Source organism: Polyodon spathula, chromosome 2 (genome assembly GCF_017654505.1).
Source record: "Polyodon spathula isolate WHYD16114869_AA chromosome 2, ASM1765450v1, whole genome shotgun sequence".
Taxonomy (NCBI): Eukaryota; Metazoa; Chordata; class Actinopteri; order Acipenseriformes; family Polyodontidae; genus Polyodon; species Polyodon spathula.
The window spans coordinates 63,717,230-63,858,670 of NC_054535.1; the positions used below are offsets into that span (position 1 = coordinate 63,717,230).

At 38.6% G+C, this 141,441-nt stretch overlaps 2 protein-coding genes across 6 annotated transcripts in view; both read right to left on the reverse strand.

The window, feature by feature from the left end:
- Positions 1-251: 251 nt before the first annotated feature.
- On the reverse strand, positions 252-92,412 carry LOC121299067 (amyloid-beta A4 precursor protein-binding family A member 1-like). 5 transcript variants are annotated; one of them, XM_041226574.1, is made up of 13 exons: positions 92,317-92,412; positions 38,432-40,025; positions 19,902-20,003; positions 18,109-18,148; positions 16,824-16,969; positions 11,390-11,422; positions 10,379-10,465; positions 8,205-8,390; positions 7,870-8,049; positions 6,205-6,417; positions 3,285-3,404; positions 2,039-2,179; positions 252-1,317 (listed from the first exon to the last, which is right to left on the reverse strand). In XM_041226574.1, the coding sequence occupies exons 2-13, from the start codon at positions 39,920-39,922 to the stop codon at positions 1,246-1,248; spliced, it is 2,811 nt and encodes a 936-aa protein (XP_041082508.1). In that variant the 5' UTR covers positions 39,923-40,025; positions 92,317-92,412; the 3' UTR covers positions 252-1,245. The 5 variants fall into 5 exon arrangements, with proteins under 5 accessions (XP_041082508.1, XP_041082523.1, XP_041082514.1 ...); XM_041226589.1 differs by having other exon boundaries at positions 38,432-40,020; positions 92,317-92,407; XM_041226580.1 differs by lacking the exon at positions 92,317-92,412 and adding an exon at positions 91,330-91,460.
- Positions 92,413-121,537: 29,125 nt separating this feature from the next.
- The window catches only part of LOC121326833 (protein prenyltransferase alpha subunit repeat-containing protein 1-like), a 23,794-nt gene continuing 3,890 nt past the window's right edge, over positions 121,538-141,441 (reverse strand). Inside the window, exons 2-6 of the mRNA XM_041270405.1 lie at positions 136,210-136,276; positions 133,095-133,199; positions 123,856-124,078; positions 122,040-122,341; positions 121,538-121,865 (exon numbers count right to left, since the gene is read on the reverse strand). Of these exons, the coding sequence (XP_041126339.1) occupies positions 121,538-121,865; positions 122,040-122,341; positions 123,856-124,078; positions 133,095-133,199; positions 136,210-136,276 (1,025 nt within the window). The remainder of the gene's footprint in view (positions 121,866-122,039; positions 122,342-123,855; positions 124,079-133,094; positions 133,200-136,209; positions 136,277-141,441) is intronic.

The window sequence follows — 141,441 nt, forward strand, 5'->3', positions numbered from 1 at the left end:
TTGCATGGATTTACTCTTTTTAAAATATGCTTAAGATGAAAAATCCAAAGAAATGTTTTTTCACGTGCCTTGTTTAGTCATGGAGGTTATACTATATATATTATATATATATATAGTATTAATAATATAGATATATCTGTTATATTCCCATAGATCTATATATCTTATATACAGTATGTAAGCAATCACTAACATTCGCTTTTTCACCATTTAAAGTGGTAAATATAACAGTTATGGGCATACCGTATCAGGTTCAGGAATTCTTCGTAAAAATAGGACAAAAAAAAAAAAAATAGGACACTTTTTATTTTTACGCTGACCTGACTTTCCCTTGAAGGATTGGAATCCATTTGAGACTAGCCTAATGGAAATATTATTTTATAATGTACAATATACGTGCTTCCAATTTCAAGCCTTGATTATGAGAGGTTTAACTGTCATCTGTACGCTGCATTGAATAAGCAGGTAGTAGTTAATGATGTTTTAACTAATGTCACAAGTTTTCTTTTGTTTTTTCAGGTTACAGTAATGATGATGGCCAATACAGGCTGCAGCAGAAAGCAGTAAGACAGAGCAATAGTTTCTGCTTGAAAACAATGACTCTTATTTAAGATACTGGTACTTGAGACTAAGCACTTTGTCATAATGTAACAAACCTTTAAAATAAATTGAAAGCAAAATGAACCATTGTACTTTTACCAGCCTGTGTCATATTTTATGATGCATTGCAAAGCAGTACATTGTTCTGAAATAATGCCCCTTTATAATTTGAAGCTAGATAATCATGCCAACCAACAGCAGTAGTGCATAAATGTGGTTTAACTTTCCTTTCAAACCTTTATCTACACACAGAAATCAATATGGACATCTTTAAAAACAAAAAAATGTGTTATTATTGTAAATAAGCAAATTAGCTAGTGCTTGTAAATAACACAATTGGGCCTCTAGTCGGAGCTGTCTCTTAGTTATCAGTCTGGGAAAAGTGCAAGGGGTTGACTTGCTAAAAATCGACTTGCAATAAATAGTTGCAGCTCAATGTATGGGATCAGATGAAGACGCAATGGTGAAAAAAGATGCCTTGAGTTTCACCAAATGACACACGAACACATTGGGAAATGTTTCACAAAATGACGCACAAACACATTGGGAAATGTTTCAGCAGACACAGAAATGCAGCACTATAAACACAAGCACAACTGCAATAACAAGCCCTCCATGCATGTGAAGGCTCCGGGCTCATCAGCCTCAGATGTAAACTGGCTGTTCCTGGGCAGTCAGCAGTCTGTACATGGCAGCTGGCATTGTCTTCATGTGGATCTAGGGTAACAAAGCAAAAAAAAAAAAAAAAAAAAAAGAAGGGGGAAAATCAAATAGAAGTATCTGACCCAAAATAAACTTTTTCATTTTATTTATTTATTTTTTTATGTGAACAAAAGCAAAGCATCCCCAGGGACATGTAAGGGGACAGGTTGTGTAGTCAAAAAATAAGATAAAATAGACAGCGTATGCTGTACATCACTGATAGAATATAACTGTAACAACGGTCTATATTATTTATATGACCATATGTTAAAGCAATGTGGCAGTGAAATAGTTAATTTCACTGCACAGTCCCTGTAATGGATTTTTGCAGAAATAATCATAGAATACAGCTGTATACTGAGGACCGAGTATCTCAAAGTGGTGTTCAACATCTGGAAACTAAAATGTCACATGACTGCAACACGGCAGCCTTTTGCGCCGGAGGATTTACCATAAAATGTATAAAGTTGACATCTTAAATGGTTTAGGAGGTATAAGCAGTTGAAATAGTAGAAGTAGGTTTACAAGAACATACAAGCACCCCTCACACGGAAGCTTATTAATACATTTAATTAATCTTAATGACAAGTCTTTCGAAAAGTTGTTTCATTAGACAACATAAGGTTCTCACACAAAGATTGTTTAACAGGGCAGTAATCTTTGCAACGTTTATGTATAAATGCATTCCAATTGAACTTACAACTTTCAACTAACAACTGTGTTATCTGCTGCTTACCTCTCCAACAGCGTTTGACAGAATGTGCACGATCTTCTCATGCGGTGTTGCCACAACACTCTGTCCATTGATTTCAATGATTCGGTGACCAACTCTAACACCACCACGCTCTGCTATTCCACCCCTCATAAGGCTACAGATCTAGGTGATGAGTGAGAAAGGATATTTATAAGGATAGGAACAAATGCTAGCAAAAATATACAAAGAAACAAACATCCCAAGGTTTAATGATAAATTACAGCTAAAAGGTATATATAAACAAACATATTTCTAACAAGAAAGATTACTTAAATAATTTTCTATTAAAGTATTACAGTCAGTGTCAGAAGGGGTGAAACATGTTGGTACTGCCTCGGATTTGTGGATTTGACACAATCCTGCTTGACACCATGTCACAAAGACGGCTGTAGTGGGGACATCAGACTAGAAGAAGAAACACACAGTACTGAGAGAGGAAATGATAAATGGATGCGCTGCTCGCTGTTTATTATTACAAAATAAAACAGGACAAAAACAGGACACGGCACTGGCAGCCAAAACAAAGAGACAAACAAAATGGACTAATACTAAACAAAAACACGGTGAGCAGATATTTTACTGCTATTAATATGATCACAATTATTACCTCCGTCTCCTATCTTGTTCTCCACTCACCGAACACCCAACCCGAGTGGGTGAAAACATGCAGCTTTTATGCAGCTGTAACGTGACTCGATTGCTAATCAATCATTCAATTGGAGTCACGGTGCAACTGCATGTGAATTAATAAAGTGCAATTCCCCGTGCTCACATAGTATTACTTTTTACTTGCACGTGAAGTGCTGTGCAATCCTCGTGCCTAAATACAAATATACATTTTTAAACACACATGAGACACAGACCCGTTTATATCCTGTGTACCAATGCCTATACACAAACATTTAACACACCACACGCAACATATAACAGAAAATACACACAGGGGCAGGCACTTTGTCACACACCCCCTGTCTTTTTTTTTACTATATAAGTGTGTGTGTGTGTGTGTGTGTGTGTGTGTGGTCACACTGCTGCCTAAGGTTCATTCTTAATCCTGTCAGTTTATGAATATTAAAATGTCACCTGTCAAAGAACAAAAGTAACTATTAAACTTTGTCCTCCCCAGATTTCTTCATTTTTATCCTTCACATTTCAGTTTTATCAACATTCATGCTAAAACTATTAAGCAATCCAGATCACTTAATATATTATTTAATAGCATACTCACAATTCCATTCTGTACACTGAACCCCAGCTGGTATCTCAGGTCAGGTCTTCTGATGAGAACTGTTGTTACTGGGGGACATCTCACAATATTGAGCTTTATTCTGGACTGGTTTTTTAAACCCTAAGAAAATAAAGAAAAACAAAAATAACTTACTTTACATCATCTTTCTTTGTTTATACATGAGTTTGGAGCTTATCATGCTTTTCTTTTCTAAAGTATCATAGACTATTGACTACAGGCGATGATTCAACCCTATTACCTATTTTTTACAACAGGAGACTGTCATGCAGTTACCATATTACAGAACCCTTTTTAGTGCAGTCATCACTGAAAAAAGAGCTGGGAAGGTAACGGAGGCCAGTGCATACATACTTAAGAAGGTTCTATCAATCTGCTTCATTGCTAGCCTGTCTCATATGACTTGTTGTAACAGGGTTCAAACACTTTTTCAACATCAAAATTCCATACTTTTTCCAGATTTCCATTTGTTTTTCCCAGACTTTTTTTTTAGTTAGTTTCTACTAACTAAGGGCAGCTGCAGAGCATTATAGCTTTTTGATCCAGAGCGAAGTTGCTCCTGGTTTTCTAAAAGTATTTGTCAGAATCTGAAGGTGCATATCTAGCAAGAAATAACGCAGGTATGCAAAAGAGAAGACAGACACAATCTGAGAAATGTCCAATATTTGAGAATTGTGTTACAAAAAGAATATAAAAAGTTGTATACTGCAAGTATACTTGTGTCAAAATAGGACAGTATAACAGTACCAATGGTATACTAAAATCAGGCAATTTTGGCACAAGTATACTTGCAATATATTACTTTTTTGTAAGGGATGATATTAGATTTATATCCTCTGTTAAATGTTTAACACTATGGAAGTAAAAACAAAAAAAAACAAATGTGCATGCATTATATATTAAAATGTATATTAAGTATTAAGTATATTAAGTATCACATATTAAATACATACCTGATAAGTGCGTAATATATCATACCCTAAATACTAAATACAGTACACCCTCGCTATAAAACAACCCTGTTTGGGTCCAAAGCCTTTTGTTCGCTATAGTAAAGGACAATCCAAAATGAACACTATAAGCTGCTGGAGTAATTTAAGGAAGTCACCTTGGATAAAGGCATTAGCTAAATTATTAATAATATTAGTATTGTTTTTATTCTTTGATTTTCTTTATTTTTACAGTGTTTGTCACTACTACCACTAACAATAATAATAATAGCAATGAGATTGTGAATACAAGTAGAATTCCAAGTATAGTACTTATTTGTGGCATGCTGCATCTAGTATTCTGGCTATATACTATTCACTGACTTCTTATACAGTACAACCCCCCCCCCCCCCCCCCCCCCCCCCCCCCCCCCCCCCCCATAAATAAATACCCCCCCCCCCCCCCCCCCCCCCCAATAAATAAATAAATAAATAAATAAATAAGCGCATCAACAAAGTTTCAGTTTTGTTTCAATTGCAAATGTTTAAATCTTGGTTCCTTATTTTAGCTGTACGAGTCTACATCAGCAGCAGTTTGATTTTTTTACTTTTTTTTTTTTAATCAGTATTTAAATCGTACAATGAAGGTCATACAGCAAGGATGTAAACAGTATATCTACACTGGGCGTTACGGTTTGGACCCGAGACTGTTGCTGCACTCGGTACAATAAGTTACAAGCAAGCACCATACATTTAAAATAAAATTACCGGTACAATTTATTAATCACATTAAAGAAATGAAAAAAGCGATGTCAACATGCTACGTTTATGTTTTGTATTTTATTTAATTTTTTTCTAAATCCGAGTCAGTGATGATAATTATCGTATTCGACTTTTTTTCCCTGGGTTGGGAAATAATGTTAACTATTTAATAACAACAAGATAATAATATGTGAATGTTGGTGAGCAGAGTACAGTAGCTTGTAATTTCAGTCCGTAACTGTTTAAAAAATCATAGCCTTCAATATACATTTATATTTTTTGGCTGTCGTAGAGTCCACTTTGCTCTTCATTTCACTGGAGCAGACAGAGTCATGTGACATGTGTGTGTGCTGTCTGGATAGGATTGCTGGAGTTGTCAGGAAGCTGTCAGGGGTGTTACACTGGTCAATCCTGGTGGGATTTGGTTGCAAGCAATATAGTTGCTACTAGTAAACTGCCTAGACAGCTGCCGCTTGAGCTGCTGACCCGCTTTCAACATCAATTACTGTTAATAATAAAAATTAATTGCAGAATTATTTTCATTCTCCCGTGGTACTAGTAAAATTCCAGATTTTTTCAAAACTTCCAGATTAGCGAACAAACCCAACTGTAAAATACTTTTGCCAATTTAACCACAGCAGCCTAGTCTTTACCAAGTGCCAAGTACAAATCTTTCCAAACCTCTACAAGTCAGATGATCACTGCTCTTGTTACATCTGTAATTGTGTTGAGAGTTATGTGTCAGAGTTAGTAAACTGCACAAATTAATTTATCTAAGCTTGAAATGAGTTGGGATTAACCCAGGCCAGAGATACTAGGAGAGACACATATACCAAGTTACCAGTTAGGCAAAGCAAACAGCTAGTGGTGAACCAATAATTAGGTGATGGGTTTTAATTCCCAGGAAGGCCATTGGGCAACTGTCATTCTATAGGAACTCAATTACGCTGTGTTTCCATTCATGAACAACTGGACACAAGGGGATTACAATTACAAACTAGTGGCTTATGCCTTGGCAACCCATTTCATGCTTCATACTTTCAGCCCTAAATCTGCCTCCACTCAACTTCCACTCCACAATCAGTCCTCTGGTCCTGGTTTTTGTTCTGAATTTGAAATTGTGACTGGGATTAACTTTATTGACCCATGTTAGAAAAAAAAATTGTACTGCCCTTTGTAACATTTCGTTTCATATACTGGTTTTCCTTTACCTTTATGATGGTTTGACAAGTTGAGAGTGGCAGTCCCACCAGGCTGGTTCCATTGATGGACATGATTTGGTCTCCGATGTTGAGTCTCCCAGACTTCTCTGCAGGGCCGTTGTGCATCATGTTGGCTATAATGACAGTGGGCAGGATAGAGCCCCAGCCAGACTCCACAATCACCACCCCCAGAATCTCGCCCTTCTGCTTCTCAATGTAAACCTGCAAGATAACACTGCTGTTCAGTAACTGCTTTCTACCACCTTTATTTCCCATACCTCTTCAAGAGGTTACACACACAAGACCATCCAGTACACCCTCAATTCCACTTCAATATCCAAATCAACATTTAGAAGGGCGACATTAAGTTGAGTATTCTTTAGAATATCAAAACCTTCCAAACCCTGGAAGCTCATGAAAGTTGTTATAAGGTATAGATTTGACTTTGGAGTTTATTCATCAGTCCCACAGTCACTGTTAAAATTTTTTTAAAAAAATAAAAAAAAAAAACCCTGATGTTTGCTTAAATTCTCAATAGTATGTCATATTCTTTTGCAATATTAAAAAAAAAAAAAAAAAAAAAAAAAAAAAAACAATATCTAAAATATTAGTATGGATTTATACTGTCTGTCAAAAAAGAAAATATTTTACTCCCTGGTGCTGAAATATAACAAGCTTAAAGGCTTCCCTTTGGTTAGCTATTAATTAAGCAAAAGAACATCTTAGAACTGGGTTTTGAAGCCTGCATTCTGTTTTTGTGTTTGTTTTTGTGTTTTGCATTATTATGTAGTACTATTTTTTGTTACTAATGAATACAAATGTTTTCCTCAATATTACATACTGCGGTTTGATCACAGTTCCACGGTTCCAGTGGTCAGTAGCCTTCAGGCTTCAATATCCTAGCGGCAGACCATATTCAGTTACGGGTATTTCTCAATACTAAAATACTAAAAAAAAAATTCTACTTATATGGAGCTGTTCATCAGTTCAGGTACCTCATACACAAAAACAAACATGGTTTGTGAACAGTTTGTTTTTTTCTACTGCTCAAAAAAATTTAAAACATGTAAAAGAATAAAAGTACCAGTAAACTGGTAACTTTATTTTTTTAATTAGGATTTGAGTGTGTTTGTGTAAAGACAGGAAGCTTTCTACTGGTGGAGCATTTTGAAGAAGAATACATTAAAATAAAAGAAGAGGAAGTCATAGTCTTTGTTGGCACCTTCCTACCACTAAAGTCTTTAAAATAAATAAAACATCAGCTTTGATACAAGACTTTGGGTTTCAAATCCTGCTCCTGGCAGTAACGTGATCTGGATCTTTACATCTTTCACTGTGAAGGACAGAATACAGCTCATAAAACTTTGTGACATATCATATAGCAAATTGTCTAAGGTACAGTAATAGAGCCCTCTTTTATAAATACAATCCATTTTCTACTTTGAGACTGGACAAACCAACCAGAGGAAATAAATCAGTTAAAAAGAACAAATGCAATTCTGTACTAGGGGAATGATACTCCATTTGTGTACTTGAGAAACATGAGAAACCACCTGAGATTCAATCACATTTTCTAATCCAATCTCATTTGATGCCAGCTCAGACCACACTCGCAGGTGTTAATGAGCGTGGAAAGTGTCTGCTAATCCAGTGCTCTGAACCCTGTTAACATACATCTTTGCAGTTCTCAGACTTTGAGAAATGGATGAGGTCATCGTTGTACATGTCCTGGGTGTTGAGCAGGTCGCTGTACTCCTTTTGGCTCAGGTCCTCTGGATTAATCCCATTGGCTCGAAGGAACTCCTGGTACGCTACGCTAAATGCCTGCCCAATGGACTGAGCAATCAGCTGGGCCTGAAAATAAAAATGTAACTATGATTCCACAATTATAAAACAGCTGATATAAAACTATAACATGCTAGGAATTTAAATACATCTGAATATCTGAATATAAAGAATCTGAAAATAAGAAAGAACTGATACAGTATCATGGAAAAGACATTTCTTACATCCTCTGACTCGAAGACGTGGCAGATCATTTTATACTGCTTCTTCTCGTCCTGTGAGGGGGTCGAGGACTCCACGTTATCCTGGGAGTTGGAGCACGGCATTCTCCGGCGGGCCATCAGCACTACAATGTTCCCAATGTCAGCGATGTAAGAAATAGTTCTCAGGGGGTGGTCCATCATAGTTTCCTGCATAGAGACAAGCAATGAGGCAAGTGTAAGAGGAAGAAGTTTACTGTACAGCACTGAAAATGACAAGACCAAGGAACCAGATCCTAAATTCTCCTCTGTCCTGTAGCTAAAGGTTTCAATAGGTCTTTGATAGAAGAGGTTGTCTTCAGCAACTGGATTGCATTTAGGTCAGAAAACACAAGATAACGGTCAGAATCATGGATATTGCTACAACAGAGTACCTTCAAGTACACCAACGAGTATATTTAGAAATACTGTATACCAATGAGACAGCAATATAAATTGATCCGGCTCTTACAAAAATATTTGAATTAATTTACTGAATTCATTAGCATTGTAACTGTGGTGTACACAGTGAAATGAACGCTAAGCTGCAAGTAAATGCATTTAATCATATGTAGTATTCTTTGTATTGTTTTTAAATATTGCTCATCTTCAGTTTTGCTTTCAAGAAATTGTGTACCCACTCTTTCACAGATATGGTAACAGTGTAGTTGATGTGCTCGCTGTGAAGTGCCACAATTATAAAATAATGTATCTTCATCCCATCAAAGCAAGATTAGTCTCTATTAATACATAACATTTCATTTTTTCACAAATTAGGAAAAGTTTTTTGCACAGTATATGTGCTTCTGTAAGAGACTGAATGGCGTTTAGCAGACAAGGCTGTCAAAGGTTACATTATATTAAATACAATAATGTATAATAGAAAATGGGACATAAAAAGGTATTTACTGGATAGAGCAGACTTACTTAAAAAACCATGAAATAATATAAACAGGATTTATTTCTAATGACTTGCTGGGATCCTTATTAAACGGGAAGGGAAACATGTCTCACTTTGTGATTATAGTGTTAAAAAGGTTCAAAAGCAATCTTTTTATTGTTCTCGACCGGCATTTGTCAAACGAGCTGTTAAACTCCTGGCTTTATCAACCTGTAATTCACCATGTCTGAAATTCACTTCTGGTGACCTCACTGGTTGGAAGAATCAGTCCAGCGTAATGTAAATTGCATAAGCCCTGGCTGTACAAATCATTTTTTATAAGAATTTGGGTATACATTATCACCGTCTCCCAAAATAACAAGTGGCTGCAAGTACTGAAAAGGAAAATGTTCCTGATTTTAAATATTCACGAGTTTGTAGAATTCACTTTGTTGATGACAGTGGTTGTGGCAGAGCAAAGCTCTGCCCTTTAAATTGGCAGAGATGGGGTTAACTTCCCCTACCTGCCTGGGTTTATTATGTTCAGGTGGCTGGGGTTGATTAGTTGATTAGGTTGATTAACGATCAGTCAGCGCCCAGCCACCTGATATAAAAGGAGGCCTCTGCTTCTCATTTGGGGGAGAGGGAGCTGAGGAAGCAGGTTGTTTTTTTTTGGGTTGTTTAGAAAGTTTGAATCCAGTGAAGGCATCGCCCAGCCTGGAAACTTATTTTTGTAAGTTTTGCTTTTTATCTTTTTTGTGTTTAAATTGCTTTGTTTTGGCCCTTGTGCCCTTTCATTTTGTGTTTATTTATAATAAAATAGTTATTTTTTGAACTGCAGTCTGTCTCTGGGCCTCTATCCACTCGCCAGCCCGCCACAGTGGTATAAAGGACATTTCACTGCTGATGGCACATACAGTTAAATATGTCCAGACAGGCGATATAGTAGTAGAAACAACGGCATTAGCAGTTGCAACAGCGTAATTTATGCCTCCTTGGTGCACTCTGCTCCATATAATGAAACCTTACTGTACTGTAGTGTCATGTACTCTACTCTATACATCCTTAAGTCACCAGTGTATTGTCTGTCATTCCAGTTCAGAATGTCACAAGACCACAGCGCATATTCATTTGATTTCTATAGAACTTGCTTGAAATAAATGTGCAGTTTTATTCAGCCTCAAAAGGAGCATGTCAAAGTGTAGCATCTCAACAGCACTACAGACTGATGAAAGAGCTGACAGTTCTGCTTGTGATATGAAAGAGCGATGCTGCGTACCTGTGAGTCAGCATTGAGCACTTTGATTCTCTGAGTGGAAATGAAAAGATCCACCTCCGTCATGGGCTGGGACTCTCCTTCCGGAGACTGCAAAGATATTCAACGCAACTATTGTTACTATTACTGTGATGATGAAGAGAAGAATAACATTCCCTTCTTATAATACTGCCACAGCAGATATCAGCAAGACTAGTACCAGAGGAACATACAACTCAAGAAGTAAAAACCACATCTTTTACCGCACATGATCTCTTAAAGCTTTTTTGCTATAAAAAAAAGCCTTCTTAACTATCTAAATCAGTTAATTAATGCTAGATATTCATGAAACTTTTGTAGGCTGCTTTTAAACAAACTGGTGAAACCAAGTAATATTTTGCAGAAATAGGAAGGTATCATTTGCCTTCAATTCAACTCTGGTGTCAAGGTTATATACATGCCATCTTTTTTCAAAACATGGTAATTAAAAGTCATACATTTTCATGGGTTATTAGGGGGCAGAAAGGTAGCCAAAATGGTTCTGTCTGCAAGCTTTATAATGAGATTAAAGTGTACATCACAAGAAACAAAGACAGTTTTTCAGCACAAAGAACACCTAACAAAATAAAACCGAAACACAATAAAAATTAACAAAAGCTACCCAGCAACTTGTCGCATTTGTTGTATTTATTTTCTGCATCCAGCATCCAGTTTATGAGAGAATCTGTTAACTTTTATTTCACTATTTCCATCTTTTTGACTGCCACTCAAAAGGCCTAAAAACATTTTCCTTAAATTTGGTAATGGGTAATGGTTGAAGTGAAATGACCAATGACCAAAAAAAACAAACAAACAAAAAAAACCCCACAGATCAGGCTTTTTAGACAGAGACAGCGTTGAATAAAAATACAAAAATCTAATGTATAGCTGGATTCAGAAAACATGTAACTTTAAAATAATCAAATTAAAGAAAATGCACATTGAACAGATTAAAAAAAAAAAAAAAACAACAAGCTGGTGGGGGTTGTACTGCACCTTCTTCCTGCTTTTGGCTAATTTCTGGGCCATCTGCTTAACATGGAATAAACAGAGATAGGAGAACGGTTAGAGAAGAACCAAATAAACAGCCAGTGTCAGACAAGTGAAGAACACATACAGCTTTAGGTTTGTGGACTTGACACAATCCTGCTTTAACACCTCTAGCTTCAAGAATAGATAAAAAATACATAGCTCACAAAGAGACAATAACAGGGTCACATAATATTTTTGGGGGGTTTGGGTTAAGGGGAACACATATTTTAAAATCAATTTTCTTACCTGTTATTAGCAGCATTATAACTAATCCCTCTTTTCTTCTGTTGACGATCTTTTGGTTTGGAATAAGCAGGTAATCACTAAGCACTTCAATCAGTTTAATTCCAACGTTCTAGCTGCAATCAGGGCATATCCATATATACAATGCCGTGAAAAAGTATTTGCCCCCTGTCTGATTTTCTGCATTCACATTGAATTTGGTCAGATCTTTTTGTGGGTTGTAGTAGCATATAGAGGGAGTCTGAGAGAAAAAATAACACCAAAGTTTGGTGTGCAAGGTAATCAAACATGCAATCTTCAGGTGTGAAAAAGTTATTGCCCCTCTAGTTAACTCAAACCAATTAAAGGGATGATTAGGGTCAGCTGTTTAAATACTTTGGTTGACAATCAGGCCTGATTTGGGCCAGCCCTGCCCAATATAAATCTGACTAACATTGGCCCTTACCATCAGAGTGAAGTTGTCAGTTCACAGGTTCTAGAGGCACATCATGCCACGATCAAAAGAAATTTCTGAAGACCTCTGGAAAAAAGTTGTTGATGCCTATCAGTCTGGAAAGGGTTACAAAGCAATTCCTAAGGCTTTGGGGCTCCACCAAACCACAGTGAGAGCCATATTGTCCAAATGGAGAAAGTTTGGGACAGTAGTGAATATTCCCAGGAGTGGCCGTCCTGCCAAAATCTCTCCAAGAGCAAGGCGTAAAATCGTCCAGGAAGTCACAAAGAACCCTAGAACAACATCCAGGGATCTGCAGGCCTCTCTCACCTCGGCTGTCAGTGTTCATGACTCCACCATCAGAAAGACACTGGGCAAAAATGGGATTCATAGCAGAGTAACAAGGCGGAAACCACTGCTCACTTCACTTCACTAAGAAGAACATGAATGCTCGTCTCAAGTTTGCCAAAAAGCACCTGGATGGTCCTCAAGAGTTCTAGAACAATGTTCTATGGATCGATGAGTCAAAAGTGCAACCTTTTGGTCAACATGGGCTCCATTATGTCTGGCGAAAACCAAACACTGCATTCCACAGTAAGAACCTCATACCAACGGTCAAGCATGGTGGTGATAGTGTCATGATTTGAGGATGCTTTGCTGCATCAGGACCTGGACAACTTGCCATCATTGAAGGAACCATGAATTCTGAAAGGTATCAGAGAATTCTACAGGAAAATGTCAGGCCATCAGTCCCTGAGCTGAAGCACAGCTGGGTAATGCAGCAAGACAATGATCCGAAACACATAAGCAAGTCTACATCAGAATGGTTGAAGAACAAGAAATGTAAAGTTTTGGAATGGCCTAGTCCAGACCTAAATCTCATTGAGTTGTTGTGGCAGGACCTGAAACGAGCAGTTTATGCTCAAAAACCCACAAATGTCACTGAGTTGAAGCAGTTCTGTATGAAGGAGTGGGCCAGAATTCCTTCACGGCGCTGTGAGAGTCTGATCAATAACTACAGGAAGCATTTGGTTGTAGTTATTGCTGCTAAAGGTGGCATAACCACGATTAATTTTTTTCACACGGGGGCATTGGGTGTTGCATAACTTTCTTTAATAAATAAATAGAATAAATATCAAAATGTTGTGTTATTTATTCACTCAGGGTCCATTTTAACTAATATTAGATTTTGGTTGAAGATCTGATAACATTCAGTGTCAAAAATATGCAAAAATGCAGAAAATCAGACAGGGGGCAAATACTTTTTCACGGTACTATATATATATATATATATATATATATATATATATATATATATATATATATATATATATATATATATGAGTAATCATTATATATATATATAATATATATATGAGAAACATATCACATGTTGCATATATCCTTTATATACCTGCCTGCACGAAAACCTCTGGGTGTGAGAATTTCAATTTTCAGTCAGTAATCAGCGATATAGAAACAACAGGCACTCGTGTAAAAATGTTAGATGCATTTGTGCTTTAATCAGGCATCTTAAACAACTTCCAAAAAGTCTAACGCATTTCACCATTTGTGGCCATGTGTTAATTTTTTCTTACTATTTTAAATGAATTGAACGTATGACCTACTAAAAGTTATCAATTAAATTATACAATCACAAATTGTGAAAATTTTCGGGGGGGGGGGGGAAGGCAAGATTTTCAGTTACAGTGGTTTGATTTCATATGCATAACAAAACAACACAAGCAATGGGTTGTTTAAATAAATGTGTAAAGATATATTATATCTATTATATATATATATTATATAAGATATATATATATATATATATATATATATATATATATATATATATATAGACACACACACGCAAAATAACCTGTCATATCCGATCCTGTACCCTCTATTAACCCTCTATTAACTGAAGGACCTCTGACATGTGTCACACTGTTATCATCTGAGCGGTCCTGACGGAACTTGATCAATGCACATTTCTATATGTATTCAGTTACATTTTTTACAAAGTCACTTCATGCAACTGCCCAGTTGAATCATGTTAAACAAAAGAAAATAAGAAAGCAAGGTATTAATACAGTCACTGTACCATTAAAAAGCTGAAACAAGATTTTTTAATCGACCTCCAAAGCCAGTTTGTGTTTGAGTGTGACATTTCTTGTTGTTTATTTCTTGGTACAAAAAAACAAAACAAAACAAAAACTAATTTGGTACGAAGTATGAACTGCAATAGCCATTTCACTTCTTCAACTAATGGCAAGCACTATCACAGTAATATAGCTTCAGGCACAGCCTTGCCCAATCACAAAACATGACAAAGACCTGATTACACCCAGATTACGTTGGCATAGACTGAGCAAGCATGGTAAGAACTGTTTCTGGAATACTATTTTGTAAATTACAGTGCTTTGTTTTGCAATCATTTTCAGAGATTTTCTTTGTATAGTATACATGCAGTACCATACTGTGGTGTTTAAGATACACAGAATACCTGATACTGTTAATTTATAATGCCCCAGCGTCGATAAAGCAACTACAATATAGTATAATGACTCCCTCCGAAATACAACATTTTTACATATCCAGTGGACCCCAGGAACCAATTACATTGGTTATGACAGATTCTATATTATCTTGAGAGTGGTAAAAATGAGGATATCCAGGTGCTAACGAATGACCACTTCAGGCGCATATTTTACTGTTACTGACCCTTGCAACCCAACTGCTTTTCAGGTTCTGGACCTTAGTTCTAATTGACTTTCTACTAAGTTGCAGGATGTTTTACTCAAGTTATTGTGGTAATGTTGTCTGTTGTAACAGATCACAGACAGAAGACACAGCACTGACTACATGGACAGTCATTAGTGATCACGAAAACAAGAAAATAACCATTTAACACAAGAAATGAAATAATGCTGTAATGCTAATGACACTGCAAATATCTCTTTGAGCATAGCTGGGCCCTCACATGAACTCTACCAGACAAAAAATATTTCGAAACCTTCCCTCAGTTTAAATTTACTCCCAACAGGTGGTGCTGTTGCATTTTTATTCATACACAGTAAATGAATGGTAAAGATTGGAAAGGCATTCCTTTGTAAGTAATTGCCATGCTTTCAACATCACATTTTCCAGTGTAAAAAACTAACAAACTGGGACCCGTTCCTGTAGTTACAGATTTGAACTGAAACCATGTCTCTTTTATCAGTGTGGTGTGTATGGGTTAGTGTCTCCTGGTATCTTATGTGCAAGTGTTTAATGACTAGAGACGGGAGAGTCTTTTCTCGAAGAATCACAATATTTTAAACAGGCACATGTCATCCAAAAGAGAAAAAAAAAAAACATACCTATTGATCTGCATTAACTGCATGCATTTTACCAGAGATGTGTTTAACAAGAGTAGGAAATGTTATATTCCATTGTGGAGATGCTTGCTGCTCCTGTGTTTGATGACAAATGTGCAGGTGACGAGTTGTGAAGTTATCAGTGTGAAATGTGCAGGTGACGAGTTGTGAAGTTATCAGTGTGAAATGTGTAGGAGACGAGTTGTGAAGTTATCAGTGTGAAATGTGTAGGAGACGAGTTGTGAAGTTATCAGTGTGAAATGTGCAGGTGACGGGTTGTGAAGTTATCAGTGTGAAATGTGCAGGTGACGAGTTGTGAAGTTATCAGTGTGAAATGTGCAGGTGACGAGTTGTGAAGTTATCAGTTTGACGTGCAGGTGATGAGTTGTGAAGTTATCAGTTTGACGTGCAGGTGATGAGTTGTGAAGTTATCAGTTTGACGTGCAGGTGATGAGTTGTGAAGTTATCAGTGTGAAATGTGCAGCACTAATAAAGTCTCTTCTGACAGAATCCCATTGAGCTATTTCAGGAGGAACTTTACTTCACGCAACAGTGATGACATTCCATTGCCTACATCCAGAAAGAACCTACCTTGCAGGAAACGTATACAATTAAAATCACTATAGCTTAAATAAAACAATGAAAGTACAAGAAAACAAATGTAGACTGTGAAAATACTGGTAGGTAAGCAGAAAAATGCATTTTAGGAATCTAAACATGCATTTTAGGAATCAAAATACAACATCATTAGATGTTTGGGGTATCAAATTAAAAAAAAAAAACAAGTATCTCACTGTGTTTGGCTTGGTGCTGTCATCCAGAAATGTTACCAGAAATCAAAGGTGTTAAACCTAAATTCCAATCCTGCACACTTAGTTATACTCATAGCAGAACCAAGGATCTCATTATTGTAATAAAAGGATGATGCTCTATCAATATCGATGTGGCACCTCCATACAGGTCTTTTAAATCATTTTTGACCATATAAATAATAAAAATCTGTCAACTGTTCGATTTACAAAGCTCCGTTACGAAACTGTGGCAAACCATGTTTAGGGAAAACTAAATGCACCAAACCATGGGATTTTGGAGACTATTTCTGGGAAATTAAAAAGGGGCCCCCTTTGCCATAGTCTCATAATTCTTACTTGTGGGCAAATTCATTATTTCCTTTTTTTAGGAGAAACAGTTTAGCCACTCTTACCACAAGTCAAGTCAGGTCAGGTAAGATTTTGCTACAACCTGTGTAGCAGCACTAATCTAAATCCTGCTCTTTATCTGCAATCCTCAAGTTCGATTCAGCAGTGTTTAAAAGAAAAATGAAAGCTGGCAGTGTTGACAGACTCCACACTAGATTTATCACCTTGATTCTGCTGACGGCTTCCTGGGCCTGCATCATCCGCACGTTCTTTGAGGGCGTCTTGTCTGAGAGCAGCTGGGTGGAACCAAGGTAATTGGCTGCAAAGATGATGCCATCAATAAGGTCTTCAGGGTCACAGGGTCCTGGAACTGCATAACACAAAGATATTACAACAATGCAGGTACTGTAAAACTTCAAATAATTGCAGAGTCTCAAATAATCGCCTGTCTCCAATACGCGCCGGGTCTGCTGGGAAATATTGTAATTAAACGCCAGCTCTCTATTATTGACATTGAAGCTGAAGAAGATGAGGAGGAGCCTGAGTGTAATGAAGTGACAGCGATGAAAGTGACTCTCAGGATTAATAAATAATAATCATAGAAAACGTAATTTAAGGTAGGCCTACATGTAATGCATATTTGTTTAATGCATTTATTACGTTATTACAAGTTTTCATATCACTTTAAGTGTCTGAAAGTAGGCCAGATACAAACCTCTTGGTGTATTTTAACGTGTTTTATTGTATTAGCAATGTACAAGTTTGAGATTAAATACTACATTATTTTTGATAATGGTAGGTATTGCTTTTATTGTTAATTTTTAAAAACATTTTAGAAATTTGTATTATTATTATTATTATTATTATTATTATTATTAACAACAACAATGGTAAATCTAATTCAGTTTTTACATACAAATTCATTTTTTCTGCTTGTTCATTTTCCAATGTTTTACATATCGTATCCTTTTTAGCCAGTGCATATAAAAAGACTGTAATAATTACTCCACTTTATACTTGAGGGTGTACAACAGTGTCATTTTGTTATAAAACAAAACTGTTACTTAGTTCCCACTGACACACATCCTTTTAACAAAGTTGCTGGAATGTTTAAATTGTGTTATCGGCTTCTCAACGAAGCATGTGAAGGTAGTGATCTAATATAAACGCCGGTCTCATATAATTGCCGACCTCCAATACGCACCGGGTCTGCTGGCAAATATTGTATACAAACACCTGATCCGTTTAATTGAAGTTTTACAGTAATTATGTTCACATATACAGTATGCACTCTACCACTGAACTGAGAGAAGGCTAGCTGATGGAGGAACAAGACCAGCGTATGCAATTATATTACTGCAGTATGATGAATATTGAAGAATACAATGTTGTCTGACAAGGAAAAAACAATCAATGTGAAGATTATCAGTTTATTAATTAATATTTCTCAATTTGTGAAAGTTACTGAAATGTTTTAATAATGCATTTTTTGTTTGTTTTGATACTTACCTTCAACATAAGTTGGGAATGAAGCCAAGCTTTTCCTTGACTGCAATTAAGACAAAAAAACATTTTAACCTCTTTGACATGAAGTCCCCAAAGACATATAATAACAAGTAATACATATGCAATACAGTCAAATTCTTGCAGTTAAATGTATTTACAATTAACTTCACGAAATTAGTTGCTTAACATTGTTAATTAGTTGCACGTTAACTGAATGAACATTCAAAACAATATTAAAAGTCAAGTAAAAAACACCAACATTACAAAAAAAGGACATTGCAATTTAACATTTTCAGATTTAGTTCAGCTTTTGTTACTTTTGCAAAGATATTAATTATTTCTGTAAGCAAACTAAAACTGTTACTAAACTACAAAAACATCTCTGATTGTAAGTGTAATTAAACTGTATTTTACTACTGTCCATTTGTAACAAATTATACATTTGTTGTGCTTTCAGATAGCACAAACTCATGCTTGAACAACACATTCAGAATACAGAATGTACACTTTTCCATGGCATACTGTTAAATGTGAAATTTGGGAAGTTGGAACAATATAACATACCACTTTGCTACATGTGGACCTAGTATGCTTTGCAGAATTCAACTTTAGTATTAATTGCAAATCTACAAGTCTTATATGTACTGTAGCAGTGGTGTAGTGCTAAAAAAAAAAAAAAAAAAAAAAAAAAAAAAAAAAATTTGGGTAAACACCCCTGTTTGGTGGAGTTGATCAGATAGATTGAACACATGAACAGATACATTGTTATTGGACCTCAGCCAACCAGAGCCACCCATACAGTCATTTCCCCTCTCAGGTGCTGTACAGTCACAGACCTGATGGTGCGCTTCACATTAACAGTTCTAGGCTAGGCTAGGATGAAGGCTACTAGCACTGCCCTGCAGGTCCAGTGTGCCTAACAGAACATTAACAGAACATAAACATCCAATCACAGAATGAACAGGCACGCACGCACGCACGCATGCACAAAGAGAACATGTAGTCCAGTGGCCATGACCCCCTGCTCATTCTGACCGAGAGCTCTCAGCTGTCAGTCTCATGCGCAGAAACACAAAACAGATTCTCACTGTTAAAATATCTTGTTTTTAGCCTTGTTTTCAGGATTTGCATATCACAGGAGAGTAGAAATTAGTAAACTCTAATCCCTTATATCTGTATAGCTTATATGAGAGGTGGGTAAACACTGTACTGCCCAAATTAAAAGTGGGTAAATGCTGTTTATCTGCGTATACAATTGACTACACCACTGTGCTGTAGCTACTATCTAGTACAAAAGCATAGCAAAAGGTCTACCTACAGCTACGAAACAATTGGGGATAAATCTGTATCCTACTTGATAAACATGCTATTAGCACAGCAACACCAACCTATCTAAGATTATAGCGATTCTTTGAAAAAAAACAATGGGGTGGTAAACAGTGATATTAATGAAAGAACGCAACTGATGAAATATTGAATAGTTGCTGTTGTGCCTGCAAATATGTTTGAATACTTGAGTTAAATAGACAAACAAAAAATACTTCAACATTTTTTTAAATGAAAACTACTACTACAAAAAAAAATCTCTTAAAGCATGCCGCTGTATTTGTTATGGTTGGTGTTATATACCAGCATTACGAATATAGCTTAGCTTCTGTGGGTAGTGTTTTAAATTATTCTCCTTTGAATCCATGCTGTGCAACTACCAAACCTAAATAAATACATTTCTTTCCACTGGACAATCACAGTTAGCTAATCAGTCAGCAAAAAGTTAAAGTTTTTTCAGGCGCTCATACCTCTTTATTAAGAGGAGAGTCTGAGTTGTCACTGCCATCGTGGAGATGTTGTCTAATAGAGGATTCTGCCCCTTGAGGTGATGTAGAACCTGAACCCGGAGACTAGAAAAAAAAACATTCGTGTAAAGACAACAATGTAATCAATCATTTATTCAGACACGCAGGTGAGAATTATTAATCAGAGCACACAACTGGAGTTTTGATAAAGTACAGGGCACCATACTGAGTAGAAATTCCTTTTTAAAAACAGCACCTTTCTCAATGTATTTTGTTAGTTTAAATTAACTGATAGTTAAGATTTTCTACACAAAATTAATTCTTAAATATACAAATTAGAACAGGTCATATTTAGATAGAACAAAATCAGTACTAAAAATGGATTACATAAACATCGAGACTTCATAAATCAAAACTGTATCAAAACAATAGTGTAGCCCAGCCTTTTCCCAACGATTGTATTGTATTGTGATTGTATAGTGGTATGCAATCTGTAGTTTTCATAAAACCCATCTCTCTTCAAAACATATTTACCTCAATACACCCAGGTCTTATGAAAAAATAATTTCTATTGACTTATTGTTATGCATGCTATCTTTAGTGTTTAACCAAAAACAGAATTTCAGTCAGTAAGCACACAACTGGGCCCCAGAAAGACAGTACTGAGCTCTGTTCTGGAACGCAAGCCAGTGTTTCAGGGTTATAAAGTATTACAACACTGTTGCCTATTTATGATCATTGATTTTGATTGCAAAGATATAAAAGCAATGCACAGACACATATACACTCGCCTCCATGCTGCATTCATTCTGTGTAAAATATAGTTAGGCCTTGGCTAACATTCCTAGAGGTACTTAAAAACACAAATCAAGCCTCTGCCTCTTCCAGATCATTTATTTGGTACATCCAGAAGTTCCCCATGGTGATTTCTGGATCCATTTATACAGCAGTCTGATCTTCACAAGCCCTGGCTTAAACTGACTGCCTTGGTGAATAACCCAGTCTCCAGTGTCAGTGTGTTCAGAATCCATAATGAAATTTGTGATGGGTTTCTGTTACATCCATCAGAACAGATTGCCTAAGTTAACCTCTTCATCACTGCTGGGTCTCAGCTCTCTGACCACCGGAGACTTTTTGATGTGCCTTACATATGCTTTTCTGCCTACTCTGCCGTAATTTAATGGATTTTTCTTTATACTGTATAACATCTTTTGCATCAAAGTGCATACTAAACCAGTAAGAATTTTAGTATTTTGGTATTTATTTATTTATTGTAATATTTCCTTCTAGTCAGCCTGTTTCAGTCCCTCAAGACTTTCAATGTATGCAGGCAGCAACAAATAAATAAGCGACCTATCCAACTCTGACCTGAGACTAAACACAGATTCAGGGAAATAGGCAGATTAAAGCACTACGAAAAAAACACTTCATGTCTCAATGTTTCTCTGAAAAAAATTTAATATCCAATATGTAATCCTTATTGATGTACAGTATGTACTACCAGTAGAACTTAAATCATTAACTGCAAGTAAATAGGACAGATATTGTGTATTGTTTCATGCAAATCCAGTGTACCCTAATAAAACATGTTTTTTTTCTCTCTTTTGATATCCGAGTCCTGCTTAATTATCAAAGCAGTTCTTCTCTAACTTACAATAAATAAATCATGCTGTAAAAAAAAACTTTTCACACAAAATGCAGTATAAAAGGCATTAAGGAAAATATAAAACTGAATGCAACAGAACCCACAATGCATTTCAAGTATGTGCCAAGGCTTGTTAACATGATAAATGACAGCACTAAATGAATTACCATGTTTCAAAATAAAAATTTAATTTGTTGAATATTTATCTGTTCTGTTGCCATGGATTACTGTTATTTTTATTAAATTGCTTTAAATCGGTTATGATCTGTTCCAACAAGGCATGCATGCATATCCTCCCAGTTCATCCAGACATGTGATCTACATCCAATGCAAACTTTAATTAATTAAAAAACAGAACTTATATACAAGTTACAAAGAGATTCTGCAACTGGCATGCTGCTAGTACATAAGAGCATACATAGTACATAGAGCAAACAAAATAACTCTAGTAAACCTTATTATGCATTACCATCACCATGACGACTTAAGAAACTAACAACAAAATACCAAGACCATGCAAAAATCATATTTATCTTACCATAATTTGTTTTTGTTTCATATATGAAAATGTGAGACCTAGAAAATATTGAAATACATTCATATTAAGTATGATTTACTGGAATTATTTTGTACATTATCTCTATTACAAGAGATAGCTTTGGTTCTCAAAGTAACCATTAGATAGAAGTACAGCTACTGAACAAGTTTTCAAGATTAGCAATATCCCCAGAATAATCACTACTGTGCCCATGACAGTGCAACTCATTTTACCATAAATGTTTAATACCGCTTGCAGCTGTTTTTCCATGACAACAGAGACTCAGTGGGCTCTGATGGTTAAGTCTGGGATAAGAAAGGTTTAGTTGACAGTGCCACATAGACGCACAAGATTTATTCAACACAGGGGGGAACCCTTGTGCCATGGCGTTGATACCGACAATGGTAGTTTTGTTTGGTGAACAGTTCTTGTTAAATGTGCACTGGTGCTGCAAAATAATAGTCCAAAAACAACAGGCGAAAGCAAATTAGAAAATAATCACTGTTAATAAAACTACAAACAACAGGTGCTGCTACACACGGCATAGAACCTGTCTCTGCCAGTCGGTGACACTCTCCTATTCCCTCACAATTACAGATGGAGTTGCCCAGATTCCCCAGTTTGCCAGTCAGGTTACCTGTGCCTCCGCTGTGTATGCCCTCTTCAGGTGTGTCTCCGTAACACTGGACTGTGAGTTCAGGTACAAGGGCTGCAATAGTGGAGTCAACCAAGGGAAAGCCAGCCAGGCCCAGGTTCCCAGATCCTTCTAAAGCCTCACAGCTTGCTTCAGCACGCTTGGTGCTGATGTGAAATTGGGAAAGCGGGGAAGGGCTGCGGCTAAGGAGCCACAGCCTGAATCTGGAACATGGACCGGTGTGGCCCAGCCGCTATCGTGCAGGGGATCGGCAAAAAAGTTGCAGCACGTCCCATCAATGCCGACATGGAGCTTGAAAGCCAGGGTACACTAGTTTCCAAGACAACCTCAGAACTAGGCTCCACCTCAGCAGAGAGCTTAGGCTCTTCTCCTTCCTCCATTTCAGTGGGGAAGAAGACCTCACCCAGGTGGCAGCTACCGATAATGCGTCCTCCTCTGCCATCTGTGACGGTGCTTTCCATTCACCCTGATCTCCCCTGAAGGAGAAGGGCTGGTACTATAGCAGGCAATGGTAGAGCTGGGACTGTGGCTAGGGTCACAGGTGTTTGCTGCTTTGTCAGGAGCTCCAGGACCTCGGCCATCTGCACCTTGAGGTCCATTATGTCGCTTGCTTGCTTTGAGCACTTAACTCGTCTCGCTTGCGGAGATGACGAACGGCTGAGGGGTCAACAACCGAGCCTGCACGCAGGGAATGCCCTGCGAGGGATTCTGGGATAACTGGAGGAGTCTGGGGCTCCAAGGGCTGCCAAAAGCTCGGCCACAGGGGACGGAGTCTCCATCCCTGTGGCCCTATCCCGCTTATTGCTTAGTACCCGGTTTTACATTTGACCTTTAGGAAAAGTCTGAGGTCACAGGCAATAAAATTTTTGGATAGAGCATGCACTGGTTACTGTATGTGTTCCATAGTAACCATGGCCCTATCTGCACTCTACAAGGAGTTATTAGCCAGTTTTGTATGTTGATGATGTTGATCCAATGTGGCAGCCATGTTTTTTATTTTATTTTTAGCAACTTCCCTTGACCAAATCATAAATGCAACCATACTAGGATCATGTGTGCCAATTTTTGGTTCAATCGGTTTAAGAAAAGATCTTTGTAATTTGTAATTATGATGTCTGTACCATGCAATTTTGACATTCTGCAACATGGCCGCCACACCACACAACCTATCAACTTCTTATGGACATCAGTTAATCTTAGACTATAAAAGATAACCAACTTTTAGCACTCTGCAATAAGTGGTTTTTGAAAGACACATTTTTACATTTAGGCAAAATGTTTTTTTTCAATCCAATATGGCGGCCAAACCATGTGATCTGCGACATATGTTCAATTAACACTGACCAACTTCCCATGATCTACCATCCTACCGAATCTGGTGAGTTTTTGAGCAACTCTGGTGGAAAGAAAAAATAAAAATAATAAAAAATAATAAAAAAATAATAAAAAATAATAATAATAATAATAATAATAATAATAATAATAATAATAATAATAATAATAATAATAATCCTGGCAATCCCCATCACACCCATCCTTTGTTGTTATAGTGCTTAATCCACCAAAGACAGGTGTTAGGAACCTTAGAACTGTGTTGCTGTAAAGTGAGAATGCTTTAAAAAAATAGACATGTTAATAGATTATATTTATCAATTAACTAAATGCAAAGTGAGTGAACAGAAGAAAAATCTAAATCAAATCCACATTTGGTGTGACCACCCTTTGCTTTCAAAACAGCATCAATTCTTCTAGTTACACTTGCACAAAGTCAGGGATTTTGTAGGCATATGACAGGTGTATGATAAAACAATTATACCAAACAGGTGCTAATGATCATCAATTCAATATGTAGGTTGAAACACAATCATTAACTGAAACAGAAACAGCTGCGTAGGAGGAATAAAACTGGGTGAGGAGCAGCCAAACTCAGCTAACAAGGTGAGGTTGCTGAAGACAGTTTACTGTCAAAAGTCATACACCATGGCAAGACTGAGCACAGCAACAAGACACAAGGTAGTTATACTGCATCAGCAAGGTCTCTCCCAGGCAGAAATTTCAAGGCAGACAGGGGTTTCCAGATGTGCTGTCCAAGCTCTTTTGAAGAAGCACAAAGAAACGGGCAACGTTGAGGACCGTAGATGCAGTGGTCGGCCAAGGAAACTTACTGCAGCAGATGAAAGACACATCATGCTTACTTCCCTTCGCAATCGGAAGATGTCCAGCAATGCCATCAGCTCAGAATTGGCAGAAAACAGTGGGACCCTGGTACACCCATCTACTGTCCGGAGAAGTCTGGTCAGAAGTGGCCTTCATGGAAGACTTGCGGCCAAAAAGCCATACCTCCGACGTGGATTCAAGGCCAAGCGACTCAACTATGCACGAAAATACAGGAACTCGGGTGCAGAAAAATGGCAGCAGGTGCTCTGGACTGATGAGTCAAAATTTGAAATATTTGGCTGTAGCAGAAGGCAGTTTGTTCGCCGAAGGGCTGGAGAGCGGTACACGAATGAGTGTCTGCAGGCAACAGTGAAGCATGGTGGAGGTTCCTTGCAAGTGTGGGGCTGCATTTCTGCAAATGGAGTTGGGGATTTGGTCAGAATTAATGGTCTCCTCAATGATGAGAAGTACAGGCAGATACTTATCCATCATGCAATACCATCAGGGAGGCATCTGATTGGCCCCAAATTTATTCTGCAGCATGACAACAACCCCAAACATACAGCGAAAGTCATTAAGAACTATCTTCAGCGTAAAGAAGAACAAGGAGTCCTGGAAGTGATGGTATGGCCCCCACAGAGCCCTGATCTCAACATCATCGAGTCTGTCTGGGATTACATGAAGAGAGAGAAGCAACTGAGGCTGCCTAAATCCACAGAAGAACTGTGGTTAGTTCTCCAAGATGTTTGGGCCAACCTACCTGCCGAGTTCCTTCAAAAACTGTGTGCAAGTGTACCTAGAAGAACTGATGCTGTTTTGAAGGCAAAGGGTGGTCACACCAAATATTGATTTGATGTAGATTTTTCTTCTGTTCACTCACTTTGCATTTTGTTAATTGATAAATATAATCTATTAACATGTCTATTTTTGAAAGCATTCTTACTTTACAGCATTTTTTCACACCTGCCTAAAACTTTTGCACAGTACTGTGTGTGTGTGTGTGTGTATATATATATATATATATATATATATATATATATATATATATATATATATATATATATATATATATATATATATTAGCTCAAAGAGCCAGCTGCCCAACGTTTCGATATGTTGTACATATCTTTCTCAAGGGAGCCTGTGTTTGAATCAAAACATTGGAGGTATTTATAGGTGTTTGACAGCATTGTTATTGTTTATATTCAAATCCATGATTTATTCTTACATGATGTAATGGTGTTCTATATATTGTGAAATCATTTTTACTTATATCTTTAAATCTATATTCATTCTAATTAACATTTATATAAATTAATATTTACATTATCATGCAGTGCTGGCTCTGAGGATCAGCTTTTATTTGGCCTCTCCAGCTCATCAGCATGCACAACTTTTGAATTAATTTTGCATATTTATTTATTTTTAATTTTATATATTTACTGGAGTTAATTAGTTAATTCTTTTCTGTTGAGTCCAACTGGCATAACTGTGTTCGGTCTATTTATCTATTTACTTTCTTTTATTCTTCTACAAGTCGCATTGTCTAATTTGAGCTGTTTTAATACTAAAACTTTACATCATTTATGTCATGTTCTTGACTGGTGAAGTGCTGTACTATTGGTTCATTCATTTTTTAAATTTATTTCTAATTAATGAAAGCTGGTTCTGAATTATTTTACATAAAGTTGTTCCAGTCTCTCCAACATATTTTATTTTATCACATTTTTCACAGGCTATTCCATAAACAACATTGCTATTTTTACAGTAGGTATTAGTTTTTAGTGGATATGTTTTGTTCTTATGTTTAATTATATTTTTACTTTTATCCATGTATTTACATACATTACATGTACTATTCTGTCAATTATTCTTTTATGTTTACAGTGAACTAAAATATCACCTAAATTAGCTTCTCTTTTGAATGATACAACTTAACAAATACTTTTTTCAATTTTTCTGTATTATGTAGACTTCGCAAGTGTTTTCAAACTATCTTAGAAATACTGGGCAAAAGTTTAGAATAAGTCATAACTAATGTGATTCTTTTGACCTTTTTATCTCTATTTTTATAATCTAGTAGATCATCTTTTTTTAGTTTATCCACTTTTTTTTTAACTCTGTCTCTATAATTATTTCTTTGTATCCTCTTTTTTAATATTTATTTTTAATAAATGTCACTTTTACAGTCACTTTCTTTACAGTCACGTTCTTATTCCTAGCCCCTTTGGGATTGCCCTTTTAGTGTGTACTGGATGTGCAGAGGACATGTGTAAATACTGGTGCATGTCAGTAGGTTTATAGAAGAGGTCAGTCTCAATTGAAACTTCTTCGAGCTTTACTGTGGTATCTAAAAATTCAATTTATTAGATGTGCAGAGGAATGTATGAGATTATTGTTTTTGATTATGTTTACTTTGTTTGTTATTGTTACTTTCCAAAATTTTTGAGGGTTTTTTTTTCTTTCTGTCACAATATGTATAGTAAAACTCGACAGTACTTGCATACTTGTACCTTAATTTCTTTTGCTGTCTTCCACAACGAAATCCTTCTGTCACGGCTATATTCTTCTGGGAATTTTGTGTGTTTAGGCATTTTTTGACATTTTGACACAATTTCCAATTCTGTTTTAAATTCCACAAGCGTGTAAACCCTCCCTATCAAACTGCAACATAGCAAGCAAGAACAAGCCTCCATTTCCAATTGTAATCTCATTTTAAATCTGTCAAGCATCTATAATCCTCTAATAAATGTAACAGTGTGCTGTCACTCAGTAGTTGGGGTGGGTTTAAAGTATTCAGAACAAATCAATGAGAGATACGAGTCAGGAAGCAGGGACATTGCCAACTGCACTGAGAATTGTTTTTATTTGTTTATTTTATGTTATTTTATTTTATTTTTTCACTGGGAAAGGGGTTAAGTCAACGTGAATTGAGTAACCGTTTCCAGTGTTGTGCCAGTGTTTATTGGATATACACTAATTTAAGTTTTTTTTGTATCGGGGGTGTTTCATATGTGTTTATCAGTTCAAACTGAAAATCAGAAGTCCTATAAGTAACTAATAGTTGAAATGATAATAATTGGTATTCACTTTTCTGTTCAATTGTTCTGACTGGTTTCGTTGACAAATCCAGTTTTCTGTGGATTTGTATCATAAAGTGTTGATCTGTTAATCAATAATATATCTGCCCCACACATTTAGTTACAAGATTAATAGAATTAATCAATAAAAAGATCAAAGGGTGACAAAAATGTTTAAAGTAATTTTAACACATAAACACATTGGTGCTTCTAACACAAAATTGTTTGATTTGATGGATGGGTGGGGGGATTGAAGTGAATGGCTATGATTCATGCTGTTTCTATCTGTGCCACTGAATTTAATGTACAGGGACATCCAATGACTGTCAGTGAAACCTAATAATGTTTATTTAGTATCATGATGTGTGCTTCCAACATTGCTATTTTCAGAAGCACCAGGCTACATTCTTTGTTTAAAAACAAAGTAAAACGATCGATGCTTTACCAGTAAGGGGTGTCTTTTATTATGCTTCCATTGGCCTCCCTCTTGTAAAACAAGGGCTATTGTGGTAGAAATAACCTAAACACTATAGTGTCTGCCTGGTGTCTAACAAAGATGCAGTGCAATGGAAACGGTTCAATCCAAACACTACGCTTTAATGTGAAACAGCATAATTAAAAGAGGTATGAGGTGGCTGTGAGAGACTCAGAAAAACAGACATTCTTTATTTTTATTATTATATAGACACTTTTATTTTTATGCTGCTGCATGTTCCAGTATGTCTGTTACTCAGGAAACAACTCTGTATACAAAATAAACCACCAGAGGGAGATAAGGGAAAGTATTTCAGCAGGTCAATTCAAATGTAGTACATTCTCTAGACCAGCGGTTCTCAAACTATGAGGCGTGCCTCCCTTGGGAGGAGCGGCAAGGTGTCAAGGGAGGCGCGAGCTGTGTGCCCCCCCCTTTTTTTTTGGAGGTTGGATGATTTGAAAAAAAAAACAAATTATTATATATTTTAAATGTATTATATTTAAAAATAGCTAAAATAAAATAAATGCTTTTGTTTAACATGCTAATGTTCCTTAGAAACTGTGAAACATGGTTTACCCCATCCCCACCCCCCAGGTAAACAGTATCAACAGCGCGCTTACAGTCAGAAACAGCTTCAATGAGAAATGGGTCATTTTGTGACAAAGGGACAAAAACGTATAAGGCAAGCCAAAGTGAGGGCAGCAGCGGTAGTTCCAGCAAAATGCAAAAGACTAAAATATAACGAAGCATATTTAAAACTGGACTTTACAAAGAGCGGGACCAGCAGTGTACCGAGCCTCAATGTGTATTTTTGTTGTAATACATGGTCCACTAAAAACAATATGACAAAAGGGACATACTGTATTCGGTACTTCTAAAATGTATTTACAGTATTACAAAGCAGTTCACCTCCCCTATAGTACTTGCTGTGGTAATATTACTGTGTGTAAAATTAAATAAAAGCAGTAAAATAAAAAAAAAGCTGCTTTTGTCTATTTTTGGATGGTTTTGGTAAAGTTTATTCCGGCAACAAAAATCTGACAAGATCTGACAAACTTCTGTTAGAACTGCACACGAAGCTTGATTATGGCGGCAAAACAATCAGAAGGGGAATAGACCAGCTGGAAGAGAACTTGGAGTTGATGAGCGTTGCATTAGGGAATGGCGGAAGCAACTACCTCAGCTTCAAGAACAGAGCGCAACTTCACAGAAAGCAAAAAAAAAATGGCTATATGGTGGGTGGCGTCGCCTGCTCATCCCGATATTGAAGAGGAGCATATCAACTGGATATTGCAACAGAGACAGTTAAGGATAACATGAAAAGCAATTGGTTTGAAGACGAAATTATTGTGTACAACACATATCGAGGTCATCTAATGGAGGAGGTATGTGCAACTCTCCAGGAGGCAAAAACAAAAATAGCTTGCATTCCTGGCAGCTGTACAAAGTTGGTCCAGCTGGCTGATGTTTCTTGGAATGCTTCATTTAAATCAAAGCACTGTGAATTCTATGAGGAGTGGCTGCAATTCCCTGAGCGTCCTCATGATTCAACAGCACACAGAAATCCCCGAGCTCCTACACGGCTTCAGATGGTGGTGGATAAAAAAAAGCATGGGAAACATGCAGCGACATCATTGTGAAATCCTTTGAAACTATTGGAAAAACGACTGCTGACCAGGATCCAATACGCTGTACAAAGAGTGGAGGAATAGCAGAGGCTGCACGGCGGCTCATACTTCCCAATACCAGCACACCTGATGGCTACAGAAATGAAGATGATGAGGAAAATGAGGAGGAGGAGGAGGACGATACAGATGCAGTTGTGTTTGAATAGATGAGGACACATACCAGTACCGGTAGCTTATAGTGGACCTGTCTGTGTTTGTTTTTTGTTTTGAGTTCCAGTTTGCAATATTTATTTATCTATTTATTTATTTTAATTACCCGTATTTCAGAAAAGGAAAAAAAAACAAAAAAAAACACTTTTGACTGAAATGGCTCGGTAGCAGTGTTACGGTATGTTTTATTTCCATGAATTGAATTGTACCTAAACAAAGTTTACCGTATTTAAGTTTATTCAGTTTGTTTTGTTTCTGTTTGTAATGTTATGCTGTACTGCAAGTGTTTATTTACTGTGTCTTTTTTTGAGTAGGGTTAGAAAAAAAAAAAACACCTTAACGTTTCTTTATTGATAGCTGCATTTATTCGAGGGCGGCCTCTATTATAAAGTTGATATATGACTGCGGTAATACGGTATATATACATTACCAGTCAAAAGTTTGACTACATCTGCTTGAAACCAGGTTTTTCATGATTATCTATGCTTTTAACTGTATAAACTTGTCTATAAACACAATATTCATTATATGATAGGTGTACTTATATAAGCTGATAATCATAACTGAATTGCATTCAAAAATTTAATTTTTAAATGAAAATGTAAATGTTGTCAATTTCAATGAAATGGTCACCCAAAGCAAGGGGATTTCAGTCTGAAGCCCAGTCAGTTAAAAGTCTGAAATGTGTATAACACGTTGTTAGAACACTGGCCTAAGTATAAAAGTGTCTTTCTTAGATGTTCTCTAAGTTAACTAGCATGTTACCTAATTAACCTTTTGTCACCAATTATTGTTAACAGGTGAGGGTCCATGATTACTATAAAACATAGGTAGCATAGGCACACGTTTGTCATCCCTGAATGTAAGGGAGCAGAAAATGACAAAATATGCTTAGTTAAGCAAAGAAAAGTCTGTAGTCTGTAATTACTTTAAGAAATGAAGGTCAATCTTTAAGACAAATCGCAAGAACTTTGCAAGTGTCTGTAACTGCTGTGGTCAAGACCATCAAACAATTTGAAGAAACTGGCACTCATGAGGACCGAACAAGGTCAGGCAGGCCAAGGGTGACCTCAGAATCGGAGAACAAGTTAATTCGAGTCACAAGCCTGCGAAACCGGCGACTAACTGCCCCTGAAATACAAAATTTGAAATATTTGGGTCCAACCGCCGAGTATGTGTAAGATGCAGAGAGGGTGAGCGCATGAGTTCTGCATGTGTGGTTTCCACTCTCAAGCTTGGAGGAGGCAATGTCATGGTCTGGGGTTGCTTTGCTGGTGACAGAGTTGGTGATCTTTACCAAGTCCATGGCAAGCTGACCCAGCATGGCTATCATCGCATACTTCAGAGGCATGCCATTCCATCAGGATTACGGCTAGTTGCGCAGTCCTTCATTCTTCAGCAAGATAATGACCCGAAACACGCCTCAAAGTTGTGCAAGAACTATCTGGCGAAGAAGGAAAGTGAAGGACAACTCAATCTAATGACCTGGCCTGCCCAGTCTCCAGACCTCAATCCCATAGAACTTGTATGGGACGAACTGGACAGAAGAGTCAAAGCAAAGCTACCCACAAGTGCCCTACATCTCTAGGAATTGCTGCAGAAGAGCTGGGAAGACATGTCGGGTGATTTCCTGCTGAAACTTCTTAACCGAATGCCTCGTGATTTTGAGGAATCCAAGATTTAGAGACAATTTTCAATTTTCTTGAACATTGCTTTGATACTCCTTATGTTTTGTTTTGTATATTGTAACATGTGTTTTCATTTTCAAGTATTTATAGAAACATACACGACGTAAAACATTGTCAATTATGAAAAAAACCTAGTTTCCACCAAGTGTACTCAAACTTTTGACTGGTACTGTATATATATGCACAGAATCCAGGATTTGGCCCGAATATCTACTTTTTGAGCAGGGTTCGGATTCAGACAAATATTTAGGATTCAGTGAACCAAATCGAATCTTATATCCGCCCAGACGCACATCCGTTTTAATACATCCCTCCAATGTGTGAGGTTCTTATTTAAATAAAAGACAAAAATCTGATATTTAACGTAACTGCTGTATTTAATAACAAGAACATGTTTGATGAACTCTGTCGCAGCTCTCAACTCCCCAAATTACTGGTGGAGCACGCACTGAACAGTCACACAGTTGCTGAATGCAAACATACCCCTGTATGCAACAGCACATCAGATCACACTTTTCTGGAGTAAAGTTATGCAGTAAACCTGTAATATATAGTAACAGCAAACTGCTGAAGTCTTTTCTGGTTTGTTGCTTTGTCTGTCAAACATGTTCTAGAGATTACACTGAGATAAAAATAAATAAATAATCAAGTGCACATAAATATATATTTTTTGTAACTTTACAACTGTCAGATGTGCAAGACGTTGTTGAACAATATGCTTTAGTAAATTTAATTGCGTTATTGTAATGTGCCAATACAAGTTGATCTATTTGGGAACTGCTGTGTTTTATTAAAATATTTTTTAAACTATTTTGTAGCCACAAGGTACATTTAAATCAGTGTGGGTTTTATTTTGCAGGGAGATTCAAGTCACTCATCACGGTCATTTTTACTTCATAGCTCTGATAGGGTTGTCAACAGGCTCCAGAACCTCGGGTCACTTTATGGCAGGTCAGGTTTTTTTTAACTCCCCTCTCTAAACTGCAATGTATTTGACATGTAAAGTAAGTAAATGTATTTCATTGTTTAATTCTGGTGGCGATTCTACCTAGACAGCCTCGTAACAACGATTAATCGTATTGCTCGTTTTTTTTATATAGTAAACAATATCTATCAAAATAGTGCAACACCATTATTATAGACACCTTTGCACTCACCTGCACACTTACATTTAACCTTGTGACAGCAGGTAAAGTTTCTATTTGTTTAATATTTCTTGCTTCACACAGTCCTGCCCAGTTAGAGACTCAGAAAGCCAATCAGCTGCAATATAGGTCTGATTGTTGGAAACAATCCTCGCAGGTATGTGTGCTTTTGGTATTAATTAAGTAAAACAATTCAATTAATTTAGCGACAGTTCGCACAATTCACACTCACTTTACTGAATACATTGCAGTTTAGAGAGGTGAGTTACAAAACCTAACTTTCCTTAAAGAGTCCCGAGATTCTGGAGCCTGTTGGCAGCACTACTCTCAGATCAGGTGACACACGTTGAAACGTCATTAAAGAAAATAGGGGGTTACGGCAAAGATGCAGCTCTCCTTTCTTTTAAGGGTAAAGCAAACGGTTCTGTATTTTCACATTTCTGTTGTGGGGGTGGGGTGGGGGCTAGTGGTAAATTGTGTATGTTTCAAACAGAAATCTAATTCAGAGATATATTTCCATTTGGTAATAAAAATACTATAGATTGTGCATGTCCCTTGTAACACCTCTAAACTTCTAAATCAATGACTATCAGGAAGATGGTTAAATGGTTTTCCATGTTTTGATCCTTTATATTTCTCTTATCTTCTATTATGGCATCTAATTCGAGTAACTCCTATCAATATGATAATACTTTTCACAAGACAAATAATATTATAACACATAATACATAATAATAAACTCTCTTGTCTCACGACTCACATCTCGTTCTACCTGTGAACACACTCCAACTTTTCAGCCAAAGCGGCTTGTTTTTATATTGAGGCAGAGGGATTAACTGGCTATCAATTACCTAGTTTACCCCTCTGCTACATTCTCATATGCCTGGTCAACAGCTAGTTTGTCAGTAAACACTCGCTGTTAACCATGCATTCTCACTCGGATTTTACCCCATCGAGGCTGTCAAACAATAACAATAAAACATGTTTTTTTTACACACAAACAATAATAGCACAACACATACAAAATAATACACAATACACACAGGGGCGGGGTGTACCCCATCACACAGACTATTTACAGAATGTTAAGTTTTTATCATAACCCTGGTTCCCTGAAATAGAAATGTAACCATTACCGAATGTGAGTTTGCTTCCTAAAAATAGGTTTTCAACTGCCAAGCCATTTGAATCTGTGTTTGTGTTGATACTGTTAAGAAAAGATTGACAAAAAACAGAAGAATAGAAAGGAAATCCTGTGTCTGGAGAACACAGTTTCTCTCTCTGTAATCGTGTACCTACAGTAGATGTGTGTTTAGTCTTTTCTTTGGTCCATTTTCTAGAACATCACACATATCATTTAAAAAAAAATTGCAATAACGAAAATTGATAATCTTTGCTGTTCTGTGGAGCTGTTGGATTGTTTTTTAATGGGGCTCCAAAAATAAAATACCTCCAGTAACCTATGCTGTTATATTTCTATGATGCATACTTTTCTGTACAACGGCGTCAGGTGGCATAGACAAAATACCAAGGGACACATTTATTGAATGCTTATATTATGTTCAGTTTAAAAAATAATGCAGTAGTACAGCACTGCTATTACGTTATGGACTGTCGCAATAGATACCGTAAATTGAGGCAGCTGGGTTTTGACTGTTTTGTTGTAACAATAAAGTTCTGTTCCTAATTACTAAATTCTGTCCTGTGAATACATAACATTTGACGATGAGGATGGCTGAATTTACCTTGCTTCCACCCGCTCCATTCCTGTCAGTCCCAGCCAAACCACCTGTTCCGTGGAGCCGCTAGATTGATTCTTTTCAAATGTACCTGCTTGCACTGGATTGACAAGATGTTACGGTCCCCAGAAAACGGGCCATCTTGCTGCATTGTCTAAGCACAGAAGGCTAGCGCATGGTTTTCACATTGCAGCCCACGGACGATAGCTTTGAGGCAGCTACCACAGCACTGTCGGACCACTTCAGCTCTCGTCACAGCGTGCTCATGCACCTTTTCCAATTTTCGCAAAGGGCTCAGAGACCGGGTGAGTCAGTATGCCAATTTGTTTCGTCGTTGCAGGAGCTGGTAAAACACTGTACATTTGGCACTATATAAGACAAGCTCATTAGAGATCAGCTGTTTGAAAAGACATCAACACAACTGAGGTAAAGACTGTTGTTAGAATCAGATGATTTGACATTAGAAAAAGCATTACCTATAGGGAAACAAGCGGAGGCTACATTAGCTGAAACCTGTATATTAATAAGCACTTGGTTCGTGCCGTTTTCCAATGTAACAGCACAGATCCCAGTTCAAAATGTGTACAACACACCTCCTGCAAGGCGCTGCACAAACTGTGGCTCTGCCAGACATGAAACTCATGCTCCCACTGCCCAGCACAGGTTAGCGCTGTAGGAAATGCAACAAGCTCACCCATAATGCCCACTGGTGCCACTCAGCGCCTGAGCAGTCACAACCCTCCATACTGGTTTCCATCAATTCAGTGCTGCATAGCAAAACATGTGGGTGTTCTGTGGGTGATGTACTACTTCCACTGCTGATTGTTACAGGTGCTAAAGTGTCTCTTCTGAGCAAATCCGCATGAGACATTTTTCTCTCAGGTGCCCCTGCAGAGCCCTGCAGTCTCCCTCTGCGGATACAGCTATGCCCCCATTACTGTTACAGGGACTGTTTGTCTGCCAGTGAGCTATAACACACATTCAGCATCCACCACCATCTTTTATATCTTGGACATAATGGGATACATCGATGGGACTGGCTCGGAGTTTCAAGCTTTCTATCTCGGCTGGCATGGATGTTCTTCATGCTTCCATCTCCTGGCTTCAACAATTTTCAGAACTATTTGATGGACATGGATGCTTTACAGATTTTGTACACCAGCCAACAGTCAACATGGCAATCTCACCACAATTCAACCCTTACGGCACGTCCCACTCTCCTCCCGTGACCAGGTGTCTTTGGAGCTTCAGTGTCTTTTGGACGCAGACATCACTGAACCAATCAACGTATCACCCTGGGTGTCCAATCTAGTTATTGCCCGCAATAAAAGTAGAGAACTGCATCTGTGTACCAAACAAACACCCATTGACAACAGCAGAGGAACTCACAACTCATTATCATGGCTATTTTTTTCCCCCAGGAAAATTGCTGGGTATATCAGGTTAGTTTACCACAAATATAAATAAGATGGCAATCAAATCAAATACCAACAGAATAATATAGACAGCAAATGGTATTGTATATGTAATAAATAGAAATCAGTATAAACAGAGATTAAAGCATTGAGTAAACAGAGATTAATGCATCCACAACTGCAGAAATTAACACAATCGGTATTGCACAGATTAACTCTTTGCAGTCCATTTATTCAGCGCTTGTCAGGCACATCAGGTCCAATTTATTTTCACACGTGCTATTTAAAATGTTTTTGTCCCCCCCCCCAGAGTAAAACAGGTTTAAAACACACTGCATGGCAAAACAGCATCAGCCGCACCCCTTGTTCGCTGTATTTTTTACAAACCTCGTTACAGATGTGCACACTGATTAATCCTCTCCCGATCACTCGTTTTAACACCAAACTCCTCAATAATGTGATCCATGTCATTATTGTATTACTATAACATCTCAAAAAGCTCTGCAAATGTCTGTGATATTCTTTGAGTGCTGGATGCGGAAGCAGCTATCTGCATTGTTTGTGTCCATCTTATCTCTGTGGTGCAGCTGCTAGCTCTATTGCTCACACGTCCCCCTTTTTTCGGCTTCATTCACTCCTATCGGTCTCACTCAGCCATTGAATGGTTTTCTCTGCTTTTTCTGGAAAAAAAAAGACTAGAGACCTGTGCTTTACGTCTTTTTGATGATGTCAGACAGGGTCCAACATTGGACTGGAAAGGGAAAATCATAATGACAGACCTGGTGAACAAAAAGACACAAATTCACCTGTTTTCTCATTGGAAATAGTGATATTTTGAAATGCACCTGTCCTGGTCACAAAAGCAAAGTTTGTGGGGAATAATAGCCATTTTCTATACTTTTGAGGCATAAGCAATTAGGACTAAAAAAAGACTAGAGACCTGTGATTTACGTCTTTTTGATGATGTCAGACAGGGTCCAACATCAGACTGGAAAGGGAAAATCATAATGCCAGACTATGTGAACAAAAAGACACAAATTCGCCTGTTTTCTCATTGGAAATAGTGATATTTTGAAATGTACCTGTCCTGGTCACAAAAGCAAAGTTTGTGGGGAATAATAGCCATTTTCTGTGCTTTTGAGGCATAAGCAATTAGGAAATAACACTTACTACCCAGGAACAAAAATTGTGTTACATAGTGTAATAATCCCAAACAAAGTCAGTGACAGATCAACCAATCCAGTGAAAATAAAAATAACAACCAATTTAGAATCTCACTCAGCTCTTTCTCGGGCCTGCCACGCTTGAACAAGTTTCCAGCCAGAAAGGAAAACAGGTGAAGTTTAGGTTTTGTAAATGGCCTCATCCCTGGTGCTGCTCTTAGGTGAACAAGTAATTGTAATCCGTAGTTTGCTCCTGGAAAGTATTAAGCTAACCAGATACTTTAACGGAGGCGAATGGTAGATTACAGTAGTTATTTATCTAACAAACCAAAAGTTTAACGCTTAAAGCCACGCAAACTTCCCCTTCAAACACCACCTCTTCTTTCCAGGAAGTAAAAGTCTTATTTAAAGAGGAAACAATTGAGGCACTTACTGCTATAATTATACAGATAAAGATCAATAAGTGCTTTGAAAAGGTAATTAATGAAACACTTGAATCATATGCAATTCTAGTTACTGGGAATTATATTTCAATCCCATTACACAAGTTTGGGGTTTCTCAGTATTTAAATACAAAGATAAGGAGATTCATTCCTTCAAAACAATTCAAAACCAAAACAGCATTTGCTCCTGTGTAAAGTTTGCACCACTTGAAATAAAACAAAGAATTAGCACACTAATACAAAATATAAGTAATCAAGTCATATTTCCCCAAAAGGAATAATAGTTAGAGACATGTTGGTCTGTTGATTACTAAGTTCTGTTTTGCAAATACATAACAGTTTACTAAACTGCAAAAGTTTAAGTTTCTCAAAATGTAAAAAAATTAATAAAAATGTTTTAATATTTTTTTAAACATAAATCCGATTTCAGTGTTCTGCTGTATTTTATTTATTTTTTACAAATAGGTTTGTAGCACAGAAAAAAACAGTTTAGTGATTTAAAAAAATACCCAAGATTTCTCCCCTACAAAAAATACAATGATGAATACTTACATCTCCACCTAGTGGCCTTTGGTTATCACAATCTCTGGTCGGGCTGATGTCTTGTCTCATTACCCAGATGGGTTCTTTTGGCTCGTCTGGTGTGTAGGGAGAGCGAATGGTCCTTGTTTTAACTTCTTCAATGGCTTCCTTAATGTCCTTGATAGCCAGAGAGATGGCGTCTCGTTTCTCCTTGCCGTGCCTCTGTATGGGCTGTTCCCCGGTAGGGCTGGTGGCTGAGGGCCTTGGGGGACTGCCCGCCTCTTCCCCTGCTGGTTTACCCTCCTCGTGCTCCTGTGAGTTCTGCTCGGTCTCGGGCCTCTCCTCATCAGCAGCCTGGTCCAGACTGTGAGAGCTCATGCTCTGCTTGACCTCAGCCACAATTTGATCTATGTCCTCCTCCTGGTCGTAGCTGTCCATGCGGGGGTAGGGTGCGAACTCTGCCTCCTTCTCAGGGCTATCTGACTCTCCGTCGGAACGCTCGTCATAGTGGTGCAACCGGGCACCCAGCGCCTCCTGCCGATAGCTCTCGTGCTCAAAGAGACAGAAGTTGCTTCCCCGATGTTGGGGATGATCCCCCTCTGGTGGGGTGTCCCCAATTTCCTCATAAACATGCTCCTGCAGCCCGTAGTCAGCATAGGGTTCTGAGTAGGGTTCATCCCCATCACCCCGCTCCCCTTCATTGCCATGAAACAGACGCTGAGTGTAGACGTAGCCTGAGTAGGTCGCACCCATGGCCTCCTCATCCTGTTCGAGATGGTGAAAGTGTGGGAGTGGGTTCAGAGGGGGTGGTGGTTGAGGCTGGGGCTGGTAGGGCCCTCCATGCTGCTCTGCCTCAGCACTCTCTGTGTACTCCTCCGCCTCAGGACGATAGTGCACTGCATAGGCGTTCTCATCCTCCACCGCTTCCCCTCCCAGCGCCGTCTCTTCCTCCGCTTCTGAAGCCAGCCCCACATCTCCCTCGGCTCTGTCTGTGTGGTTGTGGAAGCCACTCTCGGTGCTGGCTGACCTTGCAAGCCCCAATCCTCCTTCCTCCTCCTCCAACTGGTCATCTTCTGCCTCTAGCTGCTGTGGGAGTGGGGGTTGTGGAGATTGCCGTTCTACCTCCACCATCTCTGCCTCTCTCTGCTGCTGTTGCCGCCTCTGCCTCTGCTGCTGAGCTCTAATCCGAGCCTCCCCGTCAGCCAGTCTACGGTATCGAGTTGCTGCTGGTCTCTGCAGTGGCTGTTGCTGCTCTGCCTCTTTATCCTCTGGTGGCTTTCGCTTCCCTTGAACCTGGGTCCCCCCTTCTGAGGTGTCATACCTGCGGTACCGGGCTGCAGGTGGTGGCTGCTGTTGTTGTTGTACCCCAGCCTCCTTATTGTTGTTCTGCTGCTGTTGGTGTGCTCGCCTCCGACTGCTCTCCCTCGCCGCTGTAATGTCCTGCCTGCGGCACTGCACTGGAGGGATAGTCACAGGGATCGTAACAGCGTGCTGCTCCTCCGCTTCACTGGGCGGCTCCATGGACTCGTTTACCTCCCCCCGACGTTGCCGGGCTCCTCTTCCTGGTGGTTCAAGGCTGGTTTAGGACTGTGGCCTGCTCTGCACTGAAGGCATTCTCTCTGCACTACCAGGGGACACAAATAGGACAGTGAATCACAAATAATGGCTGTAACACTAACACCTATTACAGCTGTATTAATATAGTACATTAATATTAATATAGTATACTTATGAAGTACAGTAGAACCTCAGAGAACCTTGGGAATGGAGGTTGTTCGTAAGTCTGAAATGTTTGTAACTGAAAAAGTTTTCAATTGTTTTCATAAATGTGTACAGCTGTTATTCACATTCTTAATCTGGTGAATAATACAGGGATTCAGCACAGTAATACAACACACATTGTTTGAAAGGCTTTAGAACTACTGTTCACAGGAAAAATGCTAATTGTAGCTCAAACACAGATTTAAATGTCCATTGAAAACAAAGTAAAAGTAGTGGGGTTCCAAAAAAAAATCTGTTTAAATAACGTACCTGTAATTTTTTATTTCATTGTTAACATCATGACAACTTTTTACACTTATAACTTTAAAATCTGTTTCAAAGCTATTTTCAAAACAGCCTCTGTAGTGCACTTGGGGTTTGAGATCTGTCCTCTAAATCACTGCAGGAAGCGTGCAGCACTGTTTGATGAACTTGAGCCATAACAGTACTTAAAGACCAAAGAAAAAGTCGATTAAACCTTCAGTATCTCATGCCCTTTTTATACTCAGAAACCAAAAAAATTAACAATGGTTACAGCAAAACCTCTGGACTTTCCTCATGAAAATCAGAACATGGACTCTTTAGCCTTTCCTGAAGAAAATGCAGAGCTCAAAGCAGCTTGTTTAGAACTGGACCGATATCAGACTTAACCCTTTGCAGTCCTCTTGTTCAGCGCTTGTCAGACGCGTCAGGTCCAATTTATTTTCCCACGTGCTGTTTAAAATATACATATATTTTTTAGAGTAAAACAGGTTTAAAATGCATTGAATCACAAAAGAACACTCAGTACTGTATCTGCAGCCAAGCCCCATCCCTTGTTCGCTGTTTTCACATACCTCTTTATAGATGTGCATACTGATAAATCCTCTCCTGATCACTCGTCAACTCCTCAATAATGCAATCCAAGTCATTATTTTATTAATATAACATCTCCAAAAAGCTCTTCAAACGTCACTGATACTCTTTGAGCGCTGGATGCAGAAGCAGCTACCTCCTTTATATGTCTGTGTTATCTCTAGTGGATGGGGATAGATACGCCCTTTTTTTTTTTTTTTAGGTCTCACTCAGCCATTGAAAGGTTTTCTCTGATTTTTCCGGAGAAAAACGATAGAGACCTGTGCTTTACGTCTTTTTGATGATTGGACAGGAAAGGGAAAAATGTAATGTCAGACCTGGTCCGACATAGGACTGCATAGGGTTAACGGAGTTCCAGAGAAAAGTGGAGAGAACATCAGAGAGATGGTCATTGGTATATTTGCCAAAATAATCCCTTACCTGGTTTCCAGGTTGCAGGATGTGGTTGACTCCGTTCACACACTCGGTCCAAAAAACTATGGAGACAATCGTCCACATCAGATTACAATTCAGTTCACTTTGAGAACCTCCGGAGATGAGGTATGGAGAGCATCTAAAGGCTATATTTAGGAGACAGGTATTCATTTTGCTGAAGACTTGTCCAAGTCAGACAGAGGCAAGGCAAAAATTGTGACCAATGATTGCTGAAGGAAGGAAGAGAGGACAAAAGGCCGTAGAATCATTCCAGTTAATGATACCACAGTAGATCTTTCAGCTCACTCAGCTGTTTCCACTAAACCACCCATTTGTTTAGTGTTTCCTGAATTTGGTGATACAGATGATAATAGTGATGTTAGGGTTTCTAGAGCAGTGCAAAGATTTCCTAGCTCTCCACCCTATGGGAGAGCCTGAGATAATGGCGTCAATATCCTGTTTTGAAAGGTTCAGCTAGAAGCTGGTGGATAGCTGAGAGATATATACGTAGCTGGCATGATTTTCCTGAAGCCTTTCTTGTTGCTTTTCAACCTACCGACTATCAGAAATAGAGGACAGAGAAATATGGTGCAGACCCCATGGCAGTGTATAAGGGATTTATTCATATGATTCCCGGACTTTATGTCTTAAATGGAAGCCTGATATTGCTGAAACGGAAGTGGTTCATTGCATATTGAATAATTCTAATCCTAAACTTGCTAGTTGTGTCAGAGGATCTGTCAGGACTGCTGATGAACTAGTGAGAATTAGCACAATGATAGAAAAGGATTGAGCAGCACAGAAAGAGTACTGGTCAAAAGTAAATAACAAGGCTAATGTTGAAAAATGGGCTGAGAAGGTGACTGTAAAGGGTATTCAGTCTAAGGGGGTTGGGGATGTGAGTGTAGCATTTGCTTTCTAGTAAACCCCAGAAACACTTGTCTTTGCTGCTGGTTCCCACTGAAGTGAGAGGACTTAAAAGAGAAGCTTTATTGGATAAAGATTGTACCTTCACCCTCATGCAACTTCAGCTCTGGCAGAAGTTTAACATTTCTTATGAGAAGCTGCTGCCATGTCCTGAACAAACCTTTGTATTGGCAGATGGGAAGTCTCATAGCGCTATAGGCAAAACCCAACTAGCATACCTCTAGCATGACAATTACTGGACTATGGAGACTTATATCATGGATGACGAACATCTTGCTTTCCCTCTGATTTTAGGACTTGATTTTTTAACCAAGACAGGAACACACATTAATCTGGAGGATTACATGTATGGAGTGAGGCAAAAGACACCAGGGTTCAAGAGAGTCCCTTGGAAGAACCCAGGTCACTAAACATTGTATATTCACCTCTGATGAAATGCCAGTTCAATGCAAGACTGATGGAGGTTTTAGCAGAACTACAAGGTAAGACCTGTTGTGTACACTGACAGTACTATCGTCTATTCTCAGAACAAGAAAACCAACCTACAGGATCTCGATGAAAGCTCCATCAGGCCAACCTTAATTTGAAGAAGTGCCACTTTTTCAAAACAAAATTAAAGTTACTATGGCATATCATTTTAAGTAGTGGACTGGAGATTGATCCTGACAAGATGGAAGTAATCAAAAAGTATTTCATTCCCCAAAAAATCATGGACGTCCAAAGGTTTTTAGGAATGGTTGGCTGGTACCACAAGTTTGTTTCTAGGCTAGCGGACATTGCTGCACCCTTGAACCACCTGAACAAGAAGGGAGTTCAATGGAACTTGACTGTGGAATGCCAAGAGAGTCTGGACCAACTGAAAGATGCCTTAATGAATCCTCCCATACTATCACAACCCGATGAATATTTCCTGGTGTACACTGATGCCAGTTAGGTAGGATTAGGGGCCGTGTTGGCACAGAGAAGTGAAGAAGGTCATCGCTTTTGCATCCTAGATCCTGCAGGTGGCAGAACTAAACTATTCTACTTCAGAAAAGGAGTGCCTTGCAGTGGTATAGGCAGTAGAGAAGTGGAAACATTATTTGGAAGGGGTAGAGTTTGAGGTCATCACCGACCATGCAGCTCTAGCATGGGTGTTTAATTCCCCAAAAACCTCCTCCTGCCTCACTTGATGGACTTTGTGACTGCAGCAATTCCAGTTTAAAGTGCTGTACCACAAAGGCACCTTAATGTAGTACCTGATGCACTCCCAAGATCCTGTCTCCTCAGGTGATGTTGTGGGGTGATTCTCAGTGGTAACTCGGGATATCACTAGCTCTGACTTGCCAATCCCTGTGCCAGAGATTATAGAGGCACAAGTGAAAGAGTCTTTCATCACCGACATCAAAAAGGTTCTTCAATCTCCTGCCAGCAACAAGCCAAACCACACTGGCTATGAAGAACATCAAGGTTTAATATACAGAAGAATTCCTATCAAAGGTGGTATAAGTTACCAGGTGGTCGTTCCTGATACCTGATTGCTGCTTATATCCACCACTACCATGACAATCCTCTAGGTGGACACTTGGGCCGACTGAAAACCTTGATGAGGATTTTAAACATTGCGTGGTGGCTGAAAATACAAAACAACATCTGGATTCATGTGAACTATTGTGTTACCTGTCAACAGTTCAAACCTGCCAATCAGAAACCTGCAGGTCTCCTACAATCTACAGTAGTCTCAGAACCAGGGGAAATGTTAGGGATTGATAAGTGGGTGGAGTTGTTTCCATTAAGAGATAGTAAGACTCCAAAAATTACCAACATTTTAATTGAGGAGATTTTCACTCAACGGGAACTCCCAAATCCTTAGTTTTAGATTCTTAGGGACCCAATTCACCAGTCATCTTCTTAGGGAGGTATGTAAAACGTGGGGTGGTGCAGAAATTAACCACAAGTTACCATCCCCACACCTATTTGATGGAGAGAGTGAACCAAAGCATTAAGACCATGATAGCTTCCTTCACAGAGGAAAGGAATAGAATGTGGGACCACTGGTTACCCGAATTCCGTTTTGCCATTAATAGCACAAAACAGGAAACCACCAGTTTCAGTCCAGCGGAATTAGCCCTGGGGTGTAAGCTCCAAGGTCCTCTGGAGTGTCTCACCTCTACTGCTGCACTTAATTGTGTGGCAGAAAACCTGGTCAGGTTATTATCATGTCTAATAAAAATTCTTAAGCCATTAAATATAAAGGAATCATATTTAATGGTTTCAAAGGTTTCGCAGTAAATGCTGAAAATTAAAAGTAATTATACAATCCAGTGTTTTCTACTCAACACTATGTTGAGTAGAAAAGAGAGAGAGAGAGAGAGAGAGAGAGAGAGAGAGAGAGAGAGAGAGAGAGAGAGAGAGAGAGAGAGAGAGAGAGAGAGAAGGGGGTGGCATTTGTTTGTTGGTTTGTTTGTTAGAAACCATTCTAATCTACTGTGTTTTGAAGAAGAAAGAGAACACTCAGGAAAGAAAGAGTATCTAAAACTTTAATCATGATTATAATTAACTTCTTGAGCTGAGTTGTGTTTGGCAATAGCAAACTAAGAGTAATGTATTGATGTTGTTATATCCACCATCCGGATCTCTGGGCCTCGTCTAACCAAACTGTTCCTGGTTTCCTCTGGAAGTATTATTCAATGGGAACATAAGAGGAACCCTGACTCTGATGCTGCATCATTTCCTGAACTCTGGGTGAGAGATTACCAATTTAATATTTTCTGCTGTTGGTTTATTTTTTTCTGCCCTGGGCAAGTACAATTTCAATAAGGAAATTATTTAATTCTTTTTGGACATGTGTATTGATTTTGGGTGAATTCTGCCCTGTGGAGAAAAAAAAAAAAAAAAACTGTATTTCTATTTCTACTTTGTTGTTCTCCACACCTCAATACACATTTATTACAGTGATTACTGTCTTACCCCGCATTTTCATTCTTGGTTTCTGGCACTCTGCTCACCTACCTTTTAATTTTTTGTAATTTATAGGTAGGAATACAATTTCTATCAGCTAGTTAAAGTAATTGATTTTCCGTCAGAGTTGAGATTGTTACATATCAGGAATTATTCAGGAATATGGTAAACAAATTATTATCCTGTTGTAATTGGATGTGTGCTTTTTTTTGTTAACTATCAGATTTAGGGTTTGCAAAAGATTATATTTATGGGCTAACACTCATTCTGAATAAGGTTTAAAATTACTCAACATTGTAATTGTTGATCTTCACTATTGTTAACTGTTTTATTAATGTTTAATAACTATCTTTCTCTATTATCTCTAAATATCAGGGGCCTTAGAAATAACACCAAACAAAAGGCTATTTTTCTCTTTTGTAAGAAACAGAAATCAAACTGCATTTTTTTTTTTTTTAAAACAAGAAACTCATTCAACTGACGCCGTTGTGACATTTTGGAAATCCCAATAGGGAGACCAAATATTATTTAGCCATGGTACTTCTCATTCATCCAGAGTTGCTATATTGTTTAAAAATATATCTGGGAACATTATACATACTAAAGCTGATTATGAAGGAAATTGGCCAACTATAGTCTTAAAGATGGAAGACAATAATTATATTTTGATTAATATGTATATGTTCAATAATATAACAAGGCACAAACAACTAATCTCTACTATTTGCTCCCTAATTAAGGAATGGAAATTCCTTTACTCGACTGATAGTGTAATATTAGCTGGTGACTTCAGCATAGTTCCTGATGAATGGCTAGCCCGTTTTCCCAACAAAACATGAATCACACGATAGAAACTATCGATCCTTGAGACACATGGCGCCATATTCTCTTGGTTCTACAATTTTTGATTAAACATTTTTGGGAGGGAATTCATACTTGGTTATCTTTAAAAAATTCAGATCTGCTGGAATATACATTAGCTGATATTTCAGTGCAAATTGTGACAATGATATTTTGTTTATTGTAAACCTTATTATTTTGTTACAATTTCTTTTATTCACAAGTGTAAATGGGGAGGTGTGAAGTCTTCAGTCATAGATCATGCATGAGATTTAAATTGATGTAAAATCTATAACATTGTAAATTAGCTTGAAAGTCATATGATTTATTAACCAAATACCCTATTGTTTAATGTGTAATTCAGTTTTCAGTTTCTTCCTGTTCTTTTCTCAACATGTCTTTAACATAATTTGAAAGTGTTGTATCAACCCCTGGTATCGTTGTTTGTGGTTCATGTTATTTTTTAATTGTTCTTTTCAATAATTAAAACAAAAATAAAAAATACACACATACACAAATATATATACAGTGCCTTGCAAAAGTATTCAGACCCCTGACCAATTCTCTCATATTACTGAATTACAAATGGCACATTGAAATTTCATTCTGTTTGATATTTTATTTTAAAACACTTAAACTCAAAATCAGTTATTGTAAGGTGACATTGGTTTTATGTTGGGAAATATTTTTAAGAAAAATAAAAAACTGAAATATCTTGCTTGCATAAGTATTCAACCCCCACACATTAATATTTGGTAGTGCCACCTTTCGCTGCAATAACAGCTTTAAGACTTTTGCGGTAGGTATGTACCAGCTTTTCACAGTTTCGGAGTGATTTTGGCCCATTCTTCTTGGCAGTGCCTGGGTGGTGTGATGCAGCTTCCACTTCCTGATTATTGATCCAACTGTGTTCACTGGGATATCCAAACACTTGGATATTATTTTGTACCCTTTCTCTAATCTATGCATTTGTATTACTTTATCTCTAACTTCTGTAGAATGCTCTTTGGTCTTCATTTTCCTTCAGATTCACAGCCTTTCCAATGATCCTTCAACAGTGGGGTTTTTATCCAGAAAATGTGACAGCAACTTTAATGGTTCACAGGAGGAGGCCAATGGTAAGGTAACTGTGTCCTCGTTAGTGCAATTTCTTTCATCGGTGCAAACTGGGAGTTTCCACAGCACACGGGTTGAATACTTATGCAAGCAAGCTATTTCAGTTTTTTATTTTTCTTAAAAATATTTCCCAACATAAAACCAATGTCACCTTACAATAATTGATTCTGAGTTTCAGTGTTTAAAAATATAATATCAAACAGAACGAAATTTCAATGTACCATTTGTAATTCGGTAATATGAGAGAATTGGTCAGGGGTCTGAATACTTTTGCAAGGCACTGTATATATATAGAAAACGATTGAGTGCGAACAGCATCAGCTACCAAATCCTGCAGGCTTCTATTTTGCATAGATGCCTGCAGGAACGTTGAAGTGCTTAACTGTGAATTCAATCTTAAATTAATCAGTGCATCAACACCGGCTTTTTCCCCTTAACATTATAATCTACAACTAATCTTATAACATAAAAAGCTACTTAAACATACTTTCTGATGCTGGTCTAGGGACAAGGGAAATCATGTCTGTGACAGGACACCGTAATGAAGGCTCAATTCGCAGCTACTGGACAGCAAATCAACAGGAAAGCCACGATTGGGCCACAATTCTGTCATCAGCTGGATCCAAACAACACCCTCCCTCAAAACCAGCCAGTCAAACTGCCAACCCTGTTTCACTTCTTTCCGCATAAACTAATCCATTCCCTGCCAGCATGAATGATGCCCCGCCTCCAGCAACAAGTTTCGAGTCCGACTCTATACTACACAGACTATTCAACAATCCTACAGTTATCTGGCAATATATAATATATAATAATAATAATAATAATAATAATAATAATAATAATAATAATAATGTTTTCTCTACATGTATGTCATTTTTCTATTCCAACTATGTTAGGGACTATTTTCCTCAGTGGAAGGTTACCTGGCGAAATATTAGAAGTTCAAGGTAAATATAGGTTTTAAATTTTTTTTAAAGAGAAAATAAAGAAATAAATCGTTTTCTAATAACGACCCTCTCAATTCGGGCTCTACCATGTGGTTGATGACCTTGACTTTTGTTACTGCCCTCGCCTACGGCTCGAGACACATAACTCCAACAACGCTATGCATCCTCTGCCTCATCTGACCCCCTTCTGCTATATTTGCTTTTTGTACACTTCGAAACATCGTTTTCTTTTGTATAGTCATAAACTGATTTACGTTTTCTCCCCATTCCTCATCCACTAAAAATATTTTTTTGTAAGTATTTCAATTTAGTTTTTGATCAAGCTAGTAGTTACCACACCCAGCAATAATCAGGCTTTGATTGGCCAACACAATCAGGTGATAATGTTTGTGAACAGAGAACCAATGTGCGACGTTTGAACATTACTTGGTCCTCTGATGTCTAAACGTACCTGCTGCATCCTAGGATACAGTATAGGGCTGCTTATTGCAATGTTGGGGTAAAAATAAAATGCATTTTAATCAAAATATTCTGTATTTACTAGAAAATGGTACCCTATGTTCCTGCTAGCCATTTACCACGTCGCCACAAACAAAATATTTTCCCTTGTGGCTCAACTATTTTTCACCAAGTTCGCCATGGTGGCGAAGGCTTTGAAAAATGTACTTGTGTAAGACTGCCAGCAACGTGTGCTGGTAGATGAATCAATACAGACTGTTTAGTTTGATTTCACTTTGCACAATGAAAGCCCTTTAGCTTGTTCACGTAAAAGGTATGCCACAAATGTGTTTGGCGGGAAGACAGAGGTTCTAATTACAAACAGTCAGAGGATGGCGCGGCTTAAAAAAACAAAAAAAAACCCCAAAAACATGGCATTCAAACAGAAATTATTGACATGTTTTAAAAAAGAAATTGTACACAAATGATCAGAATCATGTTCCAAAAGGTATACCAACCATGCACACACAACAAAAACATGACAGTGATAGTCACAGGGGGGTGACGCAGTCATGGTTTCAAACATACCCCCTGCTCCCAAAAGAACATTTTCACAGACTCCAAGCCAGAAACACACAGCTTCAAAAGATCACAGCTAAGTTGTTGGGGTTTTTTTGCTATCTCTTTAAAATTTGCTGAAATATATTTTGGAAATAGTAACAGAGTGGACTCCAAAGCGGGACAATTTAATAAAAACATAAACACATTTATTATTTTAAAAACAAGGCTTTGTTTTCTTGAGTTTTTATGTCAGAACCAATATTGCAATACTACTGTCAGTAGTCCCAGGTGAAAGAACACGGTAAGGTATTTTTTTTTTTTTTTTTTTTTAAACACAGTAGTGTCTGTACAATCCTACTAATATTCTTAATCACATTAGTACAAGCTTGTGTAACTAGAACTGCAGTTGGTCATGGAGGCATTAATATTAACATAGACTAATAGCGTGTCCTGCAGTAGAAAGAAAGCAGTGTTGCAGCCTAATAATGTAAAGGATTGTGCAGTACATAAATATCTCTGCAAACCTATCTAGAATTTAGGAAATCTCTAATGATGTTTTTTTCATGTGGGACTAAGTTTGGCATTTATTAAGTGGGAATCAGAGTTACAGTGCACTTTAAATATCCTGTTTGTGTTTGTAAAGGGTAGGGTCTGGTATTTTAAATATCTACATGTTTTTTAATAAAATACATGTATTTTTGCCTTGTGTAACAGTATGTTTAACTTGTTTACAGTACTGTTAAGTGGCTAAAGTTTTTCCAGTGTGGCTAAAAAATGTTAAGTTGCTTTAGCTACAGTGGCTGACTAAATGGAAGTCTTAGAGGGAACTTAGGTGCCGGCAAAATATTAAATACCAGACAAAAAAAAAAACAGGTATGAATAAGTAAAATCAACTTTCAATTGGGAAAAAAAAATAAAAAAATCCTGTAATTTTTCGGTAAAATTCAGAATAAAACCTAAAAATACTGTATAGCAACCTATACGATACTCTGTATATTATATACTGAGCTGCATGTTTTCTACATTGTGATTGCATGTATTTCATAGGGATTATTGAATCCATGAGAACCGTGAAAAAATACAGCCTAAATCATATATAATACTGTCAGTTCTTTTGCAGACATCATTCCACTGCACTGCTACTGTATTTAATAATGTTAATAAGGGGGTGTGACAAAGAGAATGATTCTTGGTGATAATTCTCCCTCCCGACCTGTGAGGGCGCTGTGTAAAGGGAACAGAGTGCCCTGGACTGGACAATTCATTCCCAGGGTTAGGTGAAATTCAGTTATCTAGAAAGGGGGTGGAGCTACTGTAAACTAAATCACTGATCCGGAAAGGAAATGATGTGGCAGCTGTGGACTGGAGGAGCAGTTGCACTAGTTAACCAAGGGGTCATGATTGATGGTACAAAAGGGGACGTAGCGAATGATCTGTTCCTTTATACAGTTAAAGCTGAACCGGAAGGAGAATGTGTATTGTACTTGTGAGTGTTTGTTTTGTTTGGTTGTGTCTAAGGAACCACTTTGTTTGTTGTTATTAGACGGCTGAACGCGATCCGGAGCTGTAGCCAAAAGCTACACTGCACATTGTTTACAAATATAACTGTAATTACACCACAAGCATTAAATCAATCACTTGTGTTTGTGTTTTGTGTTACGTGTGGGTGTTTAGGAACGGGACTGTTATTATTTAGGGACCAACCTGTGGATTAAAACAGAGTAATATACGCTGCTGTACTGCCTGCTAGCAATACTGAATTTGAATCACCAAAAAGTATTCTGTCCTTTCAGCATGCTTGACTGTAACCCTTTCCCAAATGACGTATTAGTATGTAAATGTAACAGTATTTCCTACAATAAAGCAGGAGTCAGCTGACCAGTGTTGTTCTCACTTGTTTGATACATTGCAAGATCTTTTTATCATGTCTGCTTGGTGATATTAAAATGGTGAAACAAGAGACGGTTTAAATCATGTAGTGGATAATAGTGTGAAAGATAAATCAGACATACGGAATTCATTTGGAATCATAGCGAATGAAAATAATGAACATGTGACTGGATTTGTCATTATATTTTTGTGAATGACAGCCACAAAACTGGTACATCATCTCTATGAAAGCACAGGTGTAGCTCCCTTTCAACTGGTGGCACAAAATGAATAGACAGGTATTTTATAGTAAAGTAAGTAGCGACAGTTAATATGTTATGATGTTAAAATATATGCAGCCCACTAGAGAAAGCTACCACACTGTATAGCCTTGTCTAAACTCAATCTGTACAAAATGGTAGAGATATCTGTGCGTGAGAGAGTTAGTTGACGCAGACAGTAGGTAAAGAACAAACACTTGCGGGTTTGCGTCGGGTTGCAGGTCTTATTAAATTGGGTTATGGTTTCGGTTCGGGTCCAATAATAGCGGGTCCGGGTCGGAAGCGGGAAAAAATTGGACCAGGCGATCACAGTAGAGCAGTTCTGCCATGTGGTCAGTGCCGAAACCCAGGCACAACCCCGACAACCTGGAATATGCGGTGAAACTAGCTGGGAATTTCGAGGACTCCCTGGTTTCCACCCAGGCCAGCCTACTCACCACTTCAACATAACAGCACAGCCAAGCACCACGTCCTCTCTCTGCTCCACCATCACCGGGACCGGGTCCGAGACCTCTAGACTGCTGACCCCAACGGTAACATTGCCTCTCCTCCATGGAGGCCAAGGTTGACCCTCAGCTGGGGCAGAGTTGCTGCCCCGGCCCCACTGCAACAGGACAGACATTTAACCTCTGCTCCCTCCTTTCCCCCTACCTGTTTTAGATGCCACCAGCCAGGACACCAGGCCAGGTAATGCCCATCTGCGATGGAGTGTGACATGGCGGCTTGCAATTGGGCATCAGAAGCAGGTAAGTGAGGGGAAAATGGTCGGGAGGGGTTGTATTGTTAATGTTGTTTTAGGGAATGTGAAAACCCACGCATTAGTGGACACAGGGTGTTAGCAGATCTTAATTTGGACAGTTCTCTTGGGCGGTGTGTCATGGCAGCCATATGGTCAAGTGGCTATCTCCTGTATCCATGGAGAAACAGTGACATACCACACATTAAAAGAATATTTATCGGTAGGACCGATAAAACATCACCTTGTAGTAGGGGTGGCGGAAAGGCTACCAGTGATTCAGGGCCGAGACTGGCCAAAATTTTAAGAATCAACTAAATTAACAGCAGTCTCAGCCACACATGTAAACATGGAAGAAAAAGTAAAAGGGAAAATGATGTGATACTATGATATGATGATGATATTTTCCCCTTATATGCTGAAATGTTTTCCTCTATTTTCGTCCTAGATAAACAAACAGAGAAGGACTGAAAAATGGGCGGGAGCGTCAATGAGACAAGGATGGGGTCTGGTGGGAGAATGCTAGGATGGTAACAAATGCCAGTCAAAGGGGGTCAAAATGCAGTGTGACCAAGAGGGCGAGGTTACTGGGCCATCTAGGACAGAAGCTACTCCAGCCCCTCTCAATATACCAGATATGTGGCACTGTGGCAAGGTGCTGGTGATTGTGAACAGGTATGGAGGTGATGCAGCGCAGTAGTAATCAGAGAAAATTGTAATCCGAATCGGAAAGGTTTATTTTAATCTGGGTCTGGTGAACAAAAGAAAATGCTCTGGCAATACACAACAATGTGTAATGCGTGGAGCCAAATACAAATAAACAGGTTTACAGTCCCAAGCAATAATCCTTATCTGTCCCATAATACTAAAACAAGGTCACCAGTCCGGGGTGTGTGTATTAGTGCTCGTAGTGGGTGATAACAGGTAATTTTAGTGACTGCCGTGAAGTGCTGTTTTGGCTTGTGCTGGCACAAAAATGACAACTCTGGAAACATGTTTAGCTGTCTGGTGATTTAACAAACAAGACAATTACTAACAACACGGAAAAACAAACAAACACTCATGAATATTCCTTTCATGACAAAATTCACAGGCAGTAACTACTGCGGCTCTCACAGTCCTTCCAGGTCAATGAACAATACGTTCCTGCAACATAGTCTTGCCTTCTTCCAGGCTGACCAACTTCCTGACCCTGGAAATGAACTGTCCGGTCAGCCCGCCCAAAGACTTTCCCTTTCGCTACTTCGTGCCCTCACAGGTTGGGAGGGAAATTTCCAACCAGAACTCATTATATTTCTGTCACAGGCACTCAAGTGCGGATATAATGTGAGGCCAAAACAACGACCCCTCACTAGTGCACACTTGGAGACAGGTCCGGTCTCTTGAAGGTAAGGATGTTGAGGGGCGCAAGTATTTCCGCACTTCATTATCAAGGGGCAATTATTGTACAGGGTAAACGTTGACAATGGCACAGGACAGCCTGTAACACAAATGATGGTTCCCCCATCTTGTTGGCTCGAAGTCATGAGGGTGGCACATGATATTCATTTTGCAGGGCACCTCGGAGCTGATAACATGAGGGAACTGATATTGGCTAGATTTTCTTGGGTAGGGCTTCATAAAGAAGTGTCGAAATATGTAGCCATATGCCCAGACTGCCAGAGAGTATCGCTAGGTTGAGTGTGCCCCGCCCCTTTGGTCCCACTGCCGATTATTTCTACTCCCTTTGAACACATTGCAATGGACATTGTAGGCCCTTTGCTACCTTCTGATTCCGGGTATACACATATATTAGTGGTGGTAGATTATGCAACACGATACCCAGAAGCAGTTCCAATGAGGTCCACTAGTGCAGCTGCAATAACCAAATAACTAGTACAGATTATGGCTCAAATAAGGATCCCCAAGGATCCCCTCGTTAGAATTAAAATGATGCGCTAAATGGCAGGGACCATATGAGTTGATTCGGCCTATAGGACATGGTGAATCATGAAATTGACAGCCCAATCTCCATAGCTTTATCACGTAAACTTATTAAAGCTGCATAAGTTAATTGAGGAGTACAATGATGTTTTTCTGACTTGCCTGGTAGAACTAACCTTGCTGAATAAGCCACTTTCTCTCCCACGGTGTGAGAGACCTTACCGCATCTCAGAAAGTCAACGAAGTGGCCTTAGCAAAGAGGTATGGGCGGTGCTCTAATTTTGAGTGATTGAGCCTTCCAGGAGCTAGTGATGCAGTCCAATTGTGATAGGACTGCCAAAACGGAGACTCAATATTTGGGATTCATAATGGGGAAAGTCCAGGCTTTGGTGGACGTGGCCACCCCCAGAACCAAGGCTCAGGTGAGGTCTCTACTGGGGTTAGCCAGTTACTACTACGAGTATGCCACAGTGGTCACCAAAAAGAACGCACCAAATTCAATTCAGTGATCAGTAGAATGTCAGGGAGTGTTTGATACTATTAAGCAGAGATTCTGCCAGGCCACACCTCTCATCACACCAGATTTCATCTACAGATTCTTCCTGGGTACAGTAATGTCCCAAAAGGTTGACAGAGTAGAACACAGGATACTGTACCTCAGCAAAAAGATGCTCCCCCTGGTGCACCACTACTCTGTGGTCGAAAAGTGCTTTGTGTTACGTGTGAGTGTTTAGGAACGGGGCTGTTATTATTTTGGGACCAAACAGAGGATTAAAACAGAGCAAAACACGCAGCTGTATTACCCGTTCTCACTGTTATTGCTTACTGTCTTTGTGTCATCAGACCAATTGGAATACAAATAAAATATCACCGAACCTGGATTATCGTTGTCTGTCTGTTTCTTGATCACCGCAGCATTCCTGCACCGGCATTCTGTTTACCACTTTGCCACAGGGGTCAGTCACCCCGTTTGAGAAACACTAGCAGGATTAAAACAGAGTTAAAGGCAAGCCCTATCTGTCACTACTGAGATTGTGAAATGTAGATCCCATTGTGTGCTTTTGTATGTGTACCAATTCAACCCCAGAGCACTGTGGTTCAATGATCATTATGCAGAAAGCTGAGCACACCAAAGTCATTTACACTTAAGACTAAGGCAGCTGCATTAGTCAACTCTATATTACACATCTGTACAGGTTCAGTAAAGCTTGAAGTACTGAGCAGATCAGGTCGCTCAGTGATCAAAAATACCAGAGTTCGCGCTGTTCAGACAGACAATAAAACAGACCACATAGCCCATCACAGCAAACATGATTTGCGCTTCTCATTTAACAACAGTGTGAGGTCAAAAAGACCTGTCAATAAAGTCATGCTGCAACAATCAGCTGCTGAAGCAATTCATTTTCCAGAATTAATCACCAGCTCCAGCTGTGCTACTCTTCTGGGAATGGAAACTGCCTTCTACCAATCTAGACTGCTGGCTCCAACCTTGATGTACATCTTTGTACCCACACAAATCACAGTTCAATCAAACACACACCATGCTGAAAGCTGAACATCTGCATCGGGGACCAATTATACTTTATATTGATATAGATATTAAAATTCAAAAGCATTTTCTGGAAACTGGGCGTTTTATCACCACCAATGTTCATTAAAACAAACAAAAAATAACAAACCAAAACAATAGGCATATAATATAGAACAATGCTTTAGTGTAAATATAAGTACAATCTTGAATGCTTCCTGTTTTTTTCAGTCCCTTTCCTACAGTATAGTGGTACAACCTGAATTTGCAATGTGTTATAAAGCAGAAGAGTGTATTTCACTAGCTTCAGCTATTGAGCCATGGGTTGGAATCTGAAGACCTTAGGCAGAAATTATTTATTGTTATAAAGCTAAGAGAAGGATACAAGAATATTTCCAAGCATCTGAGTATCCCAATTTCAACTATTGTTTCTATTATCAAGAAGTGCAAGGAAGGTTAATAACAATCCAAGATTGACTGCAAGTGGGGTTGAGGTTTCCATTTGGGAGATACTGAAATTGGAGAAGGAATCTATGAAAAAGACCTAGGAGTTTTTGTTGACTCAGAAATGTCTTCATCTAGACAATGTGGGGAAGCTATAAAAAAGGCTAACAAGATGCTCGGATACATTGTGAAAAGTGTTGAATTTAAATCAAGGGAAGTAATGTTAAAACTGTACAATGCACTAGTAAGACCTCATCTTGAATATTGTGTTCAGTTCTGGTCACCTCGCTATAAAAAAGATATTGCTGCTCTAGAAAGAGTGCAAAGAAGAGCGACTAGAATTATGTCATATGCAGACAGGCTAAAAGAATTGAATCTGTTCAGTCTTGAACAAAGAAGACTACGTGGCGACCTAATTCAAGCATTCAGAATTCTAAAAGGTATTGACAGTGTCGACCCAAGGGACTTTTTCAGCCTGAAAAAAGAAACAAGGACCAGGGGTCACAAATGGAGATTAGACAAAGGGGCATTCAGAACAGAAAATAGGAGGCACTTTTTTACACAGAGAATTGTGAGGGTCTGGAATCAACTCCCCAGTAATGTTGTTGAAGCTGACACCCTGGGATCCTTCAAGAAGCTGCTTGATGAGATTCTGGGATCAATAAGCTACTAATAACCAAACGAGCAAGATGGGCCGAATGGCCTCCTCTCATTTGTAAACTTTCTTATGTTCTTATGTTCTTATTTCAATCATAGGTCGAGTATTTACATGGTGAAGGTCTCAATAGTCGCAGGCCAAGGAAAAAGCCACTCTTAGGAAAACGTCACAAAGACAATCACTTAAAGTTTGCAAAACGGCATTTTACTGATGGAGATGAGTTCTGGTCAAAGGTTTTATGGACTGACGAAACAAAAATTTAATCTATTTGGTCACGCTGATAGTCGTTACACTTGGAGAAAGTCTGGTGAGGCGTACGAAGAAAAGAACACCATACCTACTGTCAAGCATGGAGACGGTAATACCCTTCTATGCGGCTGTTTTTCCTCTAATGGCAAAAGAAATGTAGTTCCAATACATGTCAAAATAAATTAAACATCTGCACTCTTAATTAAAACACAGGTACGTAGGAGACCGCATGTCAGAATGAAAAACTGAACACTCCCGCACAAAAGAAAACAGAAGCAAGCGTTTCTGTCCATGGTAAAATTAATTCCATAGCATACCAAAAGATATTGGCCAATCACCTGAAACCCTCCTCTACAAAACTTGGTTTAAAGTGCAACTGGACATTCCAACACAACAACGATCCAAAGCATCAAAATCTACTTCAGAATGACTAAAGAAGAATAAAATCAAGGTTCTGGAATGGCCTAGTCAAAGTTCCAATCTAAATCCAATTAAGAATCTTTGGTATGAGTTGAAGAAGGCTGAGCATAAAAGAAGTCCTCGGAATTTGAATGAGTGGAACAATTTTGCGTTGAAGAATGGTCAAAAATCACTAAAGAATCATGCCAAAAGCTCACTGACAAATACCCTAATCGTTTAAAAGCAGGTATTATTGCTATAGGTGCCTCAACTAAATATTTAATTACATTTCCTTGTCAGGGTATGAATATTTTTGAATTATATATAATATATATATATATATATATATATATATATATATATATATATATATATATATATATATACACAAAATTCATATATATTGTGTTTAAATTCAACGTTAGTTAATCAAATTAAACAATCATGCTCTCACGACGGTTTGTTGTCTCATTTTGTAACATTAACAACATTAACTCCTTAAAAAAATGAGTAAAATTAAAGAATGGAGGCTTTGATATACATATTTTACTGTTTCAGGATATTTAATAGATGCAAAATATTGACATTATTTATACGGTTAAAAGGCATGTGTGAAATCATAGCACTTACGCCACATCTGTGTAAACTTCATTACAGGACTTAATGAAAATAGTACTTTTTCATGTGACAAGGGATGAAAAAAGTTAAATAAGAAAGACAAATCAACTAAAAAGGTGGCAGTTATAAACACTTGTATTATAACTTTAATTTAAAAGATTTAAAATAACAAAGAAAATTACAAATTAAGTTACAATTTTTGCCTTTTGTACTGAGGTGAATTCCACCGGGTCCAAAAAACTTTGCAACAGGTTGCTTGTTCCTCAGAAACAAGCGATTGCTTCTGAAGAGCACCCTATTCACTTGACTAGGGGGTTGTGGAATAATACGACCGGCTTCTTTCATAACTCCAGACTTCGATGTGCCATCGCAGGGCCGGGGTAAAATAGAGCTCAAAGCAGTAAAAACTTTCTGTGGAGAAGCTCTCCTAGTCTTGTCAGAGTCACTGTACCGATTGATCCCTTCCACAATCTCCAAAAGTACATCTTTTCTATACAGAGCAAGAATTGCATTGAATTAATTGGTTATTTTGGTTAATTTCCAATCAGAGAGTTGAAGGGGCGGGCTTTCTGTGTTAAGCACTTCGAGAGGCTAAAACGTTAAAAATGACTGCTAAAAAAATAACCAACTATTTTCAAAATAAGCCATCACTGGCTACTTTATTAAAAAATGTTTTAATTATTTTCTGGTATTATCATCCAGTCAATTTTTTTGTCTTATGATTGTACTGTAAGGTGATATATAACTATACACATGCACCAAAAAAAAAAAAAGAGGTATTGGGGGTTCATTTATAGAAGCTGCATGCTTGATGGGATATCAGCTGTTGTCAGCTGACATACAAATGCTTAAGTGTAGAGGTGCTGGATTATTACACTGAGGTTTCATGCAACAGTTATGATGGTGACCAAATGTGTGTGAGTACTATTGTGTTAAAAAAATATGGTTAAAATGAAGAGTTGCATTCAAAAAACGTAGAATAGCAAAAAACTAAAATAGAACTAAACTTAACAAAGAAAACAATTTAAATGAAGCAATAAGCTCAATAATTAAGCTAAAAAGGAAGTGAAAATGTTACAGTTTTTGTGTGAACTCCAATAACCCTACATTATCTTTCCCCAGTCAAATCGTAGAGTCCCTAAATAAGCACAGTAATTTACCAGAATAAAAAACAGTCATGAAAAAGAAAATGTAGAACATAAAAAAGCACAACCAGATACAGTCAATGAAAGACAACACATTATTTAAATTATTTTTCATATAATATATTTAAGGTAAGGCAAGTTTATTTTTCTGCTAAGTGCTCCCGGCTATAATGTTCTACTGCCGGCTGTACAGAAATCCTGGGGAGAAATGTGCACTAAGCTGAGCCTGATGCCTGTTCTCTAAGGCTTAAATGCATCTGACTGCCATACTTAAAAAACATCCCTGCAGTACCATCTTTGTGTCTTAATTTAGTAGTACCATCTGTAGCAAGTGACACCATTTTCTTTCAAAATTTTGTCCTGCATCTGCTGCAAAGATGCCTGTCTCACTTCTAAAACCTTATATTTCTAAATGTCTCCCCTGGGAGTGTCTACCTGTGTGTCAGCTACTTTTTCTAATACTGTCCTGACTACCCGAGATGCCTTACATGCACCAACACCCATGTTCGCCACCAAATCTACATATACACTTCCCTCACTGCATCTGTATATCTACCTGTGTTGTAAGTAATTGTTTTATCCCTAAGGAAACTATCCAATTCTGCCTTCACATCAAACTCTCCCTGCCACTACTGAACCTGCTCATTTAACCAGCAAGTCATCTATACTCTTTTCTAGCCTTTCATTTGTCCCCTCTAATTTCTAGTTTCTAATCTTTTTTAGATGTCAACTGAGCAGTTTCATTCACCTTTGTTTTAAAGCTGCAGTTTTTTTTTTTTATTTACACTCCTGTCAGTTTGACTAAATGTCTCTAGCTTTATCTAGCTCTTTTTGTCATTTAATTTCAGTTTCTATATAACTTCAGCCCACTTTCTCTCATAAATCCTCTTTTCTAGCCGATGAATCTGTGCATAGCAAAGCCATGTCTTCTACATGTTTTAATTCTCTTTCTAAAGTACAAATCAATGCATTTAAATGATCTACAGTGTTTAGGTAATCAGATCCACTCTGAATTGTATTCATCCTACTGTTAATACTATGACTACTACCCCTGTGTGTGTGTGCACTGTCTGAACAGCCCTGTAACATATGACTAGACATACCATCTGTCACTATCAATCACTTGTCTGCCTGTAAGTGGCAAAGTAAAAATGAGCCTTTTAAATTCATCCCACGTATTCTTATGCACACTAGGGATGGGATGATACAATACAATACAGATACAATCAAAAACACATGTAGACAGGCAAGGTTTGCATGGCCGATGCAGATCCACATTATAAACACATAAGCATCACAATAGTGTGTAAAGTCTTCAGGTAGGGTTTAAAAAAAAACCCAAAAAACCAACAAACAGAACCGACATTTAATTTGAACATGGTGATGCTCTTAAATTATGTCATTAGGTTCTGCAGAGTGCTTTCGATTCAACAGGAATTGTCGGCTTTTAACTGGCCAATTATCATCATGTATGTTTTGCCTCATCTCAATTTAAAACTTTTAAATCTCAATATCAATAGATCGAAGAATTTAAACACTATTGTTATGAAAATGTGTTTCTAATGTGGATCTGCATCGGCCACGTGAAACTCTGTAAAACCTGTTTACAGATTAAAAGGTGACAATTTGCTTTTAATTGAAAGCACTTTGGAGATTATACACACAGCACAACCTAATTGTGTGATTTAAGCGTTTAATCTGCTTTCAATTGAAATGTGTCGGTTCAGTGAGACCTTAAAGGAAAATTGTTCGGAACCGCTGTATTCATCCCTAATGCACACTAATAATTTTCTTGCGATTGAAATACCACAGTTTCTCTATATTTCTAATATAAATATCAAGACTGAAGTTATAATTTAAGATGCCATAGACTGCAAGAAATCCACATCTGTCTTTCTTGGTACTACTGGCAAATGTATAGATCTCATGCATCACCCCATTTGTTAATAATGACACACTAATTTCACTTATGATTTATCTATACTTTTGTCGTGAATATCTATCCCTAATTCTGCTCAAAAGGGAAACTGCTGCTCCCCCTTACCACTTTTTGGTGCCTTCTCAATACCACCACTCGCACTAGACCTCACACTTGTCTGAGACAACGACAACAGCAAGCGTAGAATGAGTTCACCCTTGGCAGTCCATTTATTCAGCGCTTCAAAGGCACTGCATAGCAAAGGACACTCAGTGTATCTCCAGCCAAGCCCCACCTCTTGCTCGCTGTATTTTTCACATACCTCTTCATAGTCGTGCATACTGATAAATCTACTCCTGATCACTACTCAATAATGCGATCCAAGCCATGACTTTATTACTATAACATCTCAAAAAGCTGTGAAAATGTCTGTGATATTTTCTGAGTGCTGGATGCAAAAGCAGCTATTTTCTGTGTTTGTGTCTGGGTTATCCCTGGGGTGCAGGGGGCTATGTGTATTGCTCAGATCTGCCCCTTTTTTTTCTTTTTCGGCTTCATTCGGCTGCTATCGGTCTCACTCAGCTATTGAAAGGTTTTCTAGCCATTTTCCGGAAAAAAAAACAACTAGATACATGTGCTTTACGTCTTTTTGATGATGTTGGACTTGGTCCAACATAGGACCGCAAAGGATTAAACTCGACGTTGCAAAAATCTCAATTCACATCAGTTACTCCAACCCTTATATCTCGAAAACCTCTCCTGATAGGTTAATAATTCAAACAGGTATGATTTCCTGTCACAAACCAATCATCTATTTTTTGGCGTCGGAATTGTGGGTAAATGGGGCAAGTGGTTTGCAGTGCGCAGGTGTATGGGTGATGCAGTGCTCAAGACAAGGACAAACAACAAAGTACTAGGGAAATGATGGCCTATTTTGTAATCCAAAGTCTGATGACAAACAGTACACAATAATGATAATAGGCAATACACAGTGAATCCCCTGGATTCATCCATCCAGGGCACTCTGTTCCCTTTACACTGCGCCATCACAGGTTGGGAGGGAGATTTATCACCAAGAATCATTCTGTCTCTGTCACATATCCCACCACTCAGAGTAGAGACAAAGGAACTCTTGGCTGAATCTACCTTTCCCATTACTCACCTGGACGGTATATCATGTGATACATGAAGGGATGCAATGCCAGATACCACCGAGCTATCCATGCACTCCTGTCCTTCATTGTGCTAAACCACTTGAGTGGGGAGTGGTCTGTGATGAGATCAAATGAATGTCCCAATAGGTAGTATCGTAAGGAGCAAGTAGCCCATTTAATGGCCAAACACTCCTTTTCAACCACACAGTAGTTGAGCATCTTTTTGCTGAGGTACATGATAGGGTGTTTGTGGCAGAGCAAAGCTCTGCTCTTTAGAAATTGGCAGGGGTGGGGTTAACTTCCCCTACCTGCCTGGGTTTATTATGTTCAGGTGGCTGGGGTTGATTAGTTGATTAGGTTGATTAACGATCAATCAGCGCCCAGCCACCTGATATAAAAGGAGGCCTCTGCTTCTCATTTGGGGAGAGGGAGCTGAGGAAGCAGGTTGGTGTTTGTTTTGTGGTTTTTGAATTTTCTAAATCCAGTGAAGGCATTGCCCAGCCTGGAAACTTTATTTTTGTGAGTTTTGTTTTTGCTTTATTTGTGTTTGAGTATCTGTTATTTTGCCCTTGTGCACTTTATTTTTGTTTATTTATAATAAAATAGTTATTTTTTTGAACTGCAGTCTGTCTCTGGGCCTCTATCCACTCGCCAGCCTGCCACAGTGTTTTACTCCATCTACCACTTGGGACAAAACTGCACCCAGACCAACATCCGAAGCGTCAGTGTGGAGGATGAATCTCTTGGTGAAATCTGGTATGATGAGTTTGGGGGCCTGACAGAGTCTCTGCTTGAGAGTCTCAAATGTCCCTTGACATTCTCCTGACCACTTAATCAAATTTGGAGCAGCCTATCTAGCGAAGTCAACTAAGGGATTGACTACGGTGCCATACTCTGGGATGAATCTACGGTAATAACCAGCAGATCATCTGAGCCTTGGTTTTGGGGATCGACGGGTTTCACCCATCCATTTCCCATAATATAAATCTCAAATATTGTGTTTCTGTTTTGGCAAATGCACATTTTCTCAGCCTGGCTACCCTTAGCCAGATGCTCTATCTAAGTGGAGCTGTAAATAACCACATTGTCATTTGCGGCCATAAACTCACAATGTGGGTGTTATACCTGGTCCATCAGTCTCTGAAATGCAGTGGGCACCCCATGTAGCCCAAACGGCATGGTTTAAAATGAAATAACCCTTCAGGAGCTGAATATTTGGTTTCCGTTCTGTGGGTTAAAGGGGATCTGCCAGTATACCTTCGTCAAGTCCAAAGTGGAGATAAACCTAGTCTTTCCCACTCTATCGTGAAGCTGGTCGACACGAGGCATGGGCTAGGCATGAACTTAGCAATAGCTTTTATCTTATGGAAGTAAACGCAGAAGCGGTTGGTGCTGTCCTTTTTGGCGACTATCACAATCGGACTGCACCACTCACTCCTGAAAGGTTCAATCACCCCAAGTTTGAGCATCGCCCATACCTCTTTGCTAACACCACTTTGTCGGCTTTCTGAGATCCGGTAACCTGGGGGGAGTGATGACAGCATACTCAACACGGTTAGTTCTACCGGGATATGTCCGAAAACACATAACTAAACTAATCAAATAACTTACGCAACTCTTTTTGCTGATCTGGAAGTAATTGTTCCCCCATGGGAATGTCTCTGGTGCTAGGGGTCTCTAGACAGGGGTCTAAATAATCCTCTGCTTCACCTGGGACTATAACTAAGGCCGCCCTTTCCTGCCAGGGCTTTAATAAATTTACATGATAAATTGCACGGTGCTTAGGACGGCGTAGGACGGCTTACTTTACCAGGTCGTACTGGACGGCTTCGGCGTCCATCATGGCCTGGTATGCTGCCTGTGCCTCCCTGATTATGCAGGGTCCCAGCTGGCTCACCCAGAACTCCTTTGGCCATGACACAGTGGTAGCCAGCCACTCAAAAGTGAACAGATAAGCTTTCGGGCCATCGTCCAACGTCATCTTCTGTGCCCATGCCTTTGGATCCGTCATCACTGGTCCTGTTGGTAGATTGGGCATCATTGCAAGACCGACCCTCTCAATGAGTGCCGTGTACCTCTCCACTCTCCCACCTGTTATCCAGCACTGACAGTGAAGTGTGATCCATCCTGTTATCTGACACCACGTGTGGGAAAGTGGTTTGCAGTATGCAGTTGTACGGATGACGCAGTGCTCTAACAAGGACAAACAAAGCACTAGTAAAACGATGATTTATTTTGTAATCCAAAATAAAATAATGATAACAGTCAATATGTTTGTGTATTGCTCAGGTTAATCCACATGTTGGTCTCACAATAATAGTCCCAGTATTTAACCCTTTACGGGCCTATGTCAGACCAGGTCCAACATTACAATTTTCCCTTTCCAGTCTAATGTCTGACCCTGTCCGACATCAAAAAGACATCAAGCACAGGTCTCTGGAAAAAACAGAGAAAACCTTTCAATGGCTGATTGAGACTAATAGGAGCCGAGAGAAGCCGGAAAAAAGGGCGTATCTGAACAATACACATAGCCCCTGCACAACAGAGATAACAAGGACACAAACAAAAGATAGCTGCTTACGCATCCAGTACTCAAAAGTTATCACTGACATTTGCAGAGCTTTTTGAGATGTTATAGTAATAAAATAATGACTTGCATTATTGAGTTTGGTGATAAAACGAGTGATCAGGATAGGATTTATCAATATGCACGACTATGAAGAGGTATGTGAAAAAATACAGCGAACAAGGGGAGGGGCTTTGCTGGAGATACAGTACTGAGTGTCCTTGCTATGCAGTGCCTTTTAAACCTGTTTTACTCTCAAAAAAATAAAAAGCATGTGTGAAAATAAATTGGACCTGATGCGCCTGACAAACTCTATATATATATATATATATATATATATATATATATATATATATATATATATATATATATATATATATATATATATATATATAAGAATTCGCTGTCGTTCACCAGGTTAAAGACGTTGTGTTGTGTAAAATAGTTGAACAAATCCAAACAAAAGCCGTACTTGCAGTGAAACACGGCGGAGCGTGGTTTTATTTGAAAACAAAACAAACAGAAAACAAACAAAACCTACCCCGTTCTCGGATCCTAAACTAAACACTTATTATTTTTCCCTTTAAACTAAACAGGGGCAGGCTAATTCTGCTTACCCTCAAGACAAAGTCTCCTTTTCACCTTTACTGTTCTCTGTTCTCTCACAGTTTCGTCTCTTCCCGACCATCCCAGCTTAACCCGTTTTAAGTCCTGGGCAATCAAGCAATTACACAATTAAGACCGCTTGCCAACCACTCCAGACAACAGTCTGTTCCCCACGGTCCCAAAACCCATCACTTCACTTCCCAGCCTGCCCGCCGACCAGCCAGTTCATGTCGTCCTCACATCCAGATGGAGTGTGTTATAGCCACGGCCTCCCTCACAGCTGACCAAGATTGCTGTGGAATGTACACTCCATCACTATATATATATATAATATATATATATATATATATATATATATATATATATATATATAATATAATAATAAAGTAAATATTTGTGTTACTAACGATACCCCTGTTAAGACTAACCTTCATCTTAAATAGCTGTCAGGAATGCAGTTGTAACCTTTAAGGGAATCTCCCATAAATTGCTTTCTAAGGGAATCTTCCACTGGTAAGGGTGACACAATATAGATTATTTATTCCACTATTATAACATTATTTATTATTATTTCGTTATTAATTTTTTAAAAAAAAATGGTAAGTACCATCTCAAACGTGAGGGATCAACAATATTGTTAATAAGATTTACTCTAAAGCTCGGGCAATTTAAAATTTGAAAGAAGCAAAATAAACAGTCGCAATTGGTGCGTTAAACGCACCGTAAAGGGCAGGCCATTTCCACAAACGGTTTGTGTTACATAAACTATGTGAGTATCTAATTTTCATTAGAGTCAGAGTGTACTTACAAGCTTTGAAAACAAAATTTCTATAACATTTCTGGTTTTCCATTTATTGGGAGCAATAGACTGCACACATGTGCCACTAACCCCTCCAGCTCATTCTGAGCATCTGTATAGGACCATGATCTATTGTTTGTTAATTCTCTAGGCTACTAAGTAGACCAAGTTAAAAATAATAATTAAATTAAAAAAAAAAAAAAAATCATTTACTTTCATTTTAAAATAATCTTTTATTCGCATTGTACACCAATATGTACAGTGCAGCAGCATGATTTATTTTGTGTATATTTTTACATAATGTAATGTGTAGCGCACCCAAAACACATTAGTGTATTTTAGCGCAATGATTTACATTCAAAATACATTGAGAACTGTAAATGTATGTGTATGTGATTTTATTGCATTGTTTTTAAACCTGACACCTCCTTATGTCCGGTTTAGTGAGGGGCTACTGTATGACTATGAAAAGCTTTTTGGGGGTGAGGGTTAGGGCCTCACTATAGAATCTGATGGGATTAAACTGCCTTTCATTTTTTACATATATAACAGTATTATAATAAGTAAAATGAAGACAGAACAGAAATCATTGTACAGGTGACGTTTACATTTAACAAAAACAATGTTATTTTGATGACTGTTGTACCCTTGCATGTACCACAACTCAACTGCCGGTATTTTATTTGAAAAAAACATTGCACAACTCTCATTAGAGATCTCGCTAAGATGACGCAAATAATATTTATATTAGTATATTGTGGCTCTCTTCATTAACTTATTTTTTTCTTAGTACATACCACAAAATGTGCACTTTGCAAATTGTTGTAACAGAAATGCAAATTGTGACTGGCCCATCTTAGTACATCTACCCATAAGTGTGCTGGATCCTCAAAACCCCGGCTTTGGGACCAGAGTTCTAACACCAGTTTCTATGTCGATACCAGAAGCAACTGCAGGGCTTGAAATGAAATATTCCATGAACTAGCAACCATGGCTAGTGGATGGAAAAGTCCACCGGCCACACAGACATTTTACCGGACATTATCGTTCCAGGGGGTGACGACGACAAAAGAAAATGCAAAAACAAGCAACATTTATGAGCATCTCAACAGGGTCTGAAACAATCTGCCTCATGAGTGATATAGAAGATATAGCTTCTGAGACACAAACTGTACAGTCACCAGCCCTTTCTGGCTGAATCATACATATTGCTAACTCCTGACAGCACTATCGGTTAAACCACAGGAGATCACTGACAGGTTCTTTGCACCTTTAATTGTTTCTTGTAGCTGCCTTCTTTTTACCTCAGCAATGCAGTGCATAAATACTCTTGCTTGTTTGTCATTCCTAGATTTAGCTCGGTCTGTTCATCAAACCCGTATTATTAAAAATTATTTAAATAATTAAAAAAAAAAAAAATCCTATGTTGTCACACTTTCTGACTGAGGATCTGCTAAGCATTAACTTACTATGTTTTCTCAAGCTTTAAAACAAGTCAGTTCAAGATACTGTAATTATTGTTAGATGGTCACCGGTATAAAAGCCAGCAGCTTTTGTTGTTCAGGGTTGGTGTTCAGGAATGAGGAACTATGCAAGAGAGAGCGAGAAATAAAATGAAACAAAGTAAAGAATAATAATTGCTACGCATGCTGGAAGCACCAGCATGGTACTTGTTTATTTGTTTGGAGTCAGTGTGTTTGTGATTTGTTTTTGTTCACCTTTTTATTTTGCTCTGTGAGCAGTGTTTTTTGTTTAAATATTTATTTAATTGTTGTGTAATAACAATGGCGCCACAGAGCGCTTTTCACCCGAGTACCTGTCTGTGTGGTCTCTGTCAGCTGTCTGGTCTGGGGACGTCACCCCTGGGCTACCCTGTCACACCCACCAAAATAGCAGAGAGTACTGTGTGTTTTAATGTGTTTAACCTAAACATTTATATTACAGTATGTGTCACAGTAAATTTCAATCTGGTACAGTAGCAGACTGAATATGGCCACAGAATGAGTTTGGATTGGCAGAACAGTAGACATCCTATAAAATTCTCTACTACAGAAAACCCAAGAAAAATTAATACATTCCATCATAAAAAAATCCTTTAGCAACCACAGAAGTAAGTTAATGTGTACATAAAATATATCAGAACATAAGTTCCAAGTATATTTCTCTGACTTAGTATACATGGGTTGGGAACAGCCTTCTTATACATGCGATAAAATCAACAGTTATTTTAGGTTGCTGGAATCACTAACATGACTAGCCCTAATAACGGTTCTTAATATTTACACAGCATTTGTTAATTTGTACTCGCCTTGTTTCAATGTTTAGCTTGTAAGTGTGCTTTCAGGAGGGGTGACAACTTTGATTTTAAGCTCTCCTCCAAAGGAGAAAAGGCATGCCAGTTGGAAGCAGGAATTTCATAGCACCAGCTAAACACAAGGTCTAAATTATATACCATTCTGAACACTGAACTGCACTGATCCCCAGATAATAGAAATCTGGGACACCAAGCTGAACAACAGAGAACACTAAAAGACACTCAAATTTATACTGTAACACTCTGTGGTAATGAGAAAGAAAAGCTCGACAGATATAACAATATGTATGGAAATGGGAAACAGCAACCTATTAAAATTCAGGTCTTCTTCCTCACACTTAACAGTGTTTTGGGCTCAGTATACTAAGTGCACATTAATCTCTGTTCACTAGTATTGCAAATACAGATATAATCCACAACTTATAAAATATTAAAAGAATAACCATGGTATTCAAACCTGTGATTCCCAGAATCCATTAATATTAATGTTGATTGTATAGAACTTAAAAACAAAACAAAACAAATAAAAAACAAGTTCCTATTCAGCTAAAAAGCCAAATAAAATCAAATTACTGAAAAGTACATATTGCATCGATATAATATTACATGTAGATGTATATTTTGTCTACAGAGTCTAAAATGGATTATTATCCTGATACTCAACCAAAAGCAACATTGGGTTACCATGCTAACAGGCACAGTTGGCCCAGTTAACTCCAGGCCACATACAACAGCATGTTAAACTGTCTTTTCAGACAACTGTCTGCATTCCCAGGAAAACTGTTCAACAAATGTCTATTACAGTGCAGGACAGTATAACTGCTGCACATAAAAAAAGAAAAAATATATACGTCTTAATAAATCCTGCAACCTCATTTTTCTCCAATAACAGTTTCTTATTGCATAATTATTCAGCATGTACGCCTTAGATAAAAAGAACACATTACTATACTGCATCATCATTTTTTTTTTAATTACCTTGCTGCTAGATTACCAAAATCTGTTCCTCATTTTAAATTTCTTTAGTGAAATAATTATTTATTGAAATAGTTATTTATGCAAATTGAATCATGGCTCAACTGAAATTCTATTTTATTAAACAAAAGGAAGCCACATGTTTACTAATTAAATCAAATTGCAAGACAGGATATAAAGTATTTTATATATGTTATGATAAAAATAAATAAGAAAGAATTAACAGCCACAGAGCACTGTAAATTAGAACTAGTTTAATTTAACCCCTTTTGCATATTGTTTCAGTCTAGAATTTCAAACAGAATCTTCCTTAAGATAAAAAAAGAAAGAATGCTAATTCCATTGGTCCAAAAAAACTACAGCATGAGATTTAGTGTACTTCAGGTCTCATCTGACTATGAGATTTTAACCATCATGCACAGTCAGCTACTGTACCTGAAAATTACTTCATCAGTACATCTATGCCAAGTTACCACCACCTGGGTGATACTGAACCCACAACCTCCCTATCAAAGGCACTTTTGCTAAACACAAAATACCACAGTAAATTTACAGTATAATCGTAAATCTCAAAAAACTACTCACTTCTAAATCTTTTGTAGTCATTTTTGTATTACTTTAGTATATACATAATTAAATGTTGTTTTTTTCTGACTTTATGTGAACGAAAAGACACAAATTCGCCCGTTTTCTCATTGGAAATAGTGATATTTTGAAATTTACCTGTCCTGGTCACAAAAGCAAAGTTTGTGTGGAATAATAGCCATTTTCTATACTTTTGAGGCATAAGCAATTAGGAAATAACACTTACTACCCAGGAACAAAAATTGTGTTACATAGTGATCACAGTCCCAAGGTTACCGATACAAACGCATGATACATTTTTTCATGAATTTCTCAACAATCTGACACCGCTCTGTACACAGATGTAAAAAATAAATAAACATTGAAAAAATTTTATTTCCTAACAAAATGATCTGGCAATTTCAGGGAGGGAAATGTTTATTTTAATAGACAATTTTCTAATAACTACTGTACTGTAGCTTACTGGCATGTTAAAATGTATTTCATTATTTGATAATGGTTAGTTTATATGTAGTGAGTTGTTTATCATTTTCAGGTGAAGTGCTTTCCACTCTCCATCCCCAGCTTAATGATTCTCTACTCCAAACCATATCAATGAAATTAGTTTCAATTTGTTTAGATCAGGGGTCAGTAACCTCAGCGTAACCAAGAGCTGCTATGGCGGCCCACAAAACGGTTTGTAGGCCACCACTGACAAAACTGACCAATTTTTAACTAAATTATCAGATTTCAATACCTACACAATACCAACGAACATAGATAAACACACTGGGCAAAGCATGGAGTACAATTGTACTGTACTTATTGAAAATAAAAATAAATGCCATTGTTAATAGACTGTGTTCTTGTCTTTCCCCCGAACATGTGAACGTGGTGATTTTTTTTTAAAACAATTTGTAAAGTGAACATTCAAAACAGTATCAGAATTGTTTTTGTTACCGTTTTTTGTAAAAAGTTACCTTCAGTTTGGATTTGACTGTTCAAACAGTTCTACAAGTGTAAGCCTTTATATTCTGTTCTACTCTACGGCTTTATTCTGAAATCGGCAAGCAAGGCACGTCTCCGTTTATATTTTATTTTTAGAATTTAAATTTTATTAGACATTATTTGTTGTGCTTTGTTACGAAGTACTTTGTTGACGGTGTGTGTTTTGGCACACAAGTTGCTGTGACGCAGTGGGTAGAAAATAAATTACAGTTTTGAAGATCCTTTTCAAAAGTTTTTGGTTTCATAAAGTAAAAAGCCTTGTGTATTTAACTTCTTGCTTATGGTCTAAATTATTGTTTGTTAACCCTTTTGCAAACAATTACTTGTCATATTTATATAATGCATTTTATAGGCATGGATGCTGCTAATAGGGGAGTAGGCTTGTTATATGTAATTTTTATTTATTTATATTAATTAGAGGTTGATTATTCAAGCAGTCGACATTTGTGACACTGGTGTATTCAAATGTCTTATTTGAAATTCCCACCGTTAACACTTAATATAAGACAATTCAAGAAAATATGTTAATTTAGTGAACATTAGACACGAACTAATATGACAAAGAACAAAATACACAATTCCTGGTACTTAAAGAATCCTTACAAAAAAAACAAAAGCACTTAAGACATTTTAAATATTTGTTCATGACAAAAGCATTGGCACCTTTACAATAATAAGTCTATAAAAATGTTATGGACTAATGATATATGTTCACTGATTGAAAACCATTACACAGTAATTAAGCTGCATTATAAAGTCAATAGAGGCAATTATTTCCAGCATCTGTTGAAGAAGAACATTTTGACAACACAGAAGATGATGGTCAAGACAAAGAAGATGTTTTAGAAAAGTATTCGTACAAAATATTATCAAAGAAATGCTGAATACCATAATACACAACCAGAGCAATAATCAAGAAGTACCACATGACAATTTCAACCGAAATGCTTCAAAAGAAGTGGCTGCCCAAAAGAAATTACAGGTACAGCAGGTAGGAGAATCGTCCATGCAGCTAAACAAAATTCACAGCCAAGGGCTTAAAGATTTAGAAGCATCAAGCATACTAGTGCATGAATAAACTGTACAAAGACATCTGAACACAGAAGAGTTATATGCAGGTAGTTCATAAAACAAAACAAAACAAAAAAATAAAAAAACCAAACCATCTAAAATTTGCCAAGAAATATGAACAGGAATCTGAAGCATTCTTCAACAAGAAAATAAAACTCTCAAAAATGGACAGCAGTATGTTTGGAGAAAAAAAATAAATGTTTTCTTCTCAATGAAGAAAACTGGGCACATCAGTTAAACATGGAGGTGGTTCAGTCACGATATGGGATGTTTTAGCAGTTCAGGGACTGGAGACATGTTACCATCAGCTCATAAGCTGATTGGCAGACCGTTAATCTTGCAACATGAAAATGACCCAAAGCAGATGGCTAAGTCAGCTCTAGAAGAATTCTTGAAGAAAATGAAGACAAAAATTCTGGAATGGCCTTCACAATCACCAGATCTCAATCCAATAGAAATACATTGAACTTCTCTGAAAAAAGCTGCAGCCAAGCAGGAAATATGCACGACAGATAGACCCATAATAAAAGCACAGAAAATATTAAAGCAGGAGTGCCATGAACAAACAAAGAAAATATATAAAGATTAAAAATAAAAAATAAAAATGTATAAAGATTATTTGCTAAATTACTCAATATAAAAAGTGGTTAAAGTTTACAATATGCTTTTCCTTAAGTTGTTACCTTGAATTGTGGTATAATAAGCATAGGGTGACAATACTTCAGTCTGCAACTGTACATCCAAGCAGACAATGGTAAGTAATGAGTTTGATTGTAAGCACAACAGCCTGTGCAGAAACACTTTAACACTATTTGTCTAAAACATAAATAAAAACAATTATAAAAAAAGACAAACCACATCTCTAAAGCTTTCATACAATATTCCACCAAGAGATTAATGCAGGTTAATCAATTATTAATTCTAAATCATTAATGTAGATTAGGAATAGCATAGGAACTAATACTGATCCCTGTGGTACTCCACTGGTTACCTCGCTCCATTTTGAGGTTTCTCCTCTAATCAGTACTTTCTGTTTTCTACATGTTAACCTCTCCCTTATCCATGTACATGCATTTCCTTGAATCCCTACTGCATTCAGTTTGAGAATTAATCTTTTATGCGGGACTTTGTCAAAAGCTTTCTGGAAATCTAAATAAACCATGCAATATACTTTGCAATTATCCACTGTCGATGTTGCATCCTCAAAAAAGTCAATCTCCCTTTCCTAAAACCATGTTGACTGTCTCCCAGGATACTGTTACCATATAGATAATTTTCCATTTTGGATCTTATTATAGTTTCCCTAAGTTAACATATAATAGAAGTCAGGCTTATTGGTCTGTAGTTACCTGGTTCGGTTGTGTTTCCTGTTTTGTGAATTGGCATGTCAAGAGACTGTTGCATGATCTTGTAAATAACTTCTTTCATTTCTTTGAGTACTATTGGGAGGATCTCATCCGGCCCAAGGGATTTGTTTATTTTAAGAGCTCCTAGTCCCTTTAACACTTCTGCCTCGATTATGCTAAAGTTATTTAAAACTGGATAGGAACAGGTTGACATGTGGGGCATGTTCTTTGTATCCTCTGTATTTTAAAAACGTATGAATGTAATCATTTAATATATTTTTTTCTGGGATCAACACAGATAAACTAGCAGTAAGATGGTGTTTAAGAAACATGACATACCATGCACTCACTGGAAACTTAGTAATTCTATAGAAAAAGTGATGGCGTATGGTGTAAATACAGATTTCAGACTTATCAGGTGCCAGCAAGTAATATGCCATGAAATAAGGAATTTGACAACACCTGGCACCATTTCAGGAATCAAACTGCATAATGATTTGGGTATTTGGCTGCAAAAGGTTTATTATTATTATCCCAATGGCAGATCCTGCCTGACGTTATAGTCAAGTAAGACTCGACGGGGAGCTCAAGGAAAGCAGCTGGAGGCTGGAATATGAATTGTCAGCTGGCATTTTGTGAGGAAAAATATGGGAGGAGGGGTGACTGGACAGGTAGTCAACCATTGAAGAGAGGCGAGGGGTTGAGCTCTCTGGAGTTACTGCTGAGCTCACAACTGCAATTAATGCCTTGTTCCCAACTGCCACTGGAACTGAGTTGAAAGAGATTTCATTAGTTTCCAGCAGCAGAGAGATGCAATATTTACACAGTTTTAACTGACAGTACAAGTTTGAAATACGGGCTGAGATCATTTGCTCCGTTGAAGTGGCTCTGAACTACAAAGTTACTGAATGAGCGTCCAATACTTTCACAATTCCCTTTAAGCATAACAGAGCTTTTTGTATCTGGAGCGTTAATTGTATGGTTCTACATTTCATTCTGTAGTTCTGAGTCCTGCAATAAAAAATAAATATTAGCAATAGTTTAATATTGCAGTAGCCATCATTTAAAACCTGTTTTATACAGGCAAAATTGATTAAAATACACTATGTAACACAATTTTTGTTCCTGGGTAGTAAGTGTTATTTCCTAACTGCTTATGCCTCAAAAGTATAGAAAATGGCTATTATTCCCCACCAACTTTGCTTTTGTGACCAGGACAGTGATATTTTGAAATTATCTGTTCACATAAAGTCAGAAAATAACAACATATGAATCCAAATTAACATGCATTTATACTAAAGTAATACAAAAATGACTACAAAAGATTTGGAAGTGAGTAGTTTTTCGAGATTTACGATTATACTGTAAATCACTTTCACGAATCAGCCCCCAAATGTAGTCTCCCATCATGTTCTCATTATACTGTCCTTAGTAGAGGCGTTCAAAGTCCAGTATATCCTGGTGGAAGCGCTCACCTTGCTCCTCCGAGTACGCTCCCATGTTCTCCTTGAATTTATCAAGATGAGCATCAAGAACATGGACTTTGAGGGACATCCTACAGCCCATTGTGCCGTAGTTCTTCACCAGAGTCTCAACCACGTAGTTTTCAGCCTTGTGATTGCCCAGGAAGCCCCGAACCACTGCGACAAAGCTGTTCCAAGCCGCTTTCTCCTTACTAGTGAGCTTCTTGGGGAATTCATTGCACTCCAGGATCTTCTTTATCTGTGGTCTGACGAAGACACCGGCTTTGACCTTTGCCTCAGACAGCTTAGGGAAGAAGTCTTGAAGGTACTTGAAAGCTGCCAACTCCTTATCTAGAGCTCTGACAAATTGTTTCATAAGGCCCAATTTGATGTGCAGTGGTGGCATCAGCACCTTCCGGGGGTCCACCAGTGGCTCCCACTTGATGTTGTTCCTCCCCACAGAGAACTCGGTCTGCTGTGGCCAGTCCCGCGTGTGGTAGTGCACCGTGGTGTCCCTGCTGTCCCAAAGGCAAATATAGCAGGGAAACTTAGTAAAACCGCCTTGGAGACCCATCAGGAATGCCACCATTTTGAAGTCTCCTATGACCTCCCAGCCGTGCTCATCATACTTCAAGGCGTCCAGCAAGGTCTTGATGCTGTTGTAATCCTCTTTGAGGTGCACCGAGTGAGCCAGGGGAAGAGACGGGTACTTGTTACCATTATGGAGCAGCACGGCTTTGAGGCTCCTGGATGAGCTGTCAATGAAGAGGCGCCACTCATTCTGGTTACAGGTGATTTTGATTGCCTCGAACAGACTGGTCACATTGTGGCAGAAGCAGAGCCCATCTTGACGGATGAAGAAGCTGGAAAAAGGTTGGTGACGCTTCCTCTCATCTGCGACTTGCACACTTTCATCCAACAAGTTCCACTGTTTTAGCCTAGACGTCAAAAGCTCGGCATTGGACTTGGTGAGACCAAGATCTCTAATCAAGTCGTTGAGGTCTTTTTGGTTGGGGTAGTATGGGTTTCTCTCCTCAGCTCCACCTCTGAAATTGTCATCTGGATCTACAACGTCTTCATCGCTCTCTGACTTGCTGCTCTCTTCTAAAGACGGCTGCTCTCTCTCCGGAGGAGTGGGTACGGGGAGCTCATGGCAGTGTGGCACCGGGGCGATGGATGAAGGAAGGTCCGGATACGTGATAGCAGGTGCATTCTTGCCAGTCCGACGTTTGGAAGGGTCCACCATGCAGAAGTAGCAGTTGCTTGAGTGGTCAGTGGGTTCCCGCCAAATTCTTGGGATAGCGAACTTCATGGCTCTCTTTTCCCCTCTGTACCATCCTACAAAAATACATTTATTTCACCCATGACTAATGCGTAAGAGATTCTCGCAACATTTTTCACTTATGATATATTTTTTCAATAACATTGAAAATTGTAAAACATTTTAAAATTAAAAACTTTTACAATTTAAAAATTTTTAACACATTTTATAACATAAAATTCTGAGCAACAATTGTCCATCTTACCTTCCAGAGATTTTTTTGCAGTGATCGCAGGTGAAATGAGGTGCCCAGGGTTTGTCTTGATCCCTGACAGGCATGCCAAAATATGCCTTGTAGGCCTCACACATCTTAGCAGATTCTTCCACGGAATGCTTTTTCGCTCTTGTCTTGATAAATTGGCAGCAGACATAGTAAAATGCGTCTGCCGGATGCTTGCAGCCTCTTGATGCCATCTCAGAAAAATGCAGATATGTATCCACTTAGGCAGCTGGAACTAAACTGAACTGGTGGGCTTAAGGCCCCTGTATTTATACTACTATTTATATTACTGGAAAGTTCTAGAAGTTACTCCAAGTTTACTCAGCACTGAATCTATCTGGAATGTTCTAGAAAATAGGTAAATTTCAAAATATCACTGTCCTGGTCACAAAAGCAAAGTTTGTGGGGAATAATAGCCATTTTCTATACTTTTGAGGCATAAGCAATTAGGAAATAACACTTACTACCCAGGAAAAAAAAAAAAAAAAAAAATTGTTACACGGTGCTATAAATGAAATATGCAGTTGAAGTCAAAAGTTTACATAGCCCTAAAAAGGTTAGACATATGATGCAGGGGTGTTCAATTCGTATCGCTCCGTCGCCCGGGACAACAAGTTCTGCACCTACACCCAACATTTAGAAAATTGTTTACGTCCCACCCCTATCACTTCTAATTGGCTAGCTGTGGAAGAAGCTGATCTTCTGTTGCTTACAAAGAAACCCAGAAATGGCTGCCTGAGAGTAAGAGCCTCTGTCAAGACACGCTAATCTTTTAAACTTACAATATTATTTACGTCTTTTGTAAATGAGCAAATAAGTGATACTGCCTTCTTAATACACAAACCTGACATTTAAATGCAAGAATCTAGTAAAGTTACAATAAATAAATACATACATAAATAAATAAATACATACCCCATAGTCGCTAAGGTATTAGCTGATTTTAAAACATCATGTTGTGTAATTTATACACTTCGTGGTCAAGCGTGTACTTGTTGGGAATAGGTTTAAAAAAACGTAAAGTTTACTGTTTAGAAGAATTTCAATACAAACTTTCGATGGCAAATAATGTAATGATTTTTTCTTTTGATTTTAGTGTTGCTAACCTAGTTTGCTATTTACTGTAATATATATATATATATATATATATATATATATATATATATATATATATATATATATATATATATAATTTTACGCTATAATTTATATATATAATGATAAGCTATATTAAATAAATATATTACTCTATTAGTTATTTATTGGACATGCACAACCCATCGATTTGTGAAACTGTTAAAATTAAGATTGACAATTATGTTTATAATAATAGAAATGAAATGCCTGAGCAATAAGCACGAGAGGGCACGCATGGGTTGTGCTGGACATTGGCACTTCATGGTGCATTGTTGTCAAATAAAAAAAAAAATAACATGTGAAAATCCTAAGGGGTTCACAGACTCTCTTGGCACTGTACTACAAATAAAATAACAAAACAGCGTGTTGTTAAAAAATAGCAAAACTGGTTCGTAGTGCAAATGAATATAAATTGGAAGATATGGCAAAACACCTTGATGTCTCTAGTATCTTCCATGACAGCAGGTATTTTAACAGGTGTTTTCCTTGATTTTGGTGGCACAGTGATATGTGTTTAGCACAGGTACAGTTGCCTTTGTTGCTAAGTAGTTCCTAATCGTGACATTGTGCTGGATATTGTAACAGCTTGGAACACTGATGGACCAATCAGCAGGCAGCATTCTAACAATCAGTTTTATAATTGTAAGTATAATACTATAAAGTAAAATAAATATATCATAGAATTAAACAAAAAGAAAAAACATATTTTATGTAGTATTTGATGGAGCTTACTCTAAATATTGCGTGCATTTTGGTAAGAAAACACGTTTTTCATAAATTTGGGGTTCAGCAGTTACAAAACTGAAAGAACGGCAGGAAAATCAGAATTCCATAAAGCAGCGGTAATAGTTGGCAATGATTTTGTGTCTGTGATGCAACAAACTAAAACAACTGGACATCAGAAGTTGAACTCTGCTTATAAAGAAACAGTAGAAAGAAAAGGCAGAAGCTATTTTTAAGTAAGCAATAAGGCAAAACAGGGTGTGGGATATACTCTAAAATCCACACGCCCTGGGTGCGTTATAAGTCACGAGACGAAGGCAACAAAACATCTTTTAACCCCAAAGTCTCTTTTAAGAGGGACCCAAATATTTTTAACTATTTATTTTCAAAATTGGATAGGGAAACGCCGTAATTCAGGGAGAAGGAACAGAGCGATCAGAAATGTGAGTTTTTAATTTATTTGAATACTTTGGCTTTTTTTCACTACTTTAATTAAGTCCAGTTCAGATTCATTTAATATCTCATGTACACTTCGGTTTCCCAAAAGTTCAGCATTTACATAAATCTCGATGGTCATGTTTATTGCGATAAATTCCAAAATGTTTGTCGTTTTTGTTTTTAAATTCTAGTGTATGGATATCTGCCAGTGATTTGCCCGTTTTTGAAAAAAGTGCTGATCCATGGTGATATGCTGTAATATCAACACTCCCATGTGACCTGTTTTGACCGATCAGGATAGAGTATTTAAAATACCCATTTTATAAATTTGAATAACCAAGTATTGCTTATTATAGTTTTACTCTTAGTATGTTACTTAAATGTACTAGCAAATGTGTTCCAAACTGCACTGAAAGAAACATTTCCTTAAAGTATGTTATACATTTGTTGAGGTGAGGAGGAATCACAGGGAACCTTTCATGTATCTTGAAAGAATTTAGTGAACCAGTCAAGCGACAAGGCTAGACCCACCCCTGTTAATCACTAACTGATTGATTGTGTTCACTGTTAAATTAAACCAAAAATGGACAACAAGGTTTTTTTTTTAGAAATTGGCCACGCCTGTGATGATTGCAGTCATTACCAATAAGAACATAAAGTTTACAAACGAGAGGAGGCCATTCGGCCCAACTTGCTTGTTTGACTATTTGTAGCTTATTGATCCCAGAGTCTCATCAACCAGCTTCTTGAAGGATCCCAGCATGTCAGCTTCGACAACATTACTTCAAATGTCTCCTATTTTCTGTTTTGAATGCCCCTTTATCTAAAATCTCCATATGTGACCCCTGGTCCTTGTTTCTTTGCTCGGGTTGACATTGTCAATACCTTTTAGAATTTTGAATGCCTGAATCAGATCGCTGCGTAGTCTTCTTTGTTCAAGACTGAATAAGTCAAAAGGGGAAAAAGTAAAGCGCTATCTGAAGACCTTAGGCAGAAAATGATTTATTGTCATAAAGCAGGGAAAAGGGTACAAGAAGATTTCCAAGCATTTAAGTATCCCAATTTCAGCTATTTTTTTTTTTTTTATTATCAAGAAGTACAAGACTCATGGTACTGTGACAACGCTGCCTCGGACTGGAAGAAAGAAGGTTCTTTCACATAGAACAAGTAGAAGAATTGTTAGGAAGGTCAATAACAATCTGAGATTGACTGCCAAAGATATTTAAAGTGAATTTGCTGTAAGTGGGACTGGGGTTTCCTTTAGAACCACAGGTCGAGTATTGCATGGTGAAGGTCTCAATGGTAGGCCAAGGAAAAAGCCACTCTTAGGAAAACGTCACAAAGACAATCACTTAAAGTTTGCAAAACGGCATTTGAATGATGGATGTGAGTTCTGGTCAAAGGTTTTGTGGAGTGATGAAACAAAAACTGAGCTATTTGGTCGCGCTGATAGTTGTTACATTTGGCAAAAGTCTGGTGAGGCATACAAAGAACACCATACATACTGTCAAACATGGAGGTGGTAATATCCTTCTAGGGGCTGTTTTTCCTCTAACTGCTGTAGTGTTAGAGGGGGGTCATCATATCATTCTGTGCATGAAAGTAACAGAATTGGAATATATAGAGCCGATCTTAAACCATACTCTGTGTCTTCTTGGTCTGGTCACAAACTCCCCCACTGTTTTTAGAAAGAGTCATAAACTAACTGCTGGACAAGTGTTTTATCTCTACCTATCACTGAATGAGTCATTTCGGTGCCAGTAATATTTTGCTGAAGGCAACTTCCAGACAATTCTGAGTGCCTTTACACTAAGACGAGAACCAGTCCTTGTTGTAAATCCAGCTAACAGGGGATGAAATAGCGGACCAATGGCGAACAAGGGGCTGCGTCGATACAAAAACAACCAAAGAAAGACACTTCAGGTGGACTCAGGCACTGCCCAAAATAACCAGACTAACCAATCACAGGGTTGAAGAGAGAATCACAAAACCTGCTGACTTTTGAAGTGTGAGCATGCTGCTGCTTCCAGGCAAGTTGCTGCTTCCAGCACAGGAAATTTAGTTCCAATATATGGCAAAATTGATTCCACAGCATGCCAAAAGATATTGGCCAATCATCTGAAACCCTCCGCTACAAAACTTGGTTTAAAGCGCAACTGGACGTTACAACACAATGATACAAATCACACATCAAAATCGACTTCAGAGTGGTTAAAGATAGGGGTGAGACAATTCATCATGTATCGATGCACCGTTCGTGTATCGCGATACAAGCTTGAAATGAGTGGCACAAACGGATAAAAACATGAAATAAATGACTTACCAATAATAAAAAGATTAACAATAATAAAAAGTTAAACAGAATTTAGAGAAAAAATGAAAACTTAGATAAAAACATGAATAATAATAGACCCAATTAACAAGAATGTTTTTTCTCTATTCCATTGCTAGCAAGCAGGGAACACTGACACACTTTCAGACCAGGCTACAGAAATGCTGCCTGGCCAATGGTAGTTTTTGTATTTAAGTGCTATATATTTCTTTGTCTCCTTTTGCGAGAGTATTTTATTTCATCTAAATAGATAGCTATATGTTTTGTTTTTTTGTTTGACCAGTTTGAATGTATTGCTGTCCTTTTAATGCATCCTAATCATAATCTGGTGTAAATAATTCCTTGAGATTTTATATATATATAATTTATAATATATAGATTTTAAAATATATATACATATATATATACGGGTAGGATAGTCTGTCATTTGTGAGGCAGGAATAAGCATCTAAAATATATATATATATATCTATATCATCAGACAGTAAACACTCCGTCCTATTTCGTTACTTCTTAACTGGTAAAAAAACGCCTTTTTTGCAAAAGGACAATGTTCCTGTTAAGCTATTTATTACAGGTGACAAAACATATCGCATTTCTTATATTTGCTCACCTTTCAGTGCGCCCTAATAATGTTTTTATTTGGTTGAATAACCCTAAAACTCTGATTTGGTTGAATACGTTACTTTTTTAAAATAAATGTGTTAATGAAAATTACTTACTTAACACTAATTTTAAACTAATAATTAAAATGATTTCTAACCGCATTTAAAAACACACAGTGTAGAATAGTATACAAAATAAAATATACTCAACCTGAACTTCAGAAATACAAATACTTAGTGATAAAATGTATGGTATATTATTATTATTATTATATTTATTATTATTATTATTATTATTATTATTATTATTCTTATAATAGTCTTATAATAATCTATTGAGTTAAAGTATGATGAAAGCAAACTGTGATGTACTTTAAAAAAAAAAAAAATTGAAATTGTTATTGATTAGACATCACAACTTAATGATGAAATACATCATATTTAGATTTTACTAAAGGAACACATGGACAAAGTTTGTATTTTAATGGTTATTAAACACACTGCTCAGTATTTTTTGATCCTTTCTCAGAAGTGTGGTAAGGAGATTTGGTTAATTCAGCTAAAATGGATATCCCAGGAACTCTAGTTGACGTATTGTTTTGTCTTTAAATTCAAACTAGTGGTTTACTACTTTGTGGGAAATAAATAAATTTATTTTTAAACAGGATCTGTGTCTATAGAATTGAAATTGTAATTATTTTCAAGTCCGTCAAGTAGAGATGAGTTTTTCATTAGTATCGTGATATGTATCGTATCGTGGCTTGTGTACCTGCGTCAGAAATATAATGAGTTCTGGTTGGAAATCTCCCTCCCAACCTGTGAGGGCACTAAGTTGCGAAAGGGAAAGTCTTTGGACGGGCTCGTCTGACACTTCATTTCCAGGGTCGGGAAGTCGGTCAGCCTGGATGAAAACGAGGCTTTGTTGCAGGAACAGCTGCAAGCGTTTACCAAGGGGTCATGTGTGATAGCATAAAGGGGCCACAGAATCGTTAATCTTTTCCTTTGCTTGGGTTTTGTTCATTGATCTGGAAGGACTGTGAGAGCCGCAGTAGTTACTGCCTGTGAATTGTTTGTCGTGAAAAGAATATTTGTGAGTATTTGTTTGTTTTTCCGTGTTGTTAGTAATTGTGTTGTTTGTTAAATCACCAGACAGCTAAACATGTTTCCGGAGTTTTTTGGGCCGGCACAAGCCAGAACAGCACTTCACAGCAGTCACTAACAATATCGTATCTGGAAATTCCTTTAATATCTTCAATGACCCTGTTATCACCCACCACGAGCACTAATACACACACCCATCTAACAGTGGTGGTGACCGTGTTTTAGTATTGTGGGGAGGATTATTTTTTGGGACTGTAAACCCATTTGTATTTGGCTCTGTGCATTACACATTGTTCTGTATTGCCAGGGCATTTTCTTTTGGTCACCAGACCCGGATTAAAAAAATAAATCACTTTACATTTTCTAAAGTGTTACTGCCACGAACACGGTCTCTTTTCAAAAAAAGAATTTAAGTTACGTAATTAAAGGTTTGGCTGGTGCAACACTTTTTATTGAGACACTTAGACTAGGGTTACACATTTGAAACAATTAAGGAAGGATGTTTACATCGAGGGTTCAATGAACCCCAAACTGAAAAAAAAAAAAAATCGTCACTATTACATTATGGAGTTACGACACGACCTGGACATGGGAATTATTGTAATGAGTTGGAACTTGAGTCTTTAAATTACACAAATTAAAATGATTGGTCTAACCGCATTTAAAAACACACAGTGTAGAATAGTATACAAAATAAAATATACTCAACCTGAACTTCAGAAATACAAATACTTAGTGATAAAATTGTATAATCATATTAAAACTATATTATTATCTAATTTCCTTTCTTTTATTATTATTATTATTATTATTATTATTATTAAGTTATAATGAAAGCACATCAGTCAGTGGTGGTGCCACACTTTCCATGAGAGATGGGGGGGGGGTTAAGGTTAGGGTTAAGCATTTAAACAACTTAAGGAAAGATAGAAGTCCCAGGTCTCTTGCAGACTTATAATAATCTATTGAGTTAAAGTATGATGAAAGCAAACTGTGATGTACTTTAAAAAAAAAAAAAATTGAAATTGTTATTGATTAGACATCACAACTTAATGATGAAATACATCATATTTAGATTTTACTAAAGGAACACATGGACAAAGTTTGTATTTTAATGGTTATTAAACACACTGCTCAGTATTTTTTGATCCTTTCTCAGAAGTGTGGTAAGGAGATTTGGTTAATTCAGCTAAAATGGATATCCCAGGAACTCTAGTTGACGTATTGTTTTGTCTTTAAATTCAAACTAGTGGTTTACTACTTTGTGGGAAATAAATAAATTTATTTTTAAACAGAATCTGTGTCTATAGAATTGAAATTGTAATTATTTTCAAGTCCGTCAAGTAGAGATGAGTTTTTCATTAGTATCGTGATATGTATCGTATCGTGGCTTGTGTACCTGCGTCAGACAGGTATAATGAGTTCTGGTTGGCAATCTCCCTCCCAACCTGTGAGGGCTTCTAAAGACAATTGCGCAAAGGGAAAGTCTTTGGAAAGGGGGTGAATACTTATGCAATCAATTATTTCCAGTTTTGTATTTGTAATTCGGTTAGAACAATGGATAGATTTTATTTTTCACTTTGACATTAGGACTTTTTTTTGTGTTGATCAGTGGCAAAAACTCCTAATTGACCTGTGGAAAAGTAAAGGAGGTAGCAGCTGCAATAGTTTGACCAAGGGGTCATGATTGATAGCATAAAGGAGGCCAACAGGAATCGTTAATCTTTTCCTTTGCTTGGGTTTTGTGTCATTGAATATCTGGAAGGACTGTGAGAGCCGCAACTAGTATTTGTAACTTAAATACTTTTACAAAACCTGCCTACTTCTTCATGGAAGAAAACATAATAAAAAATAACAAAATGAATGTACTAACCCACTGAAAGACTGACCTAGGGCTACCAAATACTTTTACATGGCCCCAGGACTGAACTTATCACTGCTATGCACAAAGTTCTGTGCAGCTGGATGTCTTCAGTGTGTGTCAATTACAATGTTTTTGATGACCTCAGACATGCAATCCACAGTGGAAATTGGGGTGCGATTTGCCACTAAAAATGCTTGTTTCAATTTTGCCCTTCTCTTTTTGCCGCTAACCTCCAACACCGGTGCTACTTGGAAGCAGTTTATTTTATTCATGGCAGAATGTGGAGTAGCATTGTTAATAGGTTCCATTTTTTTTGCATCTTATTGAGACTGCAGTATTTGCAGAAGCCATTGGCTAGGTCTTCTGAATCAGCAATTAGCCACCCTAAAAAAATAAGACTTTACTTAGCTATTTACTTTCAGTGTTTAAAGATGCGCTCCATGAAATTACTTATTTTCACATACAATGTAAACTAAAAAATATCATATGAATAAAAAGTAAATATATATGTTTTACTTGAAAATAAGCCAAACTACATTGTCCAGAAATGTCGGCAGATAGTCTGTAAAAACATTGTGGTGATTGAAGACAGAGGGAGGATGTGATATACTATACAGAGCATCATGGTGATTGAAGACAGGGGGACGAAGTGATATACTATACAGGGCATCGTGATGACTGAAGACAGGGGGGGATGTGATATACTATATAGGGCATCGTGGTGATTGAAGACAAGGGGAGGATGTGATATACTATACAGGGCATTGTGGTGATTGAAGACGGGGAGGACGTGATATACTTTACAGGGCATCGTGGTCACTGAAGTTCTGCGCTGGAGATTACCTCATAAATCAAAAAGAAATCGAAATTTTATGCTATTTGCATTACTACCCTGCTTCAACTTTACGACATTGATACGGCATTTATGACACGGCGAGACCCGACCCGACGTGGTCGCCCAGACTCAACTAATGTTTTTTGGTTTTTTTTTATGCATGTAACTTTTTTTTTTTTATTTGCCTTTAACAATATCTGATAAGAGCAATTGGCTGCATTCCTAAATTCAACGCCGAGAACCGACCACTCTTAAAATTGTTCCTAAACTCAACATTGAGAGCTAGTGATGCGCAGCGTTGGCTCAACGCTGACTCAACGAACTCACGACTCTCAGAGCTGGTGAGCCACTCAACAGAAAGATGAGACAACCACAACCACGATTAAGCTGCTATATAAAAATTATGAATGTTATTTAAATGTAGAAACTGATACCATTGTCCGATTTCCAAACAGTATTTGTTAATATATACACATTATTTTATTTATGTATTATTGTATAACAAATAAGACGCAGCAGTTGCAGTTACGTTGTCATATATAACGAAGTAATGCATCATATTTAATTAAAAAAAACCTTGTATTTAAGATTTTGTAATATTCTTTTTAGATTCTGAAGCTGCAGGCCGATATGCAGAATCGCTAATTTTTAAATGTTACCGTTTAGTTTAGGAATGCAACGAAACGTTGTGACAATAGTGACGTTTTTGTTGAGCCAACGCTCAACAGTACCTTAGTAATTTAGGTATGCACACATTGACTCAAAAAAGAAACCTAAGCTGAACTCTGTCACATGATGAGGGGCTTAACTTCAGGCGATCGTATTTCCTGCTCGGAGTTCCGCTTACACACACTGAATACGTCATTGGAAAGCCTTGAGTCTGTACTTTCAAACAAGCCTGGTAGGTGTCTGAGTAATATGTGCGTAACCACCAGGCTGAGTGTAAAGAGATAAATACATATTTGAATGAGTACAATACAAGGGGTCATTTTTGTAAAATTGTACTATCTGGCTGAAGAGTCAGGAATGTAACCCCAATTTATAACACTGTTCCTATGGGAAAATGTGCTTCGATTTACAACGCGACTTTCAGGAACCAATTGTGTCGTAAGTGGGAGAACTGCCTGTATCTTAAAATATGAAGACTGTTTCCATACCACTAAAAATATAAGAGTCATACTGTATATAGTACCAGTAGGTTCGCCTCCTATTGCAGTTTTGTGCAAAAAATGATTTACTCGTCACTACAGCCATATGTTAAAATATAAACACACACACACTATATATATATATATATATATATATATATATATATATATATATATATATATATATATATATATATACACCATACACACACACACACACACACACACACACACATACACAGTTAATGAAGACAGCCGCTATATACTAATTTCAATATTTGTTGCGTCTTATTAGTAAGATCTCGGGCATTAAACACTGCGAGAGTCCTGCAACATTGTTCAAATAAATAGCGGGAGTTTAGTTGTGGTTTGCTGCAGCAGAAGATGCCTGTGCGTCTATAGATGCAACGGTGCAAGAATCAAAATTACATTGTTTTTGTTAAATATAAACGTCATCTGTGCAATGCATTCTGTTCCGTCTTATAAAATGAAAGTCAGTTTAATCCCATCAGATTCTGTAGTGGGGCCCCCACCATCACCCCCAAAAAGCTTTTCCTATAAAATAATACAATATAATTGCACACACATATTTAAAGTGCTCAGTGCTTTTCAAAAGTAAATCATTGCACTGAAATAACAATAATGTGTTTTGGGTAGGCTACACATTACATTATGAAAAAATATAAATCTGTATAGTACGTCTATACAGTATACAGTGCAGTAGTAAAATCAAATGAATACCCAGCGCACTTTCTTTTTACTTTAGCCTACCGGTAACACAAGATAAATCATGCTGCTGCATTGTGCACATTGTGTACAATAAGAATAAAAGATTATTTTAAATTTAAACTAAATGAGTGTAGCGTGTTTTTTTTTTTTAAATTGTTATTATTTTTAACTTGGCCTACTTAGTAACCTAGATAATTAACACAAAGTAGATCCAATACAGATGCTCAGCAGCAATTGTGACTGTTTAAAACATACTTTAAAAGTCTTTAACAAATTGATGCAATTGTAAGTTTAGCAATTGTCGGTAGCTTTAGTATACCTTATTACAATATTTGAGAAAATTCATTTGCACTCCATTTTTTGGATTTTTTACAGGAACGCCCAGAATTAAATATTCATCAAGTGCTTAACCGCAAAGACAAATTATCTCTGCAAAACATTTCTTAAAACCTCGCAAATGTCATTGCTCTTGTTTAGTACATGTCACCAGACACAATCCTTTAGTACAAATAGCCCTTAGTATGTTACTTAAATTTACTAGCAAACTGTTCCAAACTGCAGTGAAAGGAACATTTCCTTAAAGTATGTTATGCATTTGTTGAGGTGAGGTGGGGTCACAGGGAACCTTTTGTGTATCTTGAAGAATTTAGTGAACCTGTCAAGCTACAAGGCTAGATCCGCCCCTGTAAATCACTAATTGACTGATGGTGTTCACTTTTAAATAAAACCAAAATCCTACCAGTTACATTCTACTTTTTTGTGTGTGTTTTGTGCGACAGGGAGGGGGTAGATTTTTAAGGACAAGTAGATTTTTCTAGCATTTCGACCCTTGGACAGTAAGTTTTTTCAAAAACTGCACACCCCTGTAGTGTGTCCTACAACACAAATTAGGCCTACATTTAAATGTTCTTATGCTCACAGTCATTAACTTCACTGTAAAAGACCCTGCACTTCAGCTCAGATTCAGTCAGTCACCATTGTCAATGCAGACATTTCCTCTGCCTTTTATGATTATACATTAACAAGCAAAACAGAATACAGAATAAGATGTTTGATTAAAGTTGACATAAACTACAGCCTACCAGTATTCAAGCTTTCAGGCGCATGCAGATTATATATATACATATATATATAGGCTCATGTGCAACCAATTGCTTTCAGAATTCACACAATAAGTTAAATGGTGTTCTGTATGCAATAAAAGTGGTTCACATGATTTCAGATTAAATACACCTGTCTCTGAGGTTCCACAGTTGGGTAGTGCATTCAAAGCAAAGATACTACCATGAAGACCAAGGGGCTTTTAAAACAACTCTGGGATAAAGTTGTGAAAAGCCACAGATCAAGGGAGGGTATAAAAAGATTTCAAAGGCATTGAATATCCCTTGGAGCACAGTCAAGTCGATCATTAAGAAGCGAAAGGTATGTGGCACTACCCAGAATCTGCTTAGAGCAGGCCGTCCTCCCAAACTGAGCAGCCGGGTAAGAAGGGCATTGGTCAGAGAAGCCACCAAGAGGCCAATGACAACTCAAAGACCTACAGCGTTCCATGGCTGAAATGGGAGAAACTGTCCATGTGTCAACAATAGCTGAGGTACTCCACAAATCTAGCATGTACGAAAGAGTGGCAAGAACAAAGCCATTTCTGAAAAAAACCCATGTAAAATCCTGCTTGGAATATGCATAAAGGCACGTGGGAGACTCTGAAAAGAGGTCCGATGAAACAAAAATTGAATTATTTGGCCTAAATTCAAAGCGTTATGTCTGGCGCAAACCCAACACTACACATCACCCAGGTAACACCATCCCTACTGTGAAGCATGGTGGTGGCAGCATCATGCTATGGGGATGCTTTTCATCGGCAGGGACTGGGAAGTTCGTCAGCGTAGAGGGAAAAATGGATGGAGCTTTCCTTGAGGAAAACCTGCTTCAGTCTGCAAAAGACCTAAGACTGGGACGGAGAGTCACCTTTCAGCAGGACAATGACCCCCATGCACACAGCCAAAGCGACATTGGAGTGGCTTAAAACAAGAAAGTGAATGCCCTTGAGTGGCCAAGTCAAAGCCCAGACTTGAACCTGACTGAGAATGTGTGGCAAGACTTGAAGATTGCTGTCCACCAATGATCCCCATCCAACTTGACAGTGCTTGAACAATTTTGTCTAGAAGAATGGGAAAATATTGCATGATCCAGATGTGCAAACCTGGTAGAGACTTATCCCAAAAGACTCACAGCTGCAATTGCTGCCAGGTGGTTCTACCGAGTATTGATTCAAGGGGGTAAATACTTATCTAACCAAGACATTTTAGTTTTTTGTTTTTTTCATTAACTGTTGTTTTGCAATAAAAATTGTCTTGCCTCATCAAAGTGTTAAATAGGTTGTGTAAATGAAAGGAAAAAAAAAATCCCATTTAAATGTATCAAGATTTCAGGTTGTAACACAACAAACTGTGAAAACGTTCAAGGGGGAGTGAATACTTCCTATGGGCACTGTGTGTATGTGTGTATATATATATATATATATATATATATATATATATATATATATATATATATATATATATATATATATATTTCTCTGTGCAGTATGAGCTGTTTAGGTCATAGGTGGAATGTTTTCTTAGAAGACCACTCTCAACAATACTGGCACTGGTTTGCAGCTAAATAAGCATCTTTAACACACCAAGAGAGATCAAAGGAACAGAGTGTGGGAGCCACTGTACAATGAATGCACCTCAGGTGGTTCAATGGAGACCGCACTTTTGGGACATACAATAAATACAGCAGGTGAGAGCATGGCTGTTCATAATGTAAGGGCACTCTGTATCTCTGCACACCAGAGCAGAATAACTCTATGTTAAATTGAGCTACTTGTCAAAAACATAATATACAACTGTTTAAAACAACTGAAAAAATAAAGCCAGGACAATCTTCAAAAGAAAATGTTTTCCACTGCTGACAATGGAAATCGTGTCATAACGTAAGCACACTATACTTATCGTTCTAGGCTTGTCCAAGCTGCGTCATATAGAACTCTGTTAGAATAAATAAAACTGCCCCTTTGACCTATCAATGAAAAAATTTTCAGGTGCAAATTGGTGCAGTGCAAATTGTGCATCATACAGTTGCTGAAACATGTCACTTCCCCCAAGGACTTTGCATTCTCCCTAGAAATAAAATAAGTTTTCTATAAAACCTATAAAAATGCACTGTGGAGCATTATGATAAAAGCTTAGCAAAGTGTACTAACACAAAGTAAACGCATGGTAAACTGCAGATGACAAAAAAACAAAAAGTTAAAAATCATGGTAGCCTCAAAATGCATTATTCATGGAATTGCCCTAATGTTCATTACTTGTTACGGGACAGAATAAAGCAATATCACTATGAATTGTAATTTACTGTTTGCAAGAGGGCTTTACTTCAAAGTCTTAAATCTGTGACTGTTCTGAATCTGACAGATATATAGGCAAGTCAAATATAAAATTGTGTACATATTCCTCACCACACCTTGTAGGTTACAACATACTGTCTAGTCAATAAAATGTCCACTCATTAACACTTGGGGTTTACCTGTGTGCACCTGCTACAGGTAAAGCAGCCTAGTCGGATGGTACTGGCTGGCTAGAAACACAGATGTATATAAAGACCTCGTTGTAATAAGCTTGTTGATTATATCCAGCTAATATGGAAAATAAATATTCCACTACTCCAGCTTAAAGAAAAGGGTTTACTAGGAGGTTCCAGGTAGCCACCGACTCACTGTGTGTGACCCTGATCAAGTCACTCAGCCTCCTTGGTCTCTGTCCTTGTATCAGAAGTAAAACCGAGGTATTGTAAGGGACTCTGCAGTTCATCTATTGTAAGTGACATAGTTCACCATTAAGTCTCTTAAGTCTCTTTGGTAAAAGCGTCTGTTAAATAACAAAATAATAATCATATTTTCAAAAAAGGTGCATTTCTACTTTAAAATACCAAAATTCCGCATAAATATATATTAATGTATTCATTTAAATACTTATTTTAATTAAAATAATACCTGATATAACACATACCGCATCCCAGCTCCTCTCCTCTGGATGCCTACTACAAATGTGTACCTCAATGAAGGCAACGCTGTAACTGGTTGAGTATTTGGCAGGAAGCCTGGCCAGAATCAGTAAGGCGCAGGCGCACTCTGCGGTCGCCATTCAGTTGTATGTATGGTGCACTATTTGGCAGTGGCAGCGGCAACAGCAGCAAGTCCCCATGGATCTGTATACAAGAACCAGCAGCTGCAGCAACAACTAACAAACCACACGCAAATGCACGCATCAAAATAATTGGTTTGCGATTGCTGACAAGTTAGACCGCTACACGGAATGTCAGAATAATTAAATATACGATTCTTGTTTCACCACTGGTTGAGCATCCCTTACGTTGACAAGAAGAGTACTTAGTCTATTAAGTTTTTGACGATATTCCTCCTAATCATTAAAATAAAATAAATACTGTAAAATAAATAAAACACCTAAACATAAAACGTTGATAAAATGTCCAGTCTGCCCTATTCACTGTAGATACATACATTCGATTAATTTAAGCTTAGCGCAGACTGCCCCCCCCCCCCCCCCCCCCCCCCCCCCAAAAAAAATGGTATACTGTACTCTTTTCTCTGTATAGGCAAAATAACAGTTATTTATTTTAAGATTTTAAATATACCTACTATTCTCGATCCTATTAATCTGCGTTTGTTTTGTGGCCATGATGAGAAGCTTGAAGTGGGCGTAAACGAGTTCCACTTCCACGTAATAAGCGTTATCCCTGTGAGTTATTGAGTTAATGGCACTGTTTAATAACATGATCACTGATAGCACCAGAAAGGCCCACTGGCTGTAGTGTAAATCTTATCTCCCAGGTGCTTTTCCAAGTAGTGCCATGACTATTTCAACTGGGAGACCTGCATTAATAATCTGCATATTAATATTCCACATCAGATATGTTTATGTTAAAGATTTTCTATGTTATTCAAAAATACATCTCTTACCTGTTCATCAGAAGAACTATTGCAGCAAATAAACCTTTGATACTGTCTCTGTATGCAGCACCACCATCTTCCCCTCTTAGCTGTCAGTCTGTGTGCGCTCGCGGCCCCTCCTTCCAGTGACATCAGAAGTGATTACGGACAGTGCGAAAATATTCTTAAAAACAGGAGAAATTGCATTGCTCCAAATGCAGGGATTCCAGCTGTTTTCATGGGCTTTTCTGCAACAAGTCGTACTATTTGTTATATATGTTACTGATAATACGAATGATTTTGTATAATAACTTCTCAAAGCAGTAAACTGCGATTTGGTTATGTAGCCTGCTGATTTGAGTTTACCAGCCCAAGGTTCCTCATTCTTTAAAACAGGATACTGCAAGGATACATTCTTTACTGTTTGCCCTTGTGTTGATTTACCTTTCTCCACCCCAGGTGTATGAATGTGCAATTCATTTATTCAACAAAGCAAGCAATTAGCAACATCGCCCATTCTCTTTGTTATTGGAAGACACATTTCATTTTAATTTTAGCATCCTTTGCAAGATGGCTCTGAAATCCTCTTGGGATCATCCAGTTTGACATGATCTAATAAATCTGATACAATTATTTAATTATTCAATACTTTGTTTTAAAATGCAAATATATTGCTTTTATTATGGTTATATACCCCAGTTACATTGTATTGCTATTCTGGAAGATTTTAATACATAGAAAATAGCAACAAAAATAATACTAGGGTTCGTTTTCCATACATTCTGCCCTATACTTGTGAGTTATGGGTGAGTCTGCATATATCCAGAGTTATTTTGAGTGATCATATGGTGAAAAATGGTAAACCCTCCAGTAATACTATGATTGGTACTGGTTCAGAGTTGTTTTTAAACATTTGTGTTTATTAGATACTGTAGCTGTAGTCATCTATACAGGAAATAACAAGACAACTCAAAACTCTTTAATCAAAGAGCACAGCATGTTTCCAGATTCAAATGCTTGTTTGGCTAGGGAAGTCAAATTATCATGTGCATGCACAGTAACTAGCATTTGTGATTGACTATGTCTCACAAGTGAGCCCCGATTTCTTATTATCATTAGCAGCTGTAGGTGGATTTGTTAAAGACAGCAGCATTATCCTAGCAATTGATATTAGATGTAATATCTGGTGTTGAAGATATTTTGTTTGTTTACTTTTGTTACCACTCACTGGTGGTATATGTAGTAAAAAATAAAAGATTAATACAATTCTATAACAAATGTTCTGGTGAATGTCTTCATCAGTATTATTGAGGTAAAACAAGAAGAATGTAGTAAAATTAAAAGGAATGTATACAATTACATGTGTTTTATACACGTGCCACTTAGTTCAATGGAACCTGCTGCCTGGTGCATGATGATTGCATCAGTGTTTTTGTAGATAGAAGGCTGCACTTCTATAGTCTCCAGTGTGCTTCTGTTCAGACTACCACCTTGTGTGCAATCAATTTGTTTACAGATGGTGGGTGTTTGTAAAGCTCCAGGAATTCTTATAAATAAGGGCTGTCAGTAAATAAGCCACACGTGCTTGTGAATAATCTATATAAAACATATCTGTATTAAAGCCATATATATTAAGTCAAAGTTAGAGGGAAAGTGTAAAAAAACAAAACAAAAAATGTGTACTTTGTTTTCCCACATAAATGTTAGCACTGTAGATAAAAAAAAAAAAAAAGAATAACAAATCTTACAGTACCTGACTCATTTAAATATATGTACAGTATTTGAATTGTAAATTGTACAAATAGAAGTGAGTGGAATGGACATTAAGGGCTGGATTCGCAGACCCGAACACTAATGCTGGACAACCTAATGGTACCTTAGGTAAAGACTGGTGCTAATTGTGCTAGTCTGTGAGATTAACCATAAAGTAGTTCCAAGATTACTGCAAAGCAGGATCTGTGAATCCAAGAGTTACCCTTTATAGGAACACCCCGTGCTACTCTGTTGTCACTCATACGCTTCCTGTAGCCTTACAGTGCCGTTTACAAAAGTTGGCACATGCAGGCACTGACAAATATGACTCTCCAGGTCATTACATTCATGATCAATTGGAATGAGATCTGGGTCCATGGCAGATTATTGATGCCTACCAGTTATTCCAAATGTTATTTCCCCTCTGTAGACTAACAGACACTTCCATCCACCCATCCATGCAGACTCCTCGGCATTTGTTTTTTCAGAGGTGACTGTACTCCTTTAGACCCTGCTGCAGTAGAAGTCACACACTGGTGCACTAAACATCGGCAGCTAGACACAATTCATAAACAAATGATGGTACCTGATGAATTACAGCTCAAGATCTACAGCTAATATATTAAATTTTAACACATACTTAACAAAAAACTGCCAAGAATTTAAAAATGTGACATTTTGAAATCTAACATGAAATACACTTCTACTATTATGGCTTCATGTAGGTTATTTTGCAACATCATTTTGTAGTTTATTTGATTACTTGATGTTAAATAAAAGATCTAAATTATGTCCACACAGACACACACACACACATTATATATATATATATTCTTAAAATTCTATTCCTAAAATTCTAGGTGATGCACAACTTTTGGCCAGAGCTTTATATACTGCCCTTAGACCACATAACTCCTTAAGCTGCTTTGCATTGTTCCAAAATTGGATTGATTCAACACATTGTTTAATTACGTGCCTGGAACCTATTCCCAGTAACATGACAGATACTGTAGATCATTAGTATGTTTTGCAAATGCAGACTATATTACTTCATTGTTAGAACAAGGGATTAAGATAATCCTCAAACCTCTCTAAAGCAATACTTGATAAAAAGGTAATATCAGGAGCGAGACTTACTAAAGCATTTGAGGTTAATAAATTACATTGACCTAAAATATAGCGTTATACATCCCATGTGTTGCTACAACTATTTAAATAACGTATCTGTAAGCCCAAGTTACAGTCTTTTTAGCATTTTTTTTCAATGTTTGTTTTCTTCTATTTTATTTAGCTGTGTCTCATTTAATCATATGTGTCTACTGTTGACAGTTTCTGTAGCTCTTACTTTTTTCAGGTGGATTACCGTGGATTACAACCTCGAGAACCCTAGTCCCCACAAAGGGCAATGAGGGATCTATCACATTAAGGCGATAGAACCTGGAAAAAGTATACGGGGTAGCCCAGCTAGCCGCTTCACAAATCTCGAGAGGGCCCATGACGTAGTCACACTTTTGTGGAATGTGTTCGGCTATCCCCCCAGGTGGGGGTAAGCCAGCACCATCATACACAGTCGAGACTGTGTCCGCAATCCAATGCAACAGTAGCTGCTTCGAAAGGGGCTGTCGCAGGATCCGTGATCCATGGTAGACGAAGAGCTGGTCAGATTGACGCAGCGCTCTCATCCTATCCACATAACATCTCAATGCCCGAACCGGGCAGAGAAGGTTCAAATTCTTATCCTCCTCGTCGCAAACGGTGGAGGATGAAAAGGACTCCAGTTCCACAGACTGATTCAAGTGGAAGGCTGTAACCACCTTGGGGAGAAAAGCAGGGTTTGCATGCAGTGACACTCTGCTACCATCATTCCAAATACACATGCAGGAGCTATGCACAGACAACTCCTGCAGCTCAAAAACCCATTTTGCAGAGGTGATAGCCAAGAGGAAGGCTGTCTTCATGGACAGGTGCTTCAACTCGATGAAGTATATAGGCTCAAATGGGGCCTGAGTGGGAGCCTCCAGTACAATCACAAGGCTCCATTCGGGGAGAGAAGCCCTCCGAGGAGGGTACAATCGCCGAGCACCTCAGAGAAACCAGGTAGCCAGAAAATGCGCGCTCGGGGACACTGAGTCAACGGGGGCATGGCAAGCAGAAATAGCTGCTAGGTAAACCTTCAGTGTGGAAGGTGATCTACCAGCCTCAAGCAGATCTTGCAGAAACTGCAAGATGACAGGCATGGGACAGGAGATTGGATCATGACTGTAAGTACGGCACCAATCTTGAAAATATTTCCACTTATAGGCATATAGTGACCTAGTGGAGTGCGCCCTAGCATTCTGCAGCATACCCATGACCACGTCTGACAGCCATAAGGCTGACCAGCGGCCCCTTTCAGGTACCAGACCCCTAACTGGAGCCTGCCAAACTCCAGATGCCTCTCGTTTGACTGAGAAGTGGGATTTCCCAGGGTGGGCCGTTCAATAGCTGGCACAGGGATGAAAACGAGATTCTCCTGGGCCACCTGGGGGCCACTAGGAGAACTGACATCTTCTCTGACCGGACCCTTTCGAGAAAGGCCGGGAGCAATGGCAGAGGCGGGAACGCATAAAGGAGCGCTCTGAGCCAAAATATGGGCTAGGGCGTCGATGCTGAGTGGCCACAGCGGTGGAGGGAGTACTATACGGGCAGTGTGTCGTCTCCGCCGAGGCCAAGAGATAGACCTGTGCCTTCCCAAACCATTCCCAAATGCCGTCACTCCGAGGAATGTGGGCCCTCCCTCGAGAGGAGGTCCGCTGCCCAATTCTCCACGCCCGGAACATGCGTCACCCGAAAGGACAGTAGGTTCTGTTGGGCCCAAATCAGAAGCTTGAAGGCTATTCGATGCAACCCCGGGGACCGTCGGCCACCCTGGTGGTTGACATACGCCACCACTGATATACTGTCTGTGAGCATCAGCACATCTGTTCCGCACAACATGTAGGAAGTGCTGGAGGGCTAGTAAAGAAAAACACATACACAACAATTGTGAGTGTAAAATAACAGTCACCACGGCAGTTCGTGCGACTGTTTTGTTTTTATAAACAGCGCGCAGAGTAGGTTGGCTGAAACAAGCTGGCAGATTCAATCACACTTATTATTACCTATTTCTAACTTCACGGCAGTAAGAAACGAATACCCATACATACAGACGGGCTGCCAAGCCAGCTTATGCAACACAACAATGGGGCGCAGCAGAGCTAGAACCCGGTAGAAATCATACAACATTTTCTCTTTAAACTGCAAGGCAGTAAAGAAAACACATATATACACACCCAATTAAAAACAGAGCGCCGAGTAGGTGGCTGAGGCAGTCCAGCAGAGTCAACTCTACAGAGGAGCACAGCACAGCCGGGGTCCGATGGAGGATCACGCGTCTCTTTCTTTTAAACTGCAATAGCAGAGGAAAACACAAAACAGCGCTATAAGGTTTAAGCAGACTGTAATCGCAAAGCAATGCAGGCTGTTATACAGAAAAGAGTAAAAACAGCTTAGTGGCTGGACAGGGGTGTCTAGGCTGGACTACATGCGGAGTGGAGCAGCGTATACAGGCAGAGGTAACGAGACACTGTTGCGTTAGGTCTGAAGCAATGGTGAAGCACTAAGTGCACTGCGTGCACCGTGCGACCCGAGCGCAGAGTACCATGCACTATGTGCAATGTGTACCGTGCAGCACTGCGTTCCTAATCTAGCACCAGATACCATGTGCACCAAGTGCTGTGCAGCTCCGGTTCTAATGCACACCGAGTACTGTGTGCAGCACTGAGTCCCAAGCACACTGAGCACCGTGCGCACTGAGTACTGTGCATAATAAGCACCGCGTGCACCGGGCTACTGCTTGCATCGAGTACTGCGTGCAGTGCCAGGCACCGCGCGCACCGAGTACCGTGCAGCACTGGCGCGCTTGCCTTTATCGGTACAGCGAGTCAATGGGCACTGTGCGCACCATGGTACCGAAGTCTTGTGCACCGCGGTATTAAAAAAAAAACAAAACAAAAAAAAATACCGGGGTAGCTGTGCACAGTGCATACCCAGACCGCATGGTCACACACCTGAGAAGCGCGTAGCGTACAACAGGGGGACAGGGCCGAAGCTGCAGCGTGCAACTGACTTTTATAACACAGTAATACAAAAACAGTTACATATTACAGTACAGTTGTGGGAAAGCTCACTGTCTGTTTGACTATAAGACCTACACACATGGTGAATGCAGCCCGTGTATGTCTCAACTCAACGAGGGAGCCTCGGTGAGGAATATACGGCTGGTCCAGCTGAAGCAGCCACGCTGCTGCAAGTCCTCTGCGCAAGCGCAGGGACGCACAGCTACAATCAAAACAAGGCCCGACCTGCGGCCCGCAGGCGGCTGGTAGGCTGACTCGACAGCGGGGACAAGGCAAGCCCAGCTCCGTGGAGTAATAACACTCTACCGAGTAAGAAAGGGTGAAAAACACACACAATCCTTAACAATAATACTTACCGTACTAAGATGGACAGACAGAAAGAAGCAGCCTGACACGCGGAGTGAGCAGGTGCTGATAGTTAGAAATAGAATAAAAAGGCTACACATTTTTTAAACTACTGATTCTGGGAAAAGCAGTGAAGGCCAGCTTTCAACATGAAGTGCAGGGGAACTAGCAGTGTCTTATGCAGCACTTTTTAGAAGAAAAAAGGCTCAATGCAACACAAAGAGGTCTTACTGTACCAATCGTTTGAAGCGAAAGAGAATCTCCCCTGCGTGATGGTTAAGCACCCTCGGGAGGCGGGACTGAGTGAGTCACCGAGGGGAGAGGGCCTATTGGCAGATTTGACAGAAAGAGCTCAGTGACACCTACCAATAGGCAGGAGTGTATCCCATAATGACGTTTTGGTGGCCATCTTCTATTGAAAGGGAACTAAATAAAGATGATCTATGGGTAGAATTGTACACAGTTTTTTTTTTTTAAATATTTTTATGCATAATTTCTGATAGAGTGTTTAAAGTTGTGGATGAACTTATGCTAAATACACATATCCAATGCCGAGGGTTGACGAGTTAGTGGTGGAATTGGGCAAGGCCACATTTATTACTACACTGGATCAATCCAAGGGTTATTGGCAGGTTCGAGGGGCTGCTAAGAATCTCAGGTAGTAGGCCGTCTTCAGGAAACCGACCATGGAAACGGATCACCAACCTCGACATCGCCACCTTCAATGCCAGGACCATGTCGAGGGAAACCGACCTGGCAACCATCATCGCCGAAAAGGCCAACATCAGGTGCGACATCCTCGGCTTGTGTGAGACGAGGCATCGAGAACCGCTGCACGTGCTCTGGGAAGACGGGTCAACAGTCGCTCTAGGCACCGACGAGGGGAACAGGACTGTCGGCGGCGTCTGTTTCATCATCTCCAAGCGATGGGCGCCTTTCATAGACGAGGTCGACCTGACCAATTCCCGAGTCGGTGTGCTCACACTGCTGCTGCCCAACAAGACCACCATCCGCATCATGCAGGCCTACGCTCCAACGGCAGCTGCAGACGACGACGACATTGAGCTGTTCTACGAGGCTGTCGAAGCGGCCATCGCCCATCGAGCCACATACCACATCCTGATGGGCGACTTCAACGCCAAGGTGGGCCGGGGGCTGGACAATGAGCAGTTCATTGGCCCGTCCGGCAGCGATGACCGGAACGAACGGGGAGAGCGGCTGGCAGCAATGGCCGAGTCCAACCAGCTCTACATCGGCAACAGCTTGTTCCAGAAGCGCCTCGGCCGCAGCTGGACGTGGCTATCGCCCAATGGGGCGACCAAGAACGAGATCGACTACATCCTCTGCAGCCACCGCCACATCCTCCAGGACGTCTCGATCATCGGGAAGGCGTTCTGCACTGGCAGCGACCACCAACTGCTCAGGGCCAAACTGGCCATCGATGCCAGGGTGGAGAAGCGTGCATTGGCAGCCAGCAACAAGACACAGCGACAGCGGCAGTCCACCACCGACCCAACCGTCTTCAGGCACATCGTCAACAACACCAACTGGTCGCAGACCGACGACGACATCACCAACTACTACGACCAATTCACGAACAAGCTCCGGTCAGCACGTGATGCAGCTGCAAAGCCGAGCACCAACAACCGAGCCAACCGAATATCGAACAACACCAAAGCCCTTCTTCAGAAAAGGCAGCAAATGCGGGCAGACGGTGCAGACCACGTCGAGTATGGCCTACTCTGCAAGCTGATCCGGGCGCGGCTCAAAACCGACCTGGAGCAGTACAAGAACAAGCGCCTGCTAGCAGCCGCCGAAGAGCAAAAGAGTCTGAAGAAGTGCAGACGGCTGATGCAGCAGAAACGCGGCCAGATTCCGACATTGAAGACAGCCGACGGGCGGATGACCAGATCCCAATCGGGCATCGAGGCCGAATGCAGCCGCTTCTACTGCGACCTCTTTGCTAGCAAAGTCCCAGTCGACCCGCCCGACCTGCAACATGACACACTGCCAGCCATTCCGCCGGTGCTTATCAGCGAGGTCCAATACGCGATCGAGAAGACCAAGAAGGACCGAGCGCCCGAGCTGGACGGCATCGAGATCGAGCTGTTCAAGGAGGGCGGAGAGACGCTATGGGCAGCCTTGGCCAGCCGTTTCAGTCGCTACTTTGCGCAAAGAAAGATCCCGGACCAGTGGAAGACGGTCAGGACAGTGCTGCTGTATAAGAAGGGCGACCGCGAGCAGCTCAGCAACTACCGGCCCATCTGGCTCCTGTGCACCACTTACAAGATCTTCACCAAGGTGCTGCTCAACCGACTGGCCAAGCAGTTAGATGAACAACAGCCACCCGAACAAGCCGGCTTCAGGGCCGGCTACAGCACCATGGACCACATCCATGTGCTGAACCAACTGCTGGAAAAGAGCCGCGAGTACAAGACCCCCTTGGTGTTCGCCTTCGTCGACTACGAAAAGGCTTTTGACACAGCCGAGATGAACGCCGTACTACTCGCCCTCCAACAACAGGGCATTGGTAACGAGTATATAGCCCTCTTGCAGGAATTGAACAGTGGCTGCACCACTGAACCTATTCGACCGACCACTGCGCATCACAGTCGGCCGTGGGGTCAAGCAGGGTGACCCGATATCGCCCAAGCTTTTCACCGCCTGCCTGGAGCATGTATTCCGCCAGCTCAACTGGGACAACACCGGCATCAAGATCAACGGCCGATGGCTCAACCACCTGCGCTTTGCCAACGATATTGTGCTGATCGGCAGCTCGGTGGCCGACGTGCAGCAGCGACTGACTGAACTCAACCAGGCCGGTGCCACAATCGGCCTCAAGATCAACATGGTCAAGACCAAGTGGATGCGAAACGCACAGGTCGCCGACAACACCATTCACATCGGCCAGAACCAAATCGAACAGGTCGACAGCTACATCTATCTGGGCCAAGAACTGACGATGGAGCACAAGAACAGCCGCGAGCTAGCGCGCAGATGGAAGGCCGCCTGGATCAGCTACGCCTCCATCGCCAAGGTGGTCAACAACATGGGCAACAACATGACCCGGCGCGCCGAATTGTTCAACAGCACCGTGCTGCCGGCGATGCTTTACGGCGCAGAGACATGGTCGCTGACTGCGGCAGACCGGCTGAAACTGGCCATCACCGAACGGGCAATCGAGCGCCGGATGGTTGGCGTCAAGCGGACGGACCGGATAAGCAACGAGCAGATGCGGCAGATGACCAAGGTCAAGGACGCAGTCGAGTTGGCCGACAAGTCGAAGAAGCGCTGGGCCGGCCACCTGGCAAGGAGGACCGACGGCTGATGGACACTGGCCGTGACTGAATGGCTGCCACTCGACATCAAAAGACCGCTCGGTCGTCCAGCCACTCGGTGGAGAGACCAGCTCCGACAAGAAATGGGACGGAATTGGATGTGCCTGCCACGAGACCGAAAGGCTTGGGTACTCCACTGTGGTCTGCGTCGACCAGACTAATAGCTGGCGACGATTAACAGACCGATTGACGATTGACGATTGACGATTGACGAAACAGGTTCTCAGATCCCATCAGCAATATTCAGCTTCCTATCTAGATGATGTGGTCCTTTTAGACTGCGAGTCGCACATTGGAAAAGTGGAGTGTAGCATGCAAGGTCTATTTGTATTTGGACTAGTTTAAGTTATAATAATATAATACCTTATTTGAATTCTAATCACGTAGAACCACCCTTTAATCAAAATAATCAGACTAGACAACGCTTCTAGAGAATATAAAAGGAACAGTTTTATTAGAAATAAAACTAAAGGAAAAATTAAAGGTGCAACAACTAAACTAAAATAATACAGAAAGGAAGAATTAACTAAACTACACAGTACAGAAAAGGAAACACAAGCAACGACACCCCCCTCTCCCGCTGGTTGATCAGTGATCCAACGCATTCTATGGGAGATTCTCTTAAAGGTAACTACATTCCTGAGTTATTTAAGACAAAGGTTAGTCCTAACAGGGGTATCTTTAGTAACACAAATATTTACTTTAGTATAGTGTGATAAACCTCAGGGCATTGTCCTGAATGGGAGATATGTGAGGGCAAAGATTTTGTTAGGACTTTGTCCTTACACAAAATGGAGGTCCCAATAGGACTACAGTTCACAAAATGGTCGCCCACCACAAACTACACTACCCAGGATCCTTACCAGGTAATTAAGGTGTGTCAGCACACCTGCAGGTGATCAAGAGGTAATGACCAGCCCTATAAAAGGAGCAAACTGACAGCACCACAATGAAAAGGGAGTAGAAGGAGTTTGGTGCTGTGGTTTGAAAGGTTTGGTTGTATTTCTTTTGATTTCTGGATTGCATTATTGTGTATGACCCTGGACTGTTTGGATAACCCTGTTGGCTGTTTTGACCCTAGTTTGGATGACTACCTGATTTTTTGTGAACTCTGGTTTAGCTTTACGACTCTGATTATTGGACTTCCCTGGAAAATAAACACGCAGGTAACATCCTGTTTAAAATAAACTTACACTCGTTGTGTCTATTGTGTTGTCCCCGCTCATACTTGTGAACAAAGCCCATAAAGAAGGACCAACTTTGTCACATTTGGTGGAGAATGCAGGCAAGTTCTACTACATTTTGACAACAAAAATACAAAATTGAAAAGAGCAACTGAAATGGAGGCAGTTGTACAGGCACTGATGCAAGCGGTTACAGCCCAGCAGGAGGCAACCAGGGTCCAACAGACGGCGTATCAAGATGCCCTGTGGATGCATCAGGAGGCGCTACAGATCCAGCACACCACAAACCAGTTGCTGCAGGAGGAGCAAGAAAAAATAACTAAAGAGTTGAAAATAAGCATCCAGGAGCTCTCCTCCAGGATTGGACCAAAACCCCAGCCGGTAGCACAACAGATTCGCACAAACCACTATCTGCAAAAGATGACTCCGCAGGATGACGTAGAGGCGTATCTCACCACGTTTGAGAGAACGGCCGAGAGAGAAGGGTGGCCAAAGGAACAATGGGCGGGGTTCATCGCACCTTATCTTGCAGGAGATGCGCAGAAAGCCTACTTCGATCTGGAGGTTTAAAACTCCAAAAATTATGATAAACTGAAAACAGAAATAATGTTGCGGCTTGGAGTGACCAGTGCAGTGAGAGCTCACCGGTTCCATAAATGGACGTACCAAACTGGACAACCCCCCAGAACCCAGATGTTTGACCTCATCCATTTGGCTCGAAAATGGCTACAGCTTGAGGCCCACTCATCAGCTTGAAGCCGTTGTCATAGACCATTACCAGCGATTCTGCCCAGGGATGTTCGTCGCTGGGTCGGGCAGAATGAAGCTCTTTCTGCTGACAACCTTGTCAGTCTGGTTGAGCGATATTACACAGCAGAATCCAGTGAGCAGTTGCAGGATGAAAGACATACGCTCCCCAGGCCCTGGCAAACCAGCGGACAGGGTAAGTCTGTTTATAGGAACTTTGGGGAAGAAGAACAGCGGAGCGCTGTAAAGACCGTACGAGACTTGGGGGTAGAAAAAAGAACACTGGCAAAAGTTGACACTAAAGGGCCAGTGTATAGAGGGTCATGGCCCAGACCAACTATTTGTTATAACTGTAACAAAATTGGACATAATGCTATACACTGTCCACTTAGAGAAGAGCCCATGCAATGCAATATGGGTAATGAGAATGAAGCAGACACTGTTTTGTATGCCAGTCCTGTCAAACTGCTGTTTCTGAGGGAAAAAAATCCCAATCATGAACATATGTGTACTGTAAAAGTTGATGGGAGAGAGGTGGCAGCGTTGCTTGATTCCGGAAGCATGATTACACTGGTTGCTGGAAAAATGGTGCAGACCCAAAAACTGGATAAAGATCAAGGTGTCAGTATTACATGTATACATGGTGACACACACCAATACCCCACCGCATTAATACATATTCAGACAGATGCAGGGTCTCTTGATTATCAGGTTGGCGTTGTACCCTCCATGCCATATGATGTAATACTGGGGCGATATTTTCCTATTTTCATGAAATTGGGGCCAAACACGGGCACATTGGAACCGCCCACAAGAATTCTAGAGGGAGGATTTAACCCTCCGAGCCAAAAGCAGGCAGCCTCAATCCCACAACCTAAGGGAAATAATGGTGTGGACTTTGATGAGCCATGGGTAAAAGTTTTAGTAGGAGACAATAATGATAAGGAGGAGCTTAACGCCCCTGGGCCTAGTACCAGTAGTGACCCGGTATGGGTGTTGATCAGGAAGAACCCAATACCAGCACTAGTAGAGAAGGCATTAACCCCCTATCAGTCCACCCAGTATTTGAGGTAATTGATTTTCCTGACTTAGAGGTATTGTCCACTAACTTTGGGATGGCGCAAGCACAGGATCATAACCTATATCATGCCAAAGAAAATGTGAAGGTAATTAATGGGACCCCCATACATACAGAAAACATGCCTACCAGTTATCCCTACTTTATGATGAAGAATAATTTGTTGTATAGAGTGGATAAAATAGGATTAGAAGTAATTGAACAATTGCTGGTACCTGTTGGTTTTAAAAAGACAGTGCTTGATTTGGGCCATGGACACATATTAGGGGGTCACCCGGGAATGGAAAAAACTCAGGAGAGAGTGTTAAGAAGGTTTTTTTGGCCAGGTGTTTATGGAGATGTGTCCCAACATTGTAATTCATGTCCAGAACGTCAACAGACTGCCCCTAAACCGACATTTCGTAGTCCCCTAGTTCCTCTTCCCATAATAGAAACACCATTTGATCGGATAGCAATGGATTTAGTGGGACCATTACCAAATTCCTCCAGAGGGCACCAGTACATTCTGGTTATTTTGGATTATGCCACTCGATGTCCTGAAGCCATCCCGTTGCGTACCATGGCCTCTAAAGGAATAGTGAAGGAGCTTATGCTCATGTTTAGTTGAGTGGGCATCCCAAAAGAAATCCTTACAGACCAGGGCACCTCATTTATGTCACGGGTTATGGCGGACATCTGTAAGCTCCTTAACATAAAACAGCTACGTACTTCAGTGTATCATCCACAGACAGATGGCCCAGTGGAGAGATTTAACAGAACCTTAAAATCTATGCTACGTAAGGTGATTGATAAGGATGGGAAAAATTGAGACTTCATGTTACCATATTTGATGTTTGCCATACATGAGGTTCCTCACTGGGATTTTCACCCTTTGAGCTAGTATACGAGAGGCACCCACGGGGGATATTGGACATAGCACGGGAAACCCGGGAACATGAGTCAACACCCTATCATAGTGTGATTGAGCACATCACCAAAATGCATGATAGGATAGCAGCAGTCACCCCAATCGTGAGAGAACACTTGAGACAGGCACAGGAGCACCAACGTTTTACCTATAACTGACAGGCCACATTACAGATGTTTCAACCCGGGGATCGGGTGTTGGTTTTAGTCCCCACTGTTGAGTGTAAATTGCTAGCCACATGGAAGGGACCATATGAGGTGATAGAAAGGGTAGGAGAAGTGAACTATAAAGTCCGACAGCCAGACTGAAGGCGGCTTGAACAGATATATCATGTCAACTTATTAAAAGCTTGGAGAGACAGAAATGTTTTGATGGCAATCGAAACATATCCCATCCCACCAGTAGAAACACCTGAAATCAACATAGCACCTACACTTTCCTCAGAACAGGCACACGAGGTGAAAGGTTTTGTGGAAAAAAATAAGAGGGTGTTTTAGAAGAACATAAGAACATAAGAAAGTTTACAAACGAGAGGAGGCCATTCGGCCCATCTTGCTCGTTTGGTTGTTAGTAGCTTATTGATCCCAGAATCTCATCAAGCAGCTTCTTGAAGGATCCCAGGGTGTCAGCTTCAACAACATTACTGGGGAGTTGATTCCAGACCCTCACAATTCTCTGTGTAAAAAAGTGCCTCCTATTTTCTGTTCTGAATGCCCCTTTGTCTAATCTCCATTTGTGACCCCTGGTCCTTGTTTCTTTTTTCAGGCTGAAAAAGTTCCTTGGGTTGACACTGTCAATACCTTTTAGAATTTTGAATGCTTGAATTAGGTCGCCACGTAGTCGTCTTTGTTCAAGACTGAACAGATTCAATTCTTTTAGCCTGTCTGCATATGACATGCCTTTTAAGCCTGGAATAATTCTGGTCGCTCTTCTTTGCACTCTTTCTAGAGCAGCAATATCTTTTTTATAGCGAGGTGACCAGAACTGCACACAATATTCAAGATGAGGTCTTACTAGTGCATTGTACAGTTTTAACATTACTTCCCTTGATTTAAATTCAACACTTTTCACAATGTATCCGAGCATCTTGTTAGCCTTTTTTATAGCTTCCCCACATTGTCTAGATGAAGACATTTGAGTCAACAAAAACTCCTAGGTCTTTTTCATAGATTCCTTCTCCAATTTCAGTATCTCCCATATGATATTTATAATGTACATTTTTATTTCCTGCGTGCAGTACCTTACACTTTTCTCTATTAAATGTAATTTGCCATGTGTCTGCCCAGTTCTGAATCTTGTCTAGATCATTTTGAATGACCTTTGCTGCTGCAACAGTGTTTGCCACTCCTCCTACTTTTGTGTCATCTGCAAATTTAACAAGTTTGCTTACTATACCATAATCTAAATCATTAATGTAGATAAGGAATAGCAGAGGACCTAATACTGATCCCTGTGGTACACCACTGGTTACCACACTCCATTCTGAGGTTTTTCCTCTAATCAGTACTTTCTGTTTTCTACATGTTAACCACTCCCTAATCCATGTACATGTGTTTCCTTGAATCCCAACTGCGTTCAGTTTGAGAATTAATCTTTTGTGCGGGACTTTGTCAAAAGCTTTCTGGAAATCTAAATAAACCATGTCATATGCTTTGCAATTATCCATTATCGATGTTGCATCCTCAAAAAAATCAAGCAAGTTAGTTAGACACGTTCTCCCTTTTCTAAAACCATGTTGACTGTCTCCCAGTACCCTGTTACCATATAGGTAATTTTCCATTTTGGATCTTATTATAGTTTCCATAAGTTTGCATATAATAGAAGTCAGGCTTACTGGTCTGTAGTTACCTGGTTCAGTTTTGTTTCCCTTTTTGTGGATACCACCCCTGTGTCAAGAGACTGCTGCATGATCTTGGTTAGCGGTTTGTAAATTACTTCTTTCATTTCTTTGAGTACTACTGGGAGGATCTCATCCGGCCCAGGGGATTTGTTTATTTTAAGAGCTCCTAGTCCCTTTAACACTTCTAACACTATCATTTAATATATTTGCTATTTTTTTCTTCATCTACGATTTTGCCATTTGTATCTCTTAAACATTTAATCTCCTCTTTGAATGTTCGCTTGCTGTTGTAATATTGGAAAAACATTTTGGAATTGGTTTTAGCTCCCTTAGCAATGTTCATTTCTATTTCTCTCTTGGCCTTTCTAACTTCCTTTTTGACTTGCATTTGCAGTTCTGTGTACTCTTTCTGCGTACTTTCTTTTTGGTCCTTTTTTAATGCTCTGTAAAGTGCCTTTTTTCGCTGAATATTTTTTTTTAATTGATCTATTAAACCATTTTGGCAATTTAGTTTTACATTTAGATTTGTCTACTTTAAGGATGTAATTGTTTTGTGCCTCTAGTACTACATTTTTGAAGAACAACCATCCTTCTTCTGTGGGTGTTTTCTCTATTTTACTCCAATCTACTTCTGTTAGTCTCTGTTTCATACCTTCATAGTTTGCTTTTCTAAAATTGTAAACCTTAGCATTAGTCATTACTTTTGGGGTTTTAAAGAACACTTCAAATGAGACCATATTGTGGTTTGAGATTGCTAGTGGTTCTCTGACCTCTGTTTTAGTTATTCTATCTTCGTTATTTGAAAAGAATAAATCAAGGCATGCCTCCCCTCTAGTGGGTGCCTTGACAAATTGTGTTAGGAAGCAGTCATTTGTCATTTCCACCATTTCTATTTCATCCTTCGCGCTACCCACCGGGTTTTCCCATTTTATTTGGGGGAAGTTGAAATCCCCTATTAGTATGGCTTCTCCTTTGCTACATGCATTTCTAATGTCATTGTATAACAGATTATTTTGCTCACCGTCTGAATCTGGCAGTCTATAGCATGCTCCTATTATTATGCCCTTTGAATTTTTGTCCGTTATTCTGACCCATATTGATTCGGTTTTATTTTCTTTGTCCAGGTTTAACACCTGGGCTTCAAGACTGTTTCTTATGTACAGCACCACCCCTCCTCCTCTTCTGTCCTGCCTGTCTTTCCTATACAGTGTATACTCACAAATATTATATTCATCCCCATCACTCTCGGACCACCAAGTTTCTGTAACACTTATCACATCATAGTTACCTGTTAGTGCAGTAGCTTCAAGTTCTAGAATTTTGTTTCTGATACTGCTAGCATTTAGATAAATACATTTAATGGTTGTCTTACCTGAGTTGTTGTTCTTGTTTTGATGCGGTCTCCCTTCTGTTTTTTTGTTGATTTCTCCCCCTTTCCTTTCTAGTTTAAATGCTTCTGAACCTGCTTGAGGCTCTTTTCTCCAAGTAGACTGGTTCCCTTGTTATTTAAGTGCAGTCCGTCCCTTCTATGCAGATAGTCCTCGTTGTAGAATGTGGTCCAATGATCAAGATAGGTGAAGCCTTCCCGTGTGCACCACGTCTTCAGCCATGCGTTTTGATTAATTATTTTCAGCTGTCCATACGGTCCTTTGCAAGGTGCCGGTAGTATACCAGAAAATAACACAGTTTTGGTTTTCTCTTTTAATTTCCTTCCTAGCTCTCTGAATTTGTTTTGCAGGAATTTTGGTCTTCTTCTGTCTCTTCCAATGTTGTTTGTACCGATGTGGACGACTACTACCGGGTCATCTCCTGTTTGTTCTAGGAGCCTGTCCATGTTCTCAGTGATGTGCTTGACCGAGGCTCCTGGAAGGCAGCACACTGTTGTGGTAAGGGGGTCCAAACTGCGAATTGAACTTGCTGTGTTTCTCAATATGGAGTCCCCAACAATCATGACCTTCCTTCTTTTTGCTGTCTGGTCACCACTGTCAATGGGGTCCTGGATGTTGTTCCTTTTGTTCTCTTGTTGTTGGTTCTGCTCATCAAAATTCTGAAGTGACTCAAATTTGTTGGTTGTTTTGATTTCTGGTGGTTGTGTTTGAGGAAGTTTCTTTTTTTTTCCCTGCTTCTGCCTACCTGAACCCAGCTGTTCTGACCTTCTCTCTCCCTGGTGGCTTTTCATGGATACCAGGTAGGACACAAGTGGTTGCGCATGACATTATCATGACACCAGGGAAGAAAGTGAATATGAGACCGTATTGGGTCCCAGAAGCTCGTAGGGAAGCCATAAGGGCAGAAGTAAAAAAAATGCTAAGAAGCCTTAAGATATTACACATGAGGAAGAAAATTTACCCTGGTAACAGAACATGGCCTCTTAGTATGGTTACATCAACAAAAAGAGAGAAACGCAAGAACAAGGTGGTTTCTGGCCCTACAGCCATACTGTTTTGAGGTGAAATACAGAAAAGGTCAGGATCACATAAATACTGATTTTCTGTATAGGTTCCTGCAAATAGTGGAGAGTTTGTATATCTGGCCCCACCAGGATCGTGCAAAGGGGGAGGGTATGTGATGGAGTATATGATCCTAACTGTAATTTACAAGGTTTACGTCCCCAAAATTGAGGAACATATACTTCATCCTAGTGAAAAGCACCACATAGGAAGCTATTTCTTTACAGTATATAGATACCTTTTTTTTTAATGTGTGTTAATGGCCCCCTATTTTGACCCTCTCAGCATACCGTAATTCATTCCCTACGGCACTATTTTAATATACTCGAGTGTATGCAACACAATAAGTGCAGTCATTGTTTGACTAGAAAGTCAGTCACAGATCTGCATTATGGAGCAAAGAACTAAAAGTGAAGGACATATGATTGGGAAGTTTATTTTTTTAAATTGACAGTTCATTGGATGGAAAGACTGTTACTTCCATCCGTTAGTTCTTGTATCACAGAATGCATCTAGTCTACTGTACTACCTGCATGCTGTAAACATGCCTTCACTTCTCAAAATACTCTTTCTTTTTCATTTTAATAATCTTAATAATAACAATAGGGTTCCACAGCAGTGAATGATTTGTTTTATTTAGATATTTTCAAGTCGTAAAAAAAATATTTAATACCTTTTTAAAGGAAACTGACAAGAAAATATACAGTTTAATTGAAATGCAGTAAGGTGAGTAATAAACTGACTTCAGCAGTTGGTTCAAACAATTTTGCGCCAGACCACGTGACCTATGGCCGTATTTACCCTGTGGCATAGCACCTCATTGGCCTCTACTAGTCTCTGAAGTTTGAAGACTACTATATTCTGTTATGGATTAGTAGCGCAATATATGCTGAAATTTGATTTGCTCGTGACCTCCATGTTTTTCTATGCAGCAACTTTACTTTTAACAAACTTCATAGGACAAAGGTCAATGTTAAGGTAATTTTTGGATAGAGCCCATATGGGTTCCTATATGTGTTCCATAGTGACCATGGCCTTATCTGAATTATAAACCAGTTTTGCATTTGACATTAAGGAGAGGTAAAAGGTCACAGTCAAGGGCCTTTTTGGATAAATATATGGGTTACTATCTGTGCTCCATTGTTAACATGACCCTAGCTGCACTCTCTAAGAAGTTATAAGCCAGTTTTACATTTGACCTTTAGGGGAGGTCAGTGGTCACAGTCAAGGACATTTTTTGATAGAACACACATGGTTTCATAGTAACTATGAATCTATCTGCACTCTAAGGAGTTAGCTAGTTTTGCATTTGACCTTAAGGAGAGGATCTCCAGGCTACAGGGTGCATCCTGCACTCACCGAGGAGTGCCTTTACCGGAAGCGCCATTCGGGAGCCCCTAATAATAATCTTAATAATAACAATAGGGTTCCACAGCAACTTCTCTGCTTGGCTCCCTAATAACATCAGTAATAAAACAAATCTGAATATGATGAAGTAACTGTATCAATTAAATAAGTGATTAAAATCAAGATTTTTGTAAAAAAAAAAAAAAAAAAAAAAAAATTACCACACCAGTCACGGGGTCGAAGTAACCCACACAGAGAAGTCCTTATTCCATCCTTTTTTAATGTGGAGGGACGTCACTAGTTCATGTGAGGAGTCTGAAGTTTGGGGCTCACGTGACACTTGTCGTCTGTAGAAGTTCCATCTGTAAAGGTCTCAACTGTGAACTTGAAATTTATAAGTGTAAAAATGTGTCAGGATGTTAACGAAAAGATAAATTACAGGTACATGCCTTAAATAGTTATAGCAACACGTTGGGACATACACGTTGGGAAACCCCACTACTTTAAGTGCCACTACAATCTGAAGTTAACAGTTTTGAATATGTCTTTAGTATGTTACCATCACATCATTCAATCCTGAGGTACTCTGCAGTGTTCAAAGAACGCTGATAGATGCACAGCTGACACATGATGAAATCTGCCATTCAATGGAACAGGCCAGATCAGATAATCCCATTTCCTCACAGTCCAGTTTCACAGTAGAGATTTCATCTACACATTAACAATTCTTTTGGGGCAAAAACAATATTTTGTAGTTGCTGAAAATTGATGTGGTGCTTTAACTATGTATGGCGACGACCTCTGTTTGCTGGAAATACAGTACCAACATATACTGTACAAATGCTTTAAATAAAGTTTTTAAAAGATGCTTGGCTTGTACTGGGAAATGGGAGAGTTGTTAATTTTTGTCTAATCTATTACAGCATTTCTAGAGCAAATTATTTATAAAGACTTATACCATCGCCACTACTTAGAACAGGTGTGTTTGTGTAAAAGTGATTCGCCCACAGTAAGTGATGGACGGTATAAATTCCCACACAATAACCTGACATTCAAACTATCCCCCAATCACCAGTACAGTAATCAACCGAAACACGGGTGTATGTGGTTCAATTTTATTAAGACACTCGTTACACTAATAAAAAGATGTATTAAAACCTATGAATGTAATAAGTACAGTAATCTGTTATGTATCTGACTGCGATGGGACCAGAGCAAGGGCGGATATGTAAAAAGACTGATAAATTAATTCTGTTTTAAAGCCTCCTTGCGCATCGCTCTGCAGTCGCCGTAGTCCACCGTTCACAACAAACGCGGTGGAGGAAAGTCAGTAGGCAGTCTGTTGTTACGTCACGGCTGCATGTACAAGCAACAAACAGCAAATGCCAGTGGGAAGGGAAAACTATTTTTATGGACACAGAGATTAGTAATTATATATATATATATATATATATATATATATATATATATATATATATATATATATATATATATATATATATATATATACACACATATACACACACAAAGTTTGAGTACATCTGCTTGAAACCATGTTTTTCACGATTATCTACGCTTTTAACTGTATAAACTTGTCTATAAACACTTAATATTTCATTATATGATACGTGTACTTATAAAAGCTGATAATCATAACTGAATTGGATTAAAAAATTTAATTTTTAAATGAAAATGTAAATCAATGAAATGGTCACCCAAAGCAAGGGGATTTCAGTCTGAAGCCCACATCAGTTAAAAGTCTGAAATGTGTAGAACACTGGCCTAAGTATAAAAGTGTCTTTGTTAGATGTTCTCTGAGTTAACTAGCATGTTACCTTATTAACCTTTTGTCACCAATTATTGTTAACAGGTGAGGGTCCATGATTACTATAAATACAGGTAGCATAGACACAAGTTTGTCATTCCTGAATGTAAGGGAGCAGAAAATGACAAAATACGTTCAGTTAAGCAAAGAAAAAGACTGTAGCCTGTAATTACTTTAAGAAATGAAGGTCAATCTTTAAGACAAATCGAAAGAACTTTGCAAGTGTCTGTAACTGCTGTGGTCACGACCATCAAACGATTTGAAGAAACTGGCACTCATGAGGACTGAACAAGGTCAGGCAGGCCAAGGGTGACCTCAGAATCAGAGAACAAATTCATTCGAGTCACAAGTCTGCGAAACCGGCAATTAACTGCCCCTGAAATACAAGCTCAGCTAAATGCTACTAGAAGTACAGATGTTTCAACATCAACTCTTCAGAGGAGAGTGCGTGAAGCTGGCCTACTGGACGAATTGCTGCAAAAAAAAACATTGTTAAGAGTGTAGAATAAGAGGAAGAAACTTGCCTGGGCCAAAAAACACATAGACTGGATGTTTGAGGAGTGTAAGTCGGTCTTATGGGCCGATGAGTCAAAATTTTAAATATCTGGGTCCAACAACAGAGTATTTGTAAGACACCGAGAGGGTGAGCGCATGAGTTCTGAATGTGTGGTTCCTACTGTCAAGCATGGAGGAGACAGTGTCATGGTTTGGGGTTGCTTTGCTGGTGACAGAGTTGGTGATCTTTACCAAGTCCATGGCAAGCTCAACCAGCATGGCTATCATAGCATACTTCAGAGGCATGCCATTAGGATTACGGCTAGTTAGGCAGTCCTTCATTCTTCAGCAAGATAATGACCCGAAACACACCTCAAAGTTGTGCAAGAACTATCTGGCGAAGAAGGAAAGTGAAAGACAACTCAATCTAATGACCTGACCTGCTCACTCTCCAGACCTCAATCCCATAGAACTTGTATGGGACAAACTGGACAGAAGAGTCAAAGCAAAGCTACCCACAAGTGCCCTACATCTGTGGAAATTGCTGCAGAAGAGCTGGGAAGACATGTCGGGTGAGTTCCTGGTTAAACTTGTTAACCGAATGTCTTGTTTGTGAGGCTGTTATTAAGGCAAAGGGTGGTTATTTTGAAGACTCCAAGATTTGGAGACAATTTTCAATTTTCTTGAGCATTGCTTTGATACTCCTTATGTTTTGTTGTATAGGGTAACATGTGTTTTCATTTTCAAGTATTTACAGAAACGTATACGACGTAAAACATTGTCAATTATGAAAAAAACCTAGTTTCCAGCAAGTGTACTCAAACTTTTGACTGGTACTAATATATATATATATATATATATATATATACACACACAGTACTGTGCAAAAGTTTTAGGCAGGTGTGAAAAAATGCTGTAAAGTCAGAATGCTTTAAAAAAGACATGTTAATAGATTATATTTATCAATTAACAAAATGCAAAGTGAGTGAACAGAAGAAAAATCTAAATCTAATCCATATTTGCTGTGACCAACCCTTGCCTTCAAAATGGCATCAATTCCTCTAGGTACACTTGCACAAAGTCAAGGATTTTGTAGGCATATAGTCAGGTGTATGATTAAACACTTATACCAAACAGGTGCTAATGATCATCAATTCAATATGTAGGTTGAAACACAATCATTAACTGAAACAGAAACAGCTGTGTAGGAGGACTAAAACTGGGTGAGGAACAGACAAACTCAGCTAACAAGGTGAGGTTGCTGAAGACAGTTTACTGTCAAAAGTCATACACCATGGCAAGACTGAGCACAGCAACAATACACAAGGTAGTTATACTGCATCAGCAAGGTCTCTCCCAGGCAGAAATTTCAAGGCAGACAGGGGTTTCCAGATGTGCTGTCCAAGCTCTTTTGAAAAAGCACAAAGAAACGGGCAACGCTGAGGACCGTAGACGCAGTGGTCGGCCAAGGAAACTTACTGCAGCAGATGAAAGACACATCATGCTTACTTCCCTTCGCAATCGGAAGATGTCCAGCAATGCCATCAGCTCAGAATTGGCAGAAAACAGTGGGACCCTGGTACACCCATCTACTGTCCGGAGAAGTCTGGTGAAAAGTGGCCTTCATGGAAGACTTGCAACCAAAAAGCCATACCTCCGATGTGGAAACCAGGCCAAGCGACTCAACTATGCACAAAAACACAGGAACTGGGGTGCAGAAAAATGGCAGCAGGTGCTCTGGCCTGATGAGTCAAAATTTGAAATATTTGGCTGTACCACAAGCCAGTTTGTTAGCTGAAGGGCTGGAGAGCAGTACACAAATGAATGTCTGCAGGCAACAGTGAAGCATGGTGGAGGTTCCTTGCAAGTTTGGGGCTACATTTCCTCAAATGGAGCTGGGGATTTGGTCAGAACAATGCTGAGAAGTACAGGCAGATACTTATCCATCATGCAATACCATCAGTGATGCATCTGGTTGGCCTTAAATTTATTCTGCAGCATGACAACAACCCCAAACATACAGAAAAAGTCATTAAGAACTATCTTCAGTGTAAAGAAGAACAAGGAGTCCTGGAAGTGATGGTATGGCCCCCACAGAGCCCTGATCTCAACATCATCGAGTCTGTCTGGGTTTGCATGAAGAGAGAGAATCAACTGAGACTGCCTAAATCCACAGAAGAACTGTGGTTAGTTCTCCAAGATGTTTGGGTCAACCTACCTGCCGAGTTCCTTCAAAAACTGTGTGCAAGTGTACCTAGAAGAATTGATGCTGTTTTGAAGGCAAAAGGTGGTCACACCAAATATTGATTTGATGTAGATTTTTCTTCTGTTCACTCACTTTGCATTTTGTTAATTGATAAATATAATCTATTAACATGTCTTTTTTAAAGCATTCTGACTTTACAGCATTTTTTCACACCTGCCTAAAACTTTTGCACAGTACTGTGTGTGTGTATATTATATATAAACAGCAACAATCAGTGGTACTGTGCATCTGACAACACAATACCTGGAGCAATGAATAGCAAACAAAAAAAGATAATTGTGATCGCCCAGCTCTACCGGAGAAAGAAAAAAAATGTAAGATCATATGGGTCCATGACATTCAAGAAAAGAAAAATATATAGTGAATATCAACGGCTGATACAGGAGCTCCGGTTTGATGAAGGCAGATTTTAAACCAACTTAATGCTGCATTATACAACTCTAGAAAATCAGAACCATGAGCTTTTCTTCCATTTCATTTATTTATTTTATTTCTTCCTCGCAAAAGAGCCTCCAACTTTTCCAATTGTCTGCTGGGAGTTTGTCATGGTGTGATGCGGCAAAAGTTGAAAATATTTTATATCCTGCGCACCACTCCGCGGTGCTACTTGAGCGCCGCTTCGCGTGACCGCCTTCATTTAAAACAACTGCTTGTGCCGTGTGGCGCTCGGTGTGAACGCCCCTTAAGTCACACAGGCACCAAAACAGAAAGAACGCTAATAGGTCTGAACAATAACAGTTTACAAACACACATTTACAGAGTACTCCCATCCCCTTCTCCAGTCCATAATCAGGTCCATTCCCATTGTCCCCAGCTTTTTGAAGCCACGTTGCATTGTTTGCTGACTGACAGAGTTCCAAGCATGCTTTAGCAAGCGCACAGCATCTAAGAGATATTTTATTTCCACTGATTTTTTGTGCTGATTCTCATCACTTCTCTTTCCAGCCATGCTTGCTGCAGTCTGGGCTGTTTTGTCAGACTGTAAATAAACCTGACACTGTGTACAGGGATTAAATAGCCAAGGTACAGTGCAGGGGTAATCGCTCAGTAACAAGGTACAAACAGCTGATTGAGTAAGCTTGTACTACAGTAAAGTGCTGCCTTTTGTATTGAAATCTACTTATTTGCCCATAAAGTACAGCATCACGCACCATTCCTTCTATTTGTGAATTCACCTCGTCAGCTTGTAAAGTTAACAATTCCTTAAATTATTCCACTACCATGTTTTTGATCAGCCACTGCATTTGATTAAAAAAAAAAAAAAAAGTGTGTAAACACCAACAAAACTACCCAACACGTCCAGTATACATGCAGTCACGTGGGATGTTCACTGTCAATCCACTCGAACTATAGCGCTTCAGTGCCGGAATAGCATTTCACACAGGAGTCCAGATGGATCAGTACCATCTCTGAACCACCTCGTGGCATAAAATACATCATGCTCTGTAACAGTATAAACAATTTACACAGATCAAAATGCCACATCAGTGCCGGTTCTGAGACGTCATAACTCATCTGTGTGAAAGGCTTATTACTGTGTAATTATTCAATTTAACTAGTTTACATAGATTTACAACATATTCAACTACAGCTAAATGTGTTTAATATTTGATCTGATTGTAGTGACGAATCAAGACTAATTCCATCATAGGGATGGGCATGTGTAATCGTTTATTTGAATAATCGATTAATTGTTAATCATTTAGAAAAATACTAATCGTATAATCTCTTGTATTTCAACAAATATTAATTCTCTAAACAGACCCACTGACATTACTATGCCTGCCATTGCACCCCAACGTATTACTATAAATTAATTAATTCTATGGCTCTAAATTACAATCTCCTGAAAGGTAACAGAGGTGGTTGGAATGAACCATTGTACTTATTAAAACTATATTTAAATTACTTGATTTGATTAATACAAGAGACTATAAAATAGAGGTATTTTAACAAAAAATATATCATACAATTTGGTACTGACGGCAGGCAAGGTATAATTATTTATACCTAAACTACTGTGGCTATTATTAATGAGCAAGCCGATACCAAGCGGAACATGAATGAGATTGCATCCAATAAATTAAGCAAATTTCAGTCTGATTTGAAAAAATAAAATAGTTTTGTTTGGGAACATTTTACCAAAGTAGACCCTAAAATTCACACTTTGCAATAAAGACTGAGCTAGGCTGAACAGCACAGGGACAATGTTAACCCACCTCATCATGATACAAGGATGATGTAACCACCTACCTGCAGAGAGGCCCAGCTGAAAGCCTTTGGCTCTGATGACTGCGAGTATGCCTTGCACAAGCAGCAGAAATACCGCTAAATCCCAACAAGCCATTCCAGCTCGCTGCACCCAATGCACCCCACAAAGGAGCAAATAATGAACTGAATGGCTGAAATGTTCACTAAAGATCTACTGACTGTCAGCACTGTTGATGGACTGGGTTAAAAAACATTAATGAAATAAACACATTTTGTAATTTGATATTGACTTTTAGTTAATTACACTGAATGTACTACACAAGGCTTCATGTAGCAGAACGCATACCAGGGCCAGGAGGTATGTACCATCTTTAATAGGAAGTGTCTGTGGTTATGGTAACATAATAGATGCTTTGAGTTTCTGATCTTATTGAACTTCTGGTTGAGCAAGCTCAGTAGTCTGGATTTTGGTCGAGCATGTACAGTACTCTTGATTTTTTATAACTGCCAAATGCATTGCAATATGACTGACGACAGCAAGGAGGACCTCTGCGTTACTGGAAATCTTACTACTGCTGAGTAAATGTCTATTTTTTTTTAGATATTCAATACTTTTTTTTTTTTTTTTTTTTTAAAGTGCAGTTTGAATCTCTTATTTTCCTGTAGGGAAAAACTACTACTACAAGAAAATCATATCCATAACTGCCTACTTTCATGCTTTATATGCTCAGCCATATCAGTCAACCTGAACAAAACTGCTCACTGCATTATAATACAATCACAGTCTACAATTACCAAGATGTATTTCACTTTTTATACATAATCTTGAAAATATGAACCCATGCTGTTTTTTTTTTTTTGTTTGTTCAGATTAAACGCAAGGGATCTCCATCCCAATTTCAGATCCTGCAGTCCGTCTGACTTTCATACTGCAGTCAGAGTTACAGGAACTATGATTGTGGCCGAAGAGATCGAGATTTTGAGATTTTAAAAAAAATGTCTACTTAAAGAAAATAAATCGAATGAAATTCAATATCTTATTAACAGTATAATCATTTCTTAAAATGTAATATCTCACAAAATTTTATTTTGGTTTGTAGAATATATCCTGATTATATATTCAGCACAAAACTTAACATTAACGTTATTATTCTTTTGATCATTTTACACAATAAATACTCATATCTTAAAACTAATGGGGGTAGGCTGAATACAGGGGAGTGCTCAGTAAGATCAGCCATTGTATGTTTCATTAAGGCACTGCAAAGTAGTGAAGGGAGTCAAAGTCTGGTATCCATGTTAGTGCGCATGCACGACTGGAAGTGCTGTAAAATTAGCCACTCAAAGCGTGATTACGGTACCATATAACCATAGCCAATGTCTATTTAATGTGATATGTTACTTAATGTAAACATGTATTTATTTTATAGTTGTCCAGTTAATAAAGAGCTACTTACTGAAGATTTGTCAAATAGTTACATATTATATATTACTTCAATTTTGATAAAGTATATATATAGTATATATATATATATATATATATATATATATATATATATATATATATATATATATATATATATATAGTATATAAAAAATCGCTTATATGTAAAAAACTTTTTTTAATAGATAGTTTATATACTGAAAAATAAATAACATTGGAACAGATATACACAGTATTTTATGTTGCTTTACATATCTAGTGTTGAAAGAGTTCAAATAAACACATTGACGCCTCTCACCAATAAATCTGAGGTTTAACTAAAGGTTTCTCATGCAAACAAAATTATATTCTCAATCTGACAACTACTCACATATAAAACCAAGTGACAATATCAGGTAATCAAGATATCATTAGTTAATCTAGTTCATTTGGAGATTTTGCTTACATAAAGCAATTGTAACAATATAGAACTAGCAAAAAAAACACCTTTTTTCATTCCTGTTGGAATCTGACATTCTGCATTTGTTTTAAAATTGGACCAAAGATGTAAAAGACAGTAGTATTTCTCATTTTTACCGGATGATTTCCACTATTAAAACTGATGGCGAAAATTACAGAAACAAGCTGTGAAAGGAAGTGTGCTGATTATCACCTAAAAATGTCATAAAACAGAAAGTATGACAGCCATATTAGGTCAGTGGTTAATTTCCAGATCACTGGCACACTTTGTCTATTTAAATATATAGAAACATATGTCTCTATAGGCTTTCTGGGATATGGCTGAAAAACAAGCACAGCCATGAAATGGTTAATTTTAATTGCATTTGATAGAGAATTAAGCCACGTACCACTAACTCAAAGCATGTGTTGTCAGTCATTGAAGTTTAAAAAATGTGCCAGTGAAAACGCACATTTTACAGGACAACCGTAACAAAACTTCATTGAGAGATTCATTCAATACAGTTTGTTTTTCACAGAAGAAGAATGTCTCTCTCTCTCTCTCTCTCTATCTTACACAAAACTAAAGTAACACAACCTCAATATGGCAATTTGGGCAGAAGTCAAAGTCTGGAAACCAAAAGGGTCAAAGTAATGGGCATTGTTTTGCACTGGAAGTTTCCATAACACTGAAATATGCAAGTATGTGTCTCAAAAAGGTTTGAGGTACAGAAACTGTTAAAGCAGCAGCAGAACATCTACAGAAACATAAGCTCCCCTTATAAGGGTGCTTAATCAAAGAGCTGTTTGTTACTGGAAGACATTATATATAAAACAAAATAATAATAACAATAAAAAACTGGAGTCAGTAAAAAATAGAGGAAAATTAGCTAGCCTGATTTGATAAAATACAATCCGTCGATTGAATGGGACGTTATCAAGCAAAAATCATTCCATAGGAATGGGCCAGTAGGTACCTACTAGCCTACTAACAGGTAGAGTAGGTCCGGATCAAGCGCTTTAATGGACTGCGGATGTAGCAGCAGCTAGAGGGCGCTAAAAAGTGGTGTTTAAGTAATAGTAAAAATTGCTTTAATAGTAACTCAGTTAGGTTTAGTTGAGATTAGGTTTAAAGGTAGAGGTTAGGTTAGTTATAGGCTACTAGGTACCTACTGGCCCATTCCTATGGGATGATTTGCTTGATAACATCCCATTCAATCGACTGATCTCAATCAGATCGGCTGGTTGAGTAGAAGTAGCAACGTTTGTCAAGAATTGAGAAACCTGAGTTACTTGTGCACTCTGATCTGAATCCACAGGCTGCACACTGCTACAGAATTGTCTGATTTTAGAAAAACCTGGCATGGATTTTAACTGTGAAGAGAAATCTTGTATTATATATTAATATTCTTCCCACAAGTTCACCATTATTGACCTAGAACAGAGTCGAGCCATTTCTGGTATGCAGTGGCAAACCTGGCCTGTTCTGTACTCCTGCAGTCCGTCAGGGTTTTAGTAATGAACATGTGCTCTGTTGGCAGGCCTTGGCAGCCCTGCAGAGGGCCCCGTTTCAGCCGCTTGGTCTCCTGGGTATAGACCTGCTTGTTGGGGTCCATCATGCCATCCACGTCCATGGCCTGTGCCGACTTGCCTCCTGTGGTAGAACTCGATAAGTTGTCTAATGGCTGCTCAGTCCTGTTTAAGGGTGCTCCTTGCTTATTATTCCAGTGATGCCACAGGAAGAAAACATACCGCCTTAAGAAAAAGAAAAATATACTATTGTATTTGTAATGAAAAATAACACCTTCTATTTAATAGGATGGAGTAAACATGTTATTGACTGATTAATTTATCTAGATATAATCTGTTACATTTATCAACCAGTACAAAATAAAATATGACACCCAGGCAACCCAGACACTTTCTTACCTGTGACACCAAAGTGTTTCATGGCCAGGGTATGATTTAATAAGATCAGTGCAAAGCTCCAGTTCTTCATCAAACAGGTCTGGCACCACTGTCCTCTGGATCTCAGCTGAAGCCTCTTCTTTTGGAAGACTAGCACAGTGTTCATTAGAAGTGGACTGCAGCGCTGAGGCAGTTTTGTCCAGCACGTGGCTGGGGTCTCCAACTAGAGATTTGAGGAAAAACTGTCGGTAATGGAAGCCACTGTGATCTGAAACGTGCACGGACACCCAGTACTTCATAGAAGATAACTCATCAAGAAAAACCTGAAATGACAGTCAGAAGATTTCCTGTCAGTGATACACAGAAATCATTTATCCACTTCACTATTTTCTCTCACCAGTGCCTGCTTCCCTTTTGTAAAGTAACAATGCTATCACTACTGTAAATCCTAATGTGTATCCAGAAGCACCGATATACTTAACTCCAGATTTTCATGATGATAGTAAATAAGTGTGTTGTTCTCCATACAAAATGTATCATACAAAAAATGACAGCTTGTAACCCACCATGCCATAATGATTAAACTTTGCTTTACATCAATATATTATCATCACACTTCAAAAATATAGCATGTGTCTATGGATTTTAAACAGACCAAGTAGTCCATTTGGCATTAAATACACACTTGAATATAAAAATTGTTTTTGACTTTTTCAAAGTAAAATATCTTGACAAATCCAAATCTCTGAATGAACAGTTAATACCAGAATTGAAAACAAAATTAACTGACCCAGAAAGTCATCCTTAACAGTTGTACCAGTAGGTCAATTTCGGTTAAAGTAGCAGCAAATAAATCTATTTGTTGTAACACCAAGCAACCCATCCTTTTCAGCTTATTAGCTCCACTACAGTTTTTATTTGTTGAGACAAGATGACTTAAATCGTCAGAATTAATGGGCTTAGGTCATATCTACAGTTGAAAATTACACCTTTTTACACCGATCCTTTCTGAATGTTCCAGCAACAATAAGGCTAATATACTGTACCAAACTGATATAAATGGTGTAGTATGTGAATCTTTTACCAGTGTGAAGGGGGCTTGCACTGAAGCTAGCTGGAATGTAATCCCTGTTGCAAGTGAGTTACAGTCACAACAGGCAAGACAGAGGGCTGAAAGCAGGCTCTCAGTAGGCAGGTGCTATATTTGCACAAATTACAGGCATTTCATGAGGCACAGTCTCAAAACGTGATGAATATTAGGGCCAACTGAGAGAAAACTATTTGCTTCAAATTGCAACACGTTTCCCCTGACATATTAAAAGGGAGTATGTGCTAAACAATGTGCAATCATCCACATCAATCATCTATCCATGGCTATCCTGGGATTAACACTAAAACACTCAAGAGTGGTTTATGCAATCAAGGTGGATTCCCTGCTACTTTAAAATGCTCTAAATGCTATAATTTATTCCAGAGGGGTTTAGGTTGATCAAATCAATCCCCAAGCTCTGGTCTTGTATATGGAGTAAATAACAAACATCAGTAAATAGTCTGCCTTTCTGAATGTGGTAATATGTTTAACATAATAACACTGGTACTTTACTTTTAAGTTTTATACTTTACACAATAAAAAATGATTGACAGGTATTGATCTTTTCCTTGAATTAACAATTAATACTTGAAGTGCAAACCATACAGGGAATACTAAAAAAAATACCTAATAAATTCAATGACAATGTTTGAAAGCAGGGGATGTAGAAACAGGAAACAAAATCACAAGTAGAACAGTTACTATTTTTCAGCAAGTGGTAACTATAAACTTTGTTGCAAATTATACCTTTTTGTTCTCTTTTGCCAAATTCTGCATTACCCAAATACGATGTGACCAGGCATTGTAGTTGCTTGGGTATCTCCCTGCAGCTTCAGAGCAGGCCTTCATCTCCTCCTGTAGTATTGGCTGTAGTCTTTCTGTCTGTGCTGCCATCATGTCCACTGCTCCACTCTCCTTACATGCCTTACTGGAGCAGCATCCCTGGATTAAACTCTGCAAGACCCAGCGCCTATGAAGAGAAGTTCCCACCAGTTTTTTTTTTTTTTTCTTTAAGTTAAAACAGTTAAAAGTAATACAAGCAACAGGAGAAAAGGAAGAAAAAATTAATTTAATAAACAAAATGCAAATAAGCAATATATATATAATCAGTCTTTATTTTCAACCAATCTATTTTATATAGCTCCTTTCATATTGGACCATCACAAAGTGCTTTACAAGATGCAGTAACAAGAAGATCCATAATACTTTAAATAGAAAAATGCATAAAACATGAAATACAGTAAAAAAAAAAGTATAATACATTAAATACAGTGAAAAATGCCTAATACATGATAATAACATAATACATGAAATAGCAGCAACAACACAGCAGCTAATAGCAGATATCAAGCTTAACCTTTTGGGTAGTGAGTTCTAAAATACACTGCCGGTCCTACGGGAGTGATTTATTTCTGTCTACTGCATGTGCTTGATTATTACGAGTACAGCGTACAAACAAGCTGAAAGCCACATGTTTGTATGTATGTATAATGAACACTGACGAAATACAGACAAATCATTTTTACAAAATAACAGGTAGACAATAAACAATGGGTTGGAACAACCACAACAACACGTCCTAACAAAAACAAAAAAAGGCTGAACTGGAGGGAGTGAGTGAGCCAGTGAGCGAGAGACACAAATAAATCATATCAGGGTAAACTGGTGGTGGGGGCGGAGGGAATGAGAGTATTTAATGGTTCAGCATATGATACTCCTTGAATCATGGAACAATGCACAGAGCTTAGTGCCGCCTCTTCGCTGGACGCCTGTCATTTGATGTTGATGGTAAATATTCTTCACTTAAGTCTTCAATGACACACACGCTGACATCCAATTCAGTGGAAGAACTGTATGTACTTGAATTTAAAATCAGACTCTGAATTCAATATTATTTCTAATACTTCTTTCTCACTGAGCAATATGCGCCAGTTTACAGACATCGCTGACATTTTTGTGATGGTTTACTGTATGCAATTCAGTCAATATCTAGAAGAGGGCGCAACAGGCCAATAAAATGTGCTACAGAAACCTAGTGTTACAATATCTTGTTATCAGAAGTTTAGTAGGCTCAGTAATTCAAGTTTAAAGTTGCAGAAAGTACCAGTACATTTGTACTCCCTGGGGACCACAGAACAGTGAACGTACCGGTACGTTCATACTACTCAGAGGGTTAAGAGCATGGAAAGCAAGAGGTGGGTCTTGACAGTTGGTTTAAAACGAGCGACTGTGAGAGCATCATGATTATATAAAGCAAAGCTTTTCCCCATAAAGTGGTGCTGACCATAAGGCACTTCATAACTGTGCAGAGTTAAAAAAATTGTTAACAACAACGACATATAAACCATGTATATTTTGCTCAATGTCGCTCGTAGAGATGGTTGGTCGCACACTCAAAAATCTCTTCTTTCAGACTTACTATAATTATATGCAGATTCCGCTTACATTTTGTTTTAAAAACCTTATTTATTAAAACAAAACACAATCAGATACAACGCGCTAAAATATTATCATATTATATATATATATATATTATCTATATATCTATATATATATATGTATATATAGATATATATATATATATATTCTTGTATTCTGTCAAATGTTTGCTCCTCCGCACGGTAAACCGGGGTAGAACGAGCAAACCAAACATGATATCAAGCTTCTTGAAGGATCCTAGGGTGTCAGCTTCAACAACATTACTGGGAAGTTGATTCTAGACCCTCACGATTCTCTGTGTAAAAAAGTGCCTCCTATTTTCTGTTCTGAATGCCCCTTTGTCTAATATCCATTTGTGACCCCTGGTCCTTGTTTTTTTTTTTTTTTTTTTTTTAAGGTCGAAAAAGTCCCTTGGGTCGACATTGTCAATACCTTTTAGCCGGTCCCTACACAAAACTGGCCTGTATGGACGGGTGGCAAGAAAGAAGCCATTACTAAAAAAAAGCCTCATCTTAAGGCACATATGGAGTTTGCGAAAAAGCATGTAGATGATACAGCAGAAATGTGGAAAAAGGTTTTGTGGTCAGACGAGACAAAAATTTTACTTTTCGGTCTAAATTCCAAGCGTTACATCTGGCGCAAACCCAACACTGCACATCACCCAGTCAACACCATCCCAACTGTCAAGCATAGTGGTGGCAGCATCATGTTATGCACAGAACAAAACATTAGATAGTTGAACAGAACAAACTTGTACTTATTATTCAGAGTCTGAACTCCCCTCTCCTGCTTGAGCACAGCCGGACTCAGACACTGGAAGGCAAGGCAGACGAGCCCTCTTCATCCTGCCGCAGAGAATTCAGCCATCAGCCAGGCTATTGTGCACTGTCACAGATGGTTCTGGCACGTCCCTTTTGTGCTATAACTTAGATCCTTTTGCACGGAAGGCCTCGCTTGCAAGGGTGTGCAGTTATTTGATGGACCCAGATTCACTTAAAATGTTTTTGCCCACTGACAATGGGAATGAGAATGCAGAGATGGGAGCACAGCTAATAATATTTAGGTTTCTGCAGATATCAGGCTTTTAAAGACTGTCACCCACACCGGTGGGCAGAAACTGACTCGGCTACTGGAAGCAGGCTGATCTTTGCGATACAAATTAAATATTTGTGAAACTGCAACAAATACTGCAATGACTGCAATGTGTTATAGAAAATATTTTTAGCAGGTCTACACAGGCCTGTCGTGGTGTTAGCAGAACCAGTCCGAGCTGAGCCTGGAACATAGTTTGAATTCTGATGACACGAATTGGATGATTTAAACTAATCTGTGTTGATTAAAATAATGATATACTCTTTGTCAATAATTATAGTAAAACCAGTAGAAAATATTATTAGCAGCCTATGAGAGCACCTGCTGGAAGGAGTCGAACTTAGCAGGCTCTTATCAGGAGACCTTGTTAGCATATTCCAGTTTTATGAGGTAAAAAAAAAAAATAGTTACTTTACTTTCGGATAACAGAAGGAGTATTACAAAATGCTTATGGTAATGCCTCATATTAACCAACACCAAAAAATTGGCTGAAGGTTAGGATTACTTAAAACCTGCTTCAACTGGATTTTGTATAAACAGAGAAAAAGGTCAGACATACTTCAGTAAAATAATATTACCATTTTTAGGAGCAACTGTTACACTGAAGTAACTGAATTAGAAATACATGTTATAAAATCATTTAAAATTAAACTGTTATACAAATAGCATTATTATTGTGCGTGGAAGCCTGTAACCTTGAAAGCAGCAGGCATCTGGCGGGAACTAAACAGAGGCTAGGTATTGCAAATTAGCAAAAACAAAAGGGTAACCCTTTTTAGACAGAAAGATATTTAAAACTAAAAAGACCTTTTTGATTTTATTTGATTGTGCTGTTACTAAGCATAGAGGTTTAAAATAAAAAATAAAGTATTACAGTGACAAAACTCTCTGAAGAGAAATAACATGTTTTAAGAATCTAATAAGAAACATAATATTTAACCCTTAGCGGGTCAATTTATTTAGCATCTGTCAGGAGTGTCATGTCCAATTTATTTTCACACGCGTTTAAAAGTATTTTTTCACAGTAAAACAGGTTTAAAAGGCACTGCATATCAACAGGACACTCAGTACAGCATCTCCAGCCCTTCCCCCACCCATTATTTGCTGTATTTTTTACTTAACTCTTCATAATAGTGCATAATGATAAATCCTCTCCTGATCACTCATTTTATCACCAAACTCCTCAATAATGCGATCCAAGTCATTATTTTATTACTATAACTAGGGGTCTACTTAAATCGCAGTAAATTTACGTATTTTTCAAGTGAAGTTTGCGGAATAAAGTTAGGATTTCTCTGTCCTGTTTAAACATTAAACGTACTTGTTTGGTATGGATAATGAATTTCGCGGTGACCCCTCAATATCACAATTTTCTCAAAATCCGCAAAATCGCGATTTAGGTAGACCCCTAACTATAACATCTCAAAAAGCTCTGCAAATGTCTGGACACGGAAGCAGCTATCTTGATTTTTTCTACCAGAGACCTGTGCTTAACGTCTTTTTGATGATGTCAGCCAGGGTCCGACATTGGACCGGAAAGGGAAAATTGTAATGTCGGACCTAGTCCGACATAGGACATCAAAGGGTTAAACTAAAAATTGCTTTTGCTTGTTAAGGCTCTAATGTAATACAAATAGACTGTAAAAGCAGGAGCGAGCATTTAATTTAATCAATTTAAAAATTATTTCAGTTTCTTTCTCCAGCTAAACAAAAAATATTTTAGACATTACAATATCCATTAAATTAAATAATATAAATGTTTAGTTTATGTAAAGGTTTTACTGCCATTATAAAACAGGAACTGTTAGGTTGGAATATTAAACAAAGTGTAAACTGTATTCAATAATTTTAGAACACAAAAAACCGACATAAAAATAGCATTGCCCTTATCTGCTTGCAAGCAGAGCGGTGCTAGATATGGAAGGTTCTTTTTGGCAGTCAAAGTGAAATTTACTTGTAGTCTGCAGTTTTGAATCCAAGGTCTTTCTATGATAAGAACATCTGGCAGTCGTAATGGGCATTCCACGTATTAGGGGGAGTTGTGATATATTAGAATGGTTGTTCATATTAATCAAAACAATAGTCTTGGCAAGAAAACAGGGTGTTTGAATCCTGCTTGAGCAGGCAACTTTTAGAAACAGAGAGTCCAGAATGTATAGAATGAAACTCAAAGATAAGAAATGTCAAGGCCAAGTGATGATTAGATTTACTTGGGACTTCTGATGTATTCAAGGGAGGGAAAATCCTTTACAAGCCCAGAGCAACACCCCATTCGATATCGCTCAACTTGCTAACTACAAGTTGTGTGATCCATGCTCTGAAGATCTCTGAAATACTGATTGCTGTTGGGTTCATATTTAGAAATCTTTGCATTTGAAGACAGTTCTCGTCCTTACATTATATTCTACACTTCCATATATATTTTGAAAGGTAATAACTATTTTGAATCTTGTACATGGTCGTGAAAAAGTATTTGCCCCCTGTCTGATTTTCTGCATTTTTTCACATTTTTCATATTGAATTTGGCGAGATCTTTTTGTGGGTTGTAGTAGTATATAGAGGGAGTCTGAGAGAAAAAATGACACCAAAGTTTGGTGCTTCTTTCATTTGTTAGGTGTGCAAGGTAATCAAACATCTTCAGGTGTGAAAAAGTTATTGCACCCCTAGTTAACTCAACCCAATTAAACGGATAATTAGGGTTTTGACCCTGATTTGGGCCAGCCCTGCCCAATATAAAATCTGACTAACTTTGGCCCTTAACATCAGTGAAGTTGTCAGCACACAGGTTCTAGAGGCACATCATGCCACAATAAAAAGAAATTCCTGAAGACCTCCAGGAAAAAAAAAAAAAAAAAAAAAGTTGTTGATGTCTATCAGTCTGGAAACGGTTACAAAGCCATTTCTAAGCTCTGGGGCTCCACCAAACCACAGTCAGAGCCATATTGTCCAAATGGAGAAAGTTTGGGACAGTAGTGAATCTTCCCAGGAGTGGCCGTCCTGCCAAAATCTCTCCAAGAGCAAGGCGTAAAATCGTCCAGGAAGCCACAAAGAACCCTAGAACAACATCCAGGGATCTGCAGGACTCTCTCGCCTTGGCTAAGGACAGTGTTCATGACTCCACTATCGGAAACACACTGGGCAAAAATGGGATTCATGGCAGAGCAACAAGGCGGAAACCACTGCTCACTAAGAAGAACATGAATGCTTGTCTCAAGTTTGCCAAAAAGCACCTGGATGGTCCTCAAGAGTTCTAGAACAATGTTCTATGGATAGATGAGTCAAAAGTGCAACCTTTTGGTCAACATGGGCTCCGTTATGTCTGGCGAAAACCAAACACTGCATTCCACAGTAAGAACCTCATACCAACGGTCAAACATGGTGGTGATAGTGTCATGATTTGAGGATGCTTTGCTGCATCAGGACCTGGACAACTTGCCATCATTGAAGGAACCATGAATTCTGCTCTGTATCAGAGAATTCTACAGGAGAATGTCAGGCCATCCGTCCGCGAGCTGAAGCTGAAGCGCAGCTGGGTCATGCAGCAAGACAATGATCCGAAACACATAAGCAAGTCTACATCAGAATGGTTGAAGAACAAGAAATTTAAGTTTTGTTGGTTTTTTTTTTTTTTTTTTTTAGTTTTGGAATGGCCTAGTCAAAGTCCAGACCTAAACCCCATTGAGATGTTGTGGTAGGACCTGAAACGAGCAGTTTATGCCCAAAAACCCACAAATATCACCAAGGAAGCAGTTCTGCATGAAGGAGTGGACCAAAATTCCTCCACGGCACTGAGAGACTGATCAATAACTACAGGAAGCATTTGCTTGCAGTTATTGTTGCTAAAGGTGGCGTACCCAGTAATTGAGTCAAAGGGAGAGATTACTTTTTCACACATGGGCATTGGGTGTTGCAAAACTTTTTAATAAATGAAATAAGTATCAATTTTGTGTTATTTGTTCACTCAGTGTCCCTTTCATCTAATATTAGATTTTGACTGAAGATCTGATAACACTCAGTGTCAAAAATACGCAAAAATGCAGAAAATCAAGACAGGGCAAATACTTTATCAGGGTACTGTATATTGATGCACTGCTATAATGTATATGATTTATGTTTTAGCCTAATAGAGTAATATATTGGATGCTTTAGAAAGTAGCTGTGGGTGTTTTAGCTTTTTGCATGGCTGGCCTAAGGGCTATGCATATAATTAACCATATCTGTATTACTGTATTGAAGTATTAATGCTATTATACCTGTTAAGGCACTGGACCTCCCAGATTGCCTGTTAGCTGGGATTCGAACTACTCAATTTATTTTAGGCATATAATAAATCAAAAGAGTACTAATACTACTCTGATTCATTAAAACTTCAAATCAAATGAGTGTGTGATTTTCTTGATTTTTCTAAAAGTCACCTGTATACATTGCAAGCCCAGTGCACGAACGATTCACTTACAGGAGACTGAAACAACTTTATGTCCTCCTAAAGGTCTCTCCTGAGTTTAAGAGTGTGGTTAAAGCATATCTATCAATGAAAACAGCATGTGTGAATCTGACAGCACAATATTCATTAAGGGTTTTTCTCTTGCGCTCTATTTTCAAATCAAACTAGTAACTGTCACTGTATGCCTAAAGCAAAAGCTTACTTAGACCTTAAATTTCAAAGTAGGCGCTTTGAAGGAAAGGCGCTGTAGCTGGCAAATTAGAGCATTCTAGTACTGCTTCCGTCAATGAGATCAGTCAGAACAAGGTGAAATTACAGTATTAACGGAACACTGAGATGACGGACAGCGACCCCAGGCCATTCAGAGCGGAACGGAGATGACGCAGGCAGCAAGTATAAAAACTACACAAACTAGAGAGAATTTCTAAATGATTTTTTATTGTAAGCAAATAAAAAACAACGAGTGGTTTATCGTATATAAATTTATTTCAGACAAACTCATATTTTGGGGAATTCAATGTTTAACAAGCTTTACCGATTAATATTAAGGTAGCAAGCGTAGTTGTATATTTATTTTTATTCATATAAGGTAGGGGCCCAGAAGTGTATGTCTGACTAGTGCTCAGTGGTGGGTTAATCCAGGGCTGGTTGTGACAGATGCATGAATGTTTTTCCTCATCACTGGAAAGCAATACTGAAGTATCTTGTAGCAATAACTAATGGTTTGTAAACATGAACTCAATTGGAACTGTGAAAAAGATATGCTTCATTGATATGTCCAGAGGTTAAAAACAATGTGGCAGTTAAAAAAAAAAAAAAAAAAAAAAAAAAATTGGGTCATTAAAAAAGACTGTGACACCACTTGTAATGGAAATGTATTGAGAGAATCATAGAACACAGCCATTAAAAGAGACCACCTGAAAGCAAGTGGTCTGTATCTTTAATATAATCAGGTTACAACAATGTGGCAACTAGTACAGTCAGTGTTACTGCACACCACTTGAAATGGGATTTTATTGAAAGAATATTATAATACAACTACTGTATGTCAAATAATGTGGTCTGTGATGATGGACAACACCTGTAATGGAGCTAAGAAAACCAAGACAATTAAATCAAAATGTACACTCTCTACACAGCAGAAAAGTCACATGACCTCAATATGGCAGCCATATTCGGTCACAGGTCAATGTCTTGGTCAGTAAGACACTTAGAATTCAGGGTTTATCTAACCCTGAAAACATGAATTCACTGCCTCAAATAGTTGCGTCAGTGTTTTGCTGTTACAATGGTACATAGTATTGTACTGGTATAAGAAAGGGGTGTTTTAAAAATGTAATTTCATTAGAACCCGGTATATACACACAGAATAAAAAGACATACTTTAGACTATTGTTAAGATATACTGTAACTAAATGGGTTGTTTTGATTAACCTATATACCACCAGTGTAAAATACAGAATATTATCACACATATTATAATACAACTACTGTATGTTAATTAATGTTGTCTGTGATGATGGACAACAACCGGGTGATAATTCGGATTAGGTAGGCATGTTTAAAATTCAAAAGGTAGAGCAAGCACACACACACACACACACACACACACACACACACACACACACACACACACACACACACTCGCTAAAGAATCAAGAAGTCAGTTAACATATTTATTGACTGGTGAAATCAAATTCAAAGTTGCTGTAGTATGTCCATACTTTGTCATTTCAAATATTTTCACAAAACAAACATTAACTTTAAAGCTACAGGGTGCAGTTGAAAAGCACATAATGAAAAACACGTATTTAGCTGAAAAACGCCACAATAAAAGTCGCTACAATTAAAGTCCACTAAAATAAAGGGCTTTACATAATCTCTGTAAGTAAGAAAACACCACAAACTAATACAATTAACGTCCAAAGTAGTTAGAAGCTCTTGCAGTGTCAAAAAAAAAAAAAAAAAAAAAAAAAAAAAGACCATTTATTAAAAATAAAAAGTTACAAACCTGTGAATCCATGTCTCTGGGCTTTTTGGAAACTTAGTTAGAGTAAGTTTACCCAAAAACAAATCTTTCTCTGGACTTAACGCCCCACACTGAATCAGCTCTTTCCTAAATGTTAAAACATAAACAAAAAGAGATTGAAATTAGACCAACAAGTTGTGTATTAAAAATCAGAAACCAGTAAATTAAGATTTAATCATTTCATGTGATTTTTAAACCTGTTTACATACTTTCAATCATGTGCTCAGAGTTGCATTCAATTTATCTGTTTATTCATCTTTAAAAAAGTGAATAATGCAACCTAGAGGGATTCCCTAGTGTAAATTCTGTTTTACCCTGGTGGTATATAGGTTGATCAAAACAACCCCTTTAGTTACAGTATACCTTAACAATAGACTCAAGCACGTCTTTGTATTCTGTGTGTACATACCGGATTCTGATGAGTCAATGCCCAGGGGGTGTAAAGCTGTCGTTAAGGCAAAAGTGTGCGGGGTATGGCGTGGCGCTGACTTACAGGCATTACTGCAGAGGGAGTATTTTTAACATTAGTTAAGCAGATTACATTTACAATTAGGCATATTTAAAATTCAAAAGGTAGAGCCCCCCTCCCCTACACACACACGCTAAAGAATCAAGAAGTGCAGTTAACATATTTATTGACTGGTGAAATCAAATCCAAAATTGCTGTTGTATGTCCATATTTTGTCATTTCAAATATTTTCACAAAACAAACATTAACTTTAAAGCTACAGGGTGCAGTTGAAAAGCACATAATAAAAAACACGTATTTAGGTGAAAAACGCTACAATAAAAGTCGCTACAATTAAAGTCCACTAAAATAAAGGGTTTTACATAATCTCTGTAAGCGAGTCTGTATCATCTGATCCAAACTCCACGTCTTTGTCATCTCAACCTTGATATTTCCCTTCAGGCATTATTTGTGCATGGCTATTAAACATAAATGTTACTTTTAGCTAAAAGGGGAGGGGAGGCAATCGTTTAAACCAGGGCGTTGACTCAGCAGAATCCAGTAGTTTTCCTCATCCCACTTAAAAGTGCATTTATGAATAAATCTCTCAGATTTGCAAACTATAAGGAGACTGAATTCTGGTAGCTACATCACTTTATAGCCAAAATTTAACACACAGATAATAGCAACATTTACATCATTTAATGCATTCCTCAAAACATAGTGGAACTAAATGAGCTGTGTTAGGGCAATGTGTCTTATTCTAACAGCATGCAGGGAAACAGGTTGGTCACCACTACTGTGCAAAAATTATAACAACATTGACAAAACTCACTGACAAGTGCCTACAAACCAGATATTATGCTACTGCTATTTCATTGGTATCAGTATACGCAAGAACCTACTACATGTCTGTGGTGCATGTTTTAATACTTACACTCTTGGGCTTCAATGAGTGCCACTGCATGACATGAAATGTTTATTTCTTCTCCCATAAAGTTAACTACAGTATATCATCAGAAGATCATATCACCAACATTACCCTTCACATTTAAATTGGCTGTGTATGTGTCTCTTGCTTGGCCCCATATATCAACTAATGATGAACTGCTGTGTCCCTCGCTTTCAAGATAGACCACTATTGTTGGAAGCCCAATCGCTGTATATTTTTACTCTGTGGTTATTTTTTTTTTGTTTGCTTTTAATATCCTACTTAGATCTGAAAAAGACATTGTGATAAATTGTAGTTCTATTCTGTTTTTCATTTTGCACATACCCTATGAATGACTTTTATGATGCAAAGCACCTTGAAATGCAGTCAGTAAAAAAAAAAAAGTCTGTTTGCAGAGTGTAATGCAGCACACACATTTTATTAAAACAGCAGATTGTGTTTGTGCATACTTTGTTCATCCAAAAAATAAAGATTATCAGTAATAAATCACACTAAACTACAAGAGTCATTCCTAAACCAGAGCCGTTGCCCGACCGTCTCAGATTTTGCTAGAAATTTTTACCTGTAGGTTTTCAGGCCTGTTGAGTACAGAAATGCTGATCATTTTTTTTTGTGAAAATGAATTAGACCTGACACGCCTGACAGGCGCTGAATAAATGGATGGCAAAGGGTTAAGTTCACCATGGTAATCTATTTTTTGTGTTTTCTGTCAGTTTATTGTTTTTAAAACGCACCTAAGCGAGGTTTTGGTAGTTTCAAATGTGTCATTGTAATCGGAGTTCCACACGCAAGTTCCTAACCCCTCAGCCCCACACTAGTGCCACTGGGAGCACATCCTGTCACTTTTTACTCTTGATGTAAGCCCACACAATGCAATTTTGAAGAAGAATAACGCCAGATTGGTTAGGACTACGTGGCCTCTCCAAAGTGGCCATAAGCAATGCTCGAATGCATGACAAATGCAACTTCAAAAATTCAAAATGTGTGGATACCAAAATGTTTTGCTTGATACTTGTAGATCTCATTAACATCTATCCAAAAATGTTTCACACAGTTTGGAAGAGTGGTCCCTAGGGTTCTTACAGCAATACTAACATTTTTGGACCCACATCCCCTACAATGTAAAGGAATGGGCTGAAGTTTGACACTCGTCACTTAACCTTGTCTGGCGACTTGCCAAAAGGGAGTGAGGTGCTCCTGGTATTTGTTTCTCGAAAGCTATATTCATTATGAGTCGAATGAGGTGCTACACATGATGGTGGCGTCCAAGTTGAGCCCAGGGTGATGTTTCTGGTCAGGGTCACTTTTTCACATAAGGTTGACCTTTGCTAGGTCACAGCTTGAAGGGGAAATTAAAAACAAAAACAAAAAAAGAAAATGTGATTATCATTTCTGAACTCAGCGGGCCCAAAAAAGGTTGATTTTTCTAGCAAAATCTGACAACAAAATGCTCCTTTTCTGGATCAATTGGTGTGAAATGACCCACAATAGCATTGTAATTAGCAAGCAACTTGTCATGTATTCAACAAACAAATAGCTTGGACATACTACTTGATCTACATCCAAGCTTAATTTTTTCTACAACTTGTAACCCTGGGGGAGAAAGTTCAGAATCTTCAATGAATGTGGACCAAGCTGATAGAGAAGCAGGTGCAGTGAAACGAGCTCAGCCCTGTCATGTGCTCAGTGTGCCGTACCTGACATTCCAAGCTGTGGTTAAGTCTGGATTCAGCAGCAGTACTGTACAAGTGATATCTATCAGTGCTGGAAGAGAGAAATATTGAGAGAAAGAGTAATCCTACTGTAAGTGATGAAACGGACACCTGCCACCCACACAACAAACACTGAAATCAGTGCAAATAAATCCTAACCTACTTTTTCTATTAAAATAGAATTTGATATAGTCCCCCCAGGATTAGGTGAAAAAAGTTATGCAATATTTTTACATGTTCAATGTGTTAAAAAAAAAAAATTATGCGATATTAAATTAACTATTTTAGCTACTTGTTGATATTTACAGCATCCACTTTGTTGTTACCGGTTGCACTGGAACAATACAAAACAATGAGGCTTTTTTTCCAGTTGCAGCTTCATCATTTTTCTGTTAGTACCAGCAATCAGGAACTATTTATCAAAAAAAAAAAAAAAAAAAAAAAAATAGATTTTTGATACATTTCAAAGATAGTCAGTCAGCTAAAAATGTATAAAAACAAATCACACAATCACTCAGGTAAAACAATTTCTTGTAATTTGCCCAAATATCAATATTTTTCAACAACTTTCAGGTCCCTCAGGTCATAGAATAGTAAGAGTTAAATACAGACAAACAATGCCTGGTCTGCAGGAGAATTCCACTGAAAAACACTTGGTCCTTAAAAGAGTTAAGTGCTGTGCATTGTTTATTGTCAATTTGTCTACTGGCTGCCGATACTTTTTCATCTGATTTCTTGATTTCTGAAGTTTTTTTTTATTTTTTCAGATGGTTCGAGCTTCAATTTTCAGTTGGAGTTGACAAAACGGCTCCCCTTCCTGGTGTGCGACGTTTTGGGCAGATATTTTTAGCCGACTGGCTGTTGTCAGCACTTTGTTTAATAAAAAATGTATCATTTCAAATACTGCTCTAGTCCGGGTACAACACAGTGTTTGTCATTTCAACAGGGCATGAGTGGTACACTGGGGAAAGGAAGACAGGGGTTCAAAATACTTCCGCATTGGCGTCTTGCAAATATTAAAATACAGATACAAGATATGAATCATTGCAATTTTCAGAATTATAAGCAGAACAACAAATTATGAAAGGGATATTAATTATGCAATATTTTATATGCTAGTATAATCCTAATGGGACTGACATAGACGCAAAATAAATCCATTGGACGGAAAAATATTTTGTCTTGCATTCACTGGACACATAGAATGGAAAAGGACACAGACATGCATACTCGTGGTAACCTATCACACTGCAGCAATGACTTTTTTCACACCTGCCTAAAACTTTTGCACAGTACTGTATGTGTGTGTGTGTGTGTGTGTGTAATTATATATATATATATATATATATATATATATATATATATATATATATATATATATATATATATAATATCTCATTGATTAATTGATTAAGGTACACTACAGTCCTGTAGGTGGCAGTAATAAGCCTCATATTTGGCTTTGCCAGCAATATTAAGTACATTCACTTTTAGGAACTGTCCACACCACATAACTGATTTCGAGAACCGTACTCAAATGTTTTCATTAATCCAGCTCAAACTTTAGCATCCACACTGAAGTACTGTTTCATGTTTAGTTGGGCATAATGTGTGCACACACTAATGCTATTAGAATAGTTTGGTAACAGTTCCTAGCAGTGCAATGAACAGTGGAAATTAATGATAGTATCCCACCATGCACTGTATTTTATTTTAAAATAATGTGTTATGCCCCATATTAACAGAGGTCCATGTCGCTAAGAATTTTTAATCAGATGACAAATTTAGCCGATTCTGTTTCATAATTAAACTCAGAAAAAGCTGTTAATTGCAAAACAATCTTTGCTTTTTACTTCATATATTGCCTGAGCCTAATTCTGGTCTGTTTAATTTAATTTCAAACAGAGCTAACAAATTACATGAATTGTTAATCCCTGATCCTACTTTTAACTCGCACTGCATTTTTGCAGTCGCCTAATTTAACATTGTGCTTTTGATATTTTCCGCACTAATTTAACAGGGATGCCTTTACAATTTTTTTTAATTATAAAAATTCAAACCTAGTGCAGAGTGTACACTGACAGCAAATCAGTCAATCGGAAGTTGTTTTTTTTTTGCTAAGCAGTCAGCATATTCAGGGGACTATGAGTACTAGAGTGGTCGAAGCAGATGCAAGCAGCAGTAATGCACAAAAACGCAAACGAAAAATACATTCTTATAATGTCCGTTTCCATGGCTTAGAGACGGCAAGATGCATTGTGTGTGAAAGAGCTGCTGGGCAAAAAACAAAACACATAAGCGCTGATAAACAGTTACAGAGAATGGTCTACTGTTAGTATATATAACAATGAAAAAGTGCGTCTGTGATTATATGTATACACAGACAGAGATTTTTAAAACTACTACATGCCATGAGTTTAAACGTTCAGAAAAATGTACCAAAATGCACATACCTTGAGTTTCTAGCCTTTGAGTTAAAACACGTATTTGATGGATGAGATGCACAATTTTGGGCATGTGCGTTTCAGGAACGCATGAAAAGAAAAGCTAGCTTGACCTCTGAGAAATTATATATATATATATATAAATAAAATCAGGGGTTCCACCTTTTCCACAGACCAAACCCAGACATATTTCTCAATCAGCCTTGCTCTGTCAAAACTGCAGTATACTGTAATACAGTTTAACACAATACCACCAGATCTCGGTACAAATCAATAATCATGCAGTATACACAGTACTGTGCTCTTGAAATTTCTAGAAATTGAACTTGCAAGCCAGAAAAAAATAGTAGCTATATCATGGTAGGCTAGAGGTTAATCTTACCTGAGACAAGTAGCTGTGATGAGGAGTAACTCTGTTGTAAATCAATGCAATTTCTGAAGCGACGATCCTGTCTACATGTTTTTTTTTTTTTTACAAACACTTTCTGAATCTGAAAAGCTTGTTTGTGACACCCCCCCCCAGTAATAGATATTAATAAACGTTATTATAGACGTTAAAAACTATGCCACTATTGGTTGTGTGTCAGTAAAGAGACAGAATGTACTCAAATTTGGTAAGTTTTTCAATGTTACGAATGGCTCAGTTTTAAAACTTAGCATGTAGTAATTGTAGGACAGTACTGACGTGTGAAAACTTAAACAATAAAGTTGAAACAAACGCTTTAAATTTAAAACTGGTTAACAGACTAGCAAGTTCTGGCAATTTATTTTGTATTTTTTCTACAGTGCATAAGACATTTATTTTAACATATTGTTTAGGGACCTTGTGATACCTGCACTGTGGATAGTAGTATCTACACTGTGGCAAAGTGGCTGCTGATTGAGAACAGGTAATGGGTGATGCAGTGCAGGAATAATCACAGGTAGGCAAATTATAATCCAGTTGGAAAAAGTCTTATTTATATGCCCGGTCTAGTGACCAAACAATAATACACACCTATGTGTAAAGTATGGAGGAAAAACACAACTGGTTCTGCACAACCAAATAATAATAAAGCGTCTTTTATCCACCCCACAGTAGTATAGAACACGGTCACCAGTCCAGGTGCGTGCTGTGGTGCTCGTGGTGGGTGATAATCTTTTTACAAAAACAGTTAGTGCGAGTCCAGTGATGATCCGGTTCGTGCTGGCTCAAAGCAACAGCTCCGGATCAGTGTTAGCTGTCCGGTGATTATACAAAACGTCATTACCATAACCCTCGTTCCCTGAAAGATAATGACAACCATTACCAAATGTATATAAATATATAAAAAAGCTACCCTATCAGGGCCCTGCTGTGAGGGGGAAGTCCCTCCCACCTCCTGTTGAAGAGGAACATCCTCATAGTAGCACATTGCCATTTTCTTTCGAAAACAGAGGTCAGCTGGGGACACGACCTCAAAGGGTAATGGTTGTCATTCTCTTTCAGAGAACCAGGGTTAGGGTAATAACCTAACATTCCCTTTCTATTCGAATGACAACCATTACTGAATGGGAAAGCTGTACCGAAGCTGTAGAGGCTCCAGATTACCGACAGTACAGCCCCACGGTGATAGCCTCAGAGCCCATATGACGCCTAAGGGCATGCCGCCTGCAAAACTCTAGACACAGAGAGGGTCTCGTTCGATTTTGTAACATCAGGGCCGTAAAAACGCACAAATGTCTGACTACCTGTCCATGTAGCAGCACTGCATAACTCATCTATGGAGGTGCTACGTAGGAAAGCCCGTGAAGTTGCCTTGCCCCTGGTAGAATGAGCAATAACGTCTCCCGGTAACGGGGAGTCCGTCTGTTCATATGCCAAGTGTCTGTCACCCAGTGCGCTAGACGTTGCTTCAATATGGCCCATTCTAGAGCGGGACCCATAGCAGACAAACAGCTAGTTGGACTGTCTCCAGGACACCGTCCTATCCAAGTAACAGTGCAGAGCCCGAACTGGGCATAATGTGTGTTGTCTACAGTCCTCCTCTGACTCATGCGGGGGAGGTCTGAAAGTTTCCAAAACCATTGATTGGTTAATATGGAATGAGGATACCACCTTTGGCATAAAGGATGGATTTGTTCTTAGTGTTACCCACGAGTCACATCCAGTGAAAGACACACGTGTCATCGATGGACAGTGCATGAAGCTCACTTACTCGTCTGGAAGACGTAATGGCTATTAAAAATGCCATTTTCAATTAAACAGGGCGCAGTTCTGCTGATGCCATGGGCTGAAATGGGGGACCCATAAGGTACCACAGTACCAGTTCTAGATCCCACTTGGGGACCATACTTTTCATGGGAGGACGAGTCAATTTTGTCATGGCACACTGATATTGCTGCCAGCTATACCTTCAAAGTGGACGCTGATTTTCCTGCGTCAAACAAGTGCTGCAAGGTTAATATCGTCTCAATCGGGCAAGTCACAGGATCGTGACACCAGTCTTGGAAAACTTTCCATTTATATGAGTAAGGGGCTCTAGTGCTCGGTGCCCTAGCAGACTGTAGTATTTCTACTACTGCATCTGGCAAACCTCGTCTAAATAGACAGCTCCGTTCAACGGCCAGACCCAGAGTTGGAGCTGGGCTGGGTTCAGGTGCAACAATAGCCCATCTGCTTGGCTCAGGAGGTACTTGTGCAGCGGGAGCTGCCACGGCTGATCCGACAACATGTTGGAGAGGAGAGCAAATCAGGGGCGTCTCGGCCAGCTGGGTGGAACCAGCAAAACCTGTGCTCTCTCCACCCTGATCC

Bases quoted from the DNA above. Each gene is read 5' to 3' on its own strand.
- LOC121299067 (XM_041226574.1), bottom strand. From the start codon at position 39,922: ATGGAGCCGCCCAGTGAAGCGGAGGAGCAGCACGCTGTTACGATCCCT. The intron at 16,970-18,108 runs GTAAGTATCAAA...TGTGTTATGCAG, and splicing joins ATTCCCAACTTATGTTGAAG to TTCCAGGACCCTGTGACCCT. The intron at 8,391-10,378 runs GTACGCAGCATC...GTCTCTATGCAG, and splicing joins TGCTCAATGCTGACTCACAG to GAAACTATGATGGACCACCC.